Genomic DNA, 138,668 nt, shown 5'->3' on the forward strand with positions numbered 1-138,668 from the left:
TGACGTTCCGGTCGTTGCTTCGGATTCCCGGAGTTGGAAACCCTAACACAGTGAAGTGGACGTTAAAGTTGAGGGGCTTTGTGAGGGCGCGATTAACATCGCGGCGCTGCCGGAAAAAAATGCAAAGATGAACTCCAAAAGGATGACTGTGAAGGATTTCATTTTATCGGAGGTGCCTGATTGGGACGATGAAGTGGTTGCCTCGGCCCGTTTCAAGGCCTTTAGCGGTCAAAGATCTGATTGGCAATCGAAATTCCTCTTCTGGAGGGATTTGATAATCAAAATAGCCCGACATGTTGGGCTCTTTATTATTCGTCCTTCCGAGGTTTTTTTTCTTTTTTCCGTTTTATTCTCAATTTTGGCATAATTTGTTTGCTTTTATCCTATTAAGGTTTTTATTTCAGTTCTGGTTTGGTCTTATTTGAACAATGCTTCATTGCAGGTCAAGAATGATTGGTTTAATCGAGGGGGCTTGACCCCTTTATGTCTCGACCATGTATTGGTGAGTACATGCTTGTTGCACTATATTCAGCTGGTATGTTGGTTGCAAATCCCCCATTTTAGACTCTTTCTTGTATGCTGCTGGTTGAGATGTTTCATAAACTTGTATAAGTTGTCCGGCACAGTGCCTTATGAACGAACTAGCCAGAACCCCCGCGCGTTGCTTTTTTTTTTTTTTTTTTAATTTATTTATTTAAATAATGTCGCATTAAATTTAAATTAAATATCTGTAATGAATGTTAATATAGTGTCAATGTATCTAGAAATGCTCATCAGGAACTCTTAGATAAGTTTAACAATCCTAAGGCAATAACTACTTCTTTGGGATAGTAGTATAATATAAATATTCTCGCATGGAAGTATTCTAACCCCCTTACCTTGTTACAATTTATAATAAATGTTTTCTCACAAGGACCTTGTCATTTCTTCCTAGTGGGCAAGATTTTTTTTAGCTAGGCTTAAGGCTGGTAAAGTAGTTATTTAGGGGAACAAATCACTCTCTCTCCGAGTAAACCATCTAATGATGTCAATATAAGCTTATATTGAACATTTTTTGCATACTCTTTTGTTGTAGAATACTTCAATTATGTCGATTTATGCTTTCAACTTGGTGTATGATGGTCCCCCCCTTTTCTTCTCTCGTCAGCTTAAGTTGCTACCTAAAATCATTTCTTTGCTTTCATGTCTGGTTTTGTTTTTACATTTTCATTTTTCAGTTTCTAATGTATAATGAAGGTGATATCACAAGAACTGCTGATCTTGTGGATCCTACTAGTGGAAGACTCTCCCAATTATTCAGAAAAGTAAGCAACCTAATAACAAGGTCAACAACGACTCAGGAAATTATATCTGAAGAACCTTTCATCCTAACCATGCTGCTTAAGGTAACTAGCCATTCTTTTATTTCAGGAGTTCTTCTTTTACCCTTCTTAATTTTCTTGAACCTGTCCAATTCTGACGTTTAATATGCGTTATCACTGAAGATTGACAAAAATTTTCCAAAGATGGCCATATCATGTCCACAAAATATTTTCAATGAAACAATAACATGTCAAAATGATCATCTAAGAAGTTCAATAGTTTGTTTTCTTATGAACTGATGATAGCATAGTAAAAGATGTATTTAAAATTATATAGTAACTACGCGGCACATAGACTGTATGAATAGTTTCGTTTCTGGAGCACGTTGATCTTTGACATCTGTATGTTTTTTTAACTGTTGGTTTCAATGTGATGCCGGTGTAAGCTAGTCAATGAGCTATAATGGAGTCTGCCATACCATTACTTCAAGTTTTTTATTCTTTTATTATAGTGCCATTTCTTGATGTTTAGGATAAGGCAGCTGAAGTTATCAAACTTCTATCTGAAAGTCACTGGAATTCATCATGTATCGTAACAATGAAGAAATTCCAAGAAGTATGTGGAGGGCCTGATGAGAAATCTGCAATCTTGGGGTACCTGGGAGGGTGTGGAAAAGCACAGTATATTTCAGTGCGTAAGAAAGAACTTGTAGAGGTATAGTATCATTGTGGAACAAACCGTTGCCCAAGTTATTCTTGGCTTCTTGCTATGAAAAATTACTACTTTTCTACAAAAAGAATAAGTGATTGAGAAGGTTGTGGATGTTAGATATTGTTGAACCCAAATACAGGGATAAAATAACATCCACAACGTAAACTAATTTTAAGAAGGAAAAAAAAATTGGGTTTCATCCTTTCTATGGCTATTGTTAATGCTACGCAAGACTGTTTCATTTACTGAGGCCAATCCTATGTATCTGAATTTTATTCCTGAAATATTAGGCATTTTCATTTCAAGTCTGTGTTTACAGGGTATCAAAATTTCTCTTTCAACATCAGCTTTATCCCATATATCTAATTTAGATTATGATATTCTGCACTTGATTTGGACAACTGAGAGGCTTCAGCAACAGCTTGATATGATTGACCAACGTTATGAATTGTAAGCCCTTGTGATTATATCTACTAGTATAGGTATGAGTGGCTTCTGAGAAGAGAACTTTCTGAGGGAAAATAAAAAGAAAACCTCTCTCGCTCATTTACTAGGCCTTATATCAGTACTGCTGTAGCTATAATGTAGTGATGTTTGCCTGTCTCACGGATTTATTATATTTCTTTGCAGGTCAAGACAATCAGCACTAACTTCATTACATTCTGGAAAGAGAAAATTGGCTCTCAGGTATGCTAGGGAGCTGAAGCTGGCCACCCAGAGTAGAGAGAAATGTTCTTCACTTTTGAACAGAGTAGAGGAAGTACTTCGTGTTATTGCCGATGCTGAATCCACGAAAAAGGTATAGCTTTGGATATAATCCCTGAGCATTTTGAATTTTGCCAATCTTTAACGAGATTGGTTAATTTCAGAATTTGAAGGTTTTACTGAACTGTGGCTACTCTTGCATTTGATGATTGACTGGGCTTTGTTAGCAGGTTTCTGAAGCCGTGGAGTTAGGAGCCCGAGCGATGAAAGAGAATAAGATCAGTGCAGAGGAAGTGGATGTTTGTTTAAGAGATATCCAAGAGAGCATTGATTCACAAAAGGAAGTTGAAAAGGCGCTAGGTATATATTGTCTTATCTTCTATAGGGGTGCGCTCATTTGAAGCGCGCCTTTTCTTTTTTATAACGAGCTGTTCTTTTCTGGTATTTTTCTCCACGCGTGGGAATTGATTGAATGCAATCTCAGGATAGTGGTTATGATTTGGGACTGAAGTTGTATGTGACACCTTTATTGGGGATTCTTTGTTCTCTAACCGCATTTCTTTTGGGTAGTTTCAGAACGAAGTCCAGCATACACGGATCTTGATGAAGAAGATATTGAAGAGGAGTTCAAAAGGTTAGAGCTGGCGGTTGGCAACGAGACCGGAGTTCCTGAACCTGAAAACGCGTTTACTGATAGGGAAGGAAAAGAAACTTCGGAAGCCGCCGAATTTATAAACGATGCTTTCTCAAATCTGAAGCTCTCAGACGATCTTGCGGAGTCCAAGCTCGAGAAAGAATCAAAAATTCCAGAAATGGAAGCCGCGTGAGCGTGAAAGTTCCATTAATCTGGAAATGGTTGTGGTTATTATGCTTTATTTGGGGCTAAACGACCAACGGTTTGATTAGTCAATTTACATGTAGACACTGTTCTGTGCGGACCAGAAGTTGTAAATGAATATCTCATCTGTCTCTATTTTGATTATTTTCTTAAGAATTATTATAATTTTCGGGGGAAAAAATATAAATGATATACAAAAACGGTATGTAACTTAAAGAGAAAAAGGGTGACTGTAATTTGTCGGTGAGAAAAAGATATCCCAACAACGCGTTTAGGTCCCGCACGCGACCCACAACTTTTCATCCGATTAAGTCGTATTTTATTATTATTATTATTATGATAACAGTCGGACTTTATTACTTTGTGAGGGAAATAATTCTGTATTCTGTTTCCAAGGGAAATTTCCTTTTCTTTCCTTTTTTGGGGGATTATTGCGGATGTCCAGTCGAATCAATCAACAGTAGACGAGAGACGTTTGGTGTTTAGTAATTGCCGTGGGTCCCGCTTGAATGGCGTGGCCCCGTGCTCTGGTTCTCTTTTAAATTTTGGGGCTTTATTTTGGAGCTGGAGTCCTGGAAAAGTGTGATTTTTGTGGCGGGTTTCTAGTACTCGTGTTGTAGATTTGGGCCAGTTAATCCGAGTAGGCCCCTTCTGAGAGTAGGCCGAAAAAATGAGTCTGATCTTAGCCCCAGTGCCCATGGGGAAGCACATGCCTTTTAGAGTTTTTTCCCCTTTCGGCCGTACTCATTTTTTATTTTATTTAAAAAAATAAAAATATAAGTCATGACATGACATTTTTTTTATATCATAATAATTTATTTCTTTCATATTTAGTATATAAATCCTTTTAAATTTAGCGTGTTTAACTAGATTGTGAAATAAATTTTTTTAGTATGCAAAAGAGTAATAAATTGTAGAAGTTTACAAGTCATTATTAAAATAACTTACCATACTCAAGTTGTATGGGTAATAAATTTTAGAATAAAATATATACAGCATAATAACAAATTATTAAATTTTAAAAACAAAATAATAAATTCGGGAATGAAATATGTACGAGGGTAACAACAAATTATTCTTTAAATTTTCAAAATGTACTAGGTAACAAATTGTAAAGCAATTTGTATGGGAATAAAACAAGTTTATATTTTTAACATGCACAGGGTGACAAATTTTCAAATAAAAAAAATTGTCTATACAATGTGTTTTAGATTGTCTGCGAAGAAACAAATTCTAAAACAAAACATACGTGTTTTAGATTTTTTTTTTAATTTGTATAAGGTGAAAGTTAACCTATGATGATATTCATATAAGTGAACTTTATTCTCTTTTTCTTCATTTTTACAAATTCTCTCTTTAGTAACATTATTGTAGTCTTGATCCAATTGATTGTGGTTTTTCAGTCTGAAACGGAGCATTACACCACCGTTCACAACCTAAATTCGTTGCAGGGATAGGAGAGAACTTGTGTAGGAGGAGGGGAAAAAAAAAACAAAGAAGAAAAAAAGTGACTGATACGAGCAGAACTTTACTACGCTTTTTTTTTTTTAAAAAAAAATTGCTTTTACAAATTCCTGCGACAAGATCAAAAGTGTTCCAACTAGCTTAGCTTAAATGGCTACATTTCCATTCCTTGAATAGCGAAATTTAATCATATTAAATAATATAACGAGGAAGGAGCAATGGGAATCGAACACAATCATTATCCGTCAGTAAAAGAAGGAAAACTAGTCCACAACATTAACGCAATCAACATAAGTTCATTAGAAGAAGCGATCGAGTTTGCCCACCAAAGAGTGGGGAAAACAGAAAGAAAGAAACTGTGATATGATATGGTGACTCTAAATGTAAAATGATGTCTGTAATGGATGTGTGAATCTTGCTGCTCCTACGCCTATACATATCGATCTGTGAGTCCTCAGACAGGCTTCCAAGTACTGTCTCATTCTATAAGGTTATTGCTGTTGTAGACCGGCCGGCCGGGACAGCTGATCGATCTGACTGCTTTATTCTGAAAAGATTCAGCAGCGACTTCAAACTCCATTCATTTCCTCTAAACGTTGCACCCAAGCTATGCGCATCAACTTGGATTTGATCCCTGCATAATGCGACAGTACTAGTGGTAAGCGTAAAGGTAAGCCGAATAAAACCATATTACTGACAAAAAGTATGTTTTTAGGGCTGTAGTGAGCTCAGAAACAATGGAATAACATCTATCTATTTACGTTATCGGTCGTTTGTGGTATTAATCACGCCTGGAGAAGTTTATACAGAGATGTGTTCAAACTTCTCAGTTCTAATCTCACCGATGGCCAATCAAGTCTGGCGACTCCGAGAGACGTGCAGAAAGCCAAAATTACATTCCAAAAGCATATTTTGGCATAGGAGTTGAAATACTCGAGTTTTAGGCTTAAGTTATCTTGCTTCCCGATTTTTTAATTTGAAAATTAATTGAATTAATCAGTTTTGGGGGGGGGGTAAAAAAATGATAACAAAGAATCCCATATTTTTGTTGTCTTTGCACAAAAATGTATCTGACAGATATACATGAAGTATGTTTACTTTGCGTAACTGAAAAAACACAAGAATGGCTGACTTGGTTATGTTGGTGTATATAAGAAGATTAGATTTTCACTTGATACTTCCAAGGGTCATAATCAATCCATCCCATTCAGGTCGCAGTCCATTATATTATATTATAGTAAACGGTAGTGGAGATGGAACAAACCTGAGCAACTTTTGGCATAGGTGCGGCTGAAACAAGCTGTGCATTAAGGTCAGGGTCGCGATCAAATGTGGTTAGGTGGGAAGAGAGGTAGGGTTGGATAGGCTTGGGGGGCATGGAAATGAAAGGTGACTGTTGGGAAATTGGGAATTGAATATTGGGAAGCACATGACTGGGGAAACCAGGAAGCATTTGAAGACTATTGTGAAGGTGAGGAGGGAGCTGTGGAAGAATACTGCCACCTGCAAACTGATGAGGGAGGCTGCAAGGGATGCCTAAGCCTAACTGCTGCCCACAACCTCCTGCTGCTAACATCGACATCATTGGAGGCATACAAACCCCACTTCCCATTGACAATACCTGCAAATATGTATTATATATCCGTTATATGTATATGCACGCGCCTTACTTAACACATCCATATCATTATAACCCTCCTAATTGAACAGTTCCATCAGTGGAAAATATCTTAGCTACTTTACCTGCAACTGAAGCTTGAGGGTCTTCAGATAATCGATGGCGTCGTCCAGCATTGAAGCCTTGTCCATCTAATTAATTAACATCCATACAAACACACAAATCCAATCAGATATTATATTAGCATTAAAATAACGACAAAGGGCTTCATTAATTATCAAAGTATTACATAGATATAGATGTTTAAACCACGTGTCAGGGTTCGAATTTATGCTCCTTTTCACTAATGCTTCTACTTGTTGGGGGAAATTATATACCTTATTGCAATTAGGTATTAGCTGTTTTAATGCACGCATCTTCTTGTTAATCTTATCTCGTCTCTTCTGCAGAAATCCAAAACAATCAATTAAGACCCATAATAACACAATGTTAATAGGATTATCTTCGGTTGTCCTATATGAACGGGTGTGTGTGTGTATTTTCTTCCTCACCCTCTCCGATAAATTATGCATCTTCGTATTCCTGATTCTCTTGCCTCTTGAACCATCTTGAGCCGGCGTTTCCTTTGTTGTCGTATCTTCTGTTTCTTCATCATTCTGCACAATGATAGCCAGGTTGCTCAAAATCGCGGAAACTGAAACACTTCGAAGGGTCAATACAATCCAGCTAGGGTTCCAGAATTCCACTTACGTCAGTTGTATAGGCTGAATCGTCGGTGTCCTCGTGTTTCGTACTACGAATAGTAGGGTCATTCGAGGCTCCAAGAGAGCACAAAGAAGAAGATGCTACCAAGGGTGCATCAGAAAACTCAGCGGCTGTTTTTCCTTTTCTACTGTGTGTTTGGCGATGATGATATTGACCATGTGATCCGTGACTCTTGAGGGCCCTATCGCACCCAACAGCTTCGGATTGTTCATCAGGGAGTGTTTCCTGATCCTTTTTTCCATCAAAGGGTGTCGGTGAGCTTGCTTTGTTAGAAGTAAAAGCTGCTTGGCCAGGATGAATTCCGTTGGGACTATGTGATCCCTTAGCCGAGTCAATCACAACGGAATGATCAAGAGCTTTGCTACTGCCACCATCAGTTGCTTTGATCTCCTCCACCCTAGCCGAAACGCCACTGTTTGGATGCCCACTTGCACTATTTCCCTGATAAGTAGATTTGGAAAACAATGCAGGTCTCAGGAAGTTGGAGAAATTAATCTTTTCAACTCTTTGATCAGACCCCAAGTCATGCTTCTGGGACTGTAAGGAAGTGGAGCATAACTGAGTATCCCCCCCGGTGGGCTTGGAACTAGATTCTCTTTCTGCTCTTAAATCGGAGAATTCATCCCTGCGCTTATTACTGAAACTGTTGCTTTCGGTGCATTTCAAATCAAACGCATAGGAAGACGGGTCATTGGTTTGTGGGGAATTTTGATGGGAAGAGTCCAAAAGCGAGTAGAAAGTGTTTAGCCTTGCTCTTTTAGCGATGCCGTGATCTTGGTCGTAAGCGTCATGTGAGGGGTTTATGGAATAACCAAAGCAAGAAGGCCTCTTCGGTGTCCTGCTCGATGACCCTCTTTGCACCAGGATTTGGCCATTTTCCCAAACCAGCTCAACAAAATCATTGCCGCACCTGCAATACATCATATATATTCGTATCCATCATTCCAGCTGCTAACTTCAAATGGATTTTAAAAATAAATAAATTTGACTGGAAAAAAAAAGATCGGACATTCGAAAATTAAAAAATATCAACAGTAACCTACGTGGAAGCAAGATGAGAGGAGCTGCCTGTGATTCCCGGGCGGATTGACTCAGTATGTTTTTCTGCCATTCGATCGATATATGAAGTTCCAGAAGAGTAGATCCGGCAACAACGGAGACGACGGAAGGTGCTCTAACCGGGAGCTATAACATGCGGCTGCTTTCTGCCATCTGTGGTCTCTTTATGGTTGACACCTGGTGCACGAGCTATATTATATCGCAACTAATCTCCTTCTGCAAGCTATTCGCTCTCAAAACTCCCTTTAATTTTTCTTGCCGCTTCTTGAAAGGCGGTGAGATGGCACACCCAAATTAGCAGAGATGGAAAAAGAAGAAAGCAGAGTTTCCAGGTCGTTGAATAGACAGGGAGAAGCTAAGGGAGCACGCAAGCAAAATGTTAGGTTCCACCCGGTAAGGGGGATGGCACCTAGAATGATAGAAGTTAAATACAAAAAGATGTGGTTCTCAAACGATAATTTGGAAGCCAAACGTATCTGATGAATTTAATTCCTAGTACACGCGAAGGCATGTCCACAAAACCCATGCAGTTTGCATCTGTCAGATTAGGAGAGGTACGTAGCAAAGAAATGGGGTTGGACTAAACTGGGACCAGTGGACCACCTCATTTTCCCGATAACTTAAACAACAAAAAATGAAAATTTCAGAAAAAAGATAACATGATGGAGGTCAATAATCCCACGAAATATCTTTTCTTAGGCAGCCGATTGAAAATGTTATACTAAATAGTGGGCACCCATTTTTTCTCCAGTCGGAGTTTATTCAAAGATGAGGATAAGATCTTGGGTTGGATCGTCATTGTCAATTCTGGGTCGGGTCTGGTAAACTGGAGGAAGGAGAAGTGAGTGAAGGCGAGGGTAGGAGAGGATGGGATTGAAGATAGAGGCGCATCCATAAAAGGGAATCTGGCGAGGTGGGTGGGGAGAGGAGGATGGTGGGGCCCTCGTAGGGGATTTGGTGGTTTTCAAAAGAGGACCCTCAAACGCCAGCATGATTGGGGTACGGAGCCACGCCCCTGGCCTGAGGGATCATATCGCGGCTCCACTAGAAATGGGGAGGGGTCGCCCCCAGTTCACGTGATATTCAGGGGGGGTTCACGTGCCCCAGCTTTATGTTGTCTGTACTTTTGGCATTCCATATTTTGAATTTTGCAGGGGATGAGGCCGAGCTGGACCCTTGAAACCAGGATTCAACCCCACCCCGAAACAGCAAAATGATCCACGAAGCTCCAATCCTGCTTTTGATGCCGACGCTTCCCTGTGATCCAAAATGTGGACACGACGTTCGGACCCAATCTCAGCACCTTTTTCCTTATTTTTATTTGGATTTATCTAAGACTTTACCGGCTACTCTTCCGTCCATGATGCTCCGTGAGCCATCCCATGCTTCCAGAAATATAAATTACTTTCTATGAGCACATCATATAGACTTTGTTATAATGATTAAAAAACGCACTAGACATTTCAATTGTCTGTAATTTTTAATCTAATTAACTAATTTGAGTATATTAAGAAAATTTATTAAGTTAATTATTTATAGTTGCCAATCATGTGTATTGGCTATGATTATTATTTGATGAAATTTTTAACATGTACAACTACAACAAAAACTGTTTTAAGAAAAAATAAATAAATATGAGAGAGAATTGAGGTCTTATATTTATAATCAAATTAAAAATTAAATTAGCTCTTATATTAAAGAGTGAGGTAATATTTCAATATTATGTATAGATGGATTTTTTAATAAAAATTTAGTTGATGTTCAAAGGAGTATTCCAAAATCAATACATCAGCATATATAAATTTAAAATCAAAATTTTTGTACTTTTCCTTGAAATTTGATATCTCATGTTTTCTTAAAAATTATTTTTTAATCATTTTTATTCATAAAAATTGAAATTAATTAACTATACGTACAGGACGACTTAAAAAAAAAAACAATTGAGAGAAACACTTAAACTAGCAAAAATAAATGGGAAACATAAGCCCATTGAAAAATTAATACTCCCTCAGTTTCTTATTATAAGAGACAAATAACCAAATTACATTGATTAAAAAACAGTTAAAATTAGTTGAGTACAATTAATATGTAAAAAGTATAATATTTTTTCCAACAATGCCCCCATTAATAAGGAGAGAGGGTATGAGAGAGAACATTAAATTACTAAAAGAAAGAAAGTTGGAGGGAGTGAGAGTATGAGTTGGAGACAAAATAAATAGGGGTAAAATTGGAAATCAATACAAAAAAATAGAGACAACTTTTAAGTGTCTCTTATAATAGGAGGAACGGAGGGAGTAATAAATTGCGTTAAGTCTTCAGCTCAAGTTTAAATTTACTTTTTTTTTAAGTGCTTATAAACACTTTCACTTAAATTAAGACAAAATTCTTTACATATTTATTTTGCACTCCGTATATTATAATTAAAAAATTACTTTTAAAGGCTCCCACCGCATTCCTAAACAAGCATGTAATGGGTGCATATGAAAGGGCGTTTTCTAATTCTGATAGTTATGTTGCAATCAGCATTACATGCTCCAATGTTTAATATGTAGAATGAATTAAAGGTAATTATAACAGAGTCCTGTAAAACAAAAATAACTATTAAAAAGTCTAAATGACAAGTGAAGAGTTGTCATTTTTTATTATCAAATTTATCATTATAAACTGCTCAATTATTATTAGAACTTTCCTTAAGACTTGATTACAATTATCCCATGAATTGATTCGTGCAACATCCTCTCTACAATCACTGTTTAATATAGTTTGACTGTGGACTTGAAAGACCATATGGGGAATGGATTGGTGCCCACAGCCACCTTTTAAAGGAGAAGCGGCATGGCATGTGGTCCATGGAAATTGAATTGCTCCTAAAGAAACAGTATCGCGTCTCAAGGTCCACATCAATTTTTTTTTATCTTCTCCTAATACTCCTCTAATTCTATTTATAAAATAAAAAAATATTTTTTATATACTGAGAAAATTTTTTTATATAGATGTTATATTGATTTTTTTAATATAAGATATAATATATATTAAATAAAAATAAAATTATAAAATTGTTATATCTTAAATGACAGTTAATAAAAATTAAAATTTTTTAGTTGAGTGAAATATTTGAAATAATTTCTAGCTCGTAAAGATAAATGGAAATCACATCAATTTAACGAAACATCTTTTAAACACAGATAAAGTGCTTCAACTGCAGCATCCTGCTCCCTTCCCAACTGCGATCAAATGATATTAAATTTGTCGGAGAGGATTAGGAAATGACAGTCTAGAAAATAGAGGAATTAGGATGGAGTGGGGAAGCAGAGAGAAATGAACAATAGCAGGTACCCCGACCCAATTTAGAATGGAATAAAAATGATGACGATGCCACAAAAAGGAAAATATGAGTGCAGCCGACTAAGATTTGTGACACTTGAAAACACCCCAAGAACCACTCTAAACTACGTTCTACCTAGGCTCATTCGCATCCCCCCAAGAGTTGGGAGTAATTAATTACCTAGACGATTTTTCACCTATACCCACTTAACCGCACTGTAAGGGTTCAATCATCCATCTGTACTGAACTCGATGTTTACAGCAGACACACCTCTCAAGGATATTTTCACCCACGTTGGGGAAAAAAAAAAAATCATGTGAGAGCCTTGAGGGTAGGGACATGGAATGAAATTGGCAAATTGCACCGCCTGAGAAAAACTGCCAGGAAGTTTCTTTTATGATCGCGCAACAAGCTATCTCAAATCTTCTTAGCTTGAATTTAAAATTAAATAACCAATCATCATTTAAATTAATTTAATAATTTAATTTAGGGAATATTTTACTATATTACGCACATGGGTTGGGCCTTGGCTAGCCCATCTAAGACAGACCGGATAAAGTCCAGCACTGTTAGCTTTTTATTTTTTTCCCAACCCAGCACTGGTAGGCCCTGTCTGCCTGTTTGGTAAAGCAGGTATGACTTTTCATCTAGAACCCAGATGCGCCCTTCGCCTTCGCCCTCCACGACTCCATCCTCTTCGACCTTCGATGGTTCTTCTTCAACAAGTGAGACGACGACGAGCACGAGTTGCGACTAGACAATGACGATGCGACGGTAGAAGGGGTCAAGGGGACGACTTTAACAAGTGCCTTTTGGACCTCGACGGCGGCCGCAGATGGGTGCTCGAATTTTACACTGCAAGATCTCTCGACGGCGGCAACAGATGGGGAAGGGAGCAAGGTGATGGCTTTTACAAGGGTGTTCTGGACTTTGACGGTGGCCATGGGTCTTCTGGACCTTACACTGGAATTTTGAGTCGCAAATTCATATGCGTCTTCGACTTTTATTGAAACTACTTTGCACTCTCGTGTTGCTCACCGTTGTCGGGAGGTTGCCATTATGGAAGGAGGTAGATCTCTAGAAGGATGGCCATCACCATTGTAGAAGGAGCAGATCTATGAGAGGAAGGGGTCTCCATTGTGGATGGGGGAAGAGAGGCTTATAGAAATTTGCATAATCTTACAGGGACAATTTGGTCAACAAATATCCAATCCCAGGATTGATTTTGCAGGGGTGGTGGTGTTGTGTAATCCCATATTAGATGGGACTGGCACTGGTATTGGACACTCCATTACCTCATACCAAACATGAAAACTTGGCATTGCTCAATTCCAATGCCTCCCCCTCGTTACCATGTTTCAAACAGAACCCTAGTGTCTAAACATTACTAGCCAGACCTCCTGACTTATGTCTGCGTCAACTTCATCTACATTTAGAGAATGCTACTCGGGACGTTAGATAGGTGGTTTGTATATCTTTAGCCCCAAGGTTTAGCTTGCCTTGCTATTCAAAAAAAAAAAAAAAATTCTAAAGATTAATCTGTAGTCAAATCAAGATGAACCACATATGAAGTCTACTCATAAAAAAAAACATATGAAGTTTGCTACCACTCATTAATTCGATACGCATCAGTTACAATCAAGACAGAAAGTAAAGCGCACGTTGATGCTCTGAGAAACAAATATAATCTGGACAATGGATGTTTCAGCTCGAGTTGCAAAGGAAAATTCATATAGGAGCCAACAAAATTGATTAAAAAAAAAAAAAAAGGAACAGCTGCATTTGAACCTTTCCAGTTTACTACCTTCAAAGCTTGTTTCTAGCCTTCTCCTTTGGTTTATTGAGAATTGTTGGCTTCTCTCTGAAACAAAATTCAGGAAGGATTAAGACATGATTTATATTAAAATTTAAGCTTGAGAATCTATCAGTCTTCTGAACATGCGTATCTGCTTGGATCCGGGAACAGGCATTCTGCAACCGGTGGTGCATCTCATATTTTGTGGAAATTTTCTTATAGGTCACGAGCACGGCCATATTCTTATTACATCCCATGGAAGCTAAGGCAATAAGCCGATGATATGGATCGGTATGTCAGGTATTATAAAATTTAGTTTTAAGATCAAATTACTCTATAGTCACGCTTCTAGAAGGTACATCAATTTTTCTAAGATGCCTCAATTGCCAAAAGGAATAAAACCCAAGAGGTCAATGCATATACTTTTCTTTGACGAAAGCCGAACTTTCTTGAGATCCCCTGAAGTTCCTTTCTTAAGACGATGAATAAGACCGACCGTCCTGAGCTTCTTTCTGTTTCAAAATATGCAGCTTCTCCGGATGAGAATCCATAAGCTCCCCAGATCCTGAAGTCTGATAAGAAACGGCAAAAGGCAGGAACACAATACATCTGCTTCAAAATTGAAAGGCGTAAAGCCATAAATTGGAGACCCAGAAATTGATTAGGAATGCAGAAGATTGCCTTTGTGACCTTGTTACTGGCAGGTTCCTGAGTCTTTTAAGTCCTGATATTACGCATAGCTCCCATAGACTATCTTCTTGCCCTCAGTTGATCCAGGACTGCTAACATCACTTGCCTTCTGGTCTCTTGGTTTGAGCTAGGAGAATAGCTTAAAGAGTTCTGTGTTGATCTGCCTTCTTTACTGTCGGACACTGGTCAAATTTCTTTCCATGAATTTTTTATTTTTCTGACTTAGGACATCCCCGATGTTCGGTTAAGCAACATGAGACCCTCCCATTTTTATTTGTTCCGCCTGAAGACTGAAATGATGAGTTTTAGATGGAGACACGGTCCCTAGTATAAGACCTAGATACCTTCAGAACTTCAGTTCTGTTTTCGGTTTTAATTATTTAGACTTCTGGTGTGATTTTACCAGCCTCCATAGACTCCCTGCGCAATCACGGGTGTAACATCCTCAACCCTTTCCTTTATTTTATAGGTGATCGCATCAAACTTCTAAAGCACTAATTCTATTTCTGCCAAACGGAATTTACAAGAGCAGATTGGTTACAGAGATTAAATAAATAATCATTTACTCACAGCACCAAGGGGACAAAGCCTTCGTTTAAGTCTGAACAAACATTGACCCGTTTCTGATATATGCACGGATATTTGGAGAAACTAAACCGAACCAATATACAAGAACAAGCTAATCAAAAGAAGAGTACTCCAAATATCTTAAGATTTGAAACTCACTAACCAAGAACCTAAAATCATATGCTCAAACATAGACATTCAAAAATCGAAAATGGGCGCAGAGGAGTCAAGTCTGATAAATGATGAAATTCAAACGATATCGACTAAAACATACATGACGTCTAAAATTACAATATCAAGTTCTGAGGGCGACATTAACAGGAAATTGGATAATAAAATACTCACGAAAACTCCCATTTTCAATTTTAAGGTCAAACTTGACTCAAATGACGAGTAATAAACCACGAAGCAATCTGGAGAAAACCACAAGAACTCTGGCGTCAGTGGAGCGACGATTAGGGGAACGTAGACAAAACAATAAATGAGTCTTTTTTGTCTTTCGGACCAATATATATGTGTGTCTGTATATATGAGTCCATTGATCGCCAAATTTTGCCCCAACGTTGAAATGAGGAATGGCGGGAAAGCACAAACGTTTTCTGGATTTTTCCCCCGGCCAAAGACGCTACCGTTGTCGTGTGAAATAAATTGTAGCTAATTTTGGTTGTGCTGACGACAACTCCCCTTGCAATTTTCACAAGCGCTAATAACCCACTGTCCAAGGACCCAAATTATTGTTTCATGAGATTAATATTTATGGACTACGTGCGTATTTAGATTTTTCTCTTTGCCCGCGAATATAGAGATTGGAACTCACTCCACTGGAGAGTATACTTATTATTGCAACACAATTTAATGTCTTTCATCCAAACAAAATAATGTCATTAATTTTTATAAAGATTATCAATTGGAAAAGAATTTCTCATGAATTAAACTTTTTCTAACTTTTGTTTGGTGAGGGAACAATATGGAAAATTCAAGGCCTGTTTCTTATTCTCAAAACTATAAGACCCTTGTACTAGTGAGTACAAGGTCTTATATTTACCGGAGGAGTAAAATTGTTTCTAGAACAAGTTTTGGAAACAAAAAACTTTGTTTGGAAAATAATTTTTAAAAAATCACATTTAAAAAAAATTTTAAAAAATTAAACTTTGACACCAATAATAATAAATGGTGGGTAGTAGATGAGAAGAGAAGAAGATTTCTTTAATTTAAAAAAAACACAAAAATAAAAACAAAAAAATATATAAAAGTTGTTTTAGTTTTTCAGTTTTTAAAAACATCCTTTTTTTTGTTTTTTTAAAACAATCAACTAAAAACAAATTACCAAACAAGTTTTTTTGGTTTTTTTGTTTTTAAAAATAAAAAATTGTTTTCCAAACAAGCCTCAAGTTACTGAAACGTAAGAGGAAAGAAAAGGCAACGACTGAAAAACGATTCCTATACTGGCTGATCGTACGATAAGTTGAAATTGAATTTTACATAAAAATATTTAAATGTTTTTCGGGGCAAAATTTTGATTGACAAGAATAAAAATTCCTGTCTTTTCAATCATAGTATATGGAATACCTTTGGTGGGACTTGGAAGGGAACGGAGAGGAGGCTAATAAAAATTTTAATAAACTTTATTTTAAAAAGAAATTAAGAAAAATGAGGTTAAAAACTTTTAATTAATTTTACTTATTTTTTATCAAAATTTTATAACTCCATTTATTTAATTTTTTAAGTAGAGTTTATTAAATTTTGTTGCCCTTTCCTCCTTTCCAATTATCTCCCTTTCCTCTTTTCTAATTCTCTCATACTATAGGTAAAGGTTTGACTTAGGGTTGTGCAAAAACCCGGTGATCCGGTATAGTTCGATTCAACCCAAACAAACCGATCCAGTCCGATTCAGAAAAAATTAACCCGAAACAAGACTGGACCAGACTAGACCGAACTGGTCTCATCGGGCTGGACTGGCTTATGGATTGGCCCCTCAGACTAGTTGGTTCAATCCAGTCTGGCCGGTTTTTTTAATTATTATTTATATAATTTTAAATTGATTTAATTTTTTATATATAAGTTTTTTGTTTATTCAAATAGTCAAGACTTATCTATTAACTTCTTAAATAATGAGCATGCGTATATATTTTCTACAATATAATTTCTATAGTAATGAGGATTAATTAATAAAACATGACATTATTGGGAAATCGAAAGGGAATGATCAAATTTGTTGAATTTTGGATTAAAATATGAGCAAAATTTTATATAGCGGTTACAATCTTGTCTCCTATTAAAGAAATTTTTTTTTTTTAAAAATCAAATTTAAGTCTTGGATTGCCTAGATTGGTCCAGACAATCTAAAGGACCAAGTCCAGTCCAACCCGATCTCGGGTTGGTACTGGATTGGATCAGACTTAGGTTGTATTTTTTAGCCTGAGGTTTTACTGGACCAGACTTTGGGTTGATAACAAATCCGGTCCAGTCTGATCATGTACACCTCTAGTTGACTTTGACTTTGGCCTTCACCAAACAATCCTTTTGCCCAAAAAACCACATGCACACGTCATTATTGATGTTATGTTTTTTTTTTCCCGCCGAATAAATTATCTACACATCCAAATATGCATCTTCTCTATCCGTTAACAAGATGAAGAATGATCGCTCCCGGGGGGGACCAAGATGAAGAATGATAATTTAGTTTCAAATTTAAATATAAATTCAATGATTATAAATAATGACGCTTTTAATATAATTATTTATTGATTTAGTAAAAGCTTATACTAGAAAAAGCACAAGGGGGTGTTTGAAATAAGGAAAAAACACCTTTAAAAAAATACTTTCACAATAATTGAAATAAAATCCTATTACATATTTATTTCGTAAAGTGTAAAATTATTTTTAAAATCATGATTTCATTTCTATCACAAAACACTCTTAAATCATGGCAAAAAAAGAAAGAAGAAAGAAAGAAAAAGCCGCAGAAGTCCTTGCGATCCAACTTTCGCACACGCACGAACCATGGGTTATGGGCTTCCTTTAGGCCATATGGCTTCTTATAATGGGCCGACAGCTTTTTTGTAACAATCAAAGCGGACAAAATACAGACCCATCGGAGCACTGTGAGAACCATGGGCTATGGCTTCCTTTAGGGCCATATGGCCTCTTATAATGGGCCAGAAGCCTTTTTTAAACAAGCAAAGCGGACAAAAGAGAGACCCGCCGGATCACTGTATCTTCCATGGTAACAGTGGATGGAAATAATTTCACGCCTTGGCTGTGTAATTGAAGAACCCGTCCTGCCTGAGAGCTGGGAGCATATCTGAGGAGAAAGGATAGATTAATGATATATCTATTCCCCTTGTGATACAACAAACAAGTGCTATCATATCTGCCGTCATTTGACAATACAGATAAAGATTGGACAGTGCTTTTTCAAACATAGAATTTCCCGTAATGTCAAATTCGAAACTCGGGACAGCAACAGGGATGAGGGAGGTGGCAAGCAATGAAAAAGAGTAAGAGGGATGGCAAAGAAATTAAGCGATTGGGCCTTGACATCGTGGGACATGCATAACATAACTACTCGGGGTATGTGGGTTACGCTCTGCTTGCTTTTCCATGTTCCAACTTTCAACGTACAGACCAAACGGCACATTGTTGTCTTATCCAAGCAACCTCGTGGTTGGCCTAGTGGGGGACATTTCGCTTGTTTTTTCCTGCTTCTTTTGAAAATGTAATCTCAAACACTTTGCCATTTGCCATGTCTTTACATCGAAGCAAACATGTTGTCCTTTCCTTTCTTTAAGCTGTGAATGAACCTAGAAACTCAATCCGATATGTTGCGCGTGAATATATATATACACGTGGGGGCGAGGTGTTGAACGGAGAAGAAATGAACACTATTTACATATTATAGACAGCAGTACGTGTCGTTTCATTGTTGGTCTCCTATCTGTTTTCGTTGCCAAATAGAGTTGATTGCCTGTCCCCAAAAGCCCGAATATCATCTTCTTATTTCAAATATCATTACCGTATTTACACTTGTCGAGTTATTCCAGGTTGGAGATTATATCGTTTCCTCATCTCAATCGTCTATTCTTCGCTTTAGACGTTTTAACCCGTCATGTTAAAGACATTGCGCTCGCGCACAATCAAGTAGAGGAACGGGAACAGATTAAAGATGACAGCATGATAAGGTGTAAGCTTTTTCTTTTCCCTTTAGACTATTGAAAAGGGACACCTGTCTCTTGCCGATTTCCGTTTTAGGAAGTCGTGATAAATCTGTACAATTAAGAGAGTTCGAGGAAGTACTTCACTATACTTCTTCTCTCGCGTTTTGCACAAGTATTTATAATAAATACTCGTCCGTTTTTTAATATAAGGCTCATTTAACTAATTTGATTAGATTAAAGAAGTTAGATAAGTTAGTTAATTATAAAAAATGTGACACGTTTTTTCTAAAACACCATACTCATCTTTCTTAATACCCCTCTCCCTCTTCTATACTTGATTATGATTGAGGGAGTATCTATAGGGGTAATTTAGAGAAAATTGATAAATATGAAAAATAGGTCTTATATTTAGGATCAAAACTAACTCACCAATTGGGTCCTATATTAAGTATCGGAGGAGTACCAATGAGCCATTCCACAAAGGTTTCCCATACCCAACACACGAGGATTATATTCATTGAACGTTGACAAAGAAATAAGAGTAAAATATATTTACTACAAAAACCTCTCTTCTATTTTAAAAATATATATAAACTTCTCTTTAAATTAAAATATATGTTACACAAACCTCCCTTATATTTTTAAGATTCAATTTTCATCCATTCAACTGTTAGTTGAGCGTTAAGTTTGACTTTTAAATTTTTATTTTGACCAAAATATCCCTCTTCAACATAAATATTATTTAAACATGTATATTTATGAAAAAATAATTTTTGATACAACAAAAAATAATTATAATACATGTATTTCCAAGATTTTTAATATGTTATAAAAATTTTAATTTCAATTATATTATAGAATTAAATAATTTTAGTTCCTCATGAAATACTGAAACTTAAGATTTTTTTTAAATGGCTAAAAAGTGTTTTGAATGCTTATTTTCTTATCACATAATATAAATTATACAAGTTTAGAAACTTATATAAATCATTTAAATTTATGTTTGTATTATTTAAATTACTTAATTTTTTGGCCCAATACGATAAAAACATTAAACAAACAACAATTCTTAAAAATAAAAAAAATAAAATCAAGGTAAAGGATAAAATCTTAAATTCTTTGATATAGTTTTAACCAAGATTTTGGAATTTAGTATCATGAAGGGTAATTTAACAAACAGAAAGTATTTCAAGATAAATTTGAATTAAAAAAAACATCTTTTTCAAATATTCTTAACAGAGTTAACAGTTTGAATTTAAGTATATGTTTTCAAAATAAAAGAAAGATATGTATAATTAAGACAAAATATAAGAGAGGTTAGAGTATTTTACTCTAAAAATTACCGGGAGCTGGTATTACTTTCCTTTGGTCCTCATGAACTTGTTCCTGAATATTGGCTAGGGTCTCCATTCATTCCCTCGAGGATACCCGCGCCAGCAATAGTACTACTGTCTGCCTGCTTTATCTCGCCATTGCAACTGTCTAGTGTCAACAATTGTCTCCTGTTTCCACTAAATAAAATGTTTCGGTAGCTTCGAATTTAAGTTCTAATGAAACAAAATTATGGTAATTAAGTCGGTAATTAGTTGACAGGTGTGTAGTTGTCGGCTATAATGACAACATTGGAGCCTCTGCCTCTTCTGTGCAAAGAAATAGAAAAAGAGGCTAAACCCAGGGTTCTTGGTGCTGTTTATTTAAGAGTCTAAAGGCGGTGGCTTTGTGAGTAATCCGTCTAGTTCCCACAATGGGCAAGACGTCCAGTTCATCCTCGTCGTCGATCAGCAGTAACGGCAACGACCCCGCTTTCTCAACCGCATCTTCTCTCAAACACCTTCCTACAGATCTCAGGCTTGGACTCAGCATTTCGCCCACTCCACTTCTTCACTCTTGTATTTCAAGGTACGTACGTATATCCAACAATCAACAGCAGCAGTTGAGCAATTTATATATAAGCTCAATTCCAAGCTCAATGAACCTCGACCACATTTTACTGATCACTGGAAGACTTTTTCTTTTTTGTTGGGTTCGTTCTCATAATAGGGGGAAGCCTTCAGATAAGAGGACGCTCGGAAGTAGTTCGCATGCAGCTGAAGTAAATGAACGCAGCATCTTTGTAAAGGTGTACATGGAAGGGATTCCAATAGGCAGAAAACTGGATTTACTAGCTCAAGATGGCTACCACGAGTTAGTAAAGACGCTTGAGCACATGTTTGACACTACCATTATCTGTTAAGTCTCTAGTGCCTATAGTGCTCTCCGATATTGATCAGTATTATGCAAGTTAATAAATGAAGATTTGTTTGCTCAGTCAAAATAATAAAAGAAAAGAATAAACATATCTGGCGGGTTTGTGTTGTGAACAGTGGGCTCTGAGATGGAGGAGGTACTTCAACCAGAGAGATGGTGGCATGTGCTAACCTATGAAGATGACGAAGGGGATCTGATCATGGTTGGAGATATCCCTTGGGAGTAAGTTATTATCTATGACCTGGGTTAAGAACACAATGATACATTTTGGCCTGTGGCCGCCGATGACTAATGAGCATATGATGTTGTTTCTGAGTATAGGATGTTCTTATCCACCGTCAAGAGATTGAGGATTGTCAGGGGAGACAAAATGGGGTGTTAAATGGGTGTATTGTATGGCGAAGCCGTTCTGCTGTAATTCCCCTTTCCATTTTCATCGAATACGTCCTAGTGATCGTTAGACTAGTATGAAGCAGGCCCAGACCTGAGCCCATCCGATGTTTTGCTCCGCTTCTCTCGTTTGTAAAGGAGATGCATTGGGTCTAGCTTTATAACGTGACGAACTACTATTTGAATTCTTTCTGGAATAGATGTTTATATTTAGTGTTTAACAGTATTTTAAATAGAATCGCCTTTAATAGAAGCCTATGTTTTAGGAAAAAAAAATTTATTCTCAGAAGGCCCCGACCTTTTTCTCTCTAGTTTTTTCTTTTGCATAAATCCAGCTAATATATTTAATATCAATGTAAAACATAAAAGTTATAGAAAACGTACTGTTTGCATAAGCTATGAACACTGACCGTTTTTTTTACATCATTTACGAATAAATGGGGCCTATCTAGTTAAAACAACCGATGCAAGATAAAAAATTCATGGCAGATTACGTTATTTTCAAAATGGGATGACTTATTTTATAAACTCTTATAATATGTTGAAAGAGTGCCTAGTTATTTATATACTATTTTCGGTCCTTAATATAAGAGCTAGTTGACTAATTTGAGTAGATTAAGAAAATTATTTAAAGTAACTATTTGTTAAAAAAATGTTATCTTTTCTAAGATACCCTTGTTAATCAAGCATATTGATTAGAACCATTATTATTACAATGACCATTTTGAAAAAAATAGATAAATATAAAAAATAAAACGGATTGGAGTTTTATATTTAAGATTAAAATAAAAATCAAATGAGTTGTTATATTAACGAGCAGAGGTAGTAATTTATGAAGATTCAGCCTTGCTATATATTTCATTGACTCGTGGATCAAAGCCCTAAGTCTTAAAACATACGGGAGCAGGAGCACAGTGTGAAAGATTTTTCGGTCAAGCATGGAGGTTTCGTTGGATCCATCGGTTCACGTCCAAACCAAAAGGAGGCCAAGCGGAAAACGAAAACTGCGTTGATGAAATAACCTAATTGACAGAACCAAAAGGCCCAATCACAACCATATTCCGTCAATGACCGCCGTATTACCTCTGTTTTTACTCAATTTGTCATTATTTAGATTTTTTAAAATTTATAAACAAAATCATATTTAATTACCAAAATACGAAGTCTGCACTCTGAAGTAATTTAAGGGTAGAAGAAATCATTTCTCCGCGACAAAATTCTCAAGAAAGAAAGAAAGAAACTTTTGTTCCCATGGTTCATTGCATGGACCAGCATGGGTTAAAGTAAAGCGGGTGATGACTCCCAATTCTGATTCTTTAGGACTCTTCCTCTCTAAACGACCCACAGTAAAGGAGGGAGAAAAAGTTTAAGAAACAAGAACTATGCGTAGAAGAAAGCCACACCTGTCAGCTATTGCGGTGATCTTTCAGCTTTTGTTTTCTTTTCTAGGATACGACTCGGTTTCCAAAATAAAGAAGTAAAAAGCTAAACGAACCACTTTAAGGACCAAACCCTAAATTCTAGCTCAATGTGTCTTCCCTTGCCTGCTCGTTGTATAGCCTTTATGTGTTGGCCGACCTCTTACAATTAGCTTTACATATATATGTTGGAGTCCGGAATCCCTATTCATTAACAGCCACAATTAGCTGGTTAATGACGTCTTCTTGTGTCATTATTTTAAGGCATATATATTTTTATATACACACACATGGCCATTAATCCTTCTCAATCGCGGCTACGTGTATACATGTAAATAAGAAGCATAAAATTAAAGGTGCTGTGCTCATTTTCTCTCCATTCAAAAGAACACCTACCTAAATAATTCATCAGACTATGGGCAGGACAGAGGGCTGAATGCTCACAACTCACAAGTAGGGGTGGAAACAGGCCAGGCCAGGCCAGGCTTTACGCCTAACAGGCCAGGCCTGTATTGAAGCCTGTTGGCCTGAGCCTGGCCTGTGGCCTGTGACAGGCCTTATATTCAGCCTGAGCCTGGCCTGTGTAAAAGCCTGGCCTGGCCTGAAGCCTGTTAAGAAGCCTGCATTTTTTTAAAAATATTTTAAACATATTTAAATCAACTCAACATTATAATAACTCAATCCAAATTAATATAAAATACAAACATAAAATTATCTAAAATATTTAAGTGAAAAATATTTAATATTCAAATGGTAGTATATTATTTTGTTGTTCGTGTTTCAAATTATATTATTTAAGTGAAAAATATTTAATAACTTGAGGAGAAGATGTAGTTAAAATGGTCACAATACAAAGGATAAACAGAAATCAAATTCATAGAGGGGTTATTTCTATTGTCAATTGTTGGTGATGTGCGTTAGAAAAACTAAGTAGTTTTGTATAGGTAAATAAAAGTCAAAAATGACAAACACGAAATCATCATCGGGCAGTAGGATTTGAATGAATAACAAAGTGCATATTATAGAAATCATCATCCAAGGTATATTGAAGAGTAATCCAAACATGGTCTTATTCAGGATAAAATTGTGGTATTAGGCATATTACAATATTAATCAAAACATGATATTATTTTAAAAAAGTTAATTATAAATTTATAATTATAATATTTTTAAAAAAAATATAACAGGCCCAGGCCGCCTAACAGGCTTAACAGGCTTATTAAAGAGCCTGGGCCTGGCCTTTTAAGAGAAACAGGCCTTTAAAAAGGCCTGAGCCTGTTTTAATTTGGAAATAGGCCAGGCCAGGCCAGGCCACTTACAGGCCAGGCCACAGGCCCCTGACAGGCCGCCTGGCCTATTTCCACCCCTACTCACAAGTGTGTTTGTATGTGCACGTCATTCGACCAAAACCTAAGAATGGAAGCAATGACTAAAGGTATAATTAATATTGTGGTTAATTAGGCGCTGATGAAGATTTAGAGAGAGAGGGGTGGGTGAGCGTTTACTTAATTTATTGTCATATATCCACTTGCTTTTCTGGAAGCAATTACATGCCACAAAGTAAAAAGACAAAGTTGCGTTCAAAACAAAAGAAGACGCTCTGTTGAAAATGAACACTCGCCTCTCAGCTTTTTCCATGCACATGAGGTCGCCCTCATTTCGTTTTCCATGCACATGAGGTCACCCTAAAATCTTCCACAAGTGGGTCCACTCACAACCGTGACTTCTATGGCCGAAAAGTCATCGGCTAAGCCAAGCAATACAAGAAGAATAATTAGAAATTAGAAATAAGATATATATAAATATATGTGTGTGAGAGAGATAATACGATTTCATCAGACTTGTATTAAAAAGACCTGTGAAAAGCACCCCTTTGTCGGTTTCAATAATCCCGAACGAGGAAATCGGATCGTAACTCTCTCGCACTGTTTAGCTATTAACCACGCATGCGCTTTGCTTTTCATGCTACCCTAACTAGTATTATTTTATTCTGATTTTCAAAAGTTGACAAGATAGATTAACTAGCCTGTGGAGTGTGAATTGACCCAGTGACAGGTTGTTAATTATATTATACATAATACATGACGACTTGGCTCAATAATTTCTCATTCAGAGGGCAGCAATTGATTGTAAAGACCCTCTAGCGGACTGTGGTGCCACTTATCAAATCGGCCTTCGGGAACTTAAAAACAGCGGCGATAAAACATACTAGATACTATATCTTCTGCCTCTGCCTGGATGATCACGCAGGCATTACATAGATGATATGTGCTGCATGAGCAGTGTAACAGAGAATAAACGCGGCAGAACGTGGGTGTTTAGATTTATAGTGGTGAGCGACTAAACACGTTATAATCTATAACAGGAAATTTCTCATGTAAATGGACCGATTGCCGGAGTACCACTTGTAACCTTGTGTGGCGGTGCCTCTTTCTAATTGTTTTTTAAAGAAGTTAGAGGGAGTCATGAAGGAGAAAAAGGCTAATAGTAATAGGAGGCCTAATAATTGTGGGGTGAGAGAGAGAAAGAGAGAGAGGAGGATAGGTAGGCTGAGGCGAAGGAAGTAGGGTGGGGATGCACGTGAAATTTGGATTGAACGTGCGGGCAAACCCATAGGGTGGGCTCCCTCCCCCTCCAATATTCTTTATCCATAGCCTCTTTTTTATTATCAGCGCCGCAACCGCAAAGCCCGCCACCAGAGCACCCTTTGAATCTTCTCATTTTCCCTCCCTCGACCTCCACGTTTCCCAATTTATAAACTTACCCCACTTCCTCTCCTGCTTTTATTTTTTCAATAATTATGCAACTCCACGGATGTCACAGTTCAAACGGGCACGTCCTCACATTAGCTGGCATGAATTTTACTCCCTGTGCTCCCCTCCGAGGCACATCACATAGATCTCTCCAATATCATATCAAAGCCATGTAATTGTCTCAAATTTTGATCGATTGTTGACTTCTAATTTAATTCACGTAATACTTTTTTATCTTCCGAAATATAACGACAAAATTACAATTAATTTTGAAGAGGAAGTTATCTATTTTATGTTTTAAAGTTAGTTTCACCTCGATATTAATTATATACATCTAATAATTTTTATTAATTAAAATAACGCATCGTTCAGAGTAAGGGCCATAAAAGAAATGGAAGACCAAGGGGTGAGAACTCAGTGACCCTTCTCGCGTATGGCCATAGACATCTCATGAATGTCTCCGTAGGAAGGCCCCATCTCCTCCTCCCAGCATCAAAAAGTCCATCTCATCTCCCCATTTTATATGGTTTCACTTCTTATATTTTAAAACACTCCCACTAAGTATGCTCTGATCCTGATAAGCTCTCAGGATTTAATTCACCTGAATTTTTTTGTATAAAAAAATTTCATCTAGTCTTAAATATAACACCTATTTGTAATGTAAATATACTACAAAATAGGTGTTATATGTAGTACTGGATAAGTATATATTAGCATACATGGTTTGTTATTTAATATTTTTTTAGGCTGTAAAATTATTTTAGTAATATCTCATATAAATAGTTTTTTTTTTATAGAAAATTTGGTAACCCTGCAGGTGAGTTTGTCCTGGTGTTTTATTTTGTGTCATTTACAGCGTGACTTAACGCTAGTTATTACGGGCTCGTTTGGATTGATGTTACAAATGGTAAACGTACACGGGAAAGCGTGAAACTAGGTTTGTGACTTATTGTAGCTCAAAAGATTGTTTAGATAGGGCTTCTTTTTTGACTGACTTATGAAAAAAGTAACTTTCTAACTGACTAATCCAACGTAATTTGGATCAACTTTTCTAACTGACTTATAGAAAAATGTACAAAGCTTACGATCTAATTAGTTATGTGATTCCATTTACTTTAATTAGAGACCAAATAAATTTTAATTTATATTTATATTTGTCCATTATGTATATTTAATTAATTATCTACAGTGTATTTTCAAATTTTTCTCCGTAACAAATATTTTTATTCTATAATTTCACAAATAAACTATTTATATTTTATCATAATAATTTTACGTGTTTTTTTAAACTATTACGACATTAAAAATATAAAATTTCAAACACTACTCCATGTTCTTTTCAGTCATTTTACAACTAAACTAACTTTTCTATTAATCATCCAACAACTTTTAACTTTTTCAACTGACTTTTTAAAAGCACTTATCTAAACATAAATTGCATTATACTAACTGACTTTTACTCTAACTTCAGTTATAAAAGTCAGTTGGGTTAGAAGTCAGTTTTGTTCAACGCCAATCCAGACATACCCTACGAGGATATATCGGTGGGTCAAAAATAACATGGTGTCTGAAACGTGGATGTACGAAGGAAAAAGGCGCGGTGGCATTAATTATATTGTGAAAGCGAAGAAGATCATTAGATTGAGGAGGAGAGCGTGGGGAAGGTATGGCGGTTCGATGCAGTGATTGCAGTCTATATGAAGTGCCACATTTGTCAAAGCGATGGACAAAATAAAAGCAGCTTACATATAATGCCAACGAAACTTCAACAACTCGGCATTGACCTGCAGCTCTAAATGCTCCATCACCCCCATCCTCAGTTTCTTTTTCCTACACAACACAAACATCTTTTTTTTTTTTTTTATTAAACGTACAACCAGCTCAACAATTAGATCTCAGCCCTTTAGCACATATTCCATCCTTCCCTTTTTAGAAGAAACAAATGGGATTATATATATATATATATATATATTATTTTTTCACTTATGCCCCTGTTAAACATCGATGCAGAGAAATATTCTCCCATATTTCCCAGCCATGCAACTTCCTTGAAAGAAATACTGGGGAAAAAAAATTAATTACAGAACATTTAGTATACTCATCGGCATAGATAGCTAGGTCAAGCGGGAGTTTTCCTCCTTCGAAGGCATAAGGAAGTCGGAAGATTGCAGATAGCGAAAGCTGAAATCACAGATATTTCAAAGCGTTGAATCTCTGCCGGACGTTAATAAGGAAGCTTAATTAAAATCATTTTTTCAAAGCGTTGTTCGTAAATGTCACCTTATTAATGGATGATTCTTATATAATTAATTTACACGGCATATTTACCGCGAAAGAAAGACCCATCTATAGGTTATAATGTAATTAAATAGACAGTTTACTTATGAGGATCCCAGAACCTGCAAAAAGTTGAATTCTTCACGTTTCCTGATCGCGCCAGGTGAGATATTTGAACTTGGCGTGGCGGACTTGCTTATAAAGTTTGGTCAGATTCACTCGTTGTATAAAACGGCATTAATTATTCTGTTGCCGTCAGCTGATCCAATCCTCATCAGTCTTTGTACCCGTTTTCCAAATGCATTTTCTTTTTCTTACACCGGCAAAGAAAACAGCCAAATCTCCAAATACATTTACCATATATTTATTTCTACACGTATTTATGTGGCGTGCGTACAATAATTTTGGTTTATCTATGTGGACTAAATCAATGCAAATCAACTCTCTCGCGATATTTCTAAAATCAGATTGACCTTGATTATAGAAGTTATTCATCACTAGGGACAAAATGAAGCAAGCAATGGGGCGAGGTGTTTTGATAACCAAACATCGTCCGTAATATAATTCACCCTTGGTGCACCGTAGTCAGAGACTTCGGAATTTGAATAAGGAAACAGAAAGGTGACTTCAAAAGAAATAGTCAGAAAATACGTATTAATTGCGTGCAGGCAAAAAATAAAGTAGTTATAAGTCGAAATTAGAAGGCTTATGTGGAAGCATCGGCATCATTTCAATGGGCCATGATTAAACAATTTAATTTGAGTATGTGTGTTAAATGATTTTCATCATCAAGGTCAGTCTTTCCTGCCGAACGGATTCTGACGGCTTGTTTGGTATGATGAAAATTTTTTAAAAGGAATGAGCACGAGAGTATGAGGGAGGGAACGAATTCAAAGCAGATGTTTGGTCCGCACAAACGAACATGCAGGGTGGATATTTTCGAAAATTTCACTGCACTATATTCCATAATCTGCCGGAACAGTCCTTCAACTCGATGACGGAATAAGTTGAGCTACTTTATTTTCCTCTAAGGAATGGGTGAAGCATTCCCAGTCCAGTATGCCAAACTCTGAAAAAACATGATTTTATTCCCATTCCGTTTCCGCATCGCCCTTTTCCGTCAAAGCAAGAGGCCATTATGCGTAACAACGACAAGTATTCCCTAATATTCCTTACACTAGTCATTTAACGGCCGATGAATTAAGATTTATATCTACACACGGTTAGAAAAAGAAGGGAGACTGAAAGCGACGAAGGAGGGGTCGTTATTTTAGATGAGGAAACTAGATGAGGGTTTACTTAATGAATATTTAAAACAGGCAATTAATGCAGTATTAAGGAGGGCACGATGAAGAATTTCCATTTTGCTGGAAATTCCGAAGCGATCAGAATTGGCGGGGGAGGGAAGGCGGAGGGGTGCCGGATACTGGGCGGTTAAGGGGGCGGAGGACGGCGATGACGTTGAGGATGTGTTCAAAGTCAGTGAGATTAGGTTGAGCAATTCAAGGGGGTCCCACTTCTACTCTCTAACCACCGTCACATAGAGCCGCGGGTTGACCTCAAGCGACTTCCTCCACGTGGGTGCCTTGCCCCCATCCCCCCCCCCCCCCAAAACTAATGCTCTTTTTCTAAGGGCCATCCCCCTGCACATAACACCAGTTTAAGTTTAACGCACAACCCCCCCCCCCCCCAAAAAAAAAAAATCTAAGTCGTTTTCCCGCGAAACCCTTCCCTATTCTCTTTCTTACATTTACTCTTCTTTTCGGTTTCCTGGACCTTCGCACTTTTTCTTTAATTTTGGACCCCCCTTCCTCACGATCTTTAAACCTTTCTGTTGAATCTAATTGCCACTTGCTTGCTCCTTTCTTACTCTCCATCCCACTCGTCTCTCGACCATTATGGATCACAGCCCTCGTCTCCGCCGTGAATTGACCTTCTTCAACTCCGGCGACTTTCCACCCCATACTTCAGATCCAACACCCCAGAATCCCGGTTCCCATCGCCGTCCTCCCATCAAAGAAATGGATTTCTTCTCCCGTTCGGTTGAGAAAAGCTGTGATTCTGGCCCGGCAAATCCGAATCCAGATCTTGACGACCGCCGTGATGGAAGTGGATCGGTTCCTTCCACTGATTGGCCTATAAACGTAAGGTTTCAAAGAACAATCCGGTTCTAACTTAAATTCAGCCCGATTGAATTAATTAATTATTTTTTACGTGCATTTTGGACAGACCGGCCTAAATCTAACGCGTGTAGGTTCTGGAACTTCAGAGGCAGCAAGTAATGAAAATCCTAATACAGAGGTATGGATCATCAATTCCTTAATTTTTCTTTTTGAATCCCGTAAAAAAGTGGCTTTTCTGGTTTCATATTTTCAGCTGAGTATAATCCAAGGTGAATTACGGAGACTGCATGCAGAGAACAGGAAGCTGAGAACTATGCTCGACCAGATCACCAAAAGCTATAGCCAACTACAAGCTCAGCTGTTCATCGCTCTGCAAAAACAAAACTCTATGAAGGTGAATTTTTATCCAAATTAAAGTAATATGACTGAATGGTTAAACTATTGCATCTACCAGGGATTGTTTGCTTTTTTCTCGACTCTGAGAATAGGGTATTTCAAGAGACAATTCTTTCCGGACCGAATATTACTTGTTTTAACTGATCAATATAAAAGGCGAAGACGTGCTTCACCTGGATTTCAAATATTCCTTTCACTTAAAACAATTCATTTTCAAGAAATTTGTAGATTTAATTTTACTATCGTTATCTACAAAAATAAAATACTTGCTTTGAGCCAAGAAAACGAGAAGTGATCGATCAACCAATCGACCTATATATATGTATGCCACGGAGAATTGTTAGATAAAGAGAGTCATACATACGCAAATTCTCGCCACAGTAGTTAAAAGTGGCGTTAACATGCATGTATGACTAGACTACAGCCAGCGCATGGCAGCAAGAAGCTGTTAGCTATACGTGTGTCTAAATTTACGGTTCACGAGATCCAAGTAATGATAAAATCCGGTGGTTATCGATTCGAAACAGGTTGGAGCAAATGGCATGGTGTCGGGGAAACAGTTGATGGACCCACAGCCATCTACCCATCTAGACATTAATGATGCATCGATTTCCGATGACAAGACTCAATCAGTTTCGGCGCCCTCAAACAATGCGGAGGTAATGTCAAACCAACGTGAACATCATTTGACTAAGCTTCTTGGGAAACGAGCTTTTCCTGAAGATTGTTTTGACCGCTCCTCTCAGAGCTGGGAGTCATCCATCACCACCAAGTTACAAGAATCCAAGAGATCAGACGAACAAGTTTCCGATCAGGTCCCTTTCAGGAAAGCCAGGGTTTCCGTACGTGCAAGATCAGAAGCTCCTCTGGTACCTAATTATATATATATATATATAGTTCTTAATTTGATCTGTGGGCATACATACATAGCCAATATGGGAGAATGACCGAACTCTATGCTGTTTTAGATAAGCGATGGGTGTCAATGGAGAAAATATGGTCAGAAAATGGCAAAGGGCAATCCTTGCCCTCGTGCTTATTATCGTTGCACTATGGCCGTAGGATGCCCTGTTCGTAAGCAGGTACTTTTTATTCCAGCTTTCGTCGTCTGTTCATCTTGCTTCTTTCTTTGTGTCACGAACAAATTATCAAAAACTTGATACCGTGTTTCAACAGGTGCAAAGATGTGCCGAGGATAAGACAGTGCTGGTAACAACCTACGAAGGAAATCACAGCCACCCACTTCCTCCAGCAGCCAGCGCTATGGCGAATACAACATCGGCAGCGGCGGCGATGCTCCTTTCCAGTTCGACCTCAAGTACAAGCAAGGACGGTGTTACACATTCTGCGGGATACATGGGTTCAATGGCCTACCCCTACGCATCAATGGCCACACTATCAGCATCTGCACCATTTCCAACCATCACGCTGGATTTGACCCAAGTCACCAACGGCATGCAGCTGCAGCAACGAGCACATCCCTCATCAGGGGCCCCTTTTCCAATGCCAATAATATTGCACGGGTGTCCTCAGGGACAGCTAACGGGACATCCTATGATGTTCCCACAGAACTTGCTTCAGCTCGGGCAAAGGCTGCCGTTGAATTCGTCGTCTATGGTTGAGACTGTCAGTGCAGCCATTGCTTCTGATCCCAATTTGACTGCAGCACTGGCGGCTGCAATATCATCCCTCATAGGGGCGCCCGGTGGCGGCGGAGCAGCGGGTAACAACACGGTTGCTGCGCCGAACCCCATTCCTGTGCTGCCTGTCCCCCCGCAACTTCCTCGTTCATGCACTACGCTCTCCACCAACTAGTTAGTAGTTCCTCAAGTTTCATTCACACACTGGTTTTGCATGTACAGAAACGATAGGCGAGAGAAGCTAAGACCATATATATATATATATATATATATATATTATCATTGTGTTGTTGTAATTTTTTCTTCCGTTTTCAAGTAATTAACAAGTTAAAATTTACGGGATGACGCTTCGCCTGCGGCCCTCTATAATTTACCTAGCTTGATACCCGATTTCCTAGCTCGATCGATCGTCTCACGGAGGTAATGTGAGCATTTCAGCCGTATGATTTGGCAAATCCAATGTCGCAAAAAATAACTAAAAATCAATATAATCAAGTAGTCTCAGTTCTCTAACTTAAGTTCCAAGCTCCTTTAAGTGAATTTGCAATGCATGCGAACATATATAACTGATCAACGTTTGGAATATCATCTCCAGGAAAGTCAGATGGAAACAAGAATCTTATTTATTGTTACGCAGTTAGTGTTGGAACCAATACCTTGGTCCCCAAGTTCATGTTCAATATCCACGTAGGTCAATGTTATTTATATTTTTGCCATATGTAATTATATTTGATTTTTTTTGGAAAGTCACGTGATTTCATGTTAACTTATATACAGTTAAATCTATTATTGAATTTAAGACGATAATAACTTGGTCGGTGTTATTGATCCAAACATAAATGGTAATAATAGCATGGAAAACGTAAATCCGGTCCTCTACGACAATTTCATTCATGCAATAAGATACAGGGAAGGGCATCAAAGAACGTGATTGCGCGTGTGAAATTCACGCCTTATTATACTTACACTCCTTTATTTTATTTTTTCCCCAGGCTACCTCTTTTGATGCTCCAATTGCGCAAAAGGCATCAGTTAATAAGTATAGTTCCAACATTTCTGGCCTTTTTACTGAGAACATAGCAAACTTTTTCATGGTTTGCCAAACCAAATGCAAAACATAGAGCATTTAAGAAAATTTCAAAAATACCTTTAAATTTTAAAATTTCAAACCGACATTGTTTACTACACTTTAATAACTACTGACAATATTTGAAAAGCAAATGACAATACATTTTTGTAGTCAGTCTTGATTTGATATTTTTAAATTTTAGAGGTGTTTTTTTTGGATTTTTCCTAGCATTTAGTCCAATAAATTCATATACTGCCTGATCTAAATTTTCCCCCAGTTAATGCTCATTCCCGTTTCCAGTTTTCATCATTATATTGTCTCCTTCAACTTATAGGCACTGAGGATCGGAAGGACATAATATTTTAACTTGACTCGAGTTTATATATATAGGTCATTTCGCTTGTGTGAATATTATTTAATAAATCCAACTCTATTCGAGGTAAAACTTAATTTATACTTAAATTCAAGTTTACTTACATGCAAAAAAAATAATCCCAGTGATGTAAATACTTTTTCGTATGGGTCTGTTTTTTCGTACTCGTTGCTGTGAGCATGAAGCATGTCCAGGTAGACAAATCGTTTTTCTTTGTTGCCCTTTTATGCCTGGGTCAAAGTTATAGGCAGGTGCCAGATGCGATGCTTCCTCACATACATTCCTCCCCTCACTTGAGTGACATACACAAAACTACACCGTACCCGTCATCATCAATTATTGGTCAAGTATATATACGTAGAGAGTGTTTGATCTCAACGGGCTACCAACTGAGGTTTTTAACTTTGCAAAATGGCAAAATCACTCCTACACTATTACTTCTGTTTAGACCTAACGATGTTCAGATACGGATCCACTGATGGCACAAAATACAAAACAGTTGCTGAATTCAAAAGAAAAGAAAAGAAGATTTAACTTCTCTACCCTTCAGCCAGCAGGTTTACTGTCAAAATTGACAGAGGAGTCCCTTTGGCAACGAATCAGTCTTCTATTATTAGAGAGATCAAGTTAAACGGGTACATATGTTTGGAATTAAACAGTGACCATAGGAGTTTTCTTTAAAAAAAACAAATACCGGTAATCTCTACAATGCAACTTTGCAATAATACAATAAAAATATTTTTTCACTTTTACCCTATCTTCAAATAACTTTTCCATACACCAAATGCACCATTGAAGGTGAAAAGTCACCGGAATAATAACACTGTACTTGTATACATGAATAAAAATAACTATAGGGAACTAATACTTTGCTTACGGATTCAAGGATGTAAAGTCGAGCATATTTAATAGTAAAAAATTTCGATCTATGAAAGAATTAAGGGAAAATTACGTACAGGTCCCACAGAAGACAGTTTATTCATCTAAGGTCCCACGAAATGTCAAAATCACTGACAGGTCCCAAGGGACCTCAAGGTAATATATTTTACTTGAAAAATGACATTACTGCCCTTCACATTCCAAATTCACATTTGCTTTGTCATTGCGATTTACAACCTTAGTAGCGACTATTAACAACCCAATGAGAGGGCGTTAACAACCTAAGCAGTATCCGTTAACAACTTACTTTATAGAATCATATAACCTCCATATAAGAGTAAATTATAACCGAATAGTACAATACAACAACTTTAACACTAAAATGGGAAGCTTTTTGATATCATTAAGAATTTTAACTAAACCCAATAGGATTATAGCAACATTTTAATGCGAAGATCCATTTACAACCTCAACGGTGAGTATTAACAACATAAGGAGAACTATTAATAACCTTAGCAGTGTCTGTTAACAACTAATTTTATCAGATAATATAACTTCTAATTATAACTAACTAAATTATAACTAAATAGTGTTAAAGTTAATCTTATATAGTTGTTAGAGGTTATATTATCCAATAGATTTATAACAATATTTTAATGCGAAGATCCATTTACAACCTCAACGGTGATTATTAATAACCCAAAGAAAGCTGTTGACAATCTAGGCAGTATCTGTTAACAACTGACTTTATAGGATAATATAACCTCTAACAACTATATAAGATTAACTTTAACACTATTTAGTTATAATTTAGTTAGTTATAATTAGAAGTTATATTATCCGATAAAGTTAGTTGTTAACAGACATTGCTAAGGTTGTTAACAGTTCTCCTTATATTGTTAATACTCACCGTTGAGGTTGTAAATGGATCTTCGCATTAAAATGTTACTATAATCCTATTGGGTTTAGTTAAAATTCTTAATGATATCAAAAAGCTTCCCATTTTAGTGTTAAAGTTGTTGTATTGTACTATTTGGTTATAATTTACTCTTATATGGAGGTTATATGATTCTATAAAGTAAGTTGTTAAGGAATACTGCTTAGGTTGTTAACGTCCTCTCATTGGGTTGTTAATAGTCGCTGCTAAGGTTGTAAATCGCAATGACAAAGCAAATGTAAATTTGGAATGTGAAGGGCAGTAATGTCATTTTACAAGTAAAATATATTACTCTGAGGTCCCTTGGGACCTGTCAGTGATTTTGACATTTCGTGAGACTTTAGATGAATAAATTGTCTTCTGTAGTACCTGTACGTAATTTTCTCAAGAATTAATGGTTAATTAGCTTTGGGATTTTTTTTTTTTTGCCAACGATTTGCTTCTGGTTTACTAATTTGATATCAGTCTCATATGTTGGCAAAAAAGAAAAAAATCAGTCTCATTTCATTAGTTATATAAAATTTAAGATTAAAAGTTCCATTATTTATGATTTATAAATAATGCAATTCCAATAATTAGTTCTCGAGTGTGCCGTGGAAAATGAAAAGCCCAGAATAAACAAGACACTGTCGATTTGGGCCTTCCGGATAAGAGGTAAAGCTGGACATAATTTTTTTTCCCCATTTGAGACATGACGTGCTGCATTATACACACGCATGTCAGGATAAATTTTATACATGTCAACAAATTGGTGAAATACAAATTAAACACAAAATATGGGTTGAACCCACAAGTTCAACCCTCCAACCAATAAAAAATAATAAGTTAGGACTGGCTAAAAATTAACCCATCAGTAAATGAGCCTTTTGAACCTATCTCGCCAGGCTCGTAACCCGCTAGCTAACCCCTATTTATTTTTTAATTATTATAATTATATTATTATATCCTATCTAAAAAATAAAAAATACCTATATAATTTATTTGGTGCTTTCAATAAAATATTTCAAGAAAAAACAAATTTTATTATTATTTATGGATATTATATAAGAAAAAAATATTAAAAAGTTCAAAAAAAATTCACCAAAAAAAAAAGTGTTGATAGGTTGGCAGGCCAACCCCCCAACCCGCCTTAGCGGGTTAGGGTTGACTTTAGCCAACCCACCTTTAAACGGGTTGCTTTAGCCCAATCCATATGGGTTCAACCCATCTCGCGGGTTGACCCATATTACTAGCCTTACACAAAACAGCTCTAATTGATTTTTCCTCGTTAATCTTGAAAATAAAATGTAAGTTATAAATTTTAAAAAAATTCTCTTTGCACATTTGAAAAATATGATAATATGGAAATTATACTTGAATTTTCTTTGCCCTAAGAAATTAGACTTGAATGTCTCATGAAATATGCTCTTGTCTAGAGCTGGTAATACGGCCGGCCAGCCAGTTACGAACTGGCCCATGGCGGGCCTGAGACTCGACGTGCAGGTCTTTTAGGACCAACCTTTGACGAGCCGAAATTTTTCCAACCCAACTACCTACCAACTCGCAAATTCTTGTAAACTTTTTTTTTAAATTTTTTTTATTTTCTTTTAATAAAATCTACTTAAATTTCTAAATACCGAAAGTATAATTTAGAGATGTGAAATTATTTAATCGAGCTTGAGAAGTAAAACCATTGTTTTTTTGCTCAACTGACTCTGCCATAAATAAAATTCATAATACAAAGTGAAAAAAAAATGAAAGTTGAGAAGGCAAAGACTCTGAGAGGCTAAGAGCTTGGATGAAACGTAAATGACTAAAGAATGAGGAAAAGGAAATTGTTACCTTTTGAAGGGGAAAATTAAAAAAATGAAAAGGGAGAGAGACGATGCATTTCAAAGGGAAAAATTAAAAAAAAAAAAAGAGTAAAACAAGTTAGCTCACCAACCCTGCACGTTAACCCATCACGAACGCGGCCTTGACCCGTTTTAAAATAGTTCTAATTTTTATCAATCAAATCCACCACTTTTTGATAGGTTTGCAAGTTAAGCCCGTAGACTCAACCTATATTACCGGTTTTACTCCTGTCTCTTGAATAATGATTCTAAATTGGAGCAACACGTCATGTCGTTAATTAGACACGTGGCACCACCAAGCTTAAGGTTGCTAAGCTCCACTCAATCTGGGGGTGGCACTTATATTCGTACTTTTAAACTGAGCTCTTTCATTTCCAGTCTGAAATACACGGACTTGGCTTTTACCGGCCGTTAAAAACATTATTTCACCGTCATACTAGCAGCTTCCAACTCCAAACAAACATGGGCTCCCAACATCTGTAAAGGGTGGCTTCATGAAGGCGGACACCGATATCAGTCAAGATGAAGTGTCTATAAAAGGCCCAAAAAGTGGACGATAATCACAAATAATTGCCTCCCAGTTGCCCCTGGGGGTAATCAGAACCAACACCATCACAAGGGCGCAAGCAATACTAATCTTAAGACGCGTTCAGGCCAAAAGAAAATTCTTTTTTTTTTTTTTTGGTTTCAGAGTACCAAAAGAAAATTCTTTAAATCATGTAAGATAAAAGACCAACGTAAAACCTATCACTTTAAAAATGCCCAAACAAAACAAAACAAAACAAAACCAAAACTACCGTTTCTTTTCCTCCCATCGGATCCAGTCATACGCGGCAATAATGCATATTTTAATTCTAGTTTTAAGTTGAGTAAAAACCACAACCAGGAGCCAATAACCTAGTAACTTCTTCCCCAGTATGACCATTTCTTCGCAGATCTTCCTGATGCAAAGCATTTGGTACCTAGGGAAAAACAATCAACAAGGTTTCAGAAAACAACTTTATCGGTAATACCACATCGAAGGTTATGCATACAACACCACTAGAGAGTTCATTAATAATTAACTTTCAAGTGTAAAAACAAAAATCGTGGTTAGCTAATTCATCTATTTGTAAGGCGACTTTACTAAATTGACATTCGAGTCCGGATATAGGGAGAAAATGCGAGAATGTAGAGCAACATTAATCAGTATGAAGGGAGCTGCAGTGTTTAGAAGTTGCAAACAATGTTACTCATCTTGAACTCCATAGAAATATACATCAAACATAAAATTTACTGTTTAAATCGATTGATGACAACAACAATAGTACCTTCTGGGAGCTCTGGTTGATCAAAGGGGCTACACAGGGTCTTAGCCGCTCCCATCTCACCCTTTGTCCTTGCTTTCACGTCTACTTCCACCTCCTAAAACATTGTATATCAAAATTGTTAGTAATAATTCCCGACCAAAAATAACATCTTCATAGACAATACTCACGTAGCAAATTTGGAACACAGTATTACAAAATACCTTTCCCTTTTTTGGATAGAAAGTACATATTATAGCATTGCCGCATAACATATCACCTTTTTGGTTTATATCCCAAGTAAGAGCCAAATAGGAGGGCTTATTTCGCAACTTGGAGTAGGTGATACATAAAAATAAGTGTTTCATGCCTCCCTAAGGATTTGGCCCAACCTTAAGCCACACACAGCTTATTTCCAAGAGTTTTTTTTTTTTTGGTGCCATAACATCAGTCATAATGGGCCTGCTACAGGCACCCGAATATGAAACGTTACGAAACAGTTTATGCTTTCCAACTAGTGAAGAGTGATTATTCTATTTTATCTGAAACTTTGCGATGTCATTAAATTGAGGCACAATTGCAGATTGATTAATAAGAGAGTCTTCAATTTCAACCAGCCACACAACGTAGGTAGTATAAACAACAAAGTTAAGACCCTTGAAAACAACATATTGCCTAAAACAATGCCAATCTGAAGAGGTCAAGACACTTGAAATCAGACACCCCAAAAAAAAAAAAAAAAAAATCATTTCGCACAATTCATACCTCCTCATCACACCAAGGAGCCAAGATCATTTTTCTTTGGCTCAATGCTTCCACAAACTCATCCCAAGTATGTATAACCTGAACACAAGCATCACGCTTTCGTCTCGCTTCATCAAACAGGCTCTGTTGAATACTATGCAGCAAATCTTTGACTTGCTCAACCAAACCAGCATTAGGGATATCTATTTTTGCTGAATTATCACGTCGGACTGCACGGACCTGCAAATGATGCAAAAGAGAAATATTTATATGGTGTCAATTGACTAAATGACTGAACAAGAATGATGACTAATGTGCGACTGCAAAAGTTAGTTTAACAAGAGGAACAACTTAATGACCTGCTCATTTGCCAAGTCCTTTGGTCCAATTTCAATCCTTAGAGGAACACCTTTCATTTCCCAATGTGAATACTTCCAACCAGGGGAATAGTTGTCCCTAAAGTCTGACTCAGCACGAATCCCAGCTTGGCACAATGTATTCACAGTTGCAGAACAGGCATTATATATACCCTGAGTATCAGCATCTTTGTATGGGACTGGAATAACAATAACTTGGACTGAGGCTACTTTAGGGGGTAGCACCAATCCCTTGTCATCTCCATGAACCATCACCATCACGCCAATCTAATGGAAAAAAGCAAAAATATGAACACAATGGGGAATCCTGAAATGTGTTTATATTGTAGAAGTCAAAACTTACAGTTCGAGTACTGTAGGCCCAAGAGTTCTGCCAGGCCATTGCTTTCTCTCCCTTCTCGTTTTCAAAGTTTATCTCGAACATTTTAGCAAAATTTTGGCCCAGACAATGAGAGGTTGCACCTTGTATGCCTCGACCAGTATTTGGGACGAATGCCTATCACAAGTTACATCATAGGTTTATAAGATTTAAGCCACGATTCAAATGGATCAGCCTGCATGCAAGCACATCGGACATTTACCTCAACACTAGTGGTGTAAAGTCCACCAGCAAACTTCTCCAGCTCACTTTTCTTACCCTTGATGACAGGAATTGCCAAATATTCTTCATATATTCGCCTATACAATTCCAATATCTCAAGGACCTGAAACAGGTTTAGTTCAGAATGGTTTCTAAAACATTACACTCAGAAAAAGAAAGTGCTCAAGAAAACATAATTTCCATGTGTTAAACTCAATTTCATCCGCAATACCAATTTCATGAAGTCAACTGCAAGAGGACATGTAATTCCGATCAGACAAACTCATGTTTACTGTCCAAATTATAGACACTATTTTTACGCTTGATTCTTTCTTTACAGCGATATTGTTCCTTACAATAATGTAAATCCTGGCACCTTCTTGATATGAATTACTTTGATTATTTTACTTGATACATCTCACTAGCAATTTCACCAGGCAGTTACAGTTCTACTTTGTCCCTCGATTAACCAAAAGCCTTCCAATATATGTTGGTTGCAACCATATCATCCTTGAACCTGCTACAATCATTTGATGGATGTGCAACTTCGTAATCCAACGTGCACTACCACATCAAATGATAACCCAAAAATACAATTTCAATCCAAATCTCACCCACTGCTCAGCTAACACTCCCCAGTAACAGAAACCAGCGATAGAAGTCATCAAAATATCATATTATTACCTCATGAATTTTCAAGGTTGAGCCCTCATCTAAACTACTTGAACCCAAATTTCACCAGTAAGTTTGGTAAGGTCCAAACTAGGTTCTAATTCATTATCCCTCAACATAAGTCGTTTAGTTTGCAGAATACTATCTACGGATCACACACAAAAAGCTCTTACCAAATTGGGTCAATTAGTTCATGAAGGGCTGGAACTAAAAGAACTTCATAGCCAATTACGTTGCTCTTAAACCACCAAAAGAGAAGACAAGTAGAACTATAGAGCTATACAGCTCTTGCTAGAAAATAAAAAGGAAACTGTTGACACAGAAAAGAAGCAAAACTGGGATCTAACACCAGTCTAGCATACAAAGACTAGAAAAAGGCAAAGTTGAGCCCATTATGTAAATGATACCAGAGGAGAAATTCTATACAAAAAGGTTCTTCATATCAAATTTGAACCAATGACATTATGCAAACATCTTACCTCAGCATCCGCCTCCTCCTTTGTTGCAAAAGCAGTGTGTCCTTCCTGCCAAAGAAACTCACGACTCCTGCACTCAGAGTAGTATTAGAATATGATAAAGACATCCTAACTAAAATAAAATAAATACAAATGTTAGTAAGTGCATCTGAAATTCAATATTTAAAAATTACAACATATTTTAAAGCATTAATCACAACATATTTTGAAACATTTTATTGGTTACATAGATTAATATTTAAAAACACACACATCAAATATTATTCTGCAAAAGCATTGCAACCAATTTACCATACCAGGAAGTTCCACAGATCATAAAGAAAACAAAGGTGACTGTATTGAGTTAAAAAGTTCACATTATTTAAAATAGCCAAAACAGCACAACAAGTAGAGAAAAATAAAGAGAGAAAGAATTTTATTTAATACCTGATAAAAGGTGTAGGATTGCTGAACTCCCATCTAACAACATTGCACCACTGGTTAAGTTTCAAAGGCAAGTCCCGATGTCCCCTTATCCACTTAGAGTAGTATGGATACATTACAGTCTCACTGGTTGGGCGAATAGCAATAGGAACTTCTAAATCGGTTTCCCCAGACTTTGTTACCCAAGCAACCTAATAAAAAACCATCAGATTAGAGGAACAGCCATAATATTATCCGGGAAAAAAAAGAGCAGCAGCAATGGTGCATCAAAATGAAAATATCATTCCAAATAGTAATAAAATCAGAAGTTCAAAACTTCTCATTATTCATATAAACTCATCTTTAAGCTCAAAGCTTCCATTAGCTGAATCAGACACAAACTTCACGAACTAAATCTTCTATTGTATTGTAAAACAGATCATCAAGTATCCGAGCAAACCAATCTCCATGACAGAAACAGAAAATGTTCAGATTCCCAGTAAACACCTAAGGGCATGACAATCTTGACCTCATGCAGTAACCTCTCTGATTATGTTAACTGACGAAGGACAACTTAAAAAATCTAACCTCTGGTGCAAAGCCCTCAACATGATCCTTTTCCTTCTGCAAAACTCCAGGCGACACAAATAAAGGGAAGTAGCAGTTCTTGACTTTCATTTTCTTTAATTCCGCATCAAAGAATTCCTGCACATTGTTTTTTCATATCACGAAAGAATTTAAGAATTCTGAATTCAGGAAAGCCGGGAAGAAGGCTACCAAGTAGAAAATCCATTTCCATGTTTGAGAAACCAGAGCTTTTCATGGCTGCAACAAAAATGGGATTGATTGAATATGCCGCAACATTAGACATAATGAGAGAAGTTCTAGAACAGGGGGAATAGCTAGTATACATCAATGCATTCCCCCATTTATTTTTTAAAAAAAATCTTTAAATTGTTTTTTACAGTTTACCAACGCTAAGATTAAGATACCACCAATGGTCTTGTAAAGAACTTCAAATCTTACTTGCATGACCTCCCATATTGACATAGCCCATGGCCTTAGAATATAGCATCCAGAAATATCATAGTATTCGATCATTTCCCCATTGACAACCACCTGTCACATCAGAATAAAATTAATCAACAAAAGCATTACTCTCTTTATTGGAATTTATGTCTGGAAAGCCAGATTCAATCGAAAAGAACAAATAACGGGTACTACTTTTCCCCTAAGATAGTCAAGGTCAGGTTTACTTCCTGCATCTCAGGTATATACTCACTGCTATTACTATTGGATTGTCACTAAGCAAGACAGTGAAATACGATCAGATCATACCTACTTAGCCTAAATAGTTCTTCAACACTGTCAAAAGAAATTCTAATGGATTAAAATTGGAAACAGCTACCTCAGAATACCACTCCCCAAAGTTGTCTGCCTTTCGATGAGAAAGTCCTAGACCTGTCTCTTTCTTCACCTCCTTCTTCTTCCCACCTGAAATGTTTCGAATTTAGATACTAAAAATGTGGAAACTGACACAAAATGGAAGCAGAAAAGGCACTACCGCTTACCACCAGATTGTTTTGCAGAAGGCTTTTTATCCATCCCAGCCATCCGGAATGTCGACCTGACGAAACAACTACGCCGGACGAACAGCCGACAGCGGTGAAGGAAACGCTTGTTGGATAGCAATTGAGATGGCGCAGTAATTAGGGTTTTCCGCTTTCGGAGGCTATCTTCTTTGGAAAACGATGACGCGCCGTTTTTTTTTTGGTGGCAAAAAAAAAGGCGCGGGAAACTTAAGAAAACTTACACTCCCTTCGTCTGCTTTTTTTTTTTTGGGACCAGAACGTCTGTTATTTGAATTTTCGGTTCATAAACTAATGAATTGAATCCGTTAGATTTTTTCTTTTATTTATTTTAACAATTAATGCTTTGTCACAATTTTGAAAATAGTAAAAGTAGAATATATATAAAATTTAAAAAGTAATTAACGTTACCTTAAAATTTTAAAGTGACATGTAAATAAAAAAAAATTTCTGTTAAAAGTATCAGCTAAACAGAAACCAAATGCATAAAATAAGAATCAAGACCCAAGTTTTAAAATAAAACAGTAAGACATTTTACAGATTTCATACTACTATTATTTGTTATCCTTAATATAATAGTTAGTTGATTAATTAGAATAGATTAAGAAAACTAATTAAGTTAATTATTTATGATAAATAGATGTTGTTTTTCCTAAAATATTCTCACTAATCAAGTGTATTTACTAGAACTATTATTATTATAAGAACTGTTTTTAAAAAATAAATAAATATAAAAGATAAAATAAATTAAAATCTTATATTTAAAATCAAAATAAAAATCAAATAAAATTTTTATATCGAATACAGAAGTTAGCAGTATAACATAATAAAAAAGTATTTTGATGGAATCAAACTATAACTGTAAAAGAGTTTGTCTCGCGGAAAAATGTTTTTTAGAAGAGTAAGACGAGTTTTAACTAACGGGGCTACCCAAAATTAAAAGAAAAATGCCACTGGCTGGATGCAGGTTGAACCGCTCGCGGCTCCGAACGGACGAGAAGCGTATTCTTTCGGTATTGGCGTGCTTTTTTTTTTTTTGGACTCAGGTATTGGCGTACTTCATCCAGTCGCAAATTCGTCGAGAGAATTGAACACGATGGCTGAAGAATCCCAGCGTCCGATCAGGCTGATGAATTTCGTCTCAGAAGATCAAGTAAACTTTCCCTTAAACCCACTGAAGCTGAAACTAACCCTATGCGCTCTAGTTCAAAGTTATCGTTTTAATTTTTATTTTCTATTTCTCGATTTTTTGAATTAATTTGAAGTTTGTGTTATTCATCGATGGTTCCTAATGTAAAGGGGTGTGTGTATTCTGAACAGTTGGCTGAATCTAAAAGAACAAGGGGTGAAAGACTTGAAGACGGCACTGCCCAAAGGGATAGACCCCTCTACGAGGTCAGCTTTCATTGTTCGCTTATGATTCATTGTGATGCCTATGTGTTCCAATGGCTGAAGGGGTTTGCCGAGAATTGATTCACTGTTTATGTTTCACATTGCTTTGTCTAAAGAAAACTCTCGAGTGACTACACCATGTAATAAATTCTGTGATATGTAAGGGAGAAAGCCACAAGAGAGACTCAATCTTACAGCATGGATTTGTTCTGTATTCTTCAGCCTTTATACTCAAATGACTTCCATCCATTGCGAATGGCTATATGGAGTCATTTACTGAACTCAGCTGCTATTAGATTTAAATTTTTCCCCAATTTGCAGATTCTAAAGGAGAATAAGGACAAGCGGGATGCAGAATTTAATGAACGGTTCAAACATAGTGAGTATTACATTATGGTTTTTTTCTCTTATGTAGTGCTTGGGTTTGGACAACTAGCTTTTGGGAGATGGTTTAGAGTAGGGAATATCTTGCTTATTGAAAGCTGAAACATTTTCGAAGATATTACATTTGGCCTTCCCAAGTACAACCTAATGCTGCTGTTGTTAGGGCTGCCATGTTTTTTGCCAATATTAACATTGTCTTGTTTGATTGCCCTTTTTGGAGGAAGGCATTTTATGCTGCAAGTCTTCTTTTTTCAGATTGATTTTGTGCCATTACCATTTGAAGATTAACCCTTCTTCGATCCTTACAGGACCACCTAAAGCTTTAGATGAAGATGAGACTGAGTTTCTTGATAAATGGGAAATGGTAACCCTTATTTTTTCCAACTATCGTTTTGAAACGTTTTATGGATGGAAGTTCCATCTTAGGTTTCATTTGAAGCATTAGAAATGTCATTTTCATTTGGGTTTTATTCATAATGTTATGAATTATTCGCAAACAGTTATCTTTTTTTTGGCAGGAAGAGTAATATTGCTTTTTAATGATTTGAATTTCTGTATCTTTATAACCTTTCAGACTAGGAGAGAATATGAACGACAAGTGGCAGATGACGAAGCCCAACAAATCCAGAGTTTTCAAGTTAAGTCCTGACAATTGATGGGATGATGATAACGACTCTTTGAAGTTATAATACTGTAGCAATTTATTGTTTATAATAGTCAATTTTCTCTTAGAAAAATGTCTTTTCTTGCTATTGTAAAAGTGAATTTGTCATGTGTGGGTGCCCATATTTGATCCATGGTTTTACTAAGTACATTTTCCTTGTGCTTTTTTCTTTTAAAGGCAGCAGTGGCAGCACAGTCCAATATTGTACATGAACTTAAGCAAGGAGCACCTCGTCCTGTTTTCCAGGTTGTTTTCGGTGAACTTTTAATATACAGTGTCTTTTTTGGTTCTTCTACTTTTTAAGTATGTAATAGCAATTTTGATTCTATTTGTACTGTGAAATCATGTTTGCATATTCAAACTATTGTGTCTTAGTTGCTCCCTGGCTGCCATGACAACTTATTTCATTTCTTTTTTCCATTTTGTCACAGATCTCTTGAGGAGTGTCTGTTGAATAAGATTTTAAAATAATTTACGCTTCTAGGTGGAAGACTTCAGTGGTTTTACTTTGAAGGGCTTGTGTCCTTCATTGCTAATTTGACATTTATCAAAAGTTACTTCTATTGTATATTCCCTTTCTTGAAGTGCTGTTTTTGAAATTTTCGTTCTAGCTAGGTAGTTTCCTAACATCCCAGGCCAAAACTGTTTTGATTCTGCAAGTCTTACAGTAAGAAAACCAGTATTTCAATGTCTCTCTATTGCAGTCTCCATTTCTATTCTTCAAGGATGCAGACAGTAGTTATTGGTGAGGGACAAGATGGTGTCAAAAAAACAATGGAGATTTCATATTAAAATAACCAATGCGTTCTTTTTTGAAGCCAGAAATGACGAGTGTAGCTAAGGAACAGAAGTTGTCACTTGATATTGATTTTTTTTTTTTTTAACTTAGTAACTATAATATGCATCAATGAGTAAATGCATATTGCGTTCAGTAAGAGATACATAAAAGGATCGTGCTAATGGCTATTGTTACCAACCAATTAATTGCCGCTTGGGATGATTAACTTATGAACAGTGTCTTAACGTTGGTGGTTTCTCTTTCGGACATCACGGGAAGTTTACCCGGGTGTTTCTTTTTCTTTCCCTGTGTTTTCTTTTCCTAGCCATTGTAGTAATTGGCACTGGTGCTAATGGCAATAAAAATGGAAGGTTTCCTAGAGCATGGCGGGCTTGAGTGCCAAAGAGCTGGCACCTGGGATAATTGTTTTCATATCGTGTCTTGATGGCTTGTTCTTCACTAATCTTAACTAGAAGACTGTTTTGTCTTGCAGGAAGAGAGGCCTTCCGGAAAGAAAAATCCAGCACCTCGTTCATTAGGCATGATTATTAAAGTCAAGCCCCAGGCTAAAAAAGCCCGGGTAGACGCAGGAAATGCAGAAGCAGCTTCAAAAGTAGGCACTGATAAGCATGAATCTTCAGAGCCAGCGCAACCCTTGAACGGTGAAGCTGCGAAGTCCTGTGAAGTTGCCCAGTCTGGGCTCGTCTCGTATAGTGATGAAAGCGATGATAACGACGACTAGTTGTTTTATTTTTGTTTCCAGTGGGGTTATGTTATTTTAACTAGTTTTTTCATATGTCCTATAAATGTCCCTTTCTGCATGATCCCCACGCGTCTTCCCACATGCGTCAAATATCAGTGCGAGAAGTGGCCGTTATGACTTCCCCCCGAAAATGGAGGCAGGGCAATCAATATTCCAATGTTACCATCCATCAAACAATCAGTTATCTCTGTAAAAAAAAAAAAAGGGAAAATCAATCAGTTATCATCAATTATCATGTCAATCAGTCAATTATTAATATCTATATATGAATCTATGCATAATAAAATTTATGACAATAAAAAAAAAACCTCGATTTGGCGGGTTTGCGAGGTTGAAGTCGAGCCAAGCAATATTGTCCATTGTGCCATCCTCAAGAAGAGAAGGCGCACTCAATTTTTATTATATAAACGTAAAGAGAATTATAATCAGCAATGGCTGGGTTGTGAGAGAATGGAAAACTGAACTTTTGGATTTGGAGCCGTGAGATCGAAAGCGGTGCGTTGTCCGAGGGGCTGCCACTTGCTTTATCCAGGAGTGAATGGGGGAAAGAAATGATCAGGTTTGCAAACACCAGAGGGATGTCATTGTCATCTAGAAGTTGCGCGATTGTTTAATATTTTATAATACATTACTTGTTACCTTTGCTTCTATTGTTAAAATCTAGCACTAGTGCCTCAGGTGCGATCCCATTAATTTCCCACTTGAATTTAATTGATCTATTGGTGGCAGGTATCATAGAATTAATTGAGTATGCCGTGCAAGCGGCCTGCACACACAGTCAATGGCCAACCGTCACTGTTAGTTTGTTACACAACCACCCCCGAGTTTGGCGTCATACTATCTGATCTCTTCATCTCTTATTATTTTCTTGTAACTACTACCAAACTATGTTGACTTCCAAATCATCATCATCATCATCTTCCCTGGTTTAGTTATACATCATGTGTTGTCATGCATGACCTTCGCACTTATCTGTTCCTCCCTTTTATCCTTTATCCAGGCTCGCCGTCACTGTCCCTTTACGTCGCCAAACCCTCACAGCTCAATTCCTCCAATCAAATTGACTTCTGAGTTCAAAACCCAAGAAACGACACATTAACAATCGTCGTCTTTTAGTTACCATCAGATTCTCATCAAAGCATGCCGTTGATTCCAAAGTGAGAATAATAGTAATAAAAGACTTGATCTTCAAGATCAAAATTATCAAGATTTCGCTACAAGCGTTTTGTTAGCTACGTCCTCCGACTCTTGAACAGTGAACCGATTCCCTTGTTAAGGTTTTTCCTTGCCAACAACGTCATCCAGTTCAGTGGATTTAATTATTTACTTTAAGTGGTTAAGTGTATACGACATTTGATGAAACATTTTAAAATTGAGGAGTGGATGCCGATTAGGTAACAAACCATCATCATCGCAAAAACTAATTAAGCCCCGAATAAAAACAGACGCCGAGGGACAACTGATCATAAATTTACAATTTCTCAAATTACCCACTCGGGAGTTTCAGCATATTTTTTATAACCGTAGCTATTATATATATTTAATATATATATTCTCTATGAAAGAAATTAAATTGGTTATTTTAATCACATGAAAAGATATGTTCAGTGAGTTATTCAAAATACAAGAATTTATAAAACGGATCGCTTCAATAGTTCAATGACTTGAAAAATATGATTATGCTCTTGACGTGAGAATAGATATATTTATTACGTATGCCATCTTCAAAGCCTTATATTTTAAACACAATTCAGAATTAAAATATAAAACTAAAAAAAGGGAACTTTTAGGACACTATATATCAATCTCATGTATATATGTAAATTTTCTAGTATAATAAAAGCAGAAGCCGCAGGCGGTGCTTAAACCTTAAACGTCACACCGTGCCTCCACGTGCCCTCGAAGCAACTGCTGTATTTCTAAAAACAAAAGCAGACTTTGTTTTTCCCCTCGCGGGCCACCGAACAGGCTTGCTACTTGAGAGAAAGGATAGCTTATTTGTGCTTGTATTGATTTTCAGCAAAAGAAGGAAAATAAAATCATAGAATGGAAGCGAAGGTCATACAGTGGAAGCACTGGTATGAAGCTGGACTAGGGAGGCATAGAAGCCGTCTTTAATGTTAATCAACGTCTCATGCTTTCCTTTCTCCACTATCACTCCGTTCTTGACCACCGCAATCACATCCGCATTCTTTATGGTGGATAGCCGATGTGCCACGACCACCGTAGTCCTGTTCACCATTACTCTGTCTAATGCATCCTGAACTACTCGCTCCGACTCTGCATCCAACGCACTCGTGGCCTCATCTAGCAGTAATATCTTTGGACTCTTTATTATGGCACGTGCTATGGCCACCCTTTGTTTCTGGCCCCCTGATAACTGCAGTCCTCTCTCCCCCACCACCGCGTCATAACCCTGTTACCACAGAAAGATCAGCTTACTGATGAAATCCTCCCAAAATAAATGATGAGCAAGTAAGGCTGTAAGAGTTTTGTTGGGTTTGTCTTTACATGGTGCAAGCCACTAATGAACTTATGAGCGTTGGCTAGTTCCGCAGCGGCTATGATTTCCGCTTCCGTTGCATCGCCTCCTTTTCCGTAAGCAATATTGGCACGGATGGTGTCATTGAATAACACTGGCTCCTGGCTCACCAGCCCCATCTGCTGTCTTAACCACTTGATCTGAAACGTTCGGAGTTCTATTCCATCAAGCGTGATCTCGCCTGAGTCTGGGTCATAAAATCTTTGCAGCAATGCGATCACTGTCGACTTCCCGCTTCCACTCTCACCAACAAGGGCCACTGTCTGCAAGTGAAAATAATAATAATAATAATAATAATAATAATAAACTGATGGATTATTAGCTTCAACGTGTACTTTAATTTTGTTCACCAGGACTAAGGGGAAAAAGAAAAGAAAAACTTTACCTTGCCCGAATGAATAGCCAAACTGAGGTCTCGGAAAATTTGTACATCTGGCCTAGACGGATATTTGAAGCTCACGTGACGAAGCTCAATTTCCCCCTTCACGATATCCAATGTGGCGCCAGACTCGTCGCTGGAGTCTACTTTGGACTTCCTGTCAATTAGTTCAAATATGGAAGAAGTGGCTGACTTGGCTTTGCTAGAATCTGGAGCCATCGAGCTCGACTGGGAAACCGCCATTGCCGCCATTGTCAGAGCAAAGAAAACCTACCACCCATCAAAGCATCTGAATTAGTCGGAAGGAATTACAAACAAAATGTTGGAGCGGATCGCTCTCAACAGTACGTATTCGAAGAGCTAGCTTGTACCCGAAAAACGTCAGAGAATGTAGTTCTGCCAGCATCCACAAGTCTAGCTCCGGCATAGAAACTTGATGCGTAGACGCTAAAAAGTAAGAAATACGAACACCCAAATCCTGTTCCACTGATCAGGCCTAGCCGTATCCCAGATTTCATGGGGCCTTCGCATTTCCTCCTATACAGTTCCATTACCTTTTCTTCGGCGCAGAAAGAAGCTACTGTTCTGATGCTTCCAACAGCATCATTAGCTACTTGGCTTGCGTCTTCGTACATCATCTGCATCAATATAATCCGCATCATCGTATTGAGAAATTTCTATATTAAAACTGGAATAATAACTGGAATGTATAGCAAACGTAAAAAAAGAAAAAAAGGAATATTAAATTGGAATGTATAGCAATAAGAAAGAAGCTGGCTCACCTTTGCATCTGCACTAAAACCCTTCATGAATTTCATTTGGACATATCCATTCACCCCAATCAGGGGAATAAGTACCAGAATAACCAAAGCTAACTCCCAGCTCGCAACGAAAGCAATAATTAAACCGGTCAACGTTGATGCTATATTTTGAATCAGAAGACCTAGCGCATCACCGACAAGGGCTCTCACGGTCGAAGCATCAGCCGAAAGCCTTGCACCTATTACTCCACTTGAGTGCTCTGGCTCATCAAACCAACCGACCTCCATGTTCACAACCCTCTCAAAACACATCAGTCTGATGCGTTGGATTAACTTAGAGCCAGCTACAGAAAACAAGTATCCTCGGGATGGAATTGCGAGCAGAGAAGCAATGCCAAGGGCCAAAAAAATAAGTGCCCAAAACTTGGAATCTTTTTTCATCTCATGAGGTGGCTCGTAGAATGTTTTAATAACAGAGGAAATCAACAGACCAAACACCGGAAGAATTGCGCCATTTATTATGGCAACCACACATCCAAGCAGAAGCACTGGAATTTCGGGCTTGTTGAGGGAAGCAAGGCGACGGATTGGAACAGCTGGCAATTCTTTTTTCGCGTCTAATTTTTCAAGTTCAGGTTCGGGGACGTTAACTACAGTGGGCATCCCAAATGGTACTGAAAATGAGTGCCTGCTACTATTGCCGATAGATGATCCTCGACTGATGGATCTCCGAAGTGACCTCCTTTGGCTCGATTGTCTGAACGATTCCATGGAAATTTCGCCTTTATTTTGACGCTCTGAAGGTTCCTCTGACTCTCTGTTTACTTCTTGCAAGCGTATAAGCTGAGAGTAAGCTCCCTCGGGATCCCTGAGCAACTCTGAATGCGTTCCTGATTAATAGACACATAAAGTTACAGTTAGTTATGCAAACGATCGAAACTCCGATTTTTTTTTTTTTCGGCCAAGAAACTCCGATTATTTGAAATTCGATTCTTGTAAGTCATGGATCGATGGAAAGGACTAATATAACGGCGGCGCTAATTAGTTTGTATATCACCTTTTTCAACCATCTTTCCTCTATGAATCACAGCAATCATATCGGCATTCCTTACTGTGCTCAGTCGATGAGCCACAATAACAGTAGTGCGGTTGACCATGACCCTATCTAGAGCCTCTTGAACTATCCTTTCAGATTCTGCGTCTAGAGCACTCGTCGCTTCATCTAGAAGAAGTATTCTTGGATCTTTTATAATTGCTCTGGCAATAGCAATACGCTGTTTCTGTCCACCAGATAGTTGAGTTCCATGCTCACCAACCATTGTGTCGTATCCCTGGGTTTAACACGGGGTTAGTAATAAAATTTAAGCATATTAATGACTTTGAAGGTAAGTAACTTCTTCAATTAAAATCGGTTATAAGTTAGGACCTGTGGCAATTTGTCAATGAACTTAGCAGCATTTGCAAGTTCAGCTGCAGCTCTTACTTCTTCAATCGTTGCCCCCTCCTTTCCATATAAGATGTTATCCTTAATGCTAGATGCAAACAAGACGGGCTCCTGGCTGACGAGGCCGATTTTACGTCTAATCCATCTCAGCTGAAGTTCTTTCAAGTTGATGCCATCAATAAGAACTTCACCTGCCTGCGGATCATAGAATCTTTCTATTAAGCTGATAACTGTCGACTTCCCACTTCCACTCTCTCCAACCAGGGCAGAAGTGGTGCCACTTGGTATATGAAGAGAGAATCCATTGAATATTAGCTCCTCGGGTCTTGTCGGATAACTAAAGTAAACATCCTTCAACTCTATGTCGCCATTAATATCCTCGAATGTTTTACCGCTTGGATCATAGGCGTCTATCGCTGGCTTTCTCTTTATTGTCTCGAACATTTTATAAGCTGCGGCTTGACCAGCAGCAAAAGCACTCAAGCAAGGGGTGGCCTGCCCAAGAGACCTGTCCACGCAGCAAAATGAATTGAACAATGCTTCCATTTATGTCTATAGCCGTGCATATGGTTGAGTTGATACAGCAGCAAAAATAGGAAATACTTGGCTCAGTTAACACAAAATACAGTGGGGGAAATGCGGCTACTTACATGGAAGCGGTTAATATAGCGACAATCACATTGATCACCGTACCGCCGTTGTATCCTCTTTCCAATATCATCTTTGCGCCGAACCATACAGCCAAACCATAACCACAGAAAAAGACAAACATAACCGTGCCGAAACCCAGGCCGGCTACAAAACCTTCGTGGACTCCTGATTTGTAAGCATCCACAAGAAATTTGCTGTACCTAGCCACTGCTTGCTTTTCGCCTGTGAAGGATGCAACCTGGATATGCATAAACAACCAGAGATAAGATCTAACTCAGCTCTCAGTCATGTGATCTCGATAGAATTTCCCATAATATCAATTCAGCTCTGGCAACAACTTACAGTTCTAATAGAGCCCAGAGTTTGTTCGACGACATTTGCTGCTTTTGCATAAGCTGTTTGACCACGGGAAGCCATCCTTCCTATGATGAAGGCCATGGATGCCCCGGCCACCACTAGCAATGGAAGAATGGCCATCATGACGAGTGCAAGAAGCCATCCTTTAACAAATGCGACCACGAAGCCGCCAATGAATGTTGAAACTAACTGCAGAAATTTCCCAACCTGTTTCAAACAAGAAGGCGTTTAGAAAATAGGAGCTCCCGAACAATGAAAGCACCACCAAATATTCATCGGCGGCTTTTTGTTTCTAATTTGATTCAAGCCTTCAATACCTTCTCTCCCATGGCATCCTGTATGAGAACAGTATCACCCGACATTCTCCCTACCACCTCTCCGGTGTTTGTTTCCTTATCGAAGAAAGTAACGTCTTGTCTTAGTATGGTTTTCAGATACAATCCCCTTATTCTCGCAGCCTGTCTTTCCCCCGTGACCATCCAGCAAGACACCTCTGAAAAATAGAAAGGAAGCAGGGGAAAGCAACTCAGATGAGCAATCAAGGCCAGGCATTCCCAAGTAATTTTGACAGTTCAATATACTTACGAAGACATGCTGCCACACCACTTCCAATTGCCAAGTACACAAATTTCAAAGAAACCTGCAATTTTCCGAAAATTCAAATAACAGAAGAAAGACAAGAGGTTCAAACGCATAGTTGGAAACTTGTACTAGATTTCCGATGTCGACTACGTTGCTTCGGGAATTTATCGAACCAAAGTCAAAATTTCAGATGCATCTCTTTCTAGCAAGAGATATGAGATGAAGATGATAGTTACGGCTCTTTTTACCTTGGCAACTTGTGCAACAGTGTCTGTGCTTTGCTGGTTACTTCCGAAAACATTGATCATTTGGCCCATCAGTAACGTCATGAAAGGCAAACCCATACCATTTCCAATGGCCCCAATGGTGCCAACGATCATTAACAGAGTATCAGTAGAATCCGCAAATGAGAACAGCCTGTGAAATGGAACTGTGTCGGCCTTTCCTTTTTGCTTGGCCATCTCTCTGTTTTCCTCTTTTGTGCTGGTTTCTGCCTGATTCTCTGATGCGGTTGCCTTGCCATGCCCAGTCGCATCGCCATCCAAGCCATTCTCACCCATGTCAGATAAGCGATCGCCTTCTATATTTGCACTATGGAAGAAAATCGCTGCGCAGATCAGCAACTCAGAAAGCAGACTCGAAAGATCGAATCGAATCATATGGCAAAATAGCCAGCACTAATTGCCATGGATTGAGTTGACATTAAATAATTGAACCGGTAAAGATTGTTTCAAAGCAAATCAACTTCCGTGGCCCAGTTGGCATTTCATTAGTTCATTAAACGTGTAATTGTGAAGCTTTTAACGCACGTCAACTTAAAGCAAGAAAAACCAAAAAACAGAAAAAAATGACAAAATAAGTGGAAAATTTGCAACGTGTGGGATCTGAGAATTGCCAAATAAGAAAATCAGCCCACAGTCGTGAAGCTTTTTGAGTCGGCACTTGTTTTTATCCCACCTGGCTGACGAACAGAGGATCAAAGACGATGAAAGATACATCGTCTCATTAAATTCTAGCAAAACACATTACTTAGTGGAGCACCGATTTCGCAGAGAGCTGATCCGGACAGGAAAGCAAGGACGGTATATAATTTTTCATACACTCACAAACTACACAGAAAGAAAATAATGGATTACCAGGTATCAGGGACCGAAACGGAGGAGGAAAACAATTCGCCCTTACAGTATTAGCAGCAGAAGAAGAAGAAACCATGAAAAAAGGGAATCTCTACAAGAATACAAAACACTACGACGGTGACAAGGCTGTCATATGCAAAGAAAAACCCAGTGTTCAAACACTGAAACAGAAGAACGACGGAGGAAGAAAAAGGGAGGGGTTGAAGAAGCATTCAACCTGAAAATAATTAAAAACTTATAAGGTTCTTAATTAATTTTGATAACTCTCTTATTCATTAATTTCTACTGTAGAATCATGATCATACTCCTCCGGTTATAAGATATTTATGATATTAAATATATAAAAAATTTGTATAATTTTTTAAGTTACATATAAATTTTAATGGGGGATCAGGGCAAAATGGAGAAATAAATATTAAATATTTATATATTGTATTTTTACTAAGTCCATATGAAAGAATATGGTACGGATTAAATGAGTAACATTTAAATGTACTAAACTAATAAGATAAGAAATATTATTATATTTGTGTTGATTCTTTAAAATATGCCTACGAAAAAAAATTAAAACTGAAATATCTCATCAAAACAAAGGGTGAAACAAGTGGGTCATAAAAAAGGAGGGGGGGGGGAAAACAATCCTGAATTAGTTGGAGCAATTAGGTGGGAGCAATAAAATAAAACAAAAGAATCTGCATAAAAGGCCGTGAGCCGTCCGTAAAAAAGAATCCATGGGAGAAAGAAAGAAAGAACAAGAAGAGCGAAGGAATGGATTGAAAAGAGTTGAGAAATTATGGGAATACAGAAAGAATGAAAAGTGGAAGGGATTCAGTTGTAGTGGCGAAGCCTCTAGTTTTGAATTAAAAAAAAAATAAAAAGAGACTTGAGGGAGAGGCTGCAAATACCAGACTCGTAGGATGTTATATATTATGAGTTATGACTACACATCTGCAGATTCCTGAACTCAATTATTGCGTCCCAAATGCTGCGTTGTATGCTATCCGTGTCACTGAAGAGGCTCACACTTCACACACATTACATGCCCCCTTTCCTTATTGCGTTCTTAAATCAAAGGCAAACAGTTCCTTCCACGACAGCTGACTCCCAATATATAATATCTATGGCGTGAATAATATAATATAATATATATATATATTATGTATTGGCGCTACCTATCTGTTTGGCTGGTCACATCTGCATCTTTCTTCTCCTTTTAATATTTCACAATATATTTAATAATGCCCTCATACGCATCTTCTCGGAAGAGGCAAGAAATACACCACCAATATTGAATTCGTCCCCGTTATCGAAGTTATATATAATTAATAAAAGTCCTTTTTAGACGTCTCGTGATCGATCTTTATCATTTTTATGCTTCGATTAACTTTGATGCGATGAATAATTCGGTGTTTCCTTGGTGGACAAGATAAATCGAAGGCGACTTCCACCCCAAAACAAGTTTTCTCCTTCCCCAATTCTGTTGTAAACTGCGGCCATACATGCAATCTTAGTTCCGTCTGCTTAATTCTGACTGCGCGTAATATATGCATAGAATAGAAACGAGAAGGGCTTTACCAAATTAAACAAAAAAACAAATAAGGGCTGTAATTAGTAATTACGGTCACAGGATGTTATCGAAGACGCGGTTATTAATTTTTCTTTATTAATATTATCCTAAACATAAATTCTACTTTGTAATGGTAGTAGCGTGTCATTAATTACAGTGTATTTATTATAATCTATTTAACCAGTACGGTCATCAGTTGATGAGAAGAAATTAGAAATGTTACGTTTTCCTACACGGAGGTTGCGATGTTTGCAATTGCAACTTCTGCTGCGTCGTCCATTTGATTATTCCGTTATTTGAAACAAAATAAAACATGTTATCGGAAAAAAAAAACAAAACAAAATGTAAAATAAAAGGTGACATTCTTCCCCACATATCAAATTACTAACAAGGGGTGAAAGGACAAACAAATCATGGATTTTTGAAAATCCTATTGACTCCAAAAATTGAGGGATTGTTTACTCATCAATGAAACTTTTTTTTTTTGCCCCCTTACAAAGTTACTTTCTGAGAAGCTCATATAATATTCTCGCTCCCAAAAAAGGTGAAGCTAAGTGATGAGCATTTTATTTTTAATATTAATAAGACAAGTGCCATTTATTACTTGTGAATTACTCCTCCGGTCCTTATTATAAGACCCCATTTGACTTTTTATTTGGTCCTAATTATAAAATCCCAATCCATTTTATCTCTTATATTTATGCATTTTTTTTCAAGATAATCCTTCTAATAATGATAGTTTTAGCCAATATACTTAAGTAGCAAGGATATTTTAGGAATGACAACACTTATTTATTATAAATAACCAACTTAACTTACTTCCTTAATCTCCTCAAATAAATCAATTGGGTCTTATAATTAGGACCAGGAGTAATAAATTTAGAAAGAGTAGGTTTCGAAAATTGATAAACCACTTATTGGGTACGTGCTTGAAAGGGACCAATTTTCTGAAGGTGAGAAATATAAATTAGTTATAATTCAAACCAAGAAAAAGCTTTCACCCAGAGTTGACCAGACAAGCAGCGAGCTCGTATTAGTTGAATTAGGCCTGTGGGTTTATATATGCAATGATGAATGAATGAATAAAAGCCGCATTTGGTAGCACTTGCGTAAACCGCAGAGCTTCCAATATTAAATCCGTATGCGGTTCAGCGTGTAGTTGGGGGCTCTCCAATAATTTATTGGGCGTGTGTGTTTTATAACCTCGCTTACGGAACAAATTAAGTCAGCGAACGCAATATATATATATATATATATATAGTTAATATAATTTTTGATCCTTTAAATTTATCTTCATTTTGATTTTAATCTTTTAAGTTTCAGACCATAAGTTTTAATTTTTCAGTTTTTTTTTTTAAATTTATAACATTGGTTCCTATAATTCAATAAAAAAAAATCTGGACTATGTTGTCTTTTGAGGAACCAAAACCTATGGTTTAAAACTTAAGGGACTAAATATTATATTAATCTTATATATATAGATTGATTTTAAAGTTATAGACACATATACAGAGCAAAAACACCTCCATTTTTCTCTTCCTTTTTACTTCGAGTCATGCTCATAAGCGGCACATCCGCCCTGGACATCCGTGGAAGGAAGATAACATAAGACGTTCAAGGCCCCCGTAAAATTGTTACTTCCTAGTTGTTCGCGCATTAGATAAAATTTTAGACAAGTTAGTGCCCTTTCCTCTATGTGTGCGTGTGGACAGGGCCAAGAATTTTTAAAATTTAGTTACAAGTCATTTAGCAGGCGTTTGCAGGGTATTAATTTTCAGTGAAGGATACAAAAGAACGTGTTCTCAAATTCATGGTAACTATTGAAAGTGAATAGAAAAATCGTCACTGCAATCTATAAATCATTTTAATAATGTTTATTTAACGTTTTCTTACTATGGTTCCAAATCTCATAGTCTCAATTACACTAAGTGATTGTTCGGGTAGCCCAAAAATATTTTTTAAAAACATTTTTAACAAATTGAGACGAAGTTCTCCATGTATTTATTTTGTATACTGTAAAAATATTTTAAAAATCATAGTTCTATTTCTGCCAAAAAAAACCCCTCAAGTGTCTTCCTTAAAACTTCCTTATCTTCAGCGGAGTTATTAAGAATATTATACGGAGGATGAGAGTATATAATATTATTGATAATTTATTAGAAAAAGCTAGAGCATAATAATAATATTATTATTATTATATGGGAGATGCCCAGCAGGGGCTGAGCGCATGAATGATGAGAGGGTAAAGTAAAAGTAGAGTGTAATGATGGGGGAATGAGAAGGAGAGGGAATGGGAAAGCGAGAGAATTAGTAGAGAGCATAATGATGATAATATATATTCTGCTGGCCAGGAATGCTGGGTGCGGAGGCAGCATCTAACCATTTGGAGTTATTTAATGCTATTTGATATATATATATATATGTGTGTGTGTGGATGCAAAAATCCACCACATTATTCAACCTAATGCTTGCCAAAAACCCCCCATAATAAGGACAGAGGAGAAGCCCCTTCTCTGTTTCACGCTCTGTTTCTCAGGCTTCCCGCCCTCCTTTTTTTAAATATAAAAAGGGAGCCGCTTGGCTTTTAGCAAGAAAACGAATCAAAAACATACCCTTTATCTGCCTTCTGGCTCGCTTCTGATACTCTGTCTAGCCTCCCCAAGTTTTTCTATTTTACGAAGAAGACGCATCAATGTCCCGGATTTTTTGCATTTATTACGCACATATAACGTTCTGGTTTTCAATCTACGCTCAATCTTCCTGTGCCTAAATCTCCTGCCCTTATATAAATTAATCCTCAGAATCTTTCCACATCCACTACAACAAAAAGCTAGCGTAAGGAACGCGTCCCCTTAATTTGGTCCGAATCGGGAATTTATTTGCTGCACATGACGCGCGCCTACAACTTTGGCTTAAAAAAAGCAAAGAAAGCGAGCTCCTGTGGATGTCATCCATTTCTGATTCCTGCACAGCTGCACTCCTATGAAAGAAGGAGCGATACAAAATGTGGGATGCTTATTATAATAAGGGAAAGCAGACTGTGGACTTTGACTTGTTTGTTCCGATATTTTATGATTATCTTAGCCTGTGATTTTCTTAACAAAACAATTGCCGCCTCAAAGAAGAAAGACTGGCCGATAGCCATTAATAATAATAAAGTGATTTTTCGGCTGTTGGTTTCCGGTTTTCATATTATACGCTCAATAATTGTACATCATTGGCATAGTTAGTTGTTCCGGCTATAAGACGCTGTTATGAGCCCAGTCAAATCAATTCAGCTGCTTTTCACCTGCACATGTTGGTTTGATTGGCACCAGCACGCATATATCTATCGAACGAGCAACTGAAGTTTTGGTTCACTTTTTTTTTGGGTGTCTGGTGCCAATTTAGCTGGGAGACTTCTAACTCCCACTCTTTATACTCGGAAAAAATTTACTCTTTATTGCTCGTCTGCCTGACGGTACTTTTGGCATTTCCAAACTGATGCATCATTTTTTTAGCCTCAGTCAAATAAATTTATCATGTTAGATCTTGTTTGGAGTGATAGATTGAAGCTTTCAACAATTTTTCGATCATAATTTATTAAATATGAGATAGAAGTGTGAGAAAAAATTTATTTCCATTTATGTAAAAACGATTATGTCAAGCAATTCTAGACATGTACGCATTTAGTCAAAGTGCGTAATTTTATCTCCACGTTCAGGTGTTTTTTGCCAAGAGAAAACTATGGGTCATCAGATCACCATATATGCACCATTAGTCAAAACGAGCGGTAGCAGTTATTGAGTCACTGCAATATGCGTCGTCGCTGTCTTAGGGTGACTACTGCTATTGCCGTATCATTCTTGATTGGCAATTTGGGTTCCCGACGGGACGGCTTGAATAAAATCAGTAATCAATAAATTATTTGAAAAGTGGGTTAGACGGTTCGGCTTGAATATAACGTTCACTAGAATCATGGTTGTACAGGGAAATAGATCCCGACATCATACTTAATTACAATCAACAGGGCGAGCCAGTCTCTGTTTTTTTTTTTTGGGGGGGCAGAAAAACATATGAGAAATTAAAAATGTGAGCCCTGGGATCCGAGAGAATATATTTGAGACTCTGAAGGAATCGTCTAGATTGTCTTCTCAAAGATAACAAGGCATTATTCCCCCCCCCCCCCAAAAAAAAGATAACAAGTCAAACAAGAAACCGGGCAAGCAGTCTCCACACTCAACCCCATGCAGTATTATACATTTATACTACGTCTAATTCTTAATATAATATATTATTTGAATTTTATGTTATTTCTAAATATAACATCCAAATTCACCTTATCTCTCATATTTATTTTTTTTCTCAAAATAATCCTTTTAATGATGATAATTATAGCCAATACATTTGATTGGCAATGATATTTTAGAAAAGAGAATACTTATTTATAACAAACAACTAATTTAACTTATTTTTTTAATTTACTTAAATTAGTCAACTAACTCTTATACTTAGGATCGGAGATAATACTACACCTGTAATTTTGCCATCATTGTGGGTGGGGTGATCCCAAAGTCAAAAAGCGGACTCCCAAAGTCAACTACTCCCAAATATCATGCACTCCTTTTCCTTGTCATTTCCCGCACGAGTCATGACATCCTCACTCCGCACTTTGAGCCTCGTGGGCGTCACATTTTTCAAAACGAAATTTAACCTCCCCTCAATTCTGATCTCTGAATGAGAAAAAGGAAAATCTCCGTTGGAAATTTATCACGGGATCTCGTGATACTATCATCTTATTATTTCAGGGTCCTTTTTTTCCAGGAAAAATAAAATCTGGTTGGGGTTTTCACCCATCTAGTCACTTTAGTTTAGATCTCCATTTCGCACCAAAAAAGATGCTTGCATATCCATGTTGGGAGGACAAAATGAAACCAAAGGGGGGGGGCAGAAATGCAGCGTTCTCCAACAGAGAATGGATTGTTAGGCCTCCCTCGAAAGCCCAGAGTCAGTAGGCCCACTAACACAGATACCAAGTAAGTTAATCTCTCTGGTTCTTAATGGAATACTCGATTTAGGCACACCCATGGCGCGATATCGAATTGTTATTATTGTTATTGTCGATGTCGATGAAAGAATGGAACAAGCGGGCGTGTTGATTCTTCTTTTAATTGCAACATTTTACCAAAGTCCTTAATATTAAAACATTTTGGATATTATATTTAATTTTAAATACAAGATTTTGATCTATTTTATTTTTATAATTTGCAATGTTTTCTGTAAAATATCCTCATCGACTGTAAGAAATTCCTATCAAAAAATAGATTCAATATGTATGATTAAATATGATAATTTTAAAAAATCAACACATATTTATCATAATTAAATAACTTAACTAATCTTTTTAAAAATCTATTCAAATTAATTATCTAGCTTATTTATTATTTATTTTACCAAAAAAAAAACACAGGTCAGCAAGGTGCTACTTGCTGATACAATCCTCATAAAAACAATCATTGACAGGATTGAGATTGGAGGAAGATAGTAATTTGGTGAATGGGTTAAAATTTCTCATCTGACGTCGTCTTCAGAGTCTCTTTTTGAAGTTAATGTTGCATGTCAGTCCAAATAAACGCATGATCAAACTGTCCCATGTCTCCTCAACTGACACGTAAAGACTCCGATTCTCCAGCCAAGCCGAGTGGGTAGCCACTAGCCAGCTACATAACACATAACACGAACACCATCAGAACGCTGAGCAATCATACGGTGTCCCAGGGGCAGTTGTCCTGGTTCTATAGCTTACATCACATTTTCTGGCCATTCTGCAGTTTCAAATTATTTATATCGTACAGTTATGGATAATAAATGAGTCGAGGAGTTATCGTAGAAGAATGCTACACTGGTCACCTGGAGTTTTTTAACAAAGAAGACTGAGAAGAAGAGCCATATTAGTTACAAGCTCTACACAAGTATAAGCAATGCAGTTCACCTTTGAAAACGTTTCGTTCATTAAAGCATGGCCGCCCGTCTCTTGTTTTATACGAGTATATATTCAATTCATGAGAAGGAAAAAAAAAAGGCTATCAATTATAGATTTGGAAGCCTTACAAATGTGGAAGCTTCTCCAAACAGCCGGGCGCCAACGGGAGGAGCCGATGGTTAAAGGTTAACGGCTGATTCGCTTACGAGCAAAGGTGACAACGACGCCGTTTAAGCTGAGAGGCGTGCGTGGCATTTCCTGGGGCGTGGATCAGACGGACGGCTGGATGGTGTGGAAAGATGGATACGCCTAACGAGACTGCGCGATAAATCTGCATGCTCAACAGATCACTATTCCCGAGCCCCAGAGGAAGCGTAAAGTTGCCTCCTAAGCCCGTGTGGGCCGAAATTGGGCTGGATCCACTTACTCATCTTATGAGATGGGCCCACAGCGTGACTTCTGGCATACCTCTTGTTCGACTTTCATAACCATCGCCCCCCCTTTATTTTTTTTTGGGGGGGGGGGGGATATTTTCTTGATCATATTTAGTTTTATTATACACCACACATTCAAAGAACATATATAAGGTCTCACGCTGGAGGACCATGAATAACGTTGACACCAGGCGGCATGCCTCGTGGTCGTGGGACGTGGGAGCCGGTTTGCTAGTGAAGGCAGGGCCAGTTCATGAATGTAACATGTATTTGGTGGAAAATATGAAAGAGACGCGGCCATATGTACGGAAACAAATTCATTTTAATTATACTTAACGCTGCGCCGTGCAGGAATTTAAGCCCGCATCCGCTAAGGAAAAGCAAAGCAGGGCATAAGTAAGTACTGTGGTGGAGAGAGGGAGGGAGCTTTCAGTACTAGCAAGCTGAAAGGCAGTACAGTTTGGGCGGCCTTCACAGCTTAGGCGATACATGTAGTACGGGGGCAAACGTTGAACTGGAACATGACAGTACACGCATGTACTACACCACAATCACCTCATGTAGCATTACATATACACTGGGATTGCATCATAACAACGCACAAACACTTGACCTCAACAGCAAGGTTTATAGTAGAAAGAGTTAATTGAAGATTGGGCTGTTGGTTGGGATTGCAGAGGAGCTGCTTATTCATTTCGTGGGTAAGGCGAGTCCAGGTAATGCGGAGGAGTTCTGAGACAGTACAGGACAAAGGCTGGGAACAGGCAGAGCATGGATGGGGCTATCAACAGAATAGACAACATCAAGCAGCTGATCAAATGAGAGCCCTGAAACCTGTTGTGGCCTCGCTCATGCACTGCCTCTTCCCTGGCTCTGTCTCCTTCCTTCTCTTCTCTTCTTCTTTCTCAATTCCTTCTGTTTCTTTTTTTGCCTTGGATTTTGCTGCATCTGTCAAAATCAATTCAACTCGGTTTCTCTTAAATTGGAAGATGCATCTTCATGGAGTTAATCCACATCAATACTTTTCCGTGTGTCCTGAACTATTATGTCTGCAGGATATTTTGCAACCATATCTGACATTTCCCCTAATCGTAATGTGGCCGTTTCTTAACTATTGCCTCCACATACCGATTTGCATCTGATATTAATTTTAGACTTTCCTTAACTAGAAATAAAATGGGCCCTGTTAATCTTGGGTATTATATGCCTTCTGCTTTGTTCCTACATGGATTTGGCACACCGTCCAAAAAAAAAAAATACCTTTCACTTTCTGAAAACTGACGGTCTATTCACCAGATGATTCAGTGCAGAATATCACAGCAGTTCTGAAGCAGATGAATATGGGGAACGAACTTGACGGCGGCTCCACCAGATCCCATTATCCTCTCTCTTTCTGAATTAAAGCGCTAGGCTGAAATTAGGCGTATTTTCTTTGATCTCTTAGTGATTTATGTGCTGACTTGGTTAAATTGTGTGTGGGCGTCAGGGCGTGTGCGTGAGTGAGAGAGAGAGAGAGAGAGAGGGGGGGGGGGGAGATTTTCCCCCGCTGGGGACGCTCGGGTGATCAAGTTTTATTTCTAAGAGTGATCTGATACATGTGAGGCGAACACATGGTTAAAGTAAGAACCAATGAGGCCTCACTCCTGAGGGATAACATGAAACAGAAATCAAGAGAAGCACATCAGTTCAATTATATGAAATGTGGCTACTTGTCTAAATTGAAGAGAGCCTTACAGGTGAAAATCATGCCTAAGTGCCACTGAAAGAGCAGAGTAAAAAGGGGAAAACCAAATAGTTCGACACAGTCGTATCTTAGTCAGACAGGGATAAAGAGTGGGTGAAGTCGAGCAGAAGACAGGGCTGAGCCTGTGGAAGCTTATGATCGAACCTTCCTGAATCTATAAGATGCAGATCCTCCAAAAGGCTCACATAGTGCTCTTGAACGTCCTCTGCATTCTTATTTCCTCCGACCATGGCCGCAATCACCTCCCACCGATCCGGGTACTGCTCATCTACCACCGCTAGCGCCACCTCGAACAATTTGTTCTCCTCCCAACTCCATCCCCTCAAAACCTTACCACAATTATCCATGCCCCAATAATTCCCTGGTATTCACGGCCGCTTTGTTTGTCGATCAATTACCAGAGATTAAATATCTGATCTTTTGCGTTTTCAGAAGGGTCCTACACTGCGAAGATGATAGGGACGGAATTCCCTCAATAGCTCTGTTCAATGGTGTCCAAAGATTTGAAATATGTGTAAACTATAAAATCTTTTATTCATCTGTCTTATTCTTGCTGTAAAGTCTACACCTCAAGAAGGGAAATTATTGAGTGTAAACATCACTTGAGTAATGAGCGTTGACCATTTTGCGCCCAAACAGGAAACTGTTGATGGGAGAATGGACAAAATAAAGGATCTCAGTATCCATTTCTTGCAAGATTCGCACTATTTTTATTATTTAACAAAGAATCAATTTTATCAATCCATGTCAAGCTGCGATAGAACATTAGAGCCGGCGCCAGTTGGAATCTTATCTATTTATGCATTGAATGTTAGGAAGAAGAATGGCCATAAAAATTATCTGAAAATTAAAAACGTGTGTTGAAAAGATAACGTTCTGAACAGTGTTTGGATTTTCCCGTAGATTCAATTCCTCAAAAACTAAATGTTGAAGGTCAAAATGATTAATATCGTGGACGATCATAATTTTGATCCGATATGAGAAAATTTTCAATGTATTTTTTTATTTTTTGTGCCAGCCAATGTTTCATTTTAGGGTTAAGGTGCGCCCAGCACCTCGAACTATTTACCCAGGTGCGTCCAGTGGCCTAAAGTAATTTTGGGTGCATCCAGTATCCTAAACTAATTAAAATAGTGCGTCCATATCCCAGGCTAACAGAAATGTTATGTTTAACTGTTACTTTCCTGACTCAGCTTAAAGTTGACCCCAGATATTCTACATGGTAGACACATGGGCACCCGATGTGTATTATTCTTACTCAAAAGTCAATTTATTTAGAAGAAGAGGAAGGAAATAAATTCAATTTTTGAATAAGAATAATACACATCAAATGTCCATATGTGTACTATTTAGAATATCTAGGGTCAACTTTAAGCCGAGTCAGGAAAGTAACAGTTAAACATAACATTTCTGTTAGCCTGGGATATGGACGCACCATTTTAATTAGTTTAGGACACTGGATGCATCCAAAATTACTTTAGGCCACTGGACGCACATGGGTAAATAGTTCAGGGTGCTGGGCGTACCTTAGCCCTTCATTTTATTATAACTAATTAGCATATATTTATTTTGTATATTTTTTGGTACAATTTATTTTGTATATTAATAAGAAAAAATCATTTTGGAGATACCTATAATTTTTTTTAAATTTTAAATTTGGTATCTATGTGTTTTTTTTCTCTTAATTAAATTTTTAAGTATTACTCTATTAACATCATTAACCATTGCATAGAGACTAAAATGCTAATAGAACAAAGTTATAAGAACTAATATTATTAAAAAAATAAAATTAAATACGAAAAAAATATAAGTACCAAATTAAAAATTAAAGGAAAGTATAAGTCTATTAATAATTACAAAATCGTTTTTATAGGTCAGTGTTGATTCGCTAAAAGAAGCCCAAGGGCCCAAGAAAATAGGAAGGAATACGATGCGGGGGGACCTATTTATTTTGTTTAATATTTGGGCCGAAGAAGTGGATGAAAGCCTTTGGGCCTTCCCATAGTTTGTATTCACATTTAAAAATGGCTCTCTATAACATCTGGATGAGTGTCAAAAGGAAAAAACAAAAAGAAAAAAGGGCTGGATAATAATATGTTATTTAACTCATCTCTCCATTACAAATGCAGGAGAGCAGAAAATGATAGCAAGAATAACAAGAGTGCAATGAATTGGTGGTAAAACCTCCTGCAGAAATAATGTTGAAAATGAATTGGTTAACGTTTTTGTGGGGGATGAAAAGGGAGACGGACGATTTAAGCTTTGGTGAGACCGCTGTCGAAGGCAATACCGGTGGCGGGCAACCATGAGCCGGCCTGAAGCCAAGGCTCGGCGGTGTATTGAGTCGCATCATCCTTGGTGATGACGCCGTGACTCCACTTGACCCTGTTGTTTGTGGCGGCACCGGGACCGGTGTTGGCATACTCGGCGAAGTAGCAGGTGTCTAGGAACATGCTGCCCATCCATGGAAGATAACCATCGGCGTTGATGAGATCACCGATTTCACTTTCCATGAAGATAGCCCTGGAGTATGCCTTCCATGGCCTGGCCAGGTAGGACTTGACGGTCAACCGGTCGGCTTGGAGGCTGGCGTCGGCCATGATCTGGCAGTTCTGGAGGACAATTCCGGTGCGCATTTGCTTTTGGGCAGTGCCGTCGGCGACCACGATGTTCTGCTGGTTATCCATGGGCTTCCTGACCAAGATTCTGGAGTTCTGGATCAAGGTGCTGCCATATCCGAAGATGAAGTCCACAGTGCCGGAGATCTCACAGTTGCGGTAGAACTGACGTTTGGCGTGTGCGTACAAGGTGTCTTGATAACCGCGCATGGCACAGTCGAAGAAAGCTGAGCGATCACCCATCACCCTCAGCGCAACTGCTTGATGTCCTTCAGCTCCGGCGGTGTTCTCGAATGCCATCGACTTGGCAATGAAGCCGTCACCCAAGGTGGCTGCATGCATCACATCATATGTTATATTTAATTAATTAACGATATTTGATTATGAAGTAGAGAATGAGACGGATAGATCAACTTACTGAAGGTGGCAGTTTTGATTGTTTTCCAACCGGAGGTGTAGCTCCTGTTGCCAGTGACAATGGTCTTGTTGGGGCCATCACCGTACATGAGGATGTTGGGCTGCTTCTTGGTAATGTGGACGTATTCATTGTAGATGCCGGCCTTGACGTAGATGGTGAATCTGCCTTGGAAGTTCGGCGGGTATGAATTGATGGCCTCTTGAATGGTCTTGAACTGGCCACTGCCGTCCTGGGCAACCACCGCGTTGGGCTGATCGGTAGGGTGTCCTGTGTTGGGCAGCTCGATGAGCTGGCGATCGGGGCCGGAGATCCAAGTGGGATATCCGTCGTGATCTAACTCCGCCACGTTGCTCAGAAGACGACGAGAAGCAGGTTTTACGTCCAAGTCCAAGTCCAAGACGGAGAGAAACTGGGAAATGCCAGCCACAACATCTAGTGCCAACCCTGTGAGCTTCTCCACGTTGTCCAGGCCGCCTGCTTGCAATTGTTGCTGTATCGCCTTCTCGCCATCATTGTCCGTCTCAAACCCATCAAGACAGGATTGCTGGTAGGCGATGACGGCGCTCAACCAGTTCTTGAGGTCATCTTCCCGGTCGGTCACGCTTCGAGCATTGTTGTCTTGAACCAGCACACCCGATGCTTGCAGTTCCGCTATCGCTGATTGCAGCAAGTCCTTGCAGTCCTCGACGGCCATCTTTATGCCTCTTGTGCTGCTATTTCCGTGCTCTATTTGAACCCTGTCGGTCAGATTAAAGGACTGGATGACGGTGTTCATGGCGGATTCCACCACAGCCTTTATATAATCCTTAGGGTCGGTGCTGTTGACGGGGTCGAGCGTGTTATGGCAGAGCTTGGGGTCGTCAGAGCTTTGGCATATGGCGGCAACGGCCTTTGTGTGGGTGTTGGTCTCTGGCTGACCATTGCTGCTGCTGTTCCTATAGTGAACGATGCCGACGACGCCAAGGGCCACACCCACCACGAGGATGATAGAAACAGCGGGCACGATCACTTTTCCGTTCATCTTTATTTGATGAGATTCTTCTCTCTAATTTATTATTGATGCTTTTCCTCTCCGATTAATTTCTTGTAGGATAAATGAGCAAATCGCTGAAGATCAAGTTAATCGGAGCGAAAATAAAATAAAAATGAAGGGTGAGGAGATTGCTCTCCTGAGTATTATTGGGTAATGAGAGCGATGCTGTAACATGCATGGTGGGTGGGGTTTATATAGCTCTCCACCATGTTCCAAAAAAAGGTCTCATTCCCTTTTCTTAGGAACGATGGCCAAATATAGAAACGCTTCATCTGGGCCTTCTTTTGCGTCCATCCATCAGAATTGTTAAAGCCACAAACCCTTCATTTCAGCGCGACACTTCCGAGTTTCGACTCTCTCATTTTTAAAATTCCTAATATTAGACTTAAGTTTTATTTTTCAAAGAGCTTTGGCTACAATTATATATGTTTTAGTTTAGTTTAAGTAATTGGAACAAAACACTGCACACTGCATTTGTAGCATAGATTCTATTCTTTAATAACTTTTCTGCTGAAATATATTCTTTTATATGTTAGATTTAGTGTTCGGTGTTATTATTATTATTCGCCTGTTACTATGATATATGAAAATATGATTTTGGGGTTGAGGTTATTATTTCATATAATTAAATTGAGATGCAAATACTAAAATATTGATGATTTATATTATGAAATATCATTCCAAGTATTTAAGCGAGGGAATGAAAATTCTTACACGGAAATTTTGGGAATTAGTTCAATTTGTGTATTAATAAAAATCTATTTAGATATTTAGCCACAAAATACTCCTCTGATTCCAAATATAAGACATATTTTATAGTGTAATTCTAGGACTACAGGAGTGTTTAGTTCTTTTTATTTTTATCTGACCAGTTTACAAAACGACATCGAATCAATTCAAAAATTACTGAGGGGCCTTTTCAAACGGGACGATGGAATTATTTAAATAAAAACGTCCTTAGTGACATCGTCTTAGCATAATGTTTTCATCTATCATATTAGTGAAATAATAATGTTTGCTAAGGAATAGAAAACAAGTGTGTATGTACTTGAAAAGTGGAAAAATAAAATTAATTTGGAAAGAAAGAGACGTGCGATCCTCTTGGAAAAGTACATACTACATACAGATACAATATTACTCAAGTAATTCAATATGAGATTTTTGATATCAAATTTTATGTATATAATAATTAATTTAGTGATCACAAGTTAAAATGTTGTGATATATATTAGAAACTAAAAAAATAATTATCTTCATTCACATGATAAAACTTAACAAGTTTGTACAAGAAACTAGCTCCGTTACCAAAATTCTTAAACCTCTTGGATTTTTTTTATCAAAATGAACTCATCAAGATTAACAACCTTACGTTTTATTACTTCTTTCATTTCAAAATATTATCTTTAATCTTTAATATAAGACCTAGCTGACTGATTTTCAAAGGCTAAAAAATTTTAAAAATTACTTAATTATAACATATATATTGTGTGATCTTTTTATAAATTAGGTAGATAAGTTTGGAAAAAAAAAAGATAAATATAAACACCTTAAAATATTTTTTTAATTTCATTAAATTAGTTAACTACATTTTATATTAAGAGATGAAGGTGTTATACACGTTAAAAATTCTAATAAAGCCGAAGGACGGTAGAAAGAAGCGAGGGAGAGCTCTAATCCTCCTTTGTTTTGCCAGTAGGATGAGCATATGCATGTACATGTGTGCGCCTAATCGTTTTTCAGGGACCGATATAGCCGTTAAAAAAAATCGGTGGGGAGTGATGGGGTATGGACTTTCTTATGGGGGCAAAATTTTATCACGTTTATTTTAAGATGAATTTTCTAAAACCTTCTTTAATATTATGAAGTATTCCTCTGGTCGTATTTATAAGTTATTTTCAACATATTTCATACAGATTAAGAAAGATTTTAAATTTTGTTAACTCTTATTTAAAATTAAACAGTACTTTTAACTTTATCTCTATCTAATATATATTATATCAACAAAGTTAAAAAATAACAAATAAATAATAAAATTATACATTTATATGAAAAAAATTTCTCTGCTAGGATCATTTTTTTTTTCTTTTTTCTGTCTTATAAATAACTAGAAGAGGGACGCTTTGATTCACGTTTTCTATGACTGTTATCTTGCTTTAAAAATTATAGAGTAAAATTATAATATTTGTTTCACAAGTGTTTTGTATATATATTTAGTAAGCTTTTACATGAAAAGATCCCGCCCCATATGCATGTCCTTTATAACTCTATAATTTTATAACTGATTATCCATAATTATACAGCTATTCGGTATGCAAAAATGACCGCGCATCGCAGAATGGTGTAGTTATTCGCTAAATTATCTGTAGTTAATTAACACTTAACATGTACACGCTCGTTATTATGAGATCAACGTAGTCAGTTTATTAGTTGAAATTGGAATGGTTTACTTATTTTGAATGTTTATTTTAACGCAACGTCTTCGGTGATAATTGTAATGAGGTCATTAACCAAAAAAAGGAAAAAAAGAAGCACGTGTATAATATAACAAGAACGAGCTACACGGGGCCTCCTCAATCTCATTAAAGGGCAAATAATTAACACAAAGATTACATGAGTTGGTGTGTGCATGGTCACAACGAATAATTTACACTTGTCTGTGTTAAAGTATAGCCTCTAAATTAACCTTGGATGTACATTCGAATCAAGGCTTGGTGAGGCCAATGTCATAAGGAACGTGAAGAGCCTTGAGCCAAACCGCAGTGTTGGAGGTGGGTCCACCTTGCAGGAATTGGCCTGCTGTGAATTGGAGAGCTTCGTTCTTGCTGATCAGGCCCTTGTAACCTGGCCACTTGACCCTTCCCTGAACATTAGCACCGGGTCCTTCGTTGTTGTACTCAGCATAGTACAAGGTGTCGAGGTACATGCTTCCCTCCCAAGGAATCCATCCATCGGGATGAATAACATCACCGATTCTGGATTCCATCACCACTGTCTTGGAGTAAGCCTTCCATGGCCTTCCCAAGTATGACTTCAATTGGAACCTGAGGGGGAACAGAGCTGGCTCCGGCACGATATCGCAGTTTTGGATCACAATTCCGGTGGGCATGTTCTTTTGGGCTGTGCCGTCTGCCGTCACTGTGTTGAATTGGTTGTCCAATGGCTTCCTTAGAATGATTCTAGAGCTCTGGATCAGTGTTGGTGACACCCCAAAGATGAAGTCAATAGTACCAGATATGTCGCAGTTCTTGTAGAATTGACGATTGGTTTGAGCGTACAGGGTGTCTTGGTTTCCCACGATGGCGCAATCGAAGAAAGCCGACATGTCTCCTTGGTTCCTCAGTGCCACTGCTTGGTGCTTCTCAGGTCCGGCGCTGTTCACAAATGACATGTACTTGGCGATGAACCCATTTGCAGTGTTGGCTGCGCATGATCATCATGAATATATCATTTTGGGAAAATTAAATGAAGTAAAAAGGGAACACATCAAAATTAAAATGCGAATAATGGTTGGCTGACTCACCAAAGGTAGCTGTTTGCATTGTCTTGACCCCATCAACAAAGTTTTTGTTTCCGGTGATGACAGTTTTACCTGCGCCCTCACCATACATAAGGATATTCACTGCATTTTTGGGAACGATGATGTACTCCTGGTATACGCCTGCCTTGACGAAGATCACGTATCTGCCGTTTGCACCTTTTTTGGGATAGGAGGCAATGGCCTCTGCAATGGTCTTGAAGTTTCCACTGCCATCCTTAGCCACCACGACATTGGGTTTCACATGGTGTCCCCTGTGCATCTTCTGCAGGAGCTTACGGTCGGAAGCAGAGAACCAGGTAGGATAACCTTCGCTGTCCACTTCCATAAGGCGGCGGGATGCAGGTTTCAAGTCCAACTTCAACCCAAACTTGTCGAGGATCTTGGCCAGATCAGCGACAATGTCAAGGGCTATACCAGTGATCTTCCCCACGCCGTCTAATGCCTGCTCTTGTAACTGTGACTTGACCTGCTTCTCGCCGTCGTTGTTATCGTCAAAGCCATCCATGCAGGCCTGCTGGTAGGAGATGACGGCGGAAAGCCAGTTCCTGAAGTCAGGGGTTTGGTCGGTCACAGTTTTGATATCGTTACGCAACAAGTCGGTAGACGATTGAAGACTGTCCATGGCGAACTGGAGCAAGTCCTTGCAGTCATCAAGGGCCATCTTAAGGCCTTTCTCGCCATTGCCATGATCCACACTGAGCCTGTCGCTCATATTGAAGGCCTTGATGACGCTGTTGGTGGTTGCTTCCACTACCGCCGTTAGGAACGCCTTTGGGTCAGAGGTGTCGTTCACATGGCCGAGAACTTGTTGGCAAAACTTCGGGTCGTCGGTGTTCTGGCACATTTGCGCCACCGCATTCTGATGGGAAGAGATCTGACCAGAGTCACCATTCTGCTTGTGAACCACCACCACGGTGCCGATGGCAACCCCCACCACGAGGATCAGGGAAACTGCGGAGACGAGTACTTTTCCGCTCATCTTTTATTATTATTATTACTACTACTACCCAAGACCCTCAAAGATAGTTTATTCGATCCCCCCCTTCCAGAATCCCTTTGTTTCCTCAGGGGAGGCAGATGGGATTGAGAGAGGATGCTTTCTGAATGCGCGTCCTTGGGGATTTTATATGCACGTTTAGGTTCTATAATAAGAAAGAGAAGCTGTTATTTGGGAATGACGGGTATATTTTGACCATTTTAGCGGTGGATTAGACCTCCATTTTCATCCCCTTGACCATCATAACTTGTGTGGCTTTTATTTAACTTCATGGCCGCCTCCCACGTACAACCAAGCGTTTCATCTCTCCATGCCATATTTGTGATGTATGATATCCATCCTCCAACTAATTTGCTTTTAATTCTGATATTTCAGCTGTCTGACACCAACTGATTCCATGCATATAATTTTCTATTACCACTAAATTGACCTTGTTTAAAAATTAAATATTACTTAAATATATTAAAATGGCAGGGTTATTATGTTCATTCTACGAGAAGATGCATAAAAAACATGTTTAATTTTTCTCTTAAAAAGAGTGACCGTTTCGCAAGCTTTGATTTGGAAGGGGAATATTTAACCAACATTCGATTTTCCAAATATTTCATCGGTTTTCTTTTAATATACCTTTTGAAATAACCCGTCTTGACTATGGAATATCAACGGCTTGTTCCACCGCTTGTTTAGTTTATAACCCTATCTTATTGAAAAACAAACACTTAAATAATTAACATGCTTGTTTCCAATGATCAAATTAAAGTATCTGAATTTGAGCGAGCAGTCAGATTAGGACAAGTGGGCGAGGTTCTATTCAAGTTAAAAGATCGCAGCCATTTGAGAGGAGAAGAGATGAAAGTCATATATATACATATATATATTCACACAATAGTCTTAGTAAATATACATTTGTGAATTTGACAATAGTTGGATCTGGTCGAGTATTTTGTCAGCTGGTTCAGATGCGAAAGTTATCTAGTTCACCGTTTAACTTTGCTTTTGGTGTTTTTCGTTTATTTATTTTCTATTACACACTTGTTGCTTTGGTTTTTTAATCGGCTGTTAGCACTTATATATGCATTTGAATGACACTCTCTTATTTTAATTACATTAGATTTAATTTCATTAGTTTGAATGACCTGTTATTTTTACTTTCACGTTGAAAGATTTTTCATGTAAATATGGGCGTCTTTTATTGCAGGTGATGATATTTTCTTTCCCCGGCTGCGTATAAGTCATTTGGTCGTCTCATCATCAACAAACTGTTTCTATTAATACTATCAAGTAGCTAGCAACACTCTATATTCCACTCATCTCTATTAATACGCGTTACAGAATTAAGTGCACAGGTCTTCCCTTCTGTCGTTTTCTTACCAACTATACTCACCTGGCTTCTAAATCAGGTTATCAAAGTTTCGTTCAAAGCGAACACATTACAGCAGAAACGCGTATTACATATACCGACTTCAGATATAATGAAGTATTGGGTTAGTCGATATATTGATACATACATACGCATTAAAATCTATATTAAATATGCTTTCACAAACAATAACCTAAATTTCATATCATATACTACTTCTAGTCCTTGTAAGAGTTAGTTGATAATTTAAGTAGATTAAAGAAATTAGTTAAGTTAGTTGTTGGTAATAAATATGTGTTGTCTTCTTTAAAATGTTCTTACTAATCAAGTGTCATTTGATGACACATTTAACATGTGCGACTACTATAATGACTATCTTGAAAAAAAAAGATAAACATGAGAGACAAAATAGATTGGTATCTTATAAATTGAAAGTCAAACAAGCTTTTATGTCAAGGACCGGAGGTAGTATTATATATAAACACAGAAAAACATGTCTAATGTGTAAATGGCACATTTCTGTCAATATCAATACTCCTAAACGCCTAAATACATGTCCATAATTTCATGCTTCTAGGTTCTCTGTGCGACAACCTGTTGATCATGATCCGGTGATGAGTGCAATATTGCTTTTTGGTCAGTTGTGTGTGAGATGTGCTCTTCTCCTAGCCAAGTGATTCTAGGTATCCAGATTTTTATTTTTAGTAGTAATTCACCTAAAGTAAAAGGAAATAAAGAAGGAAAAAGGCATTCCATTTATATATTTGTAGATCTCATAAAACTGAATTTGTTACTTTTCCTCCTCTTCTTGTTTCTAATTTATATATTTGTAGATCTCATAAAACTGAATTTATATAATGATTTGGTTTTGGCTTTGGAAACTCAGTTATTAAAATATTGGGAAATTGTGTTGTGCGTACTCGGGAAGAACGTTTTCTTTAGCTATAATATGATGTAATTATGATTAAATATGAAATAAATATTTAAAATACTTGTGTCGAGTGACTAATTTTTGTATATAATAATAGATTTATTAAAATTGGATAAAATGTTTTGGCCTGAAAATTTTTAAAAAATAATCACTTTCAATGATTTATTAATAATCAAAGTTGTGATTAAGCATCTGTTTGATCATGAGAAATCAAAGAAGCCCAAATTATTTCATTCAAAAAAAAAAAAAGAAGGAGCCGGCAACATTTTTTTCAAGGGCAAACACGGAAGTAAACTATGGACACGTGTGCGAGTAACATGCAAGCCTATATAAGTTGATGAAAGAATGTATATATCATAAAAGAATGATGAAAAAGAACTTTGAGCGTGTAGATTTACACTATATCACACACAAATATATCCCTCGAAGGGACGACGACTAGTGAAGACATCTGAAACGATCAAGGCTTGGTGAAGCCAATGTCAAAAGGAACATGAAGGGGCTTCATCCAGTCCTCAGCTCGGGAAGTGGGACCACCTCTCAGGAACTGGCCGGCGGTGAACTGGGTAGCTTCAGCCTTACTGATGAGGCCCTTGTAACCTGGCCACTTAACCCTCTTGGCAACATTAGCGCCAGGTCCTTCGTTGTTATACTCTGCGTAGTATAATGTGTTGAGGTAAATGCTTCCTGACCATGGGGTCCACCCATCGGGTTGAATGAAGTCAGCTATTCTGGATTCCATCACCACAGTTCTAGCATATTGCTTCCACGGCCTTCCCAGGTAGGATCTAATCTTGAACCTCACCGGGAACAGAGCGCTCTCTGGAGCAATGTCGCAGTTCTGGATGACTGTTCCTGTGGGTGCGTTCTTCTCGGACGTGCCATCTGCCGTCACTGTGTTGAATTGGTTGTCCATTGGCTTCCTTACGATGATTCGGGAGCTCTGGATCAACGTGGTGGACATTCCAAAAATGAAGTCAACGGTACCGGAGATGTCGCAGTTCCTGTAGAATTGACGATTGCTTTGAGCGTACAACGTGTCCTGGAAACCCACGAAAGAACAATCGAACATAGCCGACATATCTCCCTGGTTCCTGAATGCCACTGCTTGGTGCTTTTCGGGACCCGCGGTGTTCATAAATGTCATGTACTTGCCGATGAACCCGTTTGCGGTATTTACTGCGTGCAGGCACAATCATTCAATTACAACTATCATCATCACGTATATAGCAATGTATGTATGTTTTGGGTAAATATGCATCAGAAAGGAATAGATTGGCAAGTTACCGAAAGTAGCTGAGTTCGATGTGGTGTAACCATCGACATTGTTTCTGTTACCGGTGACGATGGTTTTATCAGTGCCCTCACCGTACATAAGGATATTGACGGCCGTCTTAGGAATGACGACATACTCACGGTAAGTACCAGCCTTGACTTGGATGATATATCTTCCTTTGAAACCCTTAGGATAAGAGTTAACAGCGGCCATGATGGTCTTGAACTGGCCACTGCCATCCTGGGCCACCACAACGTTGGGCTTGATATGATGTCCCCTTCCCCTCGCTACGTTGGCCAACAGCTTGCGGTCAGCGGCTGAGAACCAGGTCGGATACCCTTCGCTGTCCACCTCAAGAAGACGACGAGAAGCAGGGTTCACTTGCACCTTCAAACCAAACTGGTTCAGGATGCTTTCTAAATCAGCCATAATATCAAGGGCTATGCCGGTGAGCTTCCCCACGTTGTCCAAACCATTCTCCTGAAGCTGAGACTTGATCTGTTGGGCACCGTCGACGTTTTCGTCGTAGCCATCCATGCAGGCCTGTTGGTAGGAGACGACAGAAGCGAGCCAATTCTTGAAGTCAGGGGATCGATCGCTCAAGGATTGGACGCTGTTGTTGCCCAGGAAGTCAGTGGAAGCCTGGAGGCTATCCATGGCGAATTGGAGCAAGTCCTTGCAGTCATCGAGGGCCATCTTGACGATGCCTTGGGAGCTGTTGCCTTGTTCAACGCTGAGCTTATCGCTCATGTTCAAAGCCTTGATGACGTTGTTGGTGGTGGCTTCCAAGGCGGCGGCTATGAATGCTTTTGGGTCTGAGCTGTTCCGCACGCTGCCCAGAGTGTCGTGGCAAAGCTTTTGGTCCTCCGTGTTCTGGCACATTGCTTTCACCGCATGCTGGCGTTCCGTGACCTGAGGGTCTGTGTCTTGTTGTGAACCACCACGACGGCGCCGATCACCACCCCAACCACAAGGATGAGGGAAACCGCAGACACAATTATTTTCCCGCTCATTTTTGTTTTGTTTTTAATCAATTTTTCTTTTGTTCCCCCCCAGCCCCCTAATGATTTATTGTTTCAAGGGGAGGATGACGGATGCTGCATGGAGGTATGCATTACTTGTGTTCTTATATACCGCTCCAGCTTCCATAATTAGGAAACCAATAAAATCTGCATTTTGCATGAAGAATGACTGGCCCGTACGTACGGACGCGAGTGTCGTTCATTCCTTGTTTTGAGAGGTGCTGCTATTTCTTCTCTCGCATATATCCTGTAAAAAACACTTATCCTACCTATAATAGGGGTTCATTGTTCATTTTTTTTTTTTTAAAAAAAAGAGAGGCTCCTTGTCTTTGTCGGCTCTCGGCATAAAACCTTTTATTTTGCCCAAAATTAGCTGAGATCCCTTTTTGTGCTCTCCTTCTCTCAAGTTGCCCAATGTTACAGGATAGTCAAATTGTCGATCTAGGGGGCTTCAAATAGCTTTTTCATTTTACCTTCAATAATAGGATTATACGAGGTTGATGGGGAGTCTGAAGCATAAAGGGACTGTTATTTTTTTAAGTCTAAATATGATAAACATATTATTTAATAGAAACACATTTATCTCGATAAAAATAATACATTTGATGAGTTATTATTGAAAAGCTGAATAATTTTATATTTTAGTTGAAATTTTGTTTGTATATCGGAAATCTCACATCTAATATAATTCTTTTGTAAAATATCTGAAAATAAATCGATGTAAAATAGAAAATTTAAACAAGTCACCAGTCATTTCTTTGATATCCCACTCTATACATAGAAACCGCTTAAATTTCTCGTGTGCACATTCCGTGCAGGAATCAGTTTCGGTGATCCTTGATGAGCACAACTTAAACAAATGGATTGCAAGCCCCAAAATAAAATTTAACTTTCTTTAAGGGAAAAAGAAATCCTTAAACCGGCGCATCATATGACAGAGCAGGGCGTAAATTGTGATTCGGTTCGCTTTGGGAGTCAAGTAGCATACGGGCCAATGGCCCATTAGTTACACAAAATCTTCGAATTCTTTTAATTCAATTCTTCCTAGAGGGACAAAAAACTAAATTCACCAAAGGCAATCACGGTCGTGATAAACGTTACCTTTAAAACGAGATGTTATCTTAACCTGGTGCAGGTGGTTTGACATCCTTTCCTCGAGCAAAATCTAGCTTCAAGTTTTATGCAGATACTACAATCAAGACGTCTCCTACTCCCATGGCAACACCGTGAGGTCCATCAAATTATGGCAAATGAGGCAAAAGCTTCTGCTCCAGAGCCTCTACTTCTCCCAAGTATAAAATTATTAATAATAATTGATTAGCGTAACGATTAATAAAATATAAATAATCACAAAATGAAAAAACAGTCTTAACATTGACCTCGGCATTGGTGAAGTTTTGCATCATCCGAACCTCAGAACGGTCGATGGACATGATAAGTAGTGACATCACACTCGTCTTAATAAATAAGCAATGTACAGAATATTTCAGACATATTAATGAATTATGTTTCAATCAAGCAAGAAACGTCTTTGATCATTTCTTTCTGATAAAGAATGGTCCATTAACATGATCTCCGCTTTGAGAAGACACACCCCTCTATTGCAGCGTTTTTTCCCGAGCAATTAAGTAGAGATGGCAAATATCTCAGCAGAAAGGCATGGAGTAAACAGTGAAACCAGGTGACAGTAAAAAGAATAAGACGCGGCAGGGAACATCGACGAACCTCATGGATTATGAACAAAATGAATGCGGCGTAAACATGGCATATATAACCATGTTCCATCTCTTATATTTTTTGCATGCACATTGTGCATATGCTCACAGATACAGGGTGAAAGATACAGAGATCAATTTGGAGTATCACCAGCAGGTCCAGGTCGTGCATTTAATAAAGGTTGAAGAGCTTTGACTACAATGCTCATGTTTGGTCTGAAGTCAGCTTCATATTGCACGCATAGCGCAGCAACAGCAGCCATCTGTAATGATCAAAGCATCACGTGGTTATAAATCAATTTAGCTATATGTTATGTACATTAGTTATTCTCAAATCTCAACTGCAGGTGTATTGAGGGCGTGTATGCATCCTATAAAAGCTCAGGGTATCTCATGGCTTCAGGAGGCATTTTTAGAATTTAAAGCCTCTTGCACTCAAACCTAGACATTTAACTAGAGAATGTCACTGCCTTCCATTTGATCAACTAATTATTTATTTAATTATCAATTTCCAATTAAAGAGAGTGATAAAACCGAGTTTTAGATTCGAAATTTTGTCCCTTGCATAACACCAACTTCCAAAGTAAAACTCAACGATTATGCCACTAGCCATCCGCAGCAAACTAATTGGCATGCTCGTGCATTTTGATAACTTCCAAGGTCCTATTCAGATCTACTAAACTTCCGTACAGTCCACACAACCTCAGCAAGGAAATACCACATAAAAATAGGAAGAAATCAAAGCATAGCAAAAAAAACTGGCTAACACCTTAGCAACAGCTTTGGGTGGGTAATCTCCTCCTAGTCTTGTATCAACACACTGCCTGACTTTATCTTCACTGAGTTTTGGTGTAGCCTGAAACACAAATCACTAGGTCTGAATAGCAAATCATAAGAAAGATGCAAAGATCTCTTCCTTTTCCTTTTACTGCCCCAATTGTGCATGTGTGTTTTTGTCAGGGTGGGGGGGAGTGGAAGGGGATGGTTTCTATGATTTTACCCAAGTAACCAGACTCTGCTGTCCACGAGGTAGGGTATGATCCACAGGCTTCCTTCCAGTCAAAAGTTCCAGAAGGACAACGCCAAAGCTGTATACATCACTTTTGGCATTCAGTTGTCCAGTCATTGCATATCTGCATCCACAAAATTAGGCAGATAACTTTACAGACTGTAGGAAAAACTCTTCACGGTGCTTAATTTGAAAGAATGATTTATCTGTCCAAATTGACCCCGATCAAATTTGGTCAAAAACAATGAAAACGTTTGAATTATGGAATTTGATACTGCTTTTTGATGAACTCTAGCAAACACTACGCCAGATTTCCAATTTCTTGTCCCAATAATTATTCAGCAATCAAGCTCAGAATTAGAAGGCGTACAATGACTTAAGACATAAAATTAAGGATATAGAGCAATAAGTGACAAGATTTCTTACTCTGGTGCATGATAACCAAAGGTTCCTAGGACACGAGTGGAATGAAGACGCGCAGCCATATCAGGAGCCTGATTTGACAAATCAAAATCTGCAATCTTAGCAACATCATCGTCAAAAATCAGTACATTGCTTGATTTGATGTCTCGGTGGATAATGTGAGGATCAGCCTTCTCATGCAAGTACTCAAGCCCTTTTGCAGCCCCCACAGCGATCTTTACTCTCTGTGCCCATGACAGGACAGGACCAGGTTGGGCTCCTTTAACACCTTTTCTGCCTGAATGTAAAATGGCAATAGTAAAATATCACACCAAATACATCTCTTAAGTTGACATGGCACCAATGTTAGCCAATATCACATTAAAAAAATGCCAGTAATCTTCTAATATAAAAAACTAACTTAACAAAAGCTAAAGTCTCAAAAGAAGCAATTAGTATGCTAACTCAAAAAACTGAAAAGGACAAATTATATACCATGTAAAATATCGTGAAGAGATCCATTAGATGCAAACTCATAAGCAAGAACACGGGAACTTCCATCAACACAATAACCAAGTAATTGAACGAAATTTTCATGCTTCAGCCTTGATACCATGGAAACCTGAAAGTTTGAGATCCAGGTTATTAATGGCTTAACCACCGCAATTATCTGAGAAAATGTAGTAAGCCCAGCCTATCAGGGATACCTGGGCTAAAAATTCATCATCAGGTTGTTTGCTAGCATCTAACTTCTTGATTGCTGCAGCCTGACCATTTTTAAGAACGCCATAATATACTCTTCCATAGGACCCCTCCCCAATCAGAGAATTGGTCCCATAATTATCTGTAATTTCTTTTAATTCATCCGCTGATATGGCAGGAACTTCAATGGGCTGGACTTTAACAGTCTGAGCACCCTGCTTTGCAGTTTCAGAAGCATGATAATTTCCATCATTTCCTGCATGAAGAGTTTTCACAATAATTTCACTGAGTCACAGATCACACAATAGAAATCAAATTACGATGAGGAAGTATTAAAATCAAGTAATAGCATCCACTTCCAATGACGCACATAAATCCAAATGGAAAGGAAATGTCACTTAAAGATGAATGATTTGATCTGGAGTTTAGACTCTCTCTCCCTCCCTCTCTCTCTCTCACACACACTCGTCAAGCCAATAAGAGATAAATTACCTGTTGAGTTTTTTGCCACGTATGGTCCTCCATTGTCAGCAGCTTTGTGGAGTTCATCCTCTTCGCAACAGCTGAAACAACTCATGATTCGTTCTAACATAAAAGTTCATACATACATCAGTTCATATCAATAGAGCCACTGATTTGAATAAGAAGTCAAAATAGAAAGGAGGCAAAAAAAAAAAAAACCCCAATAAATTCCCCCTGAATGTTCATTGCAACCAAAATGACAAAAGAAAGACGATGGTGATCAATACAATTTTCAGCACTTCAGAGAAGAACAGGGCGAATGCTCAATTAACTCATCGTTGCCGAATTTCAAATGAGCAAGCTAACCTTCATTTCAACATGACAACTTGATCAGTCATGGTGCCAACTCGATTGATTCTTGTTTTTGTTCAATACCTCGATTGATATTAATCAGAACTACTCAAAAGGGCGAGAAAAAATAGATATGGTTATAAGTAAGTATATTTTCTAAAATTATTTTATTTTCTAAAATTATTTGCATCTCATCCTTCTTGAATGATAGAATACGGTAAGTGATGGTTGAAATTTTGCAGCACTATGAGCGCTGCTATAAGCAAGCGTATCAATCCATGTAAGCTAAGTGAAAGTGGTCCGAGCAATCCCCGAGCAAACTGCTACTAAAATCCTAGCAAATAGTTAGGGATCGGTCCCAAACAGAACCAATTATTACAAATCGAGATCACATATTCCTAGAAAAATACTGATCAACATAGCCGCTTACGATGAAAATGAGATTATACGAAAAAAATGTGTAAGCAGAAAAAGTCAAGAATGGGTATGCAATAGATCGACCGGTACCTGTAATCAAATGGCAATATACTGGAGTTGAGAGATCAGAGAGCTGGAAACTAACTGGGGGAAGGTGTAGATGAAGATCTCGGCGCCAAAACCGGCGAAATTTGCGCAGGTTAAGCAGAGGAAGTGCGTAGGATAAAGAGCCCGAGCCTCTTGACTTGCTTTGAAATGAAAGATTGTATTATTACGGGGATTTTTGTCCAGCCAACGTTACGTAATATATTCCATTGCTATTTCCTTGCTTTAATTTAATTAAATTTAATTGAAATCCCTTCTCTCTCCCTTTCCAAGCCGACCTGGCTGGCCAAACTTGACTAGAAACAGTCACCCAAGAAAGTGAGCTTTTCTTCTTTCTTTTCCCACTCACTCTTCCATTGGTTTATTTCTTGAATTCTTTCTTTTTCTAGTCTGGGGCCTTTTGTACAGTGGTAAACTCGGGAGGCCTAAAATAATAGTAATAATCCCATATGCGATCACGATTTTTTCAAATTTTGTTTAGGAATTTCTATTCCATTTGCGTAATCGCACTTCATGTATCGTCCAAAAAGAAATTATCCCCTCTCTTTCTAGATGCTCATAATTAACTTGTGACCGGCATTGGCTCCCGGTTATGAAATTTCAAAGCCACACACTACGTGACCATTGAAACCGACAAGGCCCTAGCTTATATTTTACGTTATTTAAGCTAAGTAGCACCTTCGTTGGCCCTGGCCCATTTGAATTAGTTAAGCTTGAGCATCTGTCACATGCTTGCCATCGATTCTAACCAGTCTGTTGCGAAAAAACTTCATTTGACTAGTATAACAGTACTCTCTTTCATCCCTATCATGCGTAAGGTGTCACTGATTATCTCACAAGAAAAGATAGCTAATTTAACTGTCTATAAATTTTCACGTTTGCATTGCATTCTCTTTCATAATCAATAACTTTAGATGAAAATGATATTAAAAAGTTATAACATATACCCGTCAAATGACTTATGATAAAGACAAGACGGGGTATATTTTCATATGTGAATACTAGAATTTTGAGGTGTGGATCGACTTGTGGTTAAGTAGAGTGACAGAGCAGTGGTTCAAAATTTTAAACCAGCTTGTTTGATTATTCGCTTTCGCATTTATATATGTTTAATCAGTTCACAGACGCGTGGAAGGGATGAAAGTCAAACAAATAATAGAAGTTTGGTAGAAAAGGTCAGCTTCGTTTGCTGTTAAACGATGGCATATCAATCTAACCTAAAATCAAGTACGCTTCGGGAATAGTCCATTTAGTAGGTACGAAGAACATTTCAATGCACATTCATGAATCAGATCCCCTAAAAAAAAAACATGCATTCTCAAGAGCATGGACGAATTATAAATTATACTTATCTGTCTCTTATTGTAAAATTCAATCTTTTGAATTGGTTTATATCTATTTATAAAATTATTTTAGGTTTTTCTAAATAATAAATATATTTTTACTCACTTTATCCTTAATTAATATACTCCATCTCGTTATCTTTTTCCCATGCTTTTTTTCCCCCAGTTTTTTCTCACTCACACTTACCCATTTATAAATAAGGGAATATTTGAGAAAAAGTATATTTTTAATATATTTATTACTTTTAACTAATTTTATCAGTTTTCTTAAAGTAGGTAATATAATTAAATGGGTCTTATAATAAGAGACATATGGAGTATATAGTAATACCTTTTGGCTTTCGGCAGCTGGGATTTAAACATGTGCGCGTATTACAGCCCCTGTTTCAATTATTCCCATAAAATTGATAACTACAAAAAATGCACTTGGCTGCCTCCGTTTGGCAAGTGAAGCTATTAAAATTACTTACCCTATGTTTGGTACAAGGAGATGAAGAGAATGATAAAAAAACAATAATAAGTTTGATTTAAAAAATAAGAAAAATGAGATTTTAAAACTTTGATAGAGAGAATATGTAAGATAAAAGAATAATAAAGATTAATTAAAAACTTTCCACTTTATTTATCTAATTTTTTAAATCGAGTTTATTAATATTCTGCGTACCAAACAGAACTTTAAGAAGCAACTAAAGGTGGAGGGAAGCTTGTTAGCAAGAAAAAGGTCGGAGGGAAGCTGCCTCTCGTCATCAGGGGTCAGCAGGAAGAAGCCCCACGCTGATTTCCCGCGTTGGACGGGTCAGTGTTTTCAGTTCTTTCAATAACCATCTTTAATTCTTTATATGGGCTGCAAGTCTCGCAGATATTATTCCAGGACTATAGAAACTTTTTCCCCCTTTTGAATTACCAGCACTGGCGTAGATTTGTTCTTGCCAATTAATTTCGTCTACGCCGCAACTACGCCTCGTTTTGCCTAAAACAGGCTTACGACTATGCCGTTCAAACTGAAGAGTATAAAATAATACTACCTCTAGTCATTATCATTAATATATATATATATATATATATATATATATATATAAGCTTGTTAGAAAATTATATTTGATTTTCAACATATAAGACTTCAATTCATTTTGTAAAAAAATTATCCCTATTTATTGAAAGAAAATCTCACTAAATGCGTACGACTAAAGATAATAATTTTGAAAAATTAACATATTTATGATTAATAACAAATTTGACTAATTTTTTCTTATATTAAAAAACGAAGTTAGTATAACAAATGAACGTGAAGGCGGAAGGATCAGGGGCAAAGCAAATAAAAGGCGGTTGAATTGGGGAATCATGACATGTATCCACGAGTTGGGCATATATGGATGAATTTAGGGGCACAGCCAACACTGATGACGGAAGGAAGGAATCCAATTCACGAACAATTAGTCTGAAACGGCCCTCTATCACTCATCACAAACCAAGGCGAAAACTCTCGTAATTAACGCGCCCCGCCACGTGCATGTTTTCTCCCACGAATAACATTGCCTCCTTATACTGTAATTATGCAAGTTAAATCCTGCATGGAATAAAAGCTCCCTAAATGTTGATATCTTAGATTGGATTAGGAGTTTAGGACGTGGTTTGAATAAATATAATCTCTTATTTAATTCTTAAGATTTTTTCATATTGTCAATATGGTTTTGATTAGAGCTTAGACCTATTTTTTCTTTGTTTTTCAAGTCTTTTAAATGAATTGGATAAGATTGATATTTGAATATTTTCCTTCATTCCTTTCTTTCTTTCCAATTTCTCCCTCCTTTATCGATAAATAATATTGAAATCTATTCTGTTTTTACCTGACACAATGATCGTTTCACCTCAATATTTCCCTTGATCCAATCAAATCTTAACCATCCCATTTAAGTCAAATATGATACAAAATATAAAGATATGTCTGGTACCCCAAAAAAAAAAAAAACAACTACATGTTTCTGCACTCAGAATACATCGTAACAGTCATATCTGCGCAATTGAATTCCAGCTTGACAGCCGAGGAAAAATAATTCTGTTTCTGATACATGAATGAGCCGCCACGAGCAATATTGCATAATCAATAATTAAATCATAAGGAAATTAAAGTAGAATACATATCATTTTGGTTATTAGATGGGAATGTTAACTATTGCAACGCAGTAGACATGCGGGGTGGAGCAAAATGACACGGGAATTATTCACCCAGAACCAAGAAGAACACCACTGATTAAGATTCGCTACTCTTAAGCTTGAGGCTTTTCCCACTTGAGTGGCTTCACAGTTTCCCAGGTGAAGTCTGGGTCATCCCTTCCAAAGTGTCCATAAGCAGCTGTCTTGAGGAATCTATGGCCACCCCTCTTAAGGTCCAAGTTGATGGTAATCATTCCAGGCCTGAAGTCGAAATTCTCCTTCACAAGTTGAAGAATATCCTTGTCTGAAATCTTTCCAGTTCCGTAGGTGTCAATAAAAACGGACAAGGGCTCAGGAACACCAATGGCATACGAAACCTGCACAAGGCACCGCCGGGCAAGCCCATTTGCCACAACACTCTTTGCGGCCTGCCTGGCAATATAGGCACCGCTTCTATCGACCTTGGTGGGGTCCTTCCCTGAGAAGGCACCACCACCGTGGGCACCCCAGCCACCATAGGTATCTATAATAATTTTTCTTCCAGTAAGACCAGCATCCCCATGAGGGCCACCAATGACAAAGCGGCCGGAGGGGTTGAGGTGAAAGATGGTATCGTCGTCTAGGTATTTCTCAGGGATGACGGGCTTAATGACATGCTCCTTAAGATCAGCAGCAATTTGATCATTAGTCACAGTCTCGTCATGCTGAGTAGAAATAAGGACAGTGTGGACACGAACTGGAACCATAGCACCATTGTCATTGGAGTACTCAACAGTTACTTGAGTTTTTCCATCTGGTCTCAGCCAAGCGCAGGTGCCATTCTTCCTAACCTCCGTGAGGCGAGCTCCTAATTTGGTTGCAAGGACATGACTCAAGGGCATGTATTCGGGGGTTTCATCAGTGGCATACCCAAACATGTGACCCTGATCACCAGCGCCAACCTCCTCTGGACGCCTAGTAAAGTGGCCGTGCACGCCCTGGGCAATGTCAGGGCTTTGCTGCTCAATGTTCACCAATACGTTGCATTTGTCAGCATCAAGACCCACCTCATCAGAGACAAATCCAATGTTGCGGCATGTATTGCGGACAATCTTCTCATAATCTACGTTGGCCTTGGTTGTAATCTCTCCAAACACCATGACCATGTTGGTCTTGGTGCATGTCTCGCAGGCGACCTTGCTGTCAGGGTCCTGCTCAAGGCAGGCATCAAGCACGGCATCAGAGATCTGGTCGCACAACTTGTCGGGGTGACCCTCATTGACAGATTCAGATGTGAAAAGAAAGCTCTCCGCCATTTTTCAAGCTGCACAGAGTAAATAAAATATCAGTCTATTAAACTATAATAGCTCAAAATAACAACAGCATAAGAGCTTATGTAGGCAGGCTCTACGATCATCAATAGCAGGTTAATGGTATGCAGCTCATGAAGGGCTTTTTTTAAAAAAAAAAAAAAAAAATTAACATACATAGTATTTTTTTTGTCCTAAATATAAAACCCATTTTGTAATGTAAATTATACTATAAAATAGTTCTTATACTTAGAACCGACGAGTATTAGTCTAAAATTTTTATTTTGTTAATTATTATCACAGATAATTTTTAAAATAACTTCGTCCATACAATGTTCATTAGATAATAAATTATGCCTAATAATATAAAAATGTTTAAACAAGATTAAAAACAAACATGCAAAGTTTTTCCCTATTTTTTTTTTTGAAAAAATTAATTTTCTTTTGTCCTAGCATTGGCTTTTTCAGATACATTCAGTGCTCATTATAATTATAAATAATAAAAAAATTGGAAAAATCACTGGTTCTACTATGCAATGTCTGTATTTTCTTCCATTGTCTGTTACTCCCGCTAACATTCCGAGATAAAAAAAATTAACCCCTTGGATTGAGAGAAAATTAGAGAGGAGAAAAAACTAGAGAGGAAAACATGAGGAAAAACAAGTTTTCTCTTACTTGGATATGAGAAAAAATGTAAGGGAAAGAAAAAGTGGAGAAGAAAATAAAGTAGACCCCACGCCTCATTTTCTCTTCAAATTTTTCTCCATATATGGAGAGATTTGGAAAGGAAAACAAGATTTCCATGACTACTCCTCCTCTCTCTTCCTCTCCATATTTATTTTTTTTAATTATATTTCTAAAGTTATTCACTTTTTTTTTAATCTTAAAACAATATTTTTATTACATAATTTGGTTTTAAAATATAATAATATGAAAATATATACAAACCAAATAACTTGATTTTAAATTATTTGATGATGCTAATGTTAGTATAATTTTTCTATTGTAATATTTAATTTAATTGTAAATATAATATATTTTGGTAAGGATATTTTAGTCATTTTAGATATATGCTAATTTTTTTTCTCTCTCTATTTTCTCTCATCCATCCAAACAAGAAGAATGATCACAACTTCCCTCTAGTTTTTCTTTCTCTCTATTTTCTCTCCTTTTATTTTCTTTCTTCTCAACTTTTCTTCTTATCCAAGTAGAGTATAAAACCAAAAGGAAACTTCTAAGTGAATGTTTGTGATAACGATGGGAAGTCTCAAAAATTAGCTAGGACTGATTGTTTTGCTCAAAAGTAACTCATGACTATGATATTTTTTTAAAAAATTTTAAAACCGTAAAATTGATATATTTTTAAAAGCCTATTAAAACACAGGTATAAGATTTTTACTTCAGTTTGCAAGTCACTTTTAGGGGGTGTTTGGTAAGCTTCGAAAGTGTTTCTTAGAAACATTTTTCTACAAAATGAAATAAACTCCTCTACATATTTATTTCGTAAACCGTAAAAGCACTTCTGAAACCATAGTTTGGTTTCTATCCAAACACTCTTTTAGTAGGCGTTTGAGTTTGCTTAAAAGTATTTTTTTACAAATCGAGATAAACTAATTTATATATTTACTTCGTAAATATATATTTACTTCGTAAATATATATTTACTTCGTATACCGTAAAATTATTTTTAAAACTATAATTTGGTTTCAAACACCTCTCGCTGACATTAATTCGAACAAAGCACTCAAACGAGATAACGCACGACCCCTATTATCTCTGATATTGAGGTTCGTTGTTTCTAGTTCTTCTCAACAACTACTTCCTCCCACTTCATCTTTGAAAAAGGAAGGAAGAAGCTTGGCTTCTTAAGTCCCTGGCCACGTTCCGATTATATCATAATCAATGTCTACAACCGAAGAACTAAATCGGGAAGCGAAAATAGCGAGCAAGGATTGTTTATAAATAAGTATCAGATCTAACCTACAGCAACACAAAGGAACATCATATTCTAATCGGCAAGTTCATTGAACGAATTTCAAATTCCGCTTCAGAAAGGGACAAAGGAGGACCTCCATAACCACGAGTGAGAGAAGTAGAGAGCAAGATGAGCCAAAACTCAACCAGCAATCCAAAAATAAAAATAAACATTCAGATCCGAAGCACTCTTGTTGTATTGAACAGAACAATTGCCATTCTATACACGAAATGCCTCCAACATAGAAGATGGAGCCCGACAGTGAAAGAAAACCTCGAAGATGCGATGCAGAAACATGAACAGAACTACGGGGAAAAAACGCACTAAGGTGTGAAAAGGGACGAGCAAGCACGCAGAATAGGGAAAGGGAAAATGCTAACCTGGAGCCGAACGAGTAAGTGCAACGGAATCTGACGACGAAGACTGGCGGGACACTACTCGCTCAAACCAGACCTCGTTGAAAGGATGCGTGACTAGGGACAATGCTTCCAAACGAATCACCTCATATTTATACTATATAACTGCCCGGGTGATTGGCTACCCGAACGGGCGGTTGTGGATTTGACTCCCAAAAGCGGAGGGATAGGATTTGCTGGGGTTGGTGAGACGAAAAATGGAGGATTTGCGCCAGCACCATTTGGGCATCTGCATAACTGGCGACTACCGGTTCTTCACCAACCCCAATTGGTCACCGCTCATCATTCGGTGTCTCCGTCCAGCGTCTGTGGAAATCTTTTTTTTTATAAAAAAAAGTCAGTCTGAGATGGAATATAAGTTGCATGTATATATCATTATATCTAAGTGATATCTTCATGATTTGTTTTTTTAAATTTAAAGGATTAAAATTAAAACTTGATCAACGCGCTAAGGATAAGTTTTCTGCCAGGAATCAAAGTGGGTAAATAAAGGCATGCCATGTTTGGAATTGGAATGAAGAGGAGGTGTCGTGTAATTACTCTATTTACGTGACCACCGAGAAAAGCCGATGCTTGAGTGGCTTCAGAGTGGTCAGCTTGGGTGGACTGCCACGTGCCGGTTGTCCGGGGTTGGTGGCGGTTTGGTCCCTCCTGTTCCGTCATGATTCCCACCTGTTTCTTGCTTCCTTATTTTCCCACCAAGTCAAAACGCAATTCCAGTCCATTCTAAAATCAACGTTTGTAATTTTTAATTAAACCCCGACAAATAATATATTTTTTCAGTTAATTTAATAATTTTTCATAAAAATTTATATGCTAGTTATATAATATTCCTCCGGTTTTTAATATAGGACCCAATTCTTGAGTTGGTTTTGATCCTAAATATAAGACCCATTTTTCATATTTATCAATTTTTTTTCTAAATTACCCCTATGGATACCCCTCAATCATAGTCAAGTAGAAGAGAAAGAGGAGGTATTAAGAAAGATAATTATGGTGTTTTAAGAAAAATGTGTCACTTTTCTTATAATTAACTAACTTACCTAACTTCCTTAATCTAATTAAATTAGTTAAATAGGTTTTATATTAAGAACCGAAAGAGTAGAAATTAACAATAAAAATAAATAATATTGGCGTAGGTAAAACAATATTTACCGAGTCAAGTCAAATCTCGCATCATTCTTACACGGCTTTCACCCTTTTTTTCCCTCCTTGAATTTTTTGGTGTGATGCACATTGCTGGGTACTTGTAGCACCGCCCTTCTGAATAATTTAACAATTGTGTCTTCTCTTTTTGACAAACAAAATAATGAATGATGAGTCTGAACATATGCAGAAAATGAGATGGTGGCATCCGCCAACCTCCAAATTGTTTATACTTCAAGGCCATCTCTCGATGTCTCTAGTCAATGCATAGGCATAAGCATGATGAACGTGCATCCGATTTTAGTATTTATTATTTTACCTGTATCTCTGCCAAGTTGACTTAATTAGATTGTCACCATTCCTCTTGTTTTAAATATAAAGCATTTTTGTTTCACTCTCGTGTTTGGATTCAAATCCCCCTTAGACTCTGCATCATGAGATTAATATTGCAGAATGTGTTGTTATAAGTGTTAATTATGTTGTTCTGATGTTAGTTTTTGTTGGTTGTTGTTTTATCTGTTCTTTTCATGTTTTAAATGTTGAGCCAGCTTTAAACTTCGCTCAAATTGATTGAATATGACTATATACCATTTTACTTGCGTTAAATAAAATTGTCTTTTAATATAAAAAAAATATAAACCATTTTTATTTAATACATATATCAATAAAAACAATTCTATATTCTTTTTCCATTTGTGAATGTATGGGAATCGGGAAATGAACCATATTAAAAAAGAAGGTAAGTAATTGTAAAATGCTCTTAAAGATATTTTAGAAAAACCATAAATTACTCTTAAAAATACATAAAATATTTTTTAAACTAAAAAACTGAGACTTCTTGAAAAAAGCGAGAGAAAATGCTTTATATTTGTTAGAAACGGGGTAGCGCCCGCAATATTTTTGAATCCATTGATTACTGAAATACCACTTCTCTGATTTTGCACAAGAATCTGTGCAAAGCAGATGATATAAAGGCATGTTTTCTCAAGAGAGAACATACCTAATGGGTGCACCACAAGTTGCACATTTTCTTTCTCATATCATCCTTCATGAGCACTGGGTGACATAATTCAATAGGTGAGAATGAGTAGAGTTAACCAAAAGGTTATAAATTTAATAGCCAGCGTCCCCAAAATGGAGAAAAATCCGTAAGATTTAGAAACCACTACAAAACTAGTTATTATATTAAGGAACCAAAGGCAGTAGTTTCTAAATCTTATCATATGTATACATACAAAACTTTATTTGCTCACATCTCCCTAAATTTTCTCAGCAGACTCATCTCTGAAGTATGACGACACGTTTGGGAAATGATTGCATGAGCAAGAACCAAAATCACATTTTACATCCCTGACATTAGGCCAAGGTAGAAGATATACGCCCCAAAAAGCTTGGGTACATGCGGCACCCATGACTATAAAGCGAAGGTTGAAAAAAATGAACCTCCATCTCCGATGCAAGAGGAAGGAGAAACACTAATATCAGTGTCGGGTCAAACTGCATAAAAATCAACCATTTGCATCCCTCTTCCCGCAACAGCAATCTGATACAGGTTCCTGCACAAGACACGAGCAAGAATTAGTAAGATAAGATACATCCATAACCCGACCTGTTCATGCTTTCTTATATAACGGTCACCTTCCACAAGTTCGAGCACTTAATGCTTCAGGCTCTGGCACACTCACTACCATATGCGCATGCTCGCTTAGTTTACTATCCTCAATATGCCAACATCTGATTCGCTGATCAAGTCCAGCGGAGAATACCCAAGAACCGTCCGTCCACACACCTTCATCAAACGCAATTATGATCCGGTCAAATTTCTTGAAAATAGATATTGAAAAGAGTCCATATCTATTCTTTATTATACTGGCTTTAATCTTGGTGGATATGGCTTTCAAGGACCATGAGTCTGTCAGTTGTCGTTATCCATCTAAGATTATAAGCCAAAAAAAAAAAACGCAAAGCTTTTCGGCAAATATGCAACACCAAGTATTCTCACGAACAAAACCACAAAAAACCGTGAAGAGGAGTACAGAGAGAAAGAGAAAGAGAAAGAGAAAGAGAGACAGAGAGATAAGCAAAGTTGGGCCTATTTACCTTTCACAGCAGAGCTGTGGGCTGAGGGGAATTTTTCGCAACGTAAGAATCTAATCCTGTCTTTCATGCTCCAACTATGATAGTGGACGTCCTTTTGATGTTTAGGTTCAGACACCACATTTTCTATATCTCGACTCATAATCTCTGTATTTGAATTTGTTGAGTTAGATGATAATTCAACTAAAAGATGGTTTAGCGCCTGGTCATCACCCCCACTAATAATACTGCACACATGACATCTATCAGTGCTTTGACCACATTTTATCTCCGACACATGGAGACAATTGACGCCAGACTGATGAATTTCCTCCAGAATATGTATGGGCGGTATTTCACATACTTCGGGTGAGGGGTTATGATTGTTGATTTCTGACTCAAAGGAAGATGAATGCAAGGATTGAGAACAAGCTGTGTTGTGGTTTTGATGATCATTTGTTGTTGAAGAGGTCCCATTCACAGTGCAATTGATGGACCCATACTCATCTTTAACTTTTGAGCGAACAATATTATTGTCTTGTTTTTTCTTCGATAAGCTACTGCTTAAAGATCTCCACCATCTACCACCTTGACTTCCTCTTCCGGTTCGTGGACGTTTTTGACAATCAAAGAACTTCTCTATGCTAGGAACTGACACCCGCTCCATAAAAGCTTCAACACTGTCAGTTAGGTCCCAAAAGGCAACATTCCCATCCGTAGACCCACTAATCACAATATAAACACCTCCCGCCTGGATGTTATCTGCAGAATAAATAAATAAAGGGGATGAATGCCGCTCAAGCAAGAGAATCATAGACTTATGCTAACCATACAATATCACCTCTATAAACAAGGAAAAGAGTCGGCTTCTTAACAACTTGAATGACTCCCCCATCCTTTCAGACACAGGTCAACTCAAGAAATAACTTAATAGCAATCCCAAAAAAAAAAGGATATTTAAAAGAAAAAGATAAGTCGATCTATAAACCGTCAGCTAGCACACCATGCATCAAGTTTTTTGGTGGTCAGAAATTACCAGCCAACAATCCGCAAAATTTCAGAGACACCCATACAAATGGAATGGACTAATACAGAACACTCATGAGAAAGGAAATGATGTGGCGGTCTTTGCCACCAATGTAGGAATGGAAGGGAAACCTAACCTTGAGCAGGCTGACATGTAGGGAAAATTATCTGCTGCAATGACAAAACTGGTGCAGATAAAGGAGTAAGCATAGCAACATCAAACCTATCATTGCATAAAAGGAAATGTCTGACATACGCACACAGCAAGGCCACAATAAGAAAACAAAAAGTCACTACAATATAACAGGTACGATAACAATACCATAAGCGAAATGGCAAAATCAAAGCCCGTAATGTAAGTGTAGCATCTGAACAAGCAACGACAACAAAACAGACAGATATCCTGAAATGTACACAAGAACAAAGGTTAGTTTCAGGCTGCAATAAAAAGGTACATCCAAAAGGAGAATATTAGGTATCTCATTCACCTAGAACCAGCACATTTAACATGAAAAGCAGTGACTGCAAGATATCTCCAGTCATCATCATGCTTATCTCTGACAAGGTCCATTGCCCTTTCAGGCAACAGTGATCCAGGTTTAACATCGATTTTGGCATCATAAGCATTTTCAGCACTCTCAACTACTTTCTTTGCATCATTTTCAGGATTTTTGCGTGTGCTTGCATATTTGGCTGGCATATCAGTGGAAAGCCACTGGAATGTCAATGAAGAGGAGAAATTTGACCAGAACTCCCCATCATTTCCATCTGAAGTATATTGCTGATCAACTGGAATGTCTTTCTTGTTGTCTAGCCTCCTATTTTTTAGTATCCAAGAAGTCAACACACGCTTGGCACCAACTGAAATCAGTAAAATTGGATTATCTTGGTCCTCAATAGCAGCATTTGGTTCACCCCTCTCGTCACATAAATTAGTTGCACGTGAGGAAATAATATGGAGTTTTGACACACAGCACAACGACCTTACAGCTGATCCCCCAACATGTTCACCAAGCAATTTGGATGTGGACCAGTTTTCAATACCCGAAGAGTACCTTAAGTCATGCAGACACCAAAGCCATCATCAAAATGTGGTTCACTATGTGGTGATGTTCAACTTAAGCCAGTTCTCAAGACATCAGATTAGAAAGGTCTTACCAAGTCAACCTGACTGTTCCATCTTCACAACCAGTTGCAATCAAACAAAAATTAGAATATAGGTTATGTTTATAATTGTTTCCAAGGGGCATGTCTCCAGAGATAAAGCACAAGGAATGCATCTCTCTCCCATGGAACTGCATATGCAAACTCTGAGGGTATATCTTCCTGTCTTCATCACTAACCCAATGTTTATGGATATAAATCATTTCATCCTGAAATAATTAACATTTAATTTGGGATATTTAGATACCTAAAGACAACATAGATCCTAGTTTTTTTGGGCCAAAACATAGGTTGTAGTGCAAAAGTTGTTAATTAAAATTTAAAAAAAAAAAAAAGAGACAAGCCCACAAAGTTCTGATAGATCATGAGAACGGAGTCAAAATTTAAGATAAAGATCCAATACTCTTAAAGTTGAAGAAAGAATAAATTAAACAATCTGACAAAATCTTCTCCTCAAATTCCCATGAAAATAATTGGGAAGATGTTGGAATCTAAAAACTGATGACCATCATGAGAGGCCTTGCTCAAGCTCAATAATTCAAACCATAAAATGAGCTCCATTAGAAGTTTTGACACAATTTCTAACAAGGGTATAATTTGTTAGCAGCAACATCTAATGAGAGCATAATGACATAATGCAATCTATGTTGCAAACCCCACATAGTGGGAAAATGCTTGTTGTTTTGTCTAATGAGCAGAAGACACAGCTAAAAGAAATACAAATTGCCTTTTTCAATAAAATTGAAGAATTGCTGGGAGTTCAAAACAGAAAAACAAACCTTGACAAAGGCAAAGCAGTTCTTCATCTCAGGTACATCACCCAAATAATGAGAATGAGGACGGCGCCATCCACCACATGGAATTTTCACAACCTGCTAGAAACATGGACTTAATCATCACAGTCATAACGGATGGTGAGTAACGATAGGGCCACAAAAACATTAACTAACACCAGACATTAAGCAGGATTAATGATAGCAAAGGAAAAAAAAGTACCTTAGTCTCACTAACTAAATTCCATATTATGAAATCTACTGATGCAAAACCTGCTGCATAGTTCCTTGACAATGTATGAGCAGAGTTATTATTCATAGAGGCATGCTCAATTAAACTCAACTCTTTCACTTGCTTCATCCCCGTAAATTGCAAATTCTGAAGACCTCTATCATATTCCAGATAGCATATACAACCATCTGCTCCTGTCTGAACAAGAATAATAACATATAAGTAAAAAAGATGGGACGAAAGAGGAAAATATTTGTGTTTCTGTATATTTAGTTTTGAATATTAACACTTCTCTTGATTTAATCATTTGACAATATGGCATAAAGCTGAAACAAGGATGGATATTTTAAGTTTTTAACTTACTGAGCATATTTCAATTTGATTAGAACCGAGCAGAGCCACAGAAACACTGGACACACTTGAAATTCCATGGACTCCTTTGAAATGATTTATTGGAGATGTCTTCACTTCATGTGCAAGAGACACATCCCCCAACATGCTCTTCGCCAAAGGGAACAGAAACATATTACCACGTAGATCTCCACACACTAGGACCTGCAGAAATGTTGATATCCATACTCCAAACTTAAGAACTTCACTTAAACACTTTCAAGTATGAGCATCCATTTCGGGAATCTTATAAGCTGGCTATATTCATAATTTCATATGACATCTTTCAAATGTTAAAAGGAAAGATATCTCATCTCTGTTTCCACAAAGTTATTGTAAAATGTCATATCTTGGTCAAACTCTCTACAGAAAACAAGCATTGTTTAAATGCTAGTTTGATTATGAGATTAAGTCAGACTCTATCAAGTGGCTTATTAGTCTACATACTACAATTAACTATTACTGAATATTTCAAAAAGGAAGATCAACTAAGCCGTCAAACAAGAAGCTCTGCCTGGCCACCCCCCATAATGGAGAAAAACAGACACGAGCAATACCTCTTCCTCCATGCAAGCATCCAAACACATAATCCGTATTCCATAACTTGACATGAATGTTGCTATATGAGACACATTGTAACTCCTCAAGGGGCTGAGAATATTAGATTGTGAGCAGACAGGCAACCTCCAGAGTTTCAAAGTTCCTCTAGGATCAGCTGTGAAGACATACCTACAAAATTTTTTAAGATATCTGAGAATGATAATATTTTAACTTACGCATCTGTGCTTTCATCAGCCAAATAGCCCATGTTGAGAGCTTTTCTAGATAGACGCGTATGCTACCACCATATCGCCTTCCGTATCAGTCAAACACAATAACTTGGGAAGTCCCTTAATTCTATAACATAAGGTGTGGCGCATGGCCGCATGCAACTTAGACATCAGGAGATGTCCCCAATTTTTGGATTTTTAATTGCAGAAATGTTAATGAAGAATACTGGCAAGTGAGTACCTATGCCCTAGAGATTTGCACCAGTGAGTACCCAAGAGCTGTCTCTCCGTTTCAGCAGACCAGGTAAAGCTTGACTTCACTGTAGGAGTATAATCATCATCAGTAACCCCAATAACTGTCATATTTCCTTTACCATCTCCAACAGCAAGCCAATCCTCAGCACCACAGTCAAGTTCAACAAAGTCCTTAGACAATAAATCCATACAGATAATCGGTGCCCCATTGCTGACCTGTACAAGTTGAGTCCACTGGGCACCTCCAGAGCCACATAATTTGGCATTATAGAGATAGCCGTGATTTGTAGCAACATAAAGACTCTCCTCACAGGCAAAACGCAGACAGCGGACATATTCACTCTTACTGCAATAGACAAAAAGGAAACAAAGCCATCATGTGTGTGTGTGGGTGTAGTGTGTTTTCTAAGAGCAGTTTGAAATTTAGAAATGTTTAAAGAAAAAAATCTAGGCGAGCATATCATGTGCACTAATGCTACCTGTCCATAAGCCCAATTTCATCCAACGCATTAGGGATACAAATGGAGAACGTCTCAGTTCTATCAGGTTTCTCTTTTGCTGCAGTCAAGCCACGAGACATTAAAGCATAAGGCTGATGCACTTTGATGGCAGAATCAAACCCAGCAGTAATTAGGAGTGAAGTGTTTGGATCGTACAAACATCTCCATATACCCCTTCCTCTGCACAAGACAAATCACTCTATTTCTTAGGCCTTTTAAACATCACGCAGGCATCACATTTAATAAGCAAAAAAAACTTATCAAGGACAACCAATAATTTATATAGTTAGATCTTTAGGACAAAACTACGGTTGGAGCTCCAGGAATTCCGCAACATATTACCAACGGTCATCCCATTTAGAAATTCAATTCAAAAATTAAATAGAATCTCCATATCAATGACCATTTATTATTAATTAATTCAAGATATAGTATATCCCAAAAATTCAGCAATTAATAACTCATTTCTCAGAAGCCAAGATCTCATGTTAACAACTTACGTGTGCTCCCTAATGATCTGAAGCTGTTCACCATCCATTCCCCATATACGACAAGTGCAGTCCTCGCTGGCAGTGACAATCAGCTGCAGAAAGTCATCAGAAAAGAAATTCCAAACAAGGAATGAAATGTGCCCCTAAGACCCCGAACCTTTATATTACCTTAGGCAAGAAAACTGCATGACTAAGTAAAGTAAGATGCTAAAATAGGGAAAATGCTTTACGAATGCTATATAAACAAACATATAAATGTAAATTTGCAGCAACACTTGATAGATAATTTGGCAACTTAAACATAATAATCAGCAAGTCATAAGTCATAATAATCATCACTTCATCAGATGCACTAATTAACTATTTGAAAGAGTAGGCAGCACTAAAATGCTTACAGAATCAAAAATGGAGCAGTCCCACACTCGAGCACTATGACCAAATAAGACAAGGGCAACAGGATCATGGCCCAACAATTCTTCCCTTTTAATAGGAACCGCCCAGACACGTGCACTGTAATGAAAGAAAAATCAAATCATTACAACTAACAAATCACTACAATGGTCAAATATTAAAAAACTAACACACCTGCGATCATCAGAGACTGATACGAGTTTAGATCCACACGAAGACCATGCTATTCGAAAGATTGAACCTTCATGTCCAACAAGTTTGGATACATGAACAGCCTCATACTGTTGATTACTTAGCTGGTAACAAAGAGAAAATGAAATGCTCTGGTGATCCTGGTCTTCCGCTACACTTCTTAAACTAGAAGCATCATGATTGGGGCCCACTTTCCAAACAATTATCTGAGAAAACCAAATGTTTAATCGCACTAACATAACTGCTGGGAAAAAAAAAGAAAAGAAAAAGAAAGAAAGAAAGAAAGAAAGAAGGGGGGGTTAACAGATAGACAAGCCAGTCAAATCAAGTAGAGCAGCCATGTGAAGAAAACCAAGGAAACCAAAGACAATACTATTTAAAATACATTTAGAGATATAAACAGATGACAGATAAGCGCATTTGCAACTCTTAGGAGTTAAGAATTGTGAATGCCATTGTAGATTTCTTACCTCATTATATATAGTGCCAGATGCAACACGGAGAACTTCAAGATTGTCACCCCACAATCGCATTGAGTATAAAAGGCACCGTACTATGTTTGAACGATAAAAGGTAGATATCAGCAAAGTGATCAATAATGAACCAGAGAAACGCAATTATGTGGAGTAATCCAACACGTTATCATGATTAAAATCAACCATGTGATGAGATTTAAAATAAAGCGGGTAAGGAAGTTCACCACTGAACCACCAAGTAAACTTTATGAAGCACCCCGCCCTGAGAATTTTTACAAATGGAAGTTCAGACGATTCGGTCCATGTCGTTTGCAGACTAACCTGGAGATTGAATTTTAAGAACCGCAACAGACTTCAAGGCGTCCCAGACATGAACTGAATTATCGCTACATCCTATGGCCACGAGAAAATGGCTTTCCTCGTTGGAATGAGTTAAGTAGCCCTACGAGCAACAGCAAACCAAAGCATTTATATATATATATATATATATATATATATATATATAACCGCAATTATTCTTCAAACAAATACAAAAAGTACCTTCAGGAAGCAAACATCCAAAACCCAGTGACTGAACTTAGGCAGCGTATGAAACAGAGTCATTTGTGGGCGGAATCCTGATTTATTTGAGTATCCTGAGACAGTATCAACGGAGAAGCTATATACTTTAACTCTTCGTTCCCCATAAACAGCAATTTTAGTGGCAAACTCAATAGCAGAAGTCTGTTGTGTGCTACTCATGACACCAGACGCAAGTCCATGCACGCGAATGCCATCGAACACTGTGAATGATCTTACCATCTTTTCCAGTTCCAAGTTGTACGTCAGAATTTTGGAACCCATTCCTGTTGTTAAGTAACTAGTAAGTATAAAGCCGCGAGCTTCAGATAAAGTGAACAGGCATACTACATAGAGACAGAAATGAATACCAGCAAGGAGAAGAGGAAGAGAAGAGAAATGAGAAGGAAGGTGAAGAAAACAGAGGGCTGAAACTTCTCCAAGGTATGGACCACGACGGATCCGCCATTCACTTAAACTTTGAACCCCCATGATGGTATTCACTTCATATGCTGCTACTTAACTTTCCAGTCTTCTGTAGAGTGAACTCAACTCTTTATTCTCCTTCACAGAGCTGACCGCCAAGTCCTTTGTGTTCGCCTGACGGGGAATTCGCGACCTGCGACGGAGGAGGCCATATTTTCATGTCCGACCAGGACGGAGGCCGAATTCTGCCGAACCTAATGACTCACGGACAAAAAATCAGCCTTCAGCTCCCGAGAATTGGGCAGGGCCCGAACCTCATCACCCGACAAAAATTGGGCATTCGGTCCAAAGAATTTGGCAGGAAAATATTTTATTTTGGCGGGGAAAATGAAAAGATACCCGGACGGGCAAATAATGGGCCTGACGGGGAAAATGAAGAAATACGCCGCCGGGCAAATAATGGGCTCCAGCTGTTAAGGAAAGAAATACAAGAGGACTAGGCAATAATGGTCCTCAGCTCAAGTCTCAAAGGAAAGAAGTATGCACCCATCGGCCGTGCCCTCTCATCCCAAAAAAGAAGGAATTCTGCCCAACATTGATATCAGGAGCCATTCAAGTACCCTATTTTTAGTTTGGGTCGAACCTGAACCCTGCCTAAAATTTTATGCGCCAAAAAAAACAAAAAAGAGGAAATATTCAAAAGTTAAAAAAAACCCTTGCGGTGAGCGTGGATCGAACACGCGACCTTCAGATCTTCAGTCTGACGCTCTCCCAACTGAGCTATCCCCGCGCGATGTTGGCCCTCTCCTTGTTTTTATATATATAGACTAATTCTCCACTAACATCTTAACGTGATATATACACGTACGCCTCCAAGGCTTCAAGCGACGTGTCAGGGCAAACGAACTTGCTGGAGAAGGAAGGCATGGGAGGCAGCTCCCGGTTTAAGGATGAGTTTCCCTTTGGTGAGAGCAATTATTGACTGTTTATGCAAATCTATGTGCGTTAATTTGTTTTTTGGTGACTCTGTGCGCTTTGATTTACATGCAGAGCAAAGACTTGAGGAATCGAGGGAGATTGTAGCCAAATATCCCGACCGAGTACCGGTGAGGTCCTCATGCTCTTTATTCCGCCGATGATTTGTAGAAGGAAGACATAAAATTTAGCCAGTTTCTTATTCGCTGTAGGCTTTTCCTAAATTTTCTAATTAAGTTCACTTTCCTCACTAGCCTTCATAAACCTTTTGGGCTTCCTATTTGAGTTTAACCGTTGATTATTGTGAGCTGAGCTGATCATTCATATTCGATAATAGATGAACATGCTGAGTGATATGAGCTTGGATTATTTGACAGCAGCTTATTTATTCTGTATGCTCTTATTTTTCAGGTGATCGTCGAAAGATATTCGAAAAGTGACCTTCCTGAACTGGAAAAAAGAAAGTATGACCCTGCTTGGTTTTAGTAAAATTCTCTTTAAATATTGGGAAGGCAATTGACTCCATGATTGCAATATATCGTTAAAAAAAGACGAATTCATAAAGTCATCGACTTAGGGGGAAGCAATCTTGAGGAGCCATCAACTTTAGATTTTTTATTCTATTTTTGTTTGGATATAATACTGAGTTCAGTTGACTTCACATAATGTTTTCCCTTAAAGCAATGAGACGAGAACATACATTTTCTGGTTTCTGTGTTTTAGCTAGTCTACTTACCATGGATTACCCTTCAAACAATGTGCCAAAGCGGATAAGAGGAACGTTGATTTTTGTTGCCTATGACTATATATTGAGAGAAGCAAATTCTTTCATCAATCAGATTAGCTTATCACGCACATTATTGAGATAGCATTAGTCGGCATTGAAAATTTGAAATTCTTCTGTGGCTTAGATTTCGCAACTCTGTTTACCATACCTTTGATAATTATTCTCGCTTTTTCATCCTGATAGATTCCTTGTTCCCCGAGACATGTCCGTCGGGCATTTCATTCATGTTTTGAGTTGCAGACTCCATCTTAACCCAGGAAAAGCTCTATTTGTATTTGTGAAGAATACCTTGCCTCAGACTGGTAAAGTCGCAAATTAAATCCCACTTGTTTTTCCCCTACGGTGTTCTAATTTGTTGCATATGTGGTTTTGCAGCTAGCTTGATGAACTGTCTATGGATCATTCAAGGATGAGGATGGATTTCTTTACATGTATTATTCCACAGAGAAAACATTTGGGTCAGCACATAATGTAGAATGTGCGCCTTAAACTCCTATATCGATCACTGTGTCGTATATATATTATCGTTACTCAACAGTTTGCGTATCGTTTTGCCTTGTCTTTTCATGTAACATTGTTCCCAGTTGGCCAGTTTATATATTCCAATCCTCAGGCGAATTTATTATATAGTACCTTCGATTTTAAATATAAAATCTAATTTTTTAAATATAAGATCTATTTGGTAATTCGTAATGTCTTTTCAGTGCTGGCTTTTTCGTTTTTTGAGATTTCCTTTGGGAGGGAAGGGGGGGGGGGGCGGTGAAAGATGCTGCCATTCTAGTTTTTTTCCTTTACGTCACTAATCTTTCTTAAACAGGAACTGTCTCAAATAGCGAATTATCAATAATAAAAATAAAACATCTTTATTCACCCGAAACCGGAACGGATTAAGGGGCTTAATCTTGGTACGAGTGGAGGTGGACTGCACGGGATCTATAAACTTTGTATACATTACGTCAAATTTAAATATATGGATGCATACGCTCCCCGTTCCTTCATCCGCACACTGGTTTCATTTGAGCACCCTCTGTTCTTTAAAAACGGATGAAGCGTTCCAAATGGTGGATGGAAAACAGCACAACATTTCGGCTCAATAAACAGCACACTACATAATGCCACAAACTCATAACCTCTTGTGTTTCTGTTCACCCTTCCGCATTGATTGAACCAAACAGGGCGTCTGCTGGGAACCTGACTAGACTGCAGGGCGGGGCAGGCAAAGACCTTCAAGGAGGATGTGAGCAGATGCCCTCTTTGAAGAAAGAAAGCCTCGGTCAGGAGAAAAAACGAGTGACAAATTGTACCATCAATCTATCATTCACCATCTCGTCATCATCAAACGGTAGTCTAATTTCAGTATACCGGGTTTACTGAAAGCGCATAAAACATCTCAATCACAAACCCACAAAATGGTGAAAGAAAAAGGGGGCTCCTTACCAAAATTTAAATTTTATATATTTACATACGACCGTGAGGCTTGGCAATCAGCAAATAATTCTCGGGCGAAATGGTTGAGGGAACGTATCTGACGAGCTGCGTATTCAAGCCTCGTTTCCTTAACCACAACAACCTCCCCATGTCAATCATGCGCTTGCATTTAAAACCCAGCGCTGCCCTTTCAGATGGTTTCATGTCGGTAAGAAATTTTTCTGCTCCGCTTGCGTGCTGGTCACCGTTTTCTCTGTCACTGCACAGAACTTGGAATCAGAAATTCGCCAGTAACCCCAAAAACAGAAAAGTACACCGGCACCAAAGAGGTCCATATTCAAATTAATGACTGCAAAGTTAAATTCATTACATTGACAGTAAATTTGAAGCACAATCAGTAATATCCGATATTTCTGAACCATGATTAGCATCTACTGCCCAGCTGGTAAACCATGTAATGGCATGGAATTGATCCTTTGTTATCCCCAAGTCCAAAAAATATTTCTTATCTGCAGATAACGAAAACAGAAGGCTCACGACTATAAGATAACCTCACATCCCAAAAGAGGGAAGAAGATAGTAAGAGCTATAAACGTTTCAGCTGATGCTCGCTAGGAGTGAAGGATCAGGAAGTTACTTGTATAGTGTTTCCACTGGCATAGATGATGGCAGCATGTAGCGATGGCCAAACCTCCAAAGTTCTTCTTAGCATCGCACTGGTCATTTTTTTCAGGAAAGCAACATCTCAAAGCCAAATCTGCAACAACAACAACAACAAAGACTAATGCGTCCGCATTAACATGATTGATCTTCTCCTCAAAAAAGCATTAGCCATGAATTCATTAGAACATGTGTCTAAATAGCAAAACATAACCTGTTGCAGCCCCACATAGATGTTTACCAATCGCCAGAAAAGGAACTCCTTCCAAAGACTCCACCGCGTTTAAATCCAAATCTTCAACTGCAAAAGTTGGTTTTTACAATGTTGCAAGATCCATAACTTCAAAATCAGCAGCTTAAGCATATGTAATACATATAGGAGCATCCTAGCCTCGAAATAAGTGAGGCAGTGATGCAAATTTCAAATAAACAAGATATGACAAGATATGTGAATAAAAGAATCATCTTAGGCATCAGATATCTTGCAAAATTCAACGCATTCTTAAAGATGCTAAAATTTTGAAAATCGGCGCAGAACATATAAACAATTCAATAATGCATACATGAATTGTGATTTTTTTTTTAACACAAGTTTGAGATGGGCCCAAACCAAGAAGAGCTTTAGTTTAGTCTAAATGCAGCTAGGATCATACACAACAGACCAAGGAACTTGTGCTCTGTGGATTAGAATTAACAAAAAGAAGCAAAACTAAAATACAAAGCTAAATATTAAATATTTCAGATGGCAACCACATATATGAACTTCGCAGTTAGACAACCAAATCTCCTCCTAAAAGAAATGGTTATCTCAATATGCCGCATAACGCTACAAGCATAATTACAGCATATCTTCTGCAGCAACGATTCCAATGAGCCTTACTGTCAATCCTCAAACGCTCTAACACCAAGCCCTCATTCTGTCGCAAGGATCGATCAGCCTAGAAATAATAGTGGCGTGATATAAACAGTGAATAAACTAATATTGCTCTGCACGACAAAGTATACAAGTAAATGAACTCTTTATGAAATCAGACACACGTGAACCTCTTCAAATTTAGCTATCGTGTCCTACAACTCAGTTAAAGCACTTGCGAGGCTAACCTTCAGCTTGTAAGATTTTCTCTCAACAAGGAAAACTCTTTTAATTCCATAACAATCTGCAAGAATTTGTGTCAAGTATCCTCTGCCGGCTCCAAACTCGATCACCGCAGGGACACTATCCTCCTCCTCCTCCTTGCACTCGGATGGTTGACTTCCAAGAGAACTCTTTAGCACACCAAAAATTTCCAAGTTTCCCAGAATAGATGCCTGTTGCATTACGTGTTTCTCTTGAAACGGCAATTTCCTGCAAACAAACTAAGTTGGAAATCGAACCAGTTCCATAAAACTACATTATACTTCGCCAATAACTACCTCTCCTCAACTGCGGATTCAATCCATCGACTGCAAACCTCTGAAATCTGATATGAGTCTCGAATATCCTTGGAGAACGATTCGTAAACAGATTCGATCTTTCCAATTAAATTTGAGAATTCAATTATACTCATATTATGCACAATATCTCTCTTCATTTCTGAAGAAATGTTATCCAAAGGCATTGTGACGGGCTTGGGCAATACTGAATCACGAACTTTTAACGTTTCCTCATCTTCATTGCCAGCGTTAATGCCTTTTCGATAAAAATGTTGGAGAGACAACGACTGAACTTGTTTCAGCTTCGGGCATCGCTTAACATGCCCTCCCACGTTTTGCTTAAGTACTGAGCTATAAGAGGAAAAAAGGAGCAAGGAAGCGACAATCAGATATTGAGATACAAAAGCAGAACTACAGCGATGGCAGATGTTTGATAGAGCACGTTATACGGAAGAAGTTGTAGATATCTTACTGCGAAGGATCCAAGGGGCAGGGGATCCACTGGCCTTCAGACGTTGAGTTGTGATTGCCGCAGAATCTAACTCAGTAGGAGTGCAGAAGGATTTGAGAAGCCCAGTGAAGTTCCAGGAACCAGAAAAAAAAAAACAGAGAGAATCAAGCTTACATGGAATCTTTGAGACTCGAGTTTGCACAAAATCTGCTTTTCCTGGGAAGCCAGAAATTGCAGCGCTGCTCCATATCGTCCCCTCTCTCGCCTTCGAGCCCTAAATCATGCTTCGGACGGTTTTGCTCCTCCATGCTCAGAGAAGGGAAAATAAAGCACAGTAGTATTTGAGCAGGCGACGCGCACGTCCTTCGCTAATCGCTCAGGTCAGGCGGAGGAGAAGAATGAACAACAGAATGTTTCCGACTTGTTTTCCTTTCTCCGGGCAAGAGAGGCGACTAGATGAATATTATGAGATGTTTTGTTATCCATAACTTTTAGGGAAAATTTCACTGTAGGACCGCACAAGACAATTAATCTTAAAAAGCCCCCAAAACTTTCTGAAACCTCACTGCAAGACCAAAGGGCCAATCTGATATTAATTCTACAAATGAAATGACGCCACTACCCTTAGCATCAGGTGAACCAGTCCACATGTGAACGGACTGATTCCACGTGTGAATATATGTATTTCTTCTGCAAATTGGCTAGTTCCCCGTGCAAATGCGATCTCCCGCACTTGTTCCCTCACAGACACATGCTTTAGGTGAACTAGTTCACATGTGAACGGACTGATTCCACGTATGAATATATGTATTTATTCTGCAAATTGACTAGTTCCCCTTGCAAATGCGCTCTCCCGCACTTGTTCCCTCAAGGAAATAAGTTTCTACTAGGGGCAGTGGCGTCATTTCGTTTGTGAAATTAATATCAGATTAGCCCCTTGGTCCTGCAGTGAGGTTTCAAAAAGTTTTGAGGGCTCTTTGAGATTAATTGTCTTCTGCGGTCCTACAGTGAAATTTTCCCAAAAATCTATTTCATGAGTTTTAATTTGATTTTATCTTAACATTTAATGTGCTTTTTTAATTTTGTTATTAATCGTATTTTCTCTTTTTTTCCACAAGCTTTCCCGTCATATATTTTTGTCATTTTTTTCTCATTTATTATAATGTTTAAGAATAAAAATATATTTATAACTTATTTATTGTTTAAAATAAATTTTAATTGATTTTTGTTTATATACAAATTTAATTATTTTATGCTTATAATAAATCTATGAGAGATTAATATTTCATTTAAAATGTTTTAGGAAAAACAATGATTTATGTATGATTTTACCCCATCTTAATTATAGGGCGACCTTAATTGATCTCAAATGCTTTGAGATGCTAGTTAAGTTCTTTTTTTCCGTCAAACTCGAGGTATCCACTATCAAGCAGCAGTAACTAGTTTTCTTGCGCCATGAACTTTTTCAATGAGTTTTAATACTTCTTGTTAAGAAACCCTCTCCATACGCGTTAATTTCTTTTAATATTCTTCTTGATTTTTTTTTGGGCCAAATTCTGCTTAATTAACTGCATCGAGTTGTTGACAACTCATGCTTATAATATGAACAAAAACAGTTTGGCCAAAAATATGAACAAAAAAATTGAGCACCCAGACGAATGCTTGACAAAGAGGTGTTTGAATAACTTCATAATCACTTTTTAGAAATACTTTTTCTTAAATCGAGGTAAACTTCTCTACATATTTACTTAGTATATTTTAAAAACACTTTTGAAACTATGATTTTGTTCTTACTCAAATACTCTTAAAGAATGAGACTATTTTCCCTCCCTTAGCATGGTTCTTATTCGCAAATATATTTGAAAAAAAGGAAGAACCTCATTTTAGCTTCGAACTCATACTCAGTTGCTCACAGAAAAACATGGGGCTTTCTTGTTCTTCACACATGGATTTTTGGCAATTTATAGTCTCTATATCTTCATCCGGTCCAGATAGTTTTTCAAATCTGGCCCACAAATATTTAAAGAAAAAAGAAGGCAGAAGCCAGCTGTTGCTATTAGTCACGGGGGCTATTTCGTAATCACAACAAGAGCCCCTACGCCGCCACCTCGCAACAAAACCCTAAAACTCACAGTCTCCTTCATCTCTTTCTCTAACTTTCGCCGAAGCCCGGGGGTTATAATCCCAGTCACCTGACAGGCACCATCATCTTCTATCTGCATCCGAAGATGCAGATCTTTGTGAAAACCCTCACAGGTAAGACGATAACCTTAGAGGTTGAGTCGTCTGATACAATTGATAATGTGAAGGCCAAGATCCAAGACAAGGAGGGCATTCCTCCGGACCAACAACGCCTCATCTTCGCTGGCAAGCAACTCGAGGATGGACGAACTCTTGCTGACTACAACATCCAGAAGGAGTCTACCCTCCACCTTGTTCTTCGCCTCCGTGGTGGTGCCAAGAAGCGTAAGAAGAAGACTTACACAAAGCCCAAGAAAATTAAGCACAAGAAGAAGAAGGTGAAGCTCGCTCTCTTACAGTTTTACAAAGTCGATGATTCTGGGAAGGTTCAGAGGCTGAGGAAGGAGTGCCCGAACGCGGAATGCGGAGCTGGCACCTTTATGGCCAATCATTTTGATAGGCACTACTGCGGTAAGTGCGGTCTCACCTATGTTTACCAGAAAGCCGGCGGTGACTGAGCGAAATTATGAAGCGAATCTCGTCCCTCTATTATATGTTCTATTTGTGACTAAACCGATTTTCAGAGATTATCTTAATTTATGTTTGATAATATGTGGAGTGCTCGAAAGGATTTTCATCTATAAATTACGAAACTCGTAGTATTTGTGGTTTTAAATTTTACTTCCTCATTAGCATTTTACCGGGCTATCATTTGGTTTTGGTTTTTCAGCCTCAAGCGAACTTTATTTTACCTTCGCATGACCGATTTCCTTTCCTATATAAATGATGCACTTGGATTCATTCAAAAAAAAAAAATGACGCAATTGGCAATTGGAATCCGGTTATGGTGTATTATGCATGCTATGTCTTTTTTCCATGTACTATGACTTCTTTTCACACCTATGACATTATGGATAGAAGGCACAAGATATGTTGCGGCATAGCTGTTTCTGATTGTGCATTGAATTCCCATTGTTGTTCTATGAGAATGATTTATTGAATAGAAGGTTTTGCATGCGAAACACTTGTAAATTTGTCCGAGATATGCCAACAACATCAGATACCCAAGGTTTCTTCTGTGATGCACGGATTAGATTGCGTTGCTTTTAGCGTCACCCAAAATTTTTGTTTAAGCATTCCGATGGCTTTCATACTGACTCGAAGGGATATTTATGTCACTGCTTGCCTTTTTCTATATTGTTATGCAAATGAGCAGTAGTCATTCATCATTCTGGGCTTTTTGGTATGTTATGAATTGGCGTATCCTGTTTTGAAAGATGGGGTGATGCCCACTGATTCCAAACTGCACGCATCAACATTAATGGCATACTTGCCTCTAAATGTGTACTTTTTTTTGCCCTTGTTGGATTACTCTGTTATTTATAATGTTGATTTGTTAGACCTACATATTTACTGACCTGAATAGAGGGATACGACCAAACGTGGAGTCAAAATGAATTTTTAAGCAGCGTGGTGTAAACTGTAAGGTAATTGTGCTCTTCATTCTTTCATGTTGATGTTTTTGCGCTAGTGTTATGTTTTGTGTTTCTTTCTTGACTAACTGTGAATGAGGTGAAGTCGCATCTTAAGCTGTTTTGACGTTTAAAATCAAGTAAGGCGAAGTGTGTAGGTTTGGTCCATTTGTACACCATTCAAAACCTATCCTGCCCTTTGAGCCAGTGACCCACACCACTGCACATTATATCATCGCCATCTCTCTTTTCGACTGGGGCACCAAAATTATTGCAAGCAACTTGTCTTGTCATGGCCTCCATTGTTTCCTTTTTCTCGATCTCGCGTACTGATCTTGAGAAAGGAACAGTTTTAATCCTCAGTATTGCTGCAGCACCTCCCACGTCGTTCCCCTTTAATCTGGTACAATTCAATTCCATGCCTCCTCCTAATGGCATGATCACCACCGTGCGCCGCTTTTTGCCTTCCTGAGCTTTGTTTCGTCCGTCTCCCTTCACCATTGTAATCGTCACGGACATCTTAGAAGTCTTGGGTGAGATTTGACATAACTGCGGAACGATAGGAGAAACGTAAAAGCAGATAATCCAAGGTGTGATTTTAGGGGACGGCCTGAACGTTCATCTCAAGCACAAGGCTTCATGTCGTGATAATATTCTTCATTGACTGAAAGCAATTGCTTTATGCACGACCGTTTAACATACGATTGAAGACTTTCACGATGACATTTGCCTTTCCTAGGTGTTTGGTCGCACTATATTATATCGACTCATGCTGTGTCAGTTTCAATCAATCTTGTAAATTTAATCGAGCCTCCTTTGCCCTAGACTTGGTTACTGGATGGGAATTAAAAAACGTACATGACAAGATAATTCGACTCTCTGGACGACATCCACACCACATCTTCTTCTTCCTGGATTAACCGTCAATTATAACTTATTCTTAACTTGAATATGGTAGACATCAAGTGTGGACCGTGTGGACGTCCCCTTTGAGCCGTTGGGATTTATTTGAATATTTTAAATTTTATTTTTGACAAAATGCAATGCAACATGCTTATTTATTAACTGCGAAATCAGATTTAAAAATTAAAGTTACGAAAGATATGCATGTTATGCATTGGATTGTTTTTGGAAGAAAGTCAACCCTATTCCACAGCTGTGATATTCTCTTCATTGAACGGAAGAGCTGGTGTCGGATCCAATGCATAAATGTTCGTGAACATAGTTTTCTGAATAATATTTACACCCAACTTCACGAAACTGCTACTCGCACTGCATTGTTGGCTGTCAACATTGTATCTGAGGCGCTTCTTTCTTGTCCTTATTAAAAGCTCGTTTGACTATTATTTTAATCCTAAATATAAAATTTCAATTCACTATTACTCTCATATTTGCTTGTTTTAAGATAATTTTTCTAATAATAGTAGTTTTAACTAATATATTTGATTAGTAAGCATGTTTTAGAAAAGACAATATATATTTATTACAAATAACTAAATTAATTTTCTTAATCTACTCAAATTAGTCAGTTAGTTTTTATATTAAAGACTGGAGGTAGTATTACTGTATAAAATGTTCTAAGCAGTTTCAGCCTTTTAAACGATATTAGTTGAAGTTCAAGAAGGTTCAGCATTAACCAAAGGGAAGTTTATATAATATCATGTGGAGGAGAGGAAGATAGCTCGATTCAGCTACATTTTAGAAGCTCACGTGTTTCTTCCGCAAGTTATGGGTTGACAATCGACAATTGATCAATAATATAGTTTGTGCGCGCGCGCGCGTGCTTGGGGGGTAAGAGTCAAGTAATCACCGCTAGATTCAGCAGCGGCCTCATTATTAATTTTTGAGGGCATGTGACTCAAGCGCAAGTTCTTGTTCTTTTTCCAAATGCCAAATATTCATCTTCTGTTTCGACTTAGATTGTATAAGAATCGTACTGAGGATTTATTTTTCAACAGAGGGAAGAAACTCTGGATAATTTCAGAGTTGGGAATGGGAAGATTGGGAGGTCTGAGTAAGCAGGACACATGGATTCAGACCGACCGTATAAACTACGTGATTTGTCTCCCTTGTAGCATGTAGTAACATATGTTCCCAATGTTTTTGCCATTAAAATAACCTTCGACCACATGACCATGGTCTCCTTCTGGTCTGGCTGTCGCATGACAGTGAAATTGAAAAGCATGCACGTGATGATCCTTCCCTTCCAAGTCATGGGAATATTTGAGCAACTTGATTTCATTTTCAACAGTATATATCCACTCATATGATCTTTAGCGGCCGACGTCTTTCAGGTAAAGATGGCAATTTTGACTTACTAATTATCGCCAATAGCCAGCGGCCGATGGATGCTAGATCCATTCAGGTTCCCAAATCATCAAGTGGAGCTCTAGACTAAGCGATAGTGACAAATCAGACCCAAGAAGAATAAAGAACCAAAATCGAATACCGTGACCATCTAAGAACATAGATAAAACCCAAGTAAAATGAGTAGCAGAAAATAAAGATGGTTGAATTTGTGAAGAGGGGAATAGAAAAGGAGAGACATGACGTATTCATTAATATTTTGGAGAAGTTCACATGAGAAGTGGCAGTGACGTACGATTGAGACTGAAACACAAATTAAGGCAATTTGGTCCCAACTTGAAAGAGAATTGAAAGGAAAAATGATGAGCAATAAATTACAGGCTTCAGGGCAAGCCATAGCCGCCATAGCAAAAATAGGAGGCATCAGATGGGAGAAAAACTATGTTTAACCACAGAGAAGCCACCATCAACCACCAAGTTGTGTCCACTGATGTAAACAGAATCATCAGAAGCAAGAAACAAAGCTGCTTCTGCAACATGCCTTGCCTTTAACACAATCCCCTTGAGATTAGCCTGGGAAGAGCTATTAGCCTCAACTTGATGGGGTTCAAGATTGAAGGTCGAACATGCAAGAGGCGTGGCAACTCCAAAAGGGGACACACAGTTTACTCTAATCCCATAAGCCCCAAGCTCACTACATGCGGACCGTACGAGTCCAACAAGAGCATGCTTCGATATGGTGTAAGCATGAGGCCCCGTTCCTCCAACACAAGCTGCCACGCTGGCGGTGCAAATGATGGATCCGCGGATGTTCCTTGCGACCATAGTACGAGCAGCATGTTTGATCGTCGCAGCCACACCACGAACATTTGTGGCCACGGTGCTGTCGAAATCATTCAGATCAAGATCCAGGATTCCGGATAACGATCCAAGTATTCCAGCGTTACTGAACAGGATATCTAAGCTTCCGTATTTTTGCACAGCGTAGTTTACTGTTTCCTCCACCTGCTGTTCATCTCTGACATCGCAGTGATGGTAACTCACTCTGTCTGATCCTATGGAGGCGGCGACTTGAAGACCCAGTTCGTCTTGAACGTCTGCTGCTACTACGAAGGCACCGTTTTCAACGAAAAGTCTCACCGTCTCTTCCCCGATCCCACTGGCAGCGCCGGTGACGAGGGCCACCTTACCCTCCAACCTATCCGAGTTCATAGAAGGAGTAAAGACAGAATATAATCAGTTACGTGGAGACGGATCTGATCGAGGGATGAAGGTGATGAAAACCCTTTACCTTGGCTTCGGCATCTGCAGTGAGCTCCCAGGAAGCATCCTTGATTCATGAGCTCCCCAAACCCTGCAGACAAAAGCTCATGGAAATGACATTTATATTTCCTACCCAGTGCCTCCAAATTTAAAAAGGAATTATGACCAGTTGACGTAGAACGACAAAAAAGTTCTGCCATGACAACATGGTACTCCTATGGATTTGATTTAAGGAAGTTAGTATGTGACATGTATCCATGTAATTTAGAGATATGCTTAGCAGCCTATATTAGTATTTTAGTATTCATATCAGCTAGCGTAACCCTAGTTGGACTACCTGTAATAGCTCAGACTTGTTTTATTATCTTGAGTTTTATTATTTTCGTTCGGAGTGATGTATCTATGTATATATATATATATATATATATATAAAAGATGGCTGTTGAAATTTTTATTTCATGTGCATATGATATACTATAGGGGACCATCTAAAAATCAAACTAGGTCTGCGGCATATTCAATTCATTACCATACTGTTTCGGATCACGTGTCCCGGCCTCAATGCAGTGACGGCTTGGGTCCTCCAAACCCACCTGTTTACTTCCCTTATTAAGCTTCATTAGTAAGTTAGTAGCCTTTGAAAATGCAATGTCATCTCCGATGAGTTTTTAAAATTAATACAGCCGATCTGCAAACGGTCAGGCATTTCGAGTCGAGGTTAGACATCACCTATTTGCCTCGCTTTAATACTTGTTATTGCTTTAACCATGGAGGCTTGCTTTGTTGTGGCTGACTTGCTCGAATTCTTACGAAAACTCTGAACGTCTCCGCGCATAAATGGGCCTCATGTTGGAGCTTGATGCAACGATGCTTACTAATTGGGCTGTGCTAAAGTTCAGCTCTGCATTCCAAATGGGAAGTCGATGTTCATTCTGCCTTGAGGAGCAAGCGCTGGGATGCTTATAGATTAGAAACGGCGAATGCTATCGTTAGCTGCCTAGATACTACTATTAACATTAGTTTTTATTGGGGATTGGTAAAAGACCACTGGATTGTTAGCGGATGAGAATAGGCAGGTGTGTTTTTAATCAAATATCAGAGATAGTGAAGGGCGAAAGCCTACGCGAGGCAGTCACGTCACCCAATGGCGACTTGGCGGAGAAAGGGGAATAAAATGCGGAAAAGTGGACACTATGATTTGCGGGTGTGCTTGAAAACTCCGAGGCATGCTTGCTGCATTAATTGTTGCCCGCTCCCACAGTTTTTGCTTGCCCCAGACTGTTCTAATTTTGACCACTGGCAGGTGACAACACCACACTCAAGTTCAACATTGGACGATCCTAACACATCGTGATGCTCAATCACTCAATTTCTTACACACTTTCCGTGGCTTTCTCGTACTATTAACGGAGAACCAAGCAGAATTCTGCTGTCCCCCGAAACTCAGCACCCTCATTTGTCTGTCATTTTCTTCGCTGATGTTGCGATCATACAAGAATCATGCTTTGGACACAATAAAGGATACGGCCATCACGCAATAAGTCTGCTCTGAAACCCCCAGACCCAGTCAGAAACGCTTCATGGCCTTGCAGATGACAACGACGCTTAGCATCTGAGGGCCTCTACTTTCCAAGAATGGGGCCAACAACGAGAGGCGTCATGGACGACACCTCCGTGGTAATCACGCAGCTGCTTGCCGAGGTTCTTTTTCCTTCCAAACAGATTCCATTCCTTCGACTTTGACACGAAGGAGCCCTAATTCTGACTTTCCAAGCCGCTGCTCTTTTTCACTTCTTGGTTGACCTTTCATGTGTCAAGGAGTCATGTATCACAAATATCCTTCTCCGCTTTGAATTCTAACCCCTTCAGTATTATTATTGTGCCTTCTTTATTTTTTTCCAAAAAAAAAAAAAAACTTCTAAATTGATTTCCTCCTTTTGACTTCTAACACACATTCGACATTCTTGTATTTTTAATTTGCGATTCCTCGACGTTTTCTTCGAAAACATAACTACTCCTGTTCTTTGTGCGAGTGTTACGCACAGGAGCCAAGAGTTTATCAAAGAAAAAAAGAGCCAAGATTCGCCCGACAGTAGCATGGATGAAAAGAATGTTCTAAACAATTCTTTTATTCAACGCAAGAATAATGCTATGAATATAACGATCCATGGTTACAACATACGAGTAATCCAGAACACATGTATTTACACCACTATCATCCTCAGGGCTATATACATAAATCAACCAACCAACCACAAAATGGAAGGCTGCTTTTTCTGCCGTCAAAACTGAAGCAACCAAAAACAGCATAAGTATTAGTATTCTACCCCCAAAAAAAAAAAAGACACTTTTTAGATTAAGCCGCATATTATACATTCAATTACTTGCACTGCCTTCCAACAAGTTCTTCAAGCTACAAAGCGCCTCTGCAGAAAGGCTAAAGCACCTCAATTTCCTCTGACGAGGAGGGGATGGCTCCCTGGGATCAATAGAATTAGAAGAGAAGCACACAACAATCACTGTGAGATTATCAAACGTATTAAGGCGTAGTGCCTCCATGACCAGGTCCCTGGCACAGCGCTCTGGGTCATAATGCCTCCTCAGGCTTCTACGAACAAGGTTGACTGCCTGCTGACTTGTCATGACATCCCAAATTCCATCACAACCTATGATGAGGAACTCATCATCCTCTGTCAGAACCACTTGACGAAACTCAGGCTCCGCAATCAAAGGCGAGGGAGAACCACGAGGAAACTTCATATCCCAGTCCCCAAGGGCTCGAGAAACTGACAAAACCCCATTAAGATAACCATCATCTACACGACCGCCTAATTCCTCAACCCGCCTCCGCTCTGAAGGATAAATAGGCCTGTGATCTTGAGACATGTCAATTGCCTTTCCTTTACGACAGAGAACTGCTCGGCAATCGCCAGCATTGGCCACCATTAGAAGCCTGCAAACAAAAAATCGCGACAGAAATCAGCGGAAGGTTAAGGACCATATACCTTAAACTATGATGCTCGAGAAGCTTTTTATAAACCAAGGGAGCAAGAAATAGAAAACTGCACAAAAGATCAAGTAAAATAGATAATTAGATCAAGCTACGTGGGGCTAGCTCAATTGGTCAAGGTAGTGTGGAATGCGGGTGATGCCTAAAGTTCAACCCATCCTAATGTAACCCAAAAAACAGAACAAACGCATTTTACAAATATAGAGGGGAACCTAGTATGTACTGTATTAATATACCTTCCAAATATGAAGGCAGTAAGAGCCGTGGTCCCTGATGAGTTGCTCACACTGCAATCATCAGCCAAAGCTAAGTCAGCCAAAAGAAATGATTTTCTGAGGGAGTTCTCTGCCTCTTGTAGAAAAACATTATCAACTTCAGATCCCTGGGGGAAGCTAACATCTTCAAAGAAGAATCTCATTAGATTCTTCTGGATATAAGTCGCAGCTTCAGGTCCTCCATGACCATCAAATACCTGATTTATTGATTAAGCCTCACTTAAATTAACAACAGTATCATACAAAAATCAGAAGGCCATGAAAGCTAAAGGTTGAAAAGATACATACCCCATAGAAGGCACTTGGTTCAGGAAATGTATATAGTGATCCCATGTGAGAAGACAAATCATCTATCACTATATGTTCATCTTCCATGTATCTCCGGGGGCCAATGTCAGCAAAACTGCCAGAACGGATGCTGGGGACAAAATGAAGAACAGCAGGATCAACAGCAGTATTTGATATTCCTTCTGCAGCTTTAATATCCTACAAAATAAAAGTTAAATGCAAATTAAACAAGGTGAAAAAGAATACTGAAGGTATTAATGCAAAATTTTGCATTGCTCTGTGTATTTTTTTTTAAAAAAAAACAAGGAAAAAAAAGACTAACGATGCTCTGCAAACCTTATATCTATGATTGATATAAATGGAGTTTGATGCATTTCATGATTGATATAAAACATTTCATAATTAAGCATAGCTTTCCTCCTCTTGCTCTTCAATCTCAGCTTCGCGAGCAGAGGAAACTAATTTACCCATACGGATAATTAAGAACCGCCAGTTAGAGGCTTCAAGTTTGGAAAGGCATGCATAACATGCCCAAACCAAGGCAAGAGACATCGGCATTTGCAGCTGTTCAAGGAACTCGTTCCCTCGCAGAACGAATAAGTAAAGTCCTTGGTACGAATCACGACCACTCTAACATCTACCGACAGCGGGGAAAGCCCATGGTAGCGGACGGGAAATATGCCACGCCTTCAAAGCAATTTCAACCCACACATCTATTCATGGATTAGTTTCAAAGGTACCGATATTCACCAATTGCTGCTAACACTTAACATCTACATAAATATACAGCAGAATCGAATTCAATTCTAGCGTTAAACAAGCTAAATAAGCACCTAATGGGAGAGTCGCCATTCCTGCACTAATCCGGGACAAATCTAAACAAGCATCATCACACTTGGGCATCTTCCCCGACGCTCCGCTCAATAGATGAGCTGATACCTGAACCCTAACCAAAGCGTTCGCATGACGCATGAAGGAATAAACTCTATAGCCCAACCCAATCAGAGAAACCAAGCAAATTCACATGATCAAACGAACTAGTTATCAGAGGGCGGGGGGGTATCTTTCATGACCCACGATGTCATCCAGAAAGAGAAAACAAGCGCAAACAAAAATGAGGAAAGCAAGGGTGTTCGTAATCTCACTTCTTGTGAGCTGAGTAACTCCGCAGACGCCAATGGAGAAGCACGAACACGGTCAAAACTCGGAGGCGTGGCGGCACCGGCATCATCGATCTCACATATATTTGTTCCATTAGGAAAACACTGAACATCCAACGCAGGGGTGCTCTGTTGACGCATAAGGTCTGCTTCGGCCACCATGGCTATAGCTATAGCCTTCCTTCTCTCAAGAAATGATGACGAACAAATGTCGACCAATCGAATTGGGGCGGTAAAGATTATTATAGTTAATGATCTTAAAGCAAGGATGTTCCTTCTCAGGATTTCCAGCGGATTTTTTTCGCGCCTTTCTGATCAAACTGGGGTTGCAAAGAGATCAAGACTTGTCAAAGGCGGGCAGTGGACCGATTATATGTGGCCGCTTGGGCGGACGGCGGACAAGTGGCTACCGGTAAAGTTGTTAGGGTAACGGACACGTGCACTTCTACCCTCCATAGATTCTGATACTGAATCTGAGGAGCGTTCGGCCCGCCCGAGATTGACCGGCACGTGAAGGTTGTGGGCTTGACGCGTGACGCCGTGATCTTTCTACTACCGGGAACGTTGCAAGCGTGAGAGGACGTAAACACCCTTCGGGTATGAGCTGTACATTTGACTTGCGATGCTAATCTCTTGGGGTTGGTGTCGGGCCAGTGGCAATATGGGAAATTCGCTAACAGCCGACGAATAATTTAAGTGACTTTTTTTGGTGCTCATAAGAACAGGTGTCTTGACGCGTATGCGAGGACATATGAAAAGGGCCCTGCAGTGTTTGATAAAACAACAAAAAATAAAGAAGAAGAAGGAGAAGAAATGGAGTTAAAAAATAAGTCAAAGGACTAAATTATCCCTGAGTCGGAGATTAAGAGGGTGTTTGGCAATATGAAAACCATGGTTTCAGAAGCACTTTTCCGTAAAACGAGACAAACTCCTCTATATATTTACTTCGTAAACCGTAAAAGCACTTCTGAAACATGGTTTGGTTTATATCCAAACATCCCTAAAAAACATGACAGCGTTTTGCCCAAATAGGAAGGATGCAGGTGAAGCAATAAAAAATAAATAAATAAATAAATAAAATTAAAAATTGGGCGGGTGCGCTTCTGAAGCAGCCTAACTTCTCCCTTCCAACGTTACTCTCAAGTCTCAATGCATGGCCTCCAGACTCAATTCTCTCTTTTGGCTTTTGAGGGGCATGCCAGTTGGCAACATGGGTTTATTCCCGGTGAAGTTGACGATGCGTCCTCATTCTCTGTGGCAAAGACGGAGAAGAACAACGTGAGCCGGTTAAATCAGGAGAGACAAAAATCATATTGGTACTCCATATCGGTTTTGATTCCAAGGGTGGGCGGGATCGGCAATCCTTTTCCGCTTCCCGATCCCTTCAATCGTCACAAGCCTTTTAGATGTCATTGCCAGAATTTTAGCTGCATTCCTCAGTATATCAAACAGTGGATACCCGATCTTTTGCCGTCTGCCAAACGAAACTCGGTATATCATCGATGGCGTAAAATTAAAATGTGAACTTATACTGCCCGTAAAATACGATGCAGACTATTTTATACTCCCTCCGTTCCTTATTATAAGAGACGAATAACCGAATTACGTTGATAAAAAAAACAGTTAAAATTAGTTAAGAACAATTAATATGTAAAAAGTATAATTTTTTTTCCAAAAATACCCTCATTAATAAGGAGAGAGAACATGAGAGATAACAATGGTAATTTATTAAAAGAAAGAGAAGTGAGAAGGAGAGAGAAGTGTGTTGGAGACAATAAATATGGGTAAAATAGGAAATCAACACAAAAAAATAAGACAACTTTTAAGTGTCTCTTATATATAGGAACATGCCATAAACATCAAATGTCTCTTATAATAAGGAACGGAGGGAGTATTTTGTTTACAATTTCCAAACATCAATTGTCACTCCCTATTGTACGGATCTCATCGGTAGCGTAACTTTTATAAATTTATATAGCATTGATATAATACCTCATCTCATAATTTTACTCTCATTTTGGTTTTGGTTTCTCAAAATTCAAATGATAGGTTTTGGTTCTTCAAAAAGTAAAATGATATAAGTTTTTATTAGATTATAAGAACTTATATTTTAAATAAAAATGAAACTTAAATAACCAAAACTTATATTTTGAAACTTGAAGAACCAAAATCAAAATGAGAACAAACTTAAAGAGTCAAAAATTATAATAACCTATTTATATAATACTATTTCAGATTCTTAATATAAGAGCTAATTGACTAATTTAAGTAGATTAAGAAAATTAGTTTAGTTGGTTATTTATACTATATAAGTGTTATTTTTTTTAAAATACCTTTACTAATCAAGTGTATTAGCTAGAATTACTATTATTACAAATACTATTTAAAAAAAATAAATATGAGAAACAAATTAAAACAAAACAAGATTAAAACACGGGAGGTAGTACATGAGGATGTATGTTTTTTGTGAGACCGGATTTTGGGAAACCTATCATCGTCAACCCAATTTCTCCTCTCCCTTATCTATCATCTGCTCGAATCGTTTCATTTCTCAGCGAAAACCTTGTACAGTAATGAAGCTGTGTGAGGGGGGTTAAACATGGATGCCAAAATAAATCCAGATTCTGGGACTATGGGCAACGGCATCCAATATGGTTGAATAATTTATTTATAATTACAGGGTTTTCAGAAGACGTTACGTAATTACTGAAATATACAATAGCCACAGCTACGCTAAGCAGAGTTCAGGGTTCCATAGAGGAAAGAGATACGATTTTGGTTACCGATCCGCCTTTAGTTTTTGAGCGATAACAATTTATCAGTTTTTCGTGACCGGAAGCTTCTGAAAAATCCACGAAACGAACTTCCAGAGGTGCCAGGGTAAAAAAAAACAAAAAAACTCCAGAGGTGGGATAAACAACAATCCAATCCAACTTCTCCCCAAAAATTTAAAAATATGCGATGTCGACGTATGGGGCCGAGGCCCAGTAAATTTAAGATTTTTTCTGTTTACCACAAACAACATTAAAATCACAACACTTAATTCTGTATATTCAAGCCTTCTATTAAAAAGGAAGCAATTGATTTTGAAAAGAATGTGATTATGATGTTATTTTTATTTTCTCCTATTTAGTCGATACGAGTGTCAAATTCAGAGCATCGTGAATACCAGAGTGTTCGCGGATTTGCGTTTTATGTTTACGTGACAAGAGGAAAGTCGAAATATAACAACGCCTCTTTCGCCTCGAAAAGCTGTTCAAACAGAGGAAAGAAAAACACTTGGTCAAAAGAAAACGTTGTTTTAATTCCTTTACTTTGTATTTTTATCAACTTTATCTTTCATCAAGTGGTTCCTATATCTATTTTAATAAATTTTGCTGCTGTACTAGTACTATTTCGCTGTTTCCTTTTTTAATAGGGTCAACATATCATGACATGGCTGATATATTCCGGAAAATCCAATCAGGGAGGTAGGTATTTATAAATATATTGATTTTATTTAATTGAAAATAAAAGTAAAATAAAGTCAAGAAGCCCAACAAAATGATTGAAATGGGAGGGAAAGAGGCAGGACGGTCAAAAAGATGAGACTGTAGAAAGTGAAAAAGCGGATGGATGAATGATTGATGGAGAAGAGCAGCAGAAGTACATAGAGGTTTGGGCCCCCTCTGTTGACCGCCATCTCATCACTTCACACACACTCCCACCATACGAAATATAACCAAAGAAGAAGCAACACATATCACCACTGCCCATTATTTGCCTTCGTCCCTTCTCCCTGAATCCCAAGGACAGGATAGGACTAGATTCACTAACCCAAACCCCCCCACACCGTAGATCCATCTCTACTCGCTTCCCCTGCACTTCCCCTTTCATCGGTGAGTTTCTCTTCCCAGCTTCTCCCGGGCATTTCAAACAACACGGTTTCATTGCTTTCCTGCTCTGTCTGTCTCTTCTTTAATATATTTTGCGTTCCATGTCAGTTATGTGTGGTCTTTATTTTGAAAATCAACTAAATGTTCTTGACATGTTTGCCACTAGGTCCTTTTGTGGCTCTAGCTACTTCTGAGCTTTCTCATTTCTTTGTTTTCTGCTCAACAGGCTTTTCATGTTCACACCTGAATTTTAGGTCCTTAATCAGGCTCTTTTTTTTTTTTTTAAATATATAAGTTAAAACTTGTGTTGGTTGTCTAGAAACTGCATTGGGAGCTAAGAAGTTACTGGATTCTTGAGTTTTAGTATTGACGGTTATTTACCTCTAGGTTCTAACCTTTGTATGGTTGAGCGGTTGAGGGGCAGTGTGGTTCTCCCCCGCCTTAAGTGGGTGAATAAATTTATGTCCTTGCTCGGTTGTTTGACCAACTCACCATCGGTTTCATTTTCTTTCAATTTGACTGATGTTTTTTCATGTATTACAGGTTAAACGTTAATTCATTATGGGAGCATGAAAAGTAAATTTTGTGGTTAAGTTCTTTGGTTGCTCCTTACAGGTCATTTTCCTTCTAGAGTTCTCCATGACCTATCCAATAGTTAGTTGAATCAGCAAGAGAATCTACCCGATCTCCATTGTCGAGTTCATGGCATCTGGGGGTGTAACACATGATTCTAAGTTAACAGATGTGAACGCAAATGCAAATGGCATTGATAGGTTGCCTGCAGAGATGAATGACATGAAAATTAGGGACGACAAGGTAAAGACAAATGACTAAACGGTTCAGTTATCTTCCCGTAGTAATACATACTATTCATGTTCAAACTCAAATGAACAAAATATTCAGGAAATGGAAGCAACTGTTATAGATGGGAACGGGACTGAAGCAGGACATATAATTGTCACCACAATTGGTGGTAAAAATGGCCAGCCAAAGCAGGTAATTCATGACATTTGATCTGTTCTAGTGGACAGCTACATAGTTTCATTGGACCCTCAATGAATATGAGAAAAATCCGTTCATTATGCCTAATGCTTACATTTTTACCATCGCTTGACCGTAGACAATAAGCTACATGGCTGAGCATATTATTGGGCATGGATCTTTTGGAGTAGTTTTCCAGGTTGGCCCTTTATTCTTCAGCTTTTGGGCAGCTTTTAATTGGTTATCATTGGAATTTTGTTTTATCTGATGTTTTGGTACTGTTATGAAGGCAAAACGCTTGGAGACGGGTGAAACTGTGGCTATAAAAAAGGTTCTTCAAGACAAGAGGTACAAGAACCGAGAACTGCAAACCATGCGTCTTCTTGACCACCCTAACATCGTATCTTTGAAGCATTGTTTCTTTTCAACAACTGAAAAAGAGGAGCTTTACCTGAACTTAGTATTGGAGTATGTTCCTGAGACTCTCCATCGGGTAATCAGACACTATAACAAAATGAATCAAAGGATGCCGTTGATATATGTCAAACTTTACTTTTACCAGGTATACTTCACTATAATGTATAAAATTATGCTTATCTCTTCTTATCCCTGTACGTGTGCGTGTGCGTGTGTGTAAAACTATATATATTGTACTGGTTCTGATGACTTCTTTGTATTTTTCAAATTTATAGATATGCAGAGCACTTGCTTACGTTCACAACAGTATTGGTGTGTGTCACAGGGACATAAAACCTCAAAATCTACTGGTATGTCTACTCATATCAGCGTTCTTTAATATCTACCTTGGTTTTTCTAGTTTGTCGCTTTTGAGCCATATTTGGACGTAGAGATGGATGTAACATTTCAACTTGGAATATTCAAAATTGCAAGGATGCATAATTGCCATATTATCGTAGAAGAAATCAATATTACAAATTGGGATTTATTTTTCATGATGGCAATCAGATGATTCGGAGGGTATATTTGAACGTTGAAATGATTTCTTGCGATCAGATAAGTTGTAGTGAAGACTGGAGACAAAACGTAATTCCTTAACACAGTGAAGAGTTTGTGTGCTGAAACTTTATGAACCTGCGAAGGTTTACTTTGACTTCTGCAATTATTCAACTTTTGAAATTTTCAAAAATGACATCTGCATTAACTTAATCATATGCTGAAGTTCTAGTGTTCTTTTGCTGGCTTTTTGGCTTTGTTTGGTCCGTTAAACTTCTGGCTTATCTGATAGACTAATATGAGCATGTCTCCTTCCGTGTGTTTTCTGGTAACAGGTTAATCCTCACACACATCAACTGAAGCTATGTGACTTCGGAAGCGCAAAAGTGTTGGTTCGTGTATTCTAGTCTAAAACAATGTTGTTTGTTGTCATTGGCTATGTAATATTTCTCATGACTGAATTCGGCATCAATTTGACAGGTAAAAGGGGAACCGAACATATCATATATCTGTTCTAGGTACTATAGAGCTCCTGAGCTCATCTTTGGTGCTACTGAGTACACTACAGCCATCGACATCTGGTCTGCTGGTTGCGTACTTGGTGAAATGTTGCTTGGTCAGGTATCTAGCTTCTTTATGTCTGCTTAATTTGGATAATTGAGTGTTTGTATCTATACAGACACTAAGCACGCTGGTAATTTCTGGCAGCCTCTCTTTCCTGGCGAGAGTGGAGTAGACCAGCTTGTTGAAATTATCAAGGTTAGATAAGTTATAGAAAATAAAAGATATCAAAAGTTCTGTTGGATGAGGATTGTTATTATTTTGAACTGCAAAGTCCTGGCTTTATACAAAGTTCTGTGGGATTCCCATGTAGGTATTAGGTACTCCGACAAGGGAAGAAATCAAGTGCATGAATCCTAATTACACAGAATTCAAATTCCCGCAAATTAAAGCTCATCCTTGGCACAAGGTATTGCAATGTTATTTTGTTCTGTCTATTCACAAAGATTTATTCATTCTCCACTATTAACGCGTGTGAGCCTTCATCATCAGATCTTTCACAAACGCATGCCATCTGATGCTGTGGATCTTGTCTCAAGACTACTGCAGTACTCTCCCAGTCTTCGAAGCACAGCTGTGAGTATACACATACATGACCCACACAAAATGTGCTTGTATTCTTCCACCACCCAAAAAAAAAAAGAAAAAAAGAAAAAAGAAAGTGATTGTAGTCAAGCTTTGATAGGATAAGATCTGTGCATCATTCTCTGGCTTTTATTACAAAACATGGTTACTGCTTCATCAGTACTCCGCTTAGCTTTAAAAATTTCCTTGAGAAAGCTTCCTTAGCATTCTATTTTCATGGGATGGCCCAGCCTAATTCTCTTTTCTGACGGTCATTTTACAAATCATATTAACATAGTCGTTGCTATTGACATTGAACTATATGTAAGAGAATTTTGTCTGCGGTACAGTTGGAGGCTCTTGTTCACCCGTTCTTTGATGAGCTGCGTGACCCAAACACTCGGTTGCCAAACGGGCGTTTCCTCCCCCCACTCTTCAACTTCAAGGCAAATGGTAAAGAATTAATTTCCAGATGAATTTTGTGGTGTTGTACTTTTATTCAGAAGTGTTCGAATAATGCTCTGATGTACTTGCGGCTGGTGGGATGCAGAGCTCAAGGGAGTGCCTGCGGAGATGCTGGTGAAGCTTATTCCACCATATGCAAGAAAGCAGTGTGCTCTGTTTGGGGCATAATGCGGGATCTGTGATTAAAATCTCAATCTGTACAAAAAATTGTTCACTTCGTTTTGTTCATTTGTTCTTGTCCCCTCGATGTAAAATGTTGGCCCTACATGTGAAAAGCTATATGATGATGAGCTTCGCCTTCACCATAATGTGATTTTAGGACTGGATGGGTTTGCTAAGCCTTAAAAGTTAAATGTTTGGCGGATGATCCGGGAGGTAACAGTGTTTTGACGCTTCATGGACACTCATCCCTTGGCTGTGGTAGAATTTTGCAGCGTAGTCTACACTTTAGTAAGAAGAAACTGGTATATATACACACAAGGAAGAAAATTGCATTGTCGTGGTCAACTAGTGTTTTGTGAGAGGGATGAAATGATGGTGGCAGGCATTATAGATCTATGTACGTAGGGAAGGAATGATGTGAAGCATGCCTTGTGCTTTTTTGTTCCGGGGAGTGCGCTTTTCTTCTCTATTACGGGATACGGATTCCATCATTGAACAGTTTGGAATTTTCCTTTTGAGCAAAATGTAGCAGCAAATGGTAAATCTTTTGGGTGGCGTGAAAGCGAAAGTGCAACTTGCCCGCCCAAAAGAAAACATTATAAATCGCAGAAACGCCGAAAGCATCGACATTGATTAAAGATTGATCCAATGACATCCACATCCTGAGGCCCATAAACCCCGATTAAGTCCATTTTTACGATGCGAACTGAGATTAGAGAATTTTAAACTTGCGGTTGTTTAAATTAATTATAGATGAATGTATGCTGCCGCGTTCAGTTCACACGTGGTAGTGGGGGATTAGGATTTACTGCTGCTAATTCTAAGGATGAAAGCACAAGATTTGAATTGTGGAGATTTAACTAATTCAGGCGGGTCAGTTTTAAGATTTTTTGTTAATGATGTATTGAGATTAATAAACTATGTAAGTGGGGAATAACAAGGAACAATATAAGAATTGATCCGATTGATTAATGAATTGGGAGGGAGGAGACAGGAGGGAAGCGAAGAAATCATAAATGAGTGGCTACGAAGCGAGGGAGCATGGTGACCTCAATCTGGGGCGGCGGAAGGAGCCTTTCTGCCACAAAACCCCAGTTCTCAACTTCCACAGTGTCTTAGTGGATTGGCGGTTCCAATCCTCATCTCTTGCTCCTTTTTAATTATTTCGCCTGCCCGCCCCAACTGTCTGTTCTCACCCTCTTTCTTTTTTTTGGTTTTAAATTCCTGTTCTGACCAATAACCACTTATTTTCCCACGCGCCACCCTCGGAACTGCGTAGGCCATATATGTATACGCCCCGGCTAACTTTAGATGCGTTGCGTTAACGCCATATACGATGCCTTCCCGCCGTAAATAAAAGCTGACTATGATTACGTAGATATTGCCTTCATCTTGTTATTTATGTTTGGGCCTTGGGCTTCAACCTGCTTCTTCGGAGGGTTTGATTCGGCTTAATTTTTTTATTCATGTATTTAATTGTCATTTACTTGTAGAAATACTTTCCACCTACCAACGGAGTTGGCTCTAACTGAAAGAACTAGTCTCTCACAATATAGTGAATCAAAATTCGAATCCTTGTTGGGAGAGATGCCCACATTTAGTACCTGACAGTGTCTCAAATAGAATTGCCTTCAATAGGAGGATACCTATGCTTTAGCAAAAAAAAAAAAAATTCCACCTCCTGATAAATACTCAATGTTTTTTCTATTTAAGAATAAATTATTCCATCAAATTAGTATTAGTTTAGTAAAAATCGATCTAAACCCATTTTAAGAAGTTGGAATTGAATTTAAATTTGAGGCGAAAAAAGTAATTTGAATTTAGGGGCATTGATTCAACCTTTTTTTAAAAAGAAAAAAAAAGAAAGAAATTGTAACCTTTCATTTATCTCTAAAATTCAGACCAAACATATCATATCTTTTCGTTTCACCAATTTTAAGTCTCAAATTTAAGGGATGTTTGGGTAAAAACTAAATTATAATTTTAAAAGTGTTTTTACTATATACGAAGTAAATATGTACAGGAATTTGTTTCATTTTGCGGAAAAGTACTTCTTAAAAGTACTTTTAATTGTTGCCAAACACCCCCTTAATCATAATTTGGTTTTTTTCAGACTTTCACACACGCTTGAGCGCAGCTGAATTATCATTCATCAGTCACCACCACGTGAATTTTAAGTACAATCATTTGTGAATGATTTATCGCAGCTGAATTTGGTTGGCTGTGATCATGGGAGACCGCATGCAAATTAAAGATTTGGACAAAATAAACGCATGGACATTTATATGGCACCGTAACCTAATCTGTATTTATGTACGTAAAATTCTCAACAAAATTCCCCTCTGCTTCAGAAGCAATTCTCAAATCTCCATCTCAGGGATGGAATGGGCAATATGAGTATTTATTAACGATGAGAGGGAGAATGTTGAACTCGGTCGTCAGGCGTTAATTGGAATTCCAAGAGAAGGGACCAAAAGAGAATGAGAGTTATGGGAAGAACATGGGAGGATTATGAATTGGCCACCAGTCACACTGATTTCCCGTTCTTCCGTTGTGCTCTTTTTCAGAGAGCACAACAGTCACTTGCACACTCCTTATTCTCTAAACAAATCATACTCGCTCACTATGTGGTATTTGTCGGTTCCCACTTCTTAACCCCATTAAATAATTCCTAATGAAACTTTAGCAGACCTTCCACTATAACTTGTCCTACACATACTCTCACCCGTATATATATATATACTTGCTCTGGCCTTCTCATTTTGCATGTCCTCCCACTGCCAAACTCAGCTAACCTATTTCAGTTTGTACAATGCAGCCATATATAGCCACTGATTTCTCCACTTGCTCCCTCCAACTCAGGGCGCCACTTTGTTTTTCATGTAGTTGTCGACAGTGAGAGGTCTCATTTGGCGTCAGATTTTCTAACTTCTAACCAGTGGAAACTCCACGAGTTAACACTATTTTTGGGGTCAATTCTCCTGAAAAAAAAGATGCTCAAGATGAAGCATTCCCATATTTCACTGCTAGCATTCTGTGTACTTTTGCTAGTTATATTTCTTAGCGCCCAAGCCAGGCATCATTGCCACTCCAAACATTGGCATTCGCATTCTCATAAATCATCTGAAATTTCTGTGCCTCCAGCTTCAGCACCCTCCCCTTCTACCCCTCCTTATGACGCTCCTAGCCCTCCATTTAATGCCTCTGGTCTTTTTGATGTGCGCACATTTGGGGCCGTGGGAGATGGGATATCAGATGATACAAAAGCATTCAAGATGGCATGGGACACAGCCTGCCAAAGTCATCTAGCAGTAAATGTCATCCTCGTTCCCAGTGGCTTCTCCTTCATGATTCAATCTACTATATTCACAGGCCCTTGTCAAGGTGGCATCGTACTCAAGGTAATTTACGGACTCTGTAGTCTGCATATATGCTTTGATTATGTAAGGGTAAGCTTGAGCTCACTGATATACTCCGCTGTTGAATATGGTGAAGGTTGATGGCTCCGTTATGCCACCCGATGGACCAGAGTCATGGCCAAAGAACAACAGTAAACGCCAATGGTTGGTATTTTACAGAATCGACGGCATGTCCCTGGAAGGAGTCGGTGTAATTGATGGCAGAGGACAAAAATGGTGGGACCTTCCCTGTAAGCCTCACAAGGTACTTATTGTCAATTGAAAATACATGAAAAACATCACAACAATTTTAGCAATGTAGAACAGCTGCTCATTATCTATATGATCAATGGCACTGCAGGGACCTCATGGGTCTACATTGCCCGGACCTTGTGATAGCCCAATTGTACGTTCGTCAATATCTCTTTTTCTACCTGCATCTTGTATTTTTCTACAATCTGCTTTATGATGGAACATCGTTGTTCACAAATACGATGCAGGCAATAAGGTTTTTCATGAGCTCCAACTTAACCGTGCAAGGACTCAGGATCAAGGATAGCCCCCAGTTCCACTTCAGGTTTGATGGCTGCAAACACGTCCACGTGGAATCAATCTATATCACAGCTCCAGCACTAAGTCCCAACACCGACGGGATTCACATAGAGAATACCAACGACGTCAGAATATATAACTCTGTTATTTCGAATGGTAACTTAAAAACTCAAATTCTCGCTAATCACTTCACTAACGCCACCAACAACTTGTTAACTTGCTCATTTTCTACCCAGGTGATGACTGTGTGTCCATAGGGTCCGGTAGCTACGATGTTGATATAAAGAACATCACATGCGGACCTGGTCATGGTATTAGGTAACTTGTTAGCTTTCATGCACTACTTCTACTAATTCATAATTCTCAGGCTAATTTATAGTTTCATCTTGTTAATTAACTTAATCAGCATTGGTAGTCTGGGGAATCACAACTCCAAAGCCTGTGTTCAAAACATAACAGTAAGAGACTCGGTGATAAAAGTGACAGCTAATGGGGTCAGAATAAAGACATGGCAAGGCGGATCAGGATCAGTATCAGGAGTGACCTTCAGTAATATTCACATGGACAGAGTGAGAAACCCCATCATAATAGACCAATTCTACTGCCTCACTAAGGAATGCGCCAACCAAACCTCAGCAGTGTTTGTATCAAACATAGTTTACACAAACATAAAAGGAACCTATGACACAAGGAGCCCACCTATGCACTTTGCTTGCAGTGATTCTGTCCCATGTACCAACTTAACGCTCTCAGATGTTGAGCTTCTTCCTGCTCAGGGAGATATGGTTCTGGATCCTTACTGCTGGAATGCTTACGGAAATCTGCAGACACTAACCATTCCACCAATGTCTTGCTTGCTGGAGGGAATTCCCCAGTCCGTGCAAGGTAATGAGATAGGTCATTGCTAAGGCCAGTAGTGCAGCTAGCCCGATCCCGCAAAGAAAGTGTGTGATGTTTGATGTTGTATATAATAAATTACTAGGGAATTAATCAGGGATTGGTGTAGCATGATCGTGAAGCTTGTGTTGTGATTGTTAGGAGGAGTTGTGTTTTAGATGCTCCTCCCTAATTGTGAACTGTGAACTGTGTTTCTCATCACCATTATCCAGGTTGAAATGGAACTTATAATTTGGGTTTGTTCATATCTGATCCATGAAACTGAATTTTATGGCTGACTACCACACTCGTGTTTCCAAATAACTGGTAACGTTATTTGTCAATCCATTAATCTGTTGTTATATGGCGATGATAATGCTGCTGAACAATTTATTCTTGAAGACTGATATAGTTCCTAACTGGAAACCTACTTGATTTCGGAGCGTTCTGCTAAGAAAATGCAAGACAAAACGTAAGTCATGATTAACATATATACTGAAGAAATAAATAGCATGATCTAATTAAAATTTACAATACCGCGATTTTGCGGACCTGTGAGGTTGTGAATAATTGATTACATCACTGACACCTAAGTCATTAGGTCACTAACCGTTTCTTTCTCATGGAATTTTTTATTTTTTTATTTTTTCCGGGTTATACAAGACGCGACCCTGAAGCTGAGAATTGTTTAACTATATGGATATGATATGGGACACAGTTTTAGCAAGACTTAAGTCCAACTATACTCGGTCAAATCTGATCATAATTTGTCTATATAGAAGATAAAGCTTAAAGAATGCGCATAAATTTTGTCTGTCGTGAAAAGACAGTGATAATTTGATTTGTTAGAATCATCAGAAAGTTGTAAGATTCCATAATTTCCTTGACATGCGTGCGGGTCTTCAAAGATTATGAGATGATGATAATATAAAGTATAATCTACTAGTAAAATAGAAAAGGATGGGAAACTGGAGACAAAAGGAGAATATACTAATGACATAGTAGTAATCAGTGGAGATGAGAGGGCTTGAAGACAGTGAAGGCGGTGAAGTGGAAGGGACAAGTTGTTAATTTGAGGGTTTAATTTGCAGTTTGCACGCGCAGTGGCCACTCTTAAATGATGGGTCAGAGTCAGACTGTGCATATATAGAATAAAATACACAAAATATGTGTTATACACTTCATGAGCTCACTCACCATAAAGTAACAGCCGGGCACCACCTTACTTCCAAATGCTAACCCACCAACCACGCCATTTCGTTTTCTTCAATCCCCCCCCCTTTCTGTGCCCTATATATTAAAGTTACAGCTTACAACCACGTAGACAAGAAGAACATGAATACTTTCACTTAATACGCTAACCTCTTTAAATAATGAACAAGTTCGTTTCATGTCATCGTGAACTCAGTCACGATTGGTGCAGCCCATAGAACTAGAAGACGAGCCACCACTATATACATGCAGATTCGTGTGTGTGTGTTTTGGGATGATATATAACTGAGCACAAGGGCTGTACTGTTTCGATCTATGTATTTCGAGGGTCATTTTCTTTACCTTGTTAGCCATTCAGTGCTGTGTCTGCAAAACAAGGGAGGGTTGTATATACTGATATCAAACCGTCATGTTGAACCATGCATGTTGTGATTAAAAGGCGTCGGTCCTTTATAGTTTAAAAGAAACGAAATAGAGTTTGGAGGCAAGTGGTGGGTGATAAAATATAGAGGGTATTAGAGGAATGCTTTTTGTTGGTAGCTTCAGATAAAGCAAAAGGCGCGCGTGTAGCTCCTATACCGCTATAAAACGTTAATGGAAGAATGTCATATGAAGAATTATGGGGCATGGAGGACAGTCCAGAGTTGACGATAAAAAGACAAGGGAATCTAGGCCACTAAATGCCATCTCATTTATCCACTACCCAGTTCTTGCCTTTGCATAGTAAAATATTACTACTTTGCGCTCATAAAATAACATGTCAAGCCAGCAATTTGCACTTTCTTCATCCACTAGGTACGGTGCTTCCAGTCACCGGCCGTTTGCTTCTGGTTTAAAAACAACCAGCCAAAACAGATAGCTTGTTCACAAATGAAGGGCTTTGCTATATATAAAAATACTAGCTTTTCGTTTGTTCATGTACTTCTCTTCTACTTTTTCTTCCCCTTCACAATCAGACCCCGGATGATCCTTTATGCACGCCAGGCCATTCTTTATCCTAGCTAGCACCTATTTAGAAAATATTAATAAATCCATTATGTCCTAAATACTTTTCTTGAATAGCATTCTCTAACTTTCAGCCTTCAAAATTTGTGTGGGGGAAAATAACACTTGAGGCTCTAACATTGTGTCACCTCTTTGAGCCCTTAATATACAGGCTAGTTTAGTTTTTAATTTGATTAAACGTAAGATCCCAATTTACTTTGTATTTCATGTTTATTTTTTTTTTTAAATAGTCATTGTAGTAGCTACACATATTAAATGTTTCATCAAATGATAGTTTTAGCTAATACATAAAAGTATTTTAGGAAAAATAATACTCATTTATTATAAATAACTAATTTTAAAAATTTTCTTAATCTCTTCAAATTACTCAACTAGTTCTTATATTAAAAATCAGAGATGGTATATTTTAGTCATACTGTTACTGCTATGGTGCTAAATGCCAATGATGATAATGTAAGAGAATAATTTGATGGGACGAAGATATGAATGAAAAAAAATATGTGCGGAAAAATATTATATTTAACATATGCGTAAAATGTGAAAATAGAATGATCTTTTTTTAATAATGTTTTCTACAACGTGAATAAGATAGGAATAGAAAGAAGTAAAATTAAAAGGACTCGAATACCACTGAAAATAAATGATTTTATTATTTTTGGATTTTTTTTCTTTTCAGAAAGAAGAAGTAAAAGTGAAATACTTTTGGCCGAAGTGCTGATTGCTGAAGTCGGTCATCCGAGCAAATTCCTCCTCAATCGAAAAGTTGAATGGGGTAGTGGGCGCAGTAAGAGGCCCAGTGACATTTGATCGCCCTTTTCCTTTACTGGGCCATTCTGTGGGCTTCCTCTAAAAGCCTATCTGATAAAATATCCAAAAGCCCAAAACCCAGAGACACTGGGTATTTAAAAGCCTCCAGTGGGATGCCCCCTCAGGCCTTGGCATCTCTTTTATTTCTTTTTGTATTTTTTGGGCTAAAATATCTCTTTTATTTCTTTTAACTTAAAAAGGCCCATGCGGAAGTACCCAACAACAAATAAAAAGAGTATTTAAAAAACAAAGTTTATAATCTAAATATTCATGTTTCATGGAGCAATACATTTGTATTAAAATTGAAATATAAAAAATATTACTCATCCCTTTCTAAATAAAAGTTCCATTTTTTTCTGCACACGTGAGCCCAAAAAATAAAAAACACCAAAACATAAATGATGTATGAAATTTAGTTTGTTCTTTCTAAATATGCACTCGACTCAATGCCTCCGTCAATCAAGAAAATTGTTAGTGTTTCATTTGTTCAAAAATATTTTAATAGGCTAATTATACCCCATCAGTTAAAGAGATAATTTATCATAACTAATTTTTATTTTCGAAATGAGACCTATAATAAATTTAAATTTCTATAAGATATTTTTTTAAATGGTTAATTGCACTTATAATTCTGTAAGGAAACTCATGGTTAGAGAGAAAAGAGGATAAAATTTGAAGATGTTAGGACACTATTAAGAAGGTTTTCTTGCATTTATTACTCATATTAATGCGAAATATCCTTTATATATGAAAAAAGGATAAAATTAAAAATTGAGACTTGTTAACAAGGATTTTAAACGGAAGGAACCATTTGCTTCATCACTGGGTCAAAACCGAAGGGACCAGTGCCCCCCCTTGCATCTCAAAAGGCGCGCCGCTTAACATCCAACGACCTTCATCCTCATGCGTGGGCGGAGTACAGGCCACCTCATCTCCGTGACGCAGCCTAACGACGTCACTCCAGAGAAGCAATCACGAGACAAGGAGAAGGACATTCCACCTTACTCCTCTGGTTCCATTAGGACAAGGAAGAAATTTTTTAATCCAATAAATAGGACAGGAAGAAAAATTCGTGACACGTGTAATTTTAACTATCGTTTATTATTGTATTAGTTTGTTATTATGAAATATAATATATGTTAAATAAAATTAAAATTAAAAATTTATTAAATTTTAAATAAAAGTTAATAAAATTTTTAAAAAAATTAGTTTGTATGAAATATTTTAAAAATAATTTTTAAATACAACGAGTAGTTCACTTTTTAAAAATAAAAAATAAAAAAATTGCACCATCGGACTTATCTCACCTTTTTTCTTAAGGCTAATATCCCATCCTTTTTGTTTGCCCCAACTGTTCGTGTAAGATTTGTTTTACCAATATTATATTCAAATTTTAAAATTAAATTAGTGGTGAAAACATGTTAAACATGTATTATAATTTTTTGAAACTAGGAAAATAATTAAGCAGCACAACAGATGAGAAAGCAAGCGGAGCGATGGGAGCGTGTTTCACAACGGGGCATTCGTAATCATTGACCAAAGTTGATTTGACCCAGTCAATCATATTATAATATAATAATGGACCCCCAACCACACTCCCTTTGTTTTATCCCCAGCAACTCAGCAAGTACCCAAGAAGTTACCCAGAAACCGCATGCTGTCCTTTTATTTTACCGACTTGTTCTCTTTCGGTTTGCAAAATTCATTCCTTCATCGATCCGTTCAATTCATTTTAACCAGTATGGAGAGTGCTGGCAGCATCCGCAAGAGGAAACTTCCCTGCGATCCACAAGACCAAGAACAGGAAGAAGATGAAGAAGCCAAGATCCATAAATTCTTTGCCCTGGTACAGAACATTAGGGAGAGTCGTGATCGATGGATCAAAATGATCGGCACAACGAACAAGAACACCAGGAATGTTAAAAGTAGAGTGGGAGTTTGGAACCCTAAGTTCGAGCCTCAAGACTTCGTGCAAGACGAAGCTCTGAACCTAAACCCTGCTGTGACCATCCCCGTTGCGGTTCCCAAAGGAGCAACCCAACAAGAAGACCGCGCAGAGAAAGGCTTAGACCTAAAGCTCTCCCTTTGATTAAGCTTTCATATTAATATTTGCATGCATTCTCCTTTGTGATCGATCTTCAACTAGTTTGTACCACATCTTCTAATGCATTCACTATTATCTTGCATGTCGCGGTTCCTCCTTTGTGATATTAATTACATCCATATATGGTTTAGCGTTGATTTATTTAATTCACTTAATTGAGATCAGGCTTCATTTTCCTTTCTGATTATTATTTCTTGTATCCAGCTTCGGTGCTCATCACTTTCATGAACACTTTAAATTCATCAGATCTGAACTATCCATGTCTCATTTAAATGGTCTGGATTTAATTTCTTTTTTTATTTTTATTTATTCAAAATAATTATTTTAATATATATAATCTAAAATAAAAATAATCTCTTAACTATCATTTTTTTCTAAAAAAAAATATATTTAAAAATAATTAATTAAAAATTTTAAATCTAGACTGTTCAAATCAGATATAAATAATTTAGATTTGATTAGTTTAGAGTGTTTATCAGGTGCTGAGACTAGGTCCATTATTTTTTAAGTTCTTACCGATTCAAGTTGTAGCGTTCCGTGATAATAGACACGCCCACTCCATCAGTCTCTTTGCAATCGTTCGTGTAAGATATAGATACCGGGAGGAGAGATTATTGCGTTCAAAGCATGGCCAACATATGGGCCAATATTACCAGCGTGAAGCGGGAAAAAAAAAAGAAGAATTGTAATGTTTTGATCAGGATCGACGTGACATAATATCAAGTAGAATACAAACCAGGAAGCTAGCTTCTTGAAAGGACGCAGTGGTTGGCTGAGCAGAAAATGTGTACACGAGAGATATATCGATGTTGACCAAGGAAATGGCCCTTCGGTTATAAGATTTAAATTTGAGGAGAAATGTGGATTATTTTATAAGTTTTAATTTAAATTTTGTCTAAATATTTAATATATCTTTTTATTTTTTTTTAAATTATTTATTCTTTCTTATCATAACTGTCATATCTCTCCATATATTTTCTTTCATCTTATTTTTTATTTATTATAAGAGCATATATGAAAATAAAACTATATTTTTAATATATTTATTTTTTTAACTAATTTTAACTATTTATTCGTTACCGTAAATTAATTATTCAAAACTTATAATAAGAACAAGAATAATGGAATAGGTTAATATTCCAACATGCTTTGGCTGTTATAACTGCTGTCTTTCCACGTATATGGATTAAATCAAACCCTTTTTCCACGCCAAAAAAAAAAAATCCATTCTTCTCTTCTTTAAGTGACTGATTTAGGTGTCATATATATGGATGTCAATGATTTAAACCTGGATATATTTTACTAATTAATTAATTAATTAAACCTATCAAAAAAAAAAAAAAAGAGCGCAGAAAAATGCACCGCCTGCGCGCGTGATTGCACTTAGCAGATGTTTTTATATGTTATTTTTCTTTCTTTTTATTGTAGATTTTTTTGTTTACTACATAATCGGGAATTTTTATTTACTGCTCAATCTTTCATCTTAGGGCGCCCCTTGAAAAAAAAAAAAGAAAAATGCAGGCTTTCTTCCTGTGATGAGGGTGCCGGAGGAGTCAGTCCGGCCTTGAGACCTCTAGCCTGTCAACCACGTATTGGGTCCTCCCAAGAAACAGTATCGGGCTCATGGGCCATGACTTCCTAAAATCTCTCTCTCTCTTTTAATGAACTAAAATCATTTTGCAATTTGAACTTACTGGTTGAGTAAAGGGCTTATCATTTAAAGAAATAAAAACGAAAGAAAAGGACTTATCCAAGCGAGATGCTTCCCACACGCACACATGACGCAACACAATCACAGGCCCTCTGATCACTCTGAAAATAGCTAATTATACCATCACTTCTTTAATAAACATCAATGCTTATATCAGACGAGAGCATGGCTTTGGGTTTGTTGACCGCTGGTAGAGGCATAAGCTCCGATCAGGTTATCCTGCATCTGCAACTCAGGAGTGGATAGTTATTGGTCCAAACAAAGTGGCTTCTCCATTCTTAAAACATCACCAGTCCCTTCCGCTTTACCACCCAGTGCCAACGACACAGACACAGAGCTCTTGGAAAGTGAATCTG

General features: G+C 38.0%; 19 protein-coding genes, 1 non-coding gene and 1 pseudogene across 26 annotated transcripts in view; 8 read left to right on the top strand and 13 right to left on the bottom strand.

Moving 5' to 3' along the window:
* The window catches only part of LOC114747259 (charged multivesicular body protein 7), a 14,314-nt gene extending 10,584 nt beyond the window's left edge, over positions 1–3,730 (top strand). Inside the window, exons 3-10 of one of the 2 annotated variants that reach the window (XM_028935560.1) lie at positions 69–325; positions 443–502; positions 1,218–1,385; positions 1,834–2,016; positions 2,333–2,463; positions 2,644–2,812; positions 2,949–3,078; positions 3,295–3,730. In XM_028935560.1, the coding sequence (XP_028791393.1) occupies positions 128–325; positions 443–502; positions 1,218–1,385; positions 1,834–2,016; positions 2,333–2,463; positions 2,644–2,812; positions 2,949–3,078; positions 3,295–3,545 (1,290 nt within the window). In that variant the 5' untranslated portion in view covers positions 69–127 and the 3' untranslated portion in view covers positions 3,546–3,730. Of the gene's footprint in view, positions 326–442; positions 503–1,217; positions 1,386–1,833; positions 2,017–2,332; positions 2,464–2,643; positions 2,813–2,948; positions 3,079–3,294 lie in introns of both variants that reach the window. The other variant, XM_028935559.1, reaches the window with a different exon arrangement.
* Positions 3,731–5,418: 1,688 nt separating this feature from the next.
* Positions 5,419–8,911, bottom strand: LOC114747339 (transcription factor PHYTOCHROME INTERACTING FACTOR-LIKE 15). The gene is made up of 7 exons (XM_028935660.1): positions 8,447–8,911; positions 7,389–8,313; positions 7,190–7,294; positions 7,016–7,081; positions 6,764–6,829; positions 6,285–6,641; positions 5,419–5,654 (listed from the first exon to the last, which is right to left on the bottom strand). Exons 1-7 carry the CDS (start codon positions 8,512–8,514, stop codon positions 5,637–5,639), a joined length of 1,605 nt encoding a protein of 534 aa, XP_028791493.1. The 5' UTR covers positions 8,515–8,911; the 3' UTR covers positions 5,419–5,636.
* A 12,120-nt stretch (positions 8,912–21,031) lies between these two features.
* Positions 21,032–21,756, top strand: LOC114747273 (auxin-responsive protein IAA31-like). The gene is made up of 3 exons (XM_028935580.1): positions 21,032–21,224; positions 21,360–21,465; positions 21,565–21,756. Exons 1-3 carry the CDS (start codon positions 21,122–21,124, stop codon positions 21,623–21,625), a joined length of 270 nt encoding a protein of 89 aa, XP_028791413.1. The 5' UTR covers positions 21,032–21,121; the 3' UTR covers positions 21,626–21,756.
* An 8,048-nt stretch (positions 21,757–29,804) lies between these two features.
* Positions 29,805–32,609, top strand: LOC114747267 (probable WRKY transcription factor 47). 3 transcript variants are annotated; one of them, XM_028935569.1, is made up of 6 exons: positions 29,806–30,225; positions 30,311–30,598; positions 31,128–31,259; positions 31,347–31,469; positions 31,569–31,682; positions 31,777–32,609. In XM_028935569.1, exons 1-6 carry the CDS (start codon positions 29,980–29,982, stop codon positions 32,413–32,415), a joined length of 1,542 nt encoding a protein of 513 aa, XP_028791402.1. In that variant the 5' UTR covers positions 29,806–29,979; the 3' UTR covers positions 32,416–32,609. The 3 variants fall into 3 exon arrangements, with proteins under 3 accessions (XP_028791400.1, XP_028791402.1, XP_028791401.1); XM_028935568.1 differs by having other exon boundaries at positions 30,311–30,382; positions 30,458–30,598; positions 31,128–31,469; XM_028935567.1 differs by having other exon boundaries at positions 29,805–30,225; positions 31,128–31,469.
* Positions 32,610–37,987: 5,378 nt separating this feature from the next.
* Positions 37,988–43,614, bottom strand: LOC114747280 (proline--tRNA ligase, cytoplasmic). Its single transcript, XM_028935585.1, has 12 exons — positions 43,439–43,614; positions 43,276–43,361; positions 42,894–42,986; positions 42,456–42,572; positions 41,892–42,079; positions 41,469–41,535; positions 40,319–40,441; positions 40,081–40,233; positions 39,720–40,004; positions 39,382–39,600; positions 38,641–38,734; positions 37,988–38,292 (listed from the first exon to the last, which is right to left on the bottom strand). Exons 1-12 carry the CDS (start codon positions 43,479–43,481, stop codon positions 38,228–38,230), a joined length of 1,533 nt encoding a protein of 510 aa, XP_028791418.1. The 5' UTR covers positions 43,482–43,614; the 3' UTR covers positions 37,988–38,227.
* Positions 43,615–44,445: 831 nt separating this feature from the next.
* Positions 44,446–47,498, top strand: LOC114747281 (PSME3-interacting protein). Its single transcript, XM_028935586.1, has 7 exons — positions 44,446–44,609; positions 44,777–44,851; positions 45,170–45,227; positions 45,541–45,596; positions 45,807–45,869; positions 46,074–46,142; positions 47,168–47,498. The coding sequence occupies exons 1-7, from the start codon at positions 44,553–44,555 to the stop codon at positions 47,414–47,416; spliced, it is 627 nt and encodes a 208-aa protein (XP_028791419.1). The 5' UTR covers positions 44,446–44,552; the 3' UTR covers positions 47,417–47,498.
* Positions 47,499–49,173: 1,675 nt separating this feature from the next.
* LOC114747279 (ABC transporter B family member 11) lies at positions 49,174–55,450 on the bottom strand. The gene is made up of 13 exons (XM_028935584.1): positions 55,290–55,450; positions 54,402–54,744; positions 54,157–54,211; positions 53,889–54,064; positions 53,557–53,778; positions 53,214–53,452; positions 52,546–53,071; positions 52,177–52,450; positions 51,141–52,009; positions 50,730–50,996; positions 50,365–50,628; positions 49,949–50,242; positions 49,174–49,853 (listed from the first exon to the last, which is right to left on the bottom strand). Exons 2-13 carry the CDS (start codon positions 54,711–54,713, stop codon positions 49,497–49,499), a joined length of 3,855 nt encoding a protein of 1,284 aa, XP_028791417.1. The 5' UTR covers positions 54,714–54,744; positions 55,290–55,450; the 3' UTR covers positions 49,174–49,496.
* Positions 55,451–67,107: 11,657 nt separating this feature from the next.
* LOC114747264 (pectinesterase-like) lies at positions 67,108–69,053 on the bottom strand. Its single transcript, XM_028935564.1, has 2 exons — positions 68,033–69,053; positions 67,108–67,946 (listed from the first exon to the last, which is right to left on the bottom strand). Exons 1-2 carry the CDS (start codon positions 69,051–69,053, stop codon positions 67,252–67,254), a joined length of 1,716 nt encoding a protein of 571 aa, XP_028791397.1. The 3' UTR covers positions 67,108–67,251.
* Positions 69,054–71,766: 2,713 nt separating this feature from the next.
* LOC114747292 (pectinesterase-like) lies at positions 71,767–73,582 on the bottom strand. Its single transcript, XM_028935594.1, has 2 exons — positions 72,586–73,582; positions 71,767–72,485 (listed from the first exon to the last, which is right to left on the bottom strand). The coding sequence occupies exons 1-2, from the start codon at positions 73,580–73,582 to the stop codon at positions 71,767–71,769; spliced, it is 1,716 nt and encodes a 571-aa protein (XP_028791427.1).
* Positions 73,583–76,351: 2,769 nt separating this feature from the next.
* On the bottom strand, positions 76,352–78,180 carry LOC114747293 (pectinesterase-like; annotated as a pseudogene).
* Positions 78,181–79,956: 1,776 nt separating this feature from the next.
* LOC114747329 (pto-interacting protein 1) lies at positions 79,957–83,482 on the bottom strand. 2 transcript variants are annotated; one of them, XM_028935645.1, is made up of 8 exons: positions 83,338–83,482; positions 82,510–82,602; positions 82,023–82,273; positions 81,811–81,937; positions 81,340–81,613; positions 80,905–81,037; positions 80,674–80,760; positions 79,957–80,167 (listed from the first exon to the last, which is right to left on the bottom strand). In XM_028935645.1, exons 2-8 carry the CDS (start codon positions 82,592–82,594, stop codon positions 80,039–80,041), a joined length of 1,086 nt encoding a protein of 361 aa, XP_028791478.1. In that variant the 5' UTR covers positions 82,595–82,602; positions 83,338–83,482; the 3' UTR covers positions 79,957–80,038. The 2 variants fall into 2 exon arrangements, with proteins under 2 accessions (XP_028791478.1, XP_028791479.1); XM_028935646.1 differs by lacking the exon at positions 83,338–83,482 and adding an exon at positions 82,846–83,078.
* A 3,192-nt stretch (positions 83,483–86,674) lies between these two features.
* On the bottom strand, positions 86,675–90,600 carry LOC114747318 (S-adenosylmethionine synthase 1-like). The gene is made up of 2 exons (XM_028935631.1): positions 90,494–90,600; positions 86,675–88,152 (listed from the first exon to the last, which is right to left on the bottom strand). Exon 2 carries the CDS (start codon positions 88,142–88,144, stop codon positions 86,963–86,965), a length of 1,182 nt encoding a protein of 393 aa, XP_028791464.1. The 5' UTR covers positions 88,145–88,152; positions 90,494–90,600; the 3' UTR covers positions 86,675–86,962.
* A 2,159-nt stretch (positions 90,601–92,759) lies between these two features.
* LOC114747332 (uncharacterized) lies at positions 92,760–101,668 on the bottom strand. Its single transcript, XM_028935651.1, has 20 exons — positions 101,361–101,668; positions 100,972–101,276; positions 100,753–100,873; positions 100,426–100,508; positions 99,938–100,161; positions 99,748–99,862; positions 99,362–99,444; positions 98,841–99,041; positions 98,348–98,707; positions 97,894–98,065; positions 97,310–97,501; positions 96,938–97,144; positions 96,721–96,813; positions 95,936–96,150; positions 95,266–95,832; positions 95,100–95,180; positions 94,915–95,000; positions 93,776–94,513; positions 93,314–93,464; positions 92,760–93,231 (listed from the first exon to the last, which is right to left on the bottom strand). Exons 1-20 carry the CDS (start codon positions 101,479–101,481, stop codon positions 93,168–93,170), a joined length of 4,179 nt encoding a protein of 1,392 aa, XP_028791484.1. The 5' UTR covers positions 101,482–101,668; the 3' UTR covers positions 92,760–93,167.
* Positions 101,669–102,132: 464 nt separating this feature from the next.
* Positions 102,133–102,205, bottom strand: TRNAF-GAA (transfer RNA phenylalanine (anticodon GAA)). The gene has a single exon. It is a non-coding gene; the product is annotated as a tRNA-Phe (tRNA).
* Positions 102,206–102,305: 100 nt separating this feature from the next.
* LOC114747335 (autophagy-related protein 8i-like) lies at positions 102,306–103,844 on the top strand. Its single transcript, XM_028935655.1, has 5 exons — positions 102,306–102,380; positions 102,466–102,521; positions 102,802–102,854; positions 103,361–103,479; positions 103,553–103,844. Exons 1-5 carry the CDS (start codon positions 102,341–102,343, stop codon positions 103,588–103,590), a joined length of 306 nt encoding a protein of 101 aa, XP_028791488.1. The 5' UTR covers positions 102,306–102,340; the 3' UTR covers positions 103,591–103,844.
* A 269-nt stretch (positions 103,845–104,113) lies between these two features.
* LOC114747336 (tRNA:m(4)X modification enzyme TRM13 homolog) lies at positions 104,114–107,559 on the bottom strand. The gene is made up of 10 exons (XM_028935656.1): positions 107,304–107,559; positions 107,151–107,216; positions 106,679–107,029; positions 106,367–106,610; positions 106,146–106,203; positions 105,480–105,566; positions 105,243–105,362; positions 104,976–105,114; positions 104,615–104,864; positions 104,114–104,427 (listed from the first exon to the last, which is right to left on the bottom strand). Exons 1-9 carry the CDS (start codon positions 107,435–107,437, stop codon positions 104,636–104,638), a joined length of 1,428 nt encoding a protein of 475 aa, XP_028791489.1. The 5' UTR covers positions 107,438–107,559; the 3' UTR covers positions 104,114–104,427; positions 104,615–104,635.
* Positions 107,560–109,289: 1,730 nt separating this feature from the next.
* LOC114747334 (ubiquitin-40S ribosomal protein S27a) lies at positions 109,290–110,010 on the top strand. The gene has a single exon (XM_028935654.1). It carries the CDS (start codon positions 109,358–109,360, stop codon positions 109,826–109,828), a length of 471 nt encoding a protein of 156 aa, XP_028791487.1. The 5' UTR covers positions 109,290–109,357; the 3' UTR covers positions 109,829–110,010.
* A 3,242-nt stretch (positions 110,011–113,252) lies between these two features.
* Positions 113,253–115,100, bottom strand: LOC114747333 (short-chain dehydrogenase reductase 3b-like). 2 transcript variants are annotated; one of them, XM_028935653.1, is made up of 3 exons: positions 115,082–115,100; positions 114,381–114,443; positions 113,253–114,287 (listed from the first exon to the last, which is right to left on the bottom strand). In XM_028935653.1, exons 2-3 carry the CDS (start codon positions 114,416–114,418, stop codon positions 113,513–113,515), a joined length of 813 nt encoding a protein of 270 aa, XP_028791486.1. In that variant the 5' UTR covers positions 114,419–114,443; positions 115,082–115,100; the 3' UTR covers positions 113,253–113,512. The 2 variants fall into 2 exon arrangements, with proteins under 2 accessions (XP_028791486.1, XP_028791485.1); XM_028935652.1 differs by lacking the exon at positions 115,082–115,100 and having other exon boundaries at positions 114,381–114,486.
* Positions 115,101–116,454: 1,354 nt separating this feature from the next.
* On the bottom strand, positions 116,455–119,419 carry LOC114747300 (probable protein phosphatase 2C 49). Its single transcript, XM_028935613.1, has 4 exons — positions 119,071–119,419; positions 117,926–118,123; positions 117,599–117,834; positions 116,455–117,305 (listed from the first exon to the last, which is right to left on the bottom strand). Exons 1-4 carry the CDS (start codon positions 119,245–119,247, stop codon positions 116,729–116,731), a joined length of 1,188 nt encoding a protein of 395 aa, XP_028791446.1. The 5' UTR covers positions 119,248–119,419; the 3' UTR covers positions 116,455–116,728.
* Positions 119,420–122,865: 3,446 nt separating this feature from the next.
* LOC114747299 (glycogen synthase kinase-3 homolog MsK-3) lies at positions 122,866–127,209 on the top strand. Its single transcript, XM_028935612.1, has 13 exons — positions 122,866–122,963; positions 123,504–123,776; positions 123,864–123,956; positions 124,081–124,140; positions 124,231–124,503; positions 124,634–124,708; positions 125,231–125,287; positions 125,376–125,516; positions 125,604–125,654; positions 125,770–125,865; positions 125,949–126,032; positions 126,371–126,473; positions 126,571–127,209. Exons 2-13 carry the CDS (start codon positions 123,663–123,665, stop codon positions 126,651–126,653), a joined length of 1,230 nt encoding a protein of 409 aa, XP_028791445.1. The 5' UTR covers positions 122,866–122,963; positions 123,504–123,662; the 3' UTR covers positions 126,654–127,209.
* A 2,240-nt stretch (positions 127,210–129,449) lies between these two features.
* On the top strand, positions 129,450–131,761 carry LOC114747331 (polygalacturonase At1g48100-like). Of its 2 annotated transcripts, XM_028935649.1 has the most exons (6): positions 129,450–130,048; positions 130,143–130,310; positions 130,407–130,451; positions 130,546–130,753; positions 130,834–130,915; positions 131,004–131,761. In XM_028935649.1, exons 1-6 carry the CDS (start codon positions 129,641–129,643, stop codon positions 131,503–131,505), a joined length of 1,413 nt encoding a protein of 470 aa, XP_028791482.1. In that variant the 5' UTR covers positions 129,450–129,640; the 3' UTR covers positions 131,506–131,761. The 2 variants fall into 2 exon arrangements, with proteins under 2 accessions (XP_028791482.1, XP_028791483.1); XM_028935650.1 differs by lacking the exon at positions 130,407–130,451.
* The last annotated feature ends 6,907 nt before the right edge of the window (positions 131,762–138,668 follow it).

Source organism: Neltuma alba, unplaced genomic scaffold (genome assembly GCF_004799145.2).
Source record: "Neltuma alba isolate B1F8T4 unplaced genomic scaffold, ASM479914v2 tig00005275_pilon, whole genome shotgun sequence".
NCBI lineage: Eukaryota > Viridiplantae > Streptophyta > Magnoliopsida > Fabales > Fabaceae > Neltuma > Neltuma alba.

Coding starts and splice junctions, on each gene's coding strand:
- LOC114747264 (XM_028935564.1), bottom strand. CDS start 69,053: ATGAACGGAAAAGTGATCGTGCCCGCTGTTTCTATCATCCTCGTGGTG. Junction 67,947..68,032: donor AATCAAAACTGCCACCTTCA/GTAAGTTGATCT, acceptor TGATGCATGCAG/CCACCTTGGGTGACGGCTTC.
- LOC114747279 (XM_028935584.1), bottom strand. CDS start 54,713: ATGGGTGAGAATGGCTTGGATGGCGATGCGACTGGGCATGGCAAGGCA. Junction 53,072..53,213: donor GCTATATTAACCGCTTCCAT/GTAAGTAGCCGC, acceptor CTGCGTGGACAG/GTCTCTTGGGCAGGCCACCC. Junction 52,451..52,545: donor TCATTGACAAATTGCCACAG/GTCCTAACTTAT, acceptor TGTTAAACCCAG/GGATACGACACAATGGTTGG.
- LOC114747335 (XM_028935655.1), top strand. CDS start 102,341: ATGGGAGGCAGCTCCCGGTTTAAGGATGAGTTTCCCTTTG. Junction 102,522..102,801: donor AATATCCCGACCGAGTACCG/GTGAGGTCCTCA, acceptor CTTATTTTTCAG/GTGATCGTCGAAAGATATTC. Junction 103,480..103,552: donor GAATACCTTGCCTCAGACTG/GTAAAGTCGCAA, acceptor GTGGTTTTGCAG/CTAGCTTGATGAACTGTCTA.
- LOC114747329 (XM_028935645.1), bottom strand. CDS start 82,594: ATGAGTTGTTTCAGCTGTTGCGAAGAGGATGAACTCCACAAAGCTGCT. Junction 82,274..82,509: donor CGTGGCAAAAAACTCAACAG/GTAATTTATCTC, acceptor CTCTTCATGCAG/GAAATGATGGAAATTATCAT. Junction 81,614..81,810: donor TCTTCACGATATTTTACATG/GTATATAATTTG, acceptor TTTTACATTCAG/GCAGAAAAGGTGTTAAAGGA.
- LOC114747267 (XM_028935567.1), top strand. CDS start 29,980: ATGGATCACAGCCCTCGTCTCCGCCGTGAATTGACCTTCTTCAACTCC. Junction 30,599..31,127: donor AAAAACAAAACTCTATGAAG/GTGAATTTTTAT, acceptor GATTCGAAACAG/GTTGGAGCAAATGGCATGGT. Junction 31,470..31,568: donor CAAGATCAGAAGCTCCTCTG/GTACCTAATTAT, acceptor ATGCTGTTTTAG/ATAAGCGATGGGTGTCAATG.
- LOC114747336 (XM_028935656.1), bottom strand. CDS start 107,437: ATGGAGGAGCAAAACCGTCCGAAGCATGATTTAGGGCTCGAAGGCGAG. Junction 105,115..105,242: donor CCAGTGGAAACACTATACAA/GTAACTTCCTGA, acceptor CGTTATCTGCAG/ATAAGAAATATTTTTTGGAC. Junction 104,865..104,975: donor GCTTCAAATTTACTGTCAAT/GTAATGAATTTA, acceptor AGTTCTGTGCAG/TGACAGAGAAAACGGTGACC.
- LOC114747339 (XM_028935660.1), bottom strand. CDS start 8,514: ATGGCAGAAAAACATACTGAGTCAATCCGCCCGGGAATCACAGGCAGC. Junction 7,082..7,189: donor TGCATAATTTATCGGAGAGG/GTGAGGAAGAAA, acceptor GGATTTCTGCAG/AAGAGACGAGATAAGATTAA. Junction 6,642..6,763: donor CCCTCAAGCTTCAGTTGCAG/GTAAAGTAGCTA, acceptor ACATATTTGCAG/GTATTGTCAATGGGAAGTGG.
- LOC114747334 (XM_028935654.1), top strand. CDS start 109,358: ATGCAGATCTTTGTGAAAACCCTCACAGGTAAGACGATAACCTTAGAG.
- LOC114747300 (XM_028935613.1), bottom strand. CDS start 119,247: ATGGTGGCCGAAGCAGACCTTATGCGTCAACAGAGCACCCCTGCGTTG. Junction 118,124..119,070: donor AGTTACTCAGCTCACAAGAA/GTGAGATTACGA, acceptor TTTATTTTGTAG/GATATTAAAGCTGCAGAAGG. Junction 117,306..117,598: donor ACTGCCTTCATATTTGGAAG/GTATATTAATAC, acceptor TTTTGTTTGCAG/GCTTCTAATGGTGGCCAATG.
- LOC114747273 (XM_028935580.1), top strand. CDS start 21,122: ATGGAAGGGATTCCAATAGGCAGAAAACTGGATTTACTAGCTCAAGAT. Junction 21,225..21,359: donor GTTTGACACTACCATTATCT/GTTAAGTCTCTA, acceptor TGTTGTGAACAG/TGGGCTCTGAGATGGAGGAG. Junction 21,466..21,564: donor GTTGGAGATATCCCTTGGGA/GTAAGTTATTAT, acceptor TTCTGAGTATAG/GATGTTCTTATCCACCGTCA.
- LOC114747332 (XM_028935651.1), bottom strand. CDS start 101,481: ATGGGGGTTCAAAGTTTAAGTGAATGGCGGATCCGTCGTGGTCCATAC. Junction 99,445..99,747: donor ACTGCTCCATTTTTGATTCT/GTAAGCATTTTA, acceptor GACTTTCTGCAG/CTGATTGTCACTGCCAGCGA. Junction 95,001..95,099: donor ATTTTGCCATTTCGCTTATG/GTATTGTTATCG, acceptor ATGCAATGATAG/GTTTGATGTTGCTATGCTTA.
- LOC114747318 (XM_028935631.1), bottom strand. CDS start 88,144: ATGGCGGAGAGCTTTCTTTTCACATCTGAATCTGTCAATGAGGGTCAC.
- LOC114747292 (XM_028935594.1), bottom strand. CDS start 73,582: ATGAGCGGAAAAGTACTCGTCTCCGCAGTTTCCCTGATCCTCGTGGTG. Junction 72,486..72,585: donor AATGCAAACAGCTACCTTTG/GTGAGTCAGCCA, acceptor GATCATGCGCAG/CCAACACTGCAAATGGGTTC.
- LOC114747281 (XM_028935586.1), top strand. CDS start 44,553: ATGGCTGAAGAATCCCAGCGTCCGATCAGGCTGATGAATTTCGTCTCA. Junction 45,228..45,540: donor TAATGAACGGTTCAAACATA/GTGAGTATTACA, acceptor CGATCCTTACAG/GACCACCTAAAGCTTTAGAT. Junction 45,597..45,806: donor TTCTTGATAAATGGGAAATG/GTAACCCTTATT, acceptor ATAACCTTTCAG/ACTAGGAGAGAATATGAACG.
- LOC114747280 (XM_028935585.1), bottom strand. CDS start 43,481: ATGGCTGGGATGGATAAAAAGCCTTCTGCAAAACAATCTGGTG. Junction 42,987..43,275: donor TTGGGGAGTGGTATTCTGAG/GTAGCTGTTTCC, acceptor CTGATGTGACAG/GTGGTTGTCAATGGGGAAAT. Junction 40,234..40,318: donor TTTACACCACTAGTGTTGAG/GTAAATGTCCGA, acceptor AACTTGTGATAG/GCATTCGTCCCAAATACTGG.
- LOC114747299 (XM_028935612.1), top strand. CDS start 123,663: ATGGCATCTGGGGGTGTAACACATGATTCTAAGTTAACAGATGTGAAC. Junction 124,709..125,230: donor TAAAACCTCAAAATCTACTG/GTATGTCTACTC, acceptor TTCTGGTAACAG/GTTAATCCTCACACACATCA. Junction 125,288..125,375: donor TCGGAAGCGCAAAAGTGTTG/GTTCGTGTATTC, acceptor TCAATTTGACAG/GTAAAAGGGGAACCGAACAT.
- LOC114747333 (XM_028935653.1), bottom strand. CDS start 114,418: ATGCTTCCTGGGAGCTCACTGCAGATGCCGAAGCCAAG. Junction 114,288..114,380: donor CTGCAGATGCCGAAGCCAAG/GTAAAGGGTTTT, acceptor GAACTCGGATAG/GTTGGAGGGTAAGGTGGCCC.
- LOC114747331 (XM_028935649.1), top strand. CDS start 129,641: ATGCTCAAGATGAAGCATTCCCATATTTCACTGCTAGCATTCTGTGTA. Junction 130,452..130,545: donor GACCTTGTGATAGCCCAATT/GTACGTTCGTCA, acceptor AATACGATGCAG/GCAATAAGGTTTTTCATGAG. Junction 130,916..131,003: donor GGACCTGGTCATGGTATTAG/GTAACTTGTTAG, acceptor TAACTTAATCAG/CATTGGTAGTCTGGGGAATC.